The sequence below is a fragment of the Myodes glareolus genome, chromosome 4 (assembly GCF_982192425.1).
Source record: "Myodes glareolus chromosome 4, mMyoGla1.1, whole genome shotgun sequence".
NCBI lineage: Eukaryota > Metazoa > Chordata > Mammalia > Rodentia > Cricetidae > Myodes > Myodes glareolus.
This window is the reverse complement of record NC_142029.1, coordinates 430,636-552,531: the sequence shown is the minus strand read 5'-3', so window position 1 is coordinate 552,531 and position 121,896 is coordinate 430,636. Positions and strand designations below refer to the sequence as shown.

The following is a 121,896-nucleotide window of genomic DNA, read 5'->3' as shown; positions in this document are numbered from 1 at the left end:
CTCGAATGAGCTGTGATTTGTTTATTTTAAATATAAAAAAGGAGTTTTTAAAAATAATGACAACAGGAATCTTCACTATAACAGTGGCCCTTTAAGAAGATATTATCTGTGAGCCTTAATAATAATAATAAAAAGTAAGCCGGGCAGTAGTAGTGCATGCCTTTAATCCCAGCTCTCTGGAGGCAGAGACAGGTGGATCTCTGTGAGTTCAAGGCCAGCCTGGTCTACAAGAGCTAATTCCAGGACAGGCCCTCAAACTACAGAGAAACTCTGTCAAAAAAAAAAAAAAAACCTGGAAAAACTAACATTTCATGCTGAGACTTTTCAAAACTTCCTCAAGACACCTGTGATTCATAAAGACACAACTGTCAATGTTAGCGTACAGAAAGTGTAAAACCCTGCGTTTAATCTATCCCTGTGATGTCATACTCCATTCCCAGCTACCCATCCCATACATAGCTTTCTAAGGTCACACTGTCTGAAGAGCGTTCACCACGTCAGAAATGTTAGGTATCCGCACTGTCCCCTGCGGCAGCTACTTATGTATATGTGGAGTGCCACTGAGGAACTACTTTTCATTGTAGTTTCCATTTCAGTGGGAACATTTGGCCAATAGCTTTAGTATTGGGCAACACAGTTCCTCAAGGCCTCAAAGGACACATCTTGATGGACACCGTTGAGGCGGCACCTCACATAAGCCTGTTCAGGCAGCTTCGCCTAAAGAAATCTTATAAATGTGTGCCTCTGGCCAGGATTCCTCATGTCTCCTGCTCTTGTATCAGGAACCTAGAAAGACAATCTGCTTTTTGGCTCTGTATACACACTGTACACACTGAAGATAGCTTTCTTTGATCCCAGTGATTCTCAGCTTTGCATTTCTGGCTGCAAGTGATTGATGTGTGCTGCTGGAAGTTGCAGCAGATAGCTCCCCACCCTTCTGGGTTACTCCACCAGTGACAACACAGGCAGAGTTGGCCTGGCTTCCTTTTTGGTGTTTTGTAGCGGATAGCTGCCTGCTCAGAACCCACAGAAGCCTACTCCTCATCCCAGACAGCTGCAGCGGTCCTCTCTCCACAAACCCAGACCCAGGCTCTGCACTTCCCCTCTTGGTGAGTAGCACCCTTCCCCTCCTCTATGCCCTGGCTGTCATCTGTGTACTTGCTATATGCTGCCCCATGTGCATTTATGTGTTCAGATATCATGTGTACCATGCCCTTTTCTATATACTTCCCGCATGGTTCAGGCTTCTTGTAGGATGAGTGACGAGGCTCCTTTCTGACACACAGTGAAGGTCAAGTTCAAGGCCATTGATGGCGGTTTGTACCTCAACGTGAAGAGAAACAGTGTTGGGACAGGTAGCAAGAGGGTTTACAGGAGACAGAGAGGGTGACACCTTGGGTCTGAGAGACTGCCCATGGAAAGACGTATATTGCAGAGAAAACCTGGGAACAAAAAACTTGACACCAAGAAGTGAGCAGAGCAGTGGACTACGGCTCATCAGACGATGAAGTGCTCAGTTGTTTAACCCCATGTCATAACTCTATGTTCAGGGCATGAAGAGTGGTCCAGGAAAGACTGACTAAAAATATACGTGTAAAATTATGTGCAGGGTGTGTGTGGTGTTAAAGAGAAAGTGAGAAGATACGCCTCAGAAATTTAACATTGGCTAAACTACAATGTATACTTGATTTTTAAATTTTTAATCATTTATATATAAGGCATATGTGTGTGCTTGCGTGCACACATACGTCTGTGTGTTTGTGTGTGTGTGTGTGTGTGTGTGTGTGTGTGTATTTGTGGTTTTGGATCTTTTTGTGCATTGTGAAACTATTCCTCTATGATCAGAAAGGAAGCCAAGTTATTTTAAATGACTATAACTGTGTCCATTCTTTTTCAGTATGTCCACCTTCTTCAGTTCTAAAAAAACTTAAAGATTTATTTTACTTTTAATTATGCATGTGTACATGTGAGGAGAACAGGTGTTTGAAGCTTTGGCGGTTGGTTGTGAGCCATCTGACATGGCTAGAATCCATACTCAGATCTCTGCAAGAGCACTATCTGCTCTTAACTACTGAGCAATCTCTCCATGACTCCCTACTCCCCTCTTCTTCAGTTCTTAATTAACCTGCTGTATAGTCAGCCAACAGGTCAAGGAAGTTGTTACTGAGCTGCTTTGGACCTGGAGGCAACCACTGTAGAGGGAATCTGTCCGTTTATTCTCTTTGCCAAACAATCCAAAGTAATAGCCATTCCAGCACCTGGAGATTCAAAGTCCTCTTCTTCCAATTTCTGTCTACTCTAGCCTATATTCTAGACTTGATCTTACAGTTCTCAAAGAAGAGAGCTCCTGATGCGCGCATGCGCATGCACACACACGCAATGTAAGAGATGATTCAACTCATGAGTAGCAAATAGGACAAAGGTCAAAGTATAGACCTGGGGATGTAACTCATGTTCACAGTAATTACTGGACGTGGGATGTAATGAGGCACATCCATCTGATTTTTCTGTCAGTTCCTTAAGGGAAACAGAATAGGAAAGCAATGTCTGAGTAAGCGTGATTTCAGACTGGCCTACCTCATAGGCATTTTCCACATCTGTAGAATGATCAGCTTTCCTCTCAACATTATGCGTTCACGTTCCATGTCTTAGTTGATGTATTTTTTCTACCACAGAGCAATTCTCCCTCACCTTAACCCATGACTCTATGCCCTTCAAACCCCCAGGGTCAGCAAGAGTCACCTTCTCAGTGAAGACCTCCTGGATAATCCCTGGTGCTGAAACCAGAATTCTCTTTTCCTCATTCCTACAACCTCTCAGGATATTAATTACTATTGTGTCATTTTGAGTCTTAACTTACCCACTGATCTTGAGAGTGGGCTTCTTGAGGGTGTGAATTATCACACTGCCTATGCCCAGCTGGTGTCCATCACACCTGGCCTTTGACTGTGAGACGAAAGTGATCTCAGCTCTCACAAAAGTTATGTTCCGACCAGAGTGTTTGCATATCCTTCCACTTGATTGTCCACCAAGCCCTGGTATCAGAGAGGACTGTCATTGCCCTCATTTCCCAGATGAGGAATCCAGGCTCTCTGAGAGTGTGTCCCTTGTCGCCAAGCCCCAACGGCAGAAAGGATAAACCAAAGGCAGAGTAACTGTGATTTCTGGTCTAGTGTTCTCCATGTTGTTCAGTTCACCAGGTAGACTCAGCTGCTAGGGTGTCCACAAGAAGGAGACTGAAGGACAGGTCAATGGTGAGTTGAAGCCTTCTAACTCCCAGGAGACAGCTGAGTTCCTTCTCTCTCCGTGTGTTTTTGTCATATGTGGGGTTTCCTCCTCCTCCTTCCTCTTCTTTTGCATCATCTTTTTTTCCCTCCTCAGCACAAGAAGAAAAAAATGAAAGCAAGCTCTATGACTGGCTGTATAGTAATGCATTTGACAAGTATCTGGACAAAGATTAAAGAGAAATCAATTTAAAACTCTAAGACTGTCTGTGGTATTCACACACTACTTTAGGGAGGTCTGTGTTTGTTTTCTCCTTTGGCTCCCTCCAAATTTCTCATGTGCCAGAAGAAGATTTATAATGCAAGAAAGATCAACTTTCGTAAGAAGCTGGTGTAGAATTTCAGTCCCAAATAGTGCCACCTGGGTGTGAACTGGCAGGCATGGCTCCTGTAGAGCCACTGAAGCGGCTTGTAAGCAGGTGTGCTGAGCAGAAGATCACTGACTGCTACTTCTGTTCCTTTCTCTCTCTCCTTAAAAAAAAAACTGATAAATCCAGGTGGTGGTGGCTCATCCCTTTAATCCCAGCACTTGGGAGGTAGAGGCAGGGGGATCTCTGTGAGTTCAAGGCTAGCCTGGTTTACAGAGTAAGTTCCAGGACAGATTCTAAAGCTACACAGAGAAATCCTGTCTTAAAAAGAAAAAAAGCTGACAAGCTATTTTTACAATAGTCCTTATAGCTTCACATACTTGGTAAATATTCTAATACATCGCTGCATTGCAAAACTTAAAAGAAAAAAATCAAGTCTCGTTTTTCACCAGTGATCATGGGTTGGGCTTATGCAGGAGAGCTTCTGTCCCAACCAGCAGCAAAGGGTATGAGCTCTTGTATATATATTTTACATTTTAATCTAATAATTTCAGTGGCCTATTTTTTATTAGCTTGAAACACCTGTTTTTCTTTTTAATTGCCTATGTGTGGTTTTGGAGTAGGAGTATCACAATGTGACCAACTGCTGTACATATTTGTTTCCCAACTTTTGTTCTGCAAGAAAATACTCCAGCATTGAGAGAACAGGGCAGGCTCTTAGGAGAACATTGCTGAGCAGAGCTGTCCCTCCCTATAAATTTTGATACTGTGTACCCCCCTAAAGGCTAATACAAACCCAGATCCATAGCTATGCACCCTGTACTATGAAAATCTCTTCATACTTGCGCTGGGATCATCACCCTAAAACTTGCTGTAACCAAAACCACCTTCCTTTTCCAGCTTCTTTCTTTTGAAACTTTTCTCAGATGTCACGTGATCACCGTTTAAACTCTTCTTACTAAGAAAAGTCAGGTGACATATGCTACTAGTATTAGAAATATATATGGGATGACTTCTGACTCATGTCTCCAGGTCTGTCTCGGCTTCCCAGAGTCATTTGCTTGGTTAGGGGAGCTTTTCATTTAGTGGAAAAGCAATTTTCATCCCCCAGAGGTTGCTTTTTTTTCTTTGTAGCTAAAAATTTCCATCTTAACATGGGCTCAGTGATGTCCCAATGACACCCGGAATGCGACTGAACTGAAACCCATCAACCCTGAAGAGCCACTGATCCCAGAATAATTTGGAAATGCAATCCAGGGAGAATTTGTGATTCTCAAATTTAGGAAGAAAAGAGTATAATTTTTCTGAAGAAGAAAAAAAAAGCATGTCCCATTTCTTTTCATCCAGAAGTATTTCAAAGCAATCATCAACAAAAACGGGAAGCAAGTTATCAGACTCCCAGAGTGAGTGTTTAAGTAACTTACGGGTCATCCCCTGTTCGGAGACTGGAGAAGAATACTTAGTGATGGATAAAATGCCATAATTGGTGTGATGAAGAGAAAAAGAGAGAAAATAAGAGTGCATACATGCACAGAGACAAGGCTGGGAAGGAAAATAAGTTGATATCAGTTATTTGGAGATGTAAATGTTTGGGTATTTTGATTTTTCTCTCTCAACTTTTCTATATTTGTCAAATATCTAAAAAATTTAGAAGATTTATTTTTTTGGTGTGTTTGTGTCTGTGTGGGAATGTGTGCACGTGAAGGTTCCTATGGAAGGTCTTGGCTCCTGCTGGAGCTGCAGTTACTAACGGTGATGGAGTTACTAGTGTGAGCTCCCTGATGTGGGTGCTGGGAACTGAACTTGGGTGTTCTGTAAGAGCATTGTATACTCTTAACCACTGAACTATTTCTCTAACTCTGTAAAATGTTTTTTTTGAAGTGAAAAAAACCCCCAAAAAACAGTATGTTTAAAGAGAATATAAGGATTTCCCCTTATATTTATTATATATTTATAAATTTATTGAGGCGGTGGCCAAGGCCACACAGACTCAGATTTAGCCCCACTCCAGGTTCCCTTCTTTCTGTCTTGGGGGTCGATGTCTAAGTTATTCTTTTTTTTACATTTTTGTATAACTTTTCCAGAGCTAATTTCAAAGATGCAAAAGATATAGAGACTGTGTGCATTTATTTGTTTATCTTCAGTATATCTATTCATTTACCTATGTAATAGAATTTTACTTTATAGACAAGGTTTTGCTATATAGACAGAATTCTGTTCTTTTTCTCAAGTGCTGGGATTACAGTCTTGCATCACCACACCTACCCTCTACTCTACTACTTTAAAACTCTGAGTTTGTGTGGCTCCCTCATTTCCAAAGCACAGCACAAGACACTAAGGTGCTTGGAAGAGCTGTTGTGGGAAGGGCAGGAAAGAGAGCTCTGACAGCTTCCTGGGGGCTTGGGCTTGCTGATAACGGAGATGACTGATTACTGAAAGAAAAAAAAAAACAACTCACCTTATTTTCCTCTTTATCTTGAAACTTCGTTGAGTCTTAGTAACAATAGCCACAAACATGTAAAGTGAAGAACGGGTCCTTGTGCACCTGCCTGCCCCCCGTGAAACTGTCACAATCATAGGTCTTCCTCCTCTCACACTTCCTCACTCACCTTTGCATCCTGTCTGCCCCCTTGCTCTCCTCCACTGCCTCTTTCCAGGAAATCTCTGATCTGCATTTGCAACTGAAGGCTAGTACGTGTTATCTGGAGTTTCATGTAAGTGAAAACATACAGTATATACTTTTGAATTCACCTTAATCACTCAGCATAAAATTATTTTGAGACCAGTTTGAGCTCCTGTGTGAAGAGGCAGACCTTTCCTTCCCCTGCTGTGTGAACATTTCAGCAGCTTTCCCATTCATCGCTACATCAACAGTTTGGTGGCCCATTTCGCTGTCACTTGGGGATTCAAGTGCAAGCTTCTGTGGGGACACAGCTTGCGTTTTTCTTAGGAAATTATTTGGGCTTAGCATAGTTACATGTAAGGCAAGCACATGTTTGACATTTTAAGAAGCTGCCAAACTGTTCTCCAGTAGCTGGGAGATGGCTCCTGTTAAAGTCCTTGCTGTACAAGCAGGAGGACACATTTGGATCTTCAGCACTTATAGAAGCCACGTGTGGTGGTGATGCCTGTAACCCCAGCTCTGAGGAGGCCTTCGGGAAAGCTGAAGCAGTGAGCTCCAGGTTCGGTGAGGTCCTACCATAACAAAACAAAAACAAACCCCAAAACTAACCAACTGATAAACAAGCAAAAAGTAAAGGAAAAGATAAGCGCTGGAGAGATGGTTCAGCAGTTAAGGGTATTGGTGGCTGCTCTTCCAGAGGATCCGGGTTTGATCTCCAGAACTCACAGGGTGCCTTACAAACATTCTTAACTCCAGTTCCAGGGGATCTGATGCCCTCTTCTGGCCACATCTGGTATTAGGCCCGCATCAGGTGCACAGTCATACATGCAGGAGAAACACCCATATGCTTTTAAAAAATAAAAAAGAAAGGTAGAGAGTGAAGGTACTTGATGTTGACTTCTGGCCTTCTCAGGCACAGGTATTCACACACTTATGTGTACACACATATACAACACACACACACACACACACACACACACACACTAAACTGTTTTTCAGAATGGCTGTACCTCATTTTATGTAACGAAATCCACAGGCAAAGTGGAAAGGAAAGCCACAGGAAAGGAGGCAGCAGAACACGTTGGATCTAGAACCAAGATGTGTGGTACTGACAGAAGGTTGGGGTGCAGGTGCTGTCCAGGCACAGACCCCTCCACAAAGGAGTCCATCTCTGGCTGCATATCCCTGGGTTTCTCTCTCCAGCTGAGTTCCTGGACACCCTTCTTTACGGATCCATGACATGGTATTGCTAGCTCAAGCCTAGGCAATATAATAAGGGGGTGGGAAGGAGGAGCCTTTCCCAGACCTTACACAAGTTGAGACAGGAGGAAATGAACTACCAGGTAAAGATGGGCTGAAGACTACCTACGAGCCCCTGTGGTTCCTCATCCACAGATGCAAGTTTTGCTAGTTATCTAAGAAGTTAAGCATTAAATCCAGGGTCTATTAGAGTTAAGAAGTAAGATGTAACTCCAGAATTGTTACTTTCATTCTGTACTTTCAACAATATTCTGATATGCGACTCTAGTCTGAAAAGGGACACGGATTCTATTTTTTTTGTGGGTGTGACGTTTTCCACAAATACGAACAAGTTTAATGTCAAATCTCCACCTTTGGTGTTTGGTTCCTAGAGTGCGTCTATAAGTCTGTTTTCTTTCTGATGTTTGTCCTCTCTTTCTAGAAGCTGGCTGGCATCTGACTCACCATGATACCCACAGAACTCACGGTGAGTATAGTCATGCCTCAGAAACACCTACTCTTACTCTCTGGGCTTCCCTGCATAGGGTTATGGGAAGAAATCTACTACGGATCTCTGTCAGCAGTACCCATCACTATGTGGGGATGTGGGGTATTTCTGGTGATATCTATTCTCTTTGTGAACACAGAGTCAGCATTGGGAGGGGCATGTTGTGAAGACAATACATTTAAATTTTAGATTTTGTTAATAGCTGAGGGGTTTTGTACTCCTTGACTAGGACAGGCTTTGTCACATGCGTGTTTTGAAGCTCACACAGAAGAAAGCAAGGGAGAACCCATTTGATTTTTTAAAAGGACTTATTATGTTTACAGTACTCTGCCTCATGCATGCTTGCACACCAGAAGAGGACACCAGATCTCATTATAGATGGTTATGAGTCACCATGTGGTTGCTAGGAATTGAACTCAGGACCAATGGAAGAGCAGTCAGTGCTCTTCACAGTGATGGCTGCTCGCACATGCAGCAACTGAGTAGTAATGTCCCCAAAAGGTAAGATCAGGATGTCACAGCCAGTTTATACGCAGTGTGGAAACCACAATCTTACTGAGATCCACCTGACTCCTGTGGTCCATCCAGACTTCTCTGACTATGGAGAGTCAACACTGTGGAAAGGCATTTCTTTTATCTGGGCTGTCTTTTTAACTTTGCCTATTTTCCAAAATCCCAAATAAGAAAACCGAGTGATGGGTATACCAGAAGCAGCCTGCTCAGTAACAGTCTCTCAGCCTCTGAGACCAAGAGCCAAATTCTACTGCAGAGAAAATCAAGGTTGCCTCCTCACCTTACTGGGATCAAATTAACAGTATGTGCAACCATATCTGCAAATATTCCAAGACAATACTAAGAACATTTGGTGTGTTATAAAATGATTTTGTTGACGACCTAATTGAGCCTCCCCATTCTGTAAGTCTTGGAAACCTACAAGGTATTTTGAAGGAAAATTTGTTAGCCCCACTGAGGAGGCTTGGTTTCAACTATGTACATATAAACCTTTTATTTTCCCTTTTACAGAAGAAAAATGAAAGCCCTCGGATACTGTTGTAAGGTGTGAGCTTCAGAATTCTGCGTCAAACTCCTATTATCTACTGCTTCTTATCAGCTGATTTAGTGTGTCCTGGTAGCTAAGAAGAACCACACATACATGTATGCATATGCATGCATGAACAGATGCACAGGGATATTACTCCATATTCAAATAAGTCAATGTAGCACTGCTAAGGAAAAATTTAAAGGACATCTCAAAAGTCTGTTATTGTGCCAATATGCAATTAAAATGCAGTCCTGTAGAACTTTTTCACAGATTAATCCACTTGGGGTAATTGTGACTTTCAAAGACAAAAATGCAATATGGAGATTCTCCAATATTTAACAACTGCATAGCTTAGGAAAGACTGGTTGACCATTAGAAGCATATGTGAGTTATGCAGACAAAACAAGCATAGCCAACAGAAAGTAGAGGAATTTTATTATTCAATATTAATATTTAAGTACATAAACTAACTAATTGTGCTTATGCATTTAGTAATATTAGCTACCCAAAGCAAAACAAAACCCTCATAGAGACTATGTCTAGTTCAATACAGACAGATGACTTGAAAAATTATTATATTTTCTCAAGGAAAAGAAAGACTGTGAGATTGTCCTCTCATAAAGGAAATGCAGAGAATGTCCCTCAGGGCAAGACACTGGTGACTAAGAGTCTCTGGGAAATTACAAGGCCTAATGGGAGCTCCAAAGAGGAGCTAGAAGGAGGTGAGACCATGTGGGTGTGAGGTGGAGGCTTCAACAATGCAACAGTTACCAAGCTTTGGACCTGGTACTCTGCTACATCCTCTATCTGCCCACCCAGATTTTATTCATCCCTTCCCCCTCTATCAGTGATACCCACAGGAAGAACAGTGACACATGTGAGCATATGTGTCTAGATATGTTTATGCAAGTGTACTTGTGTGTATGAGTGTGTATATGTGCTTGTGAGCAGCAGTGTGGGCCTATTTATGCTTATTAATGTGAACAAGTGCATGTGTGCTCTGTGTGTGCCTGTCAGAACCAGAGCCTTGGGTGTATGACCCTTGCGGTCATACAGGGGTCACATGTTTAGGAATATTCATATTTGGGGCTGGAGAGATGGCTTAGAGGTTAAGAGAACTAACTGCTTGTTCTTCCAGAGGTTCTGAGTTCAATTCCCAGCAACCATATGGTGGCTCTTTATAATGAGATCTGGTACCCTCTTAAGGCATGCAGGCAGAACACTGTATACATTTATAAATAAATAAATATAAACAAGCAAACAAAATTATTTTCATACTTGTCTTAATGCTCACTATCTTGAAATTTTTAATAATTTTCTAGCAAGGGTTCTTGGAAATATTACAGCAGTCACATTTTTATGTGTAGTTGAGAATGTCATGATGTGCATGTGCAAATGTGTGTGTGCAAATGTGTGCGTGCAGATAAGTGTTGTGCTGCATGTTTACTTTGGGGGCTCTCAGGAAACTCAGAGGTGCCATGACTCCAGTAGGTTTAAGAGCTCCTGTGACTTTTTATATTTGCAGATGTTGAACAGTTGGGGGAAAGAACTGTCATGTGTCTCAGGTACTCACATAATTCAAGTAAAGTGCCCTATTGTAGTATTTTTTTGCTCTTTTAGGGGGCCTGCATCCCAGCTCCCAAATAAATCACACAGAAGCTTATTATAAACATTTGGCTTTAGCTTGGCTTGTTTCTTACCAGTTTTCCTTAACTTACATTATCCCATCTACTTTTTGCCTCTGAACTCTCCCTATTCTCTCTTCTGACTCCATGGATTGCTGTGTAGCTGGATGGCTGGCCCTTGATGTCCTGCTCCTTCTCTGGCCACCTCTCTCTCCCAGATTTCCCCTTCTAATTATCCTCTCTGCCTGCCAGCCCCACCCATTTCTCTCTCCTGCCTTGCTACTTGGTATTCAACTCTTTATTAGACCATCAGGTGTTTTAGACAGGCACAGAAACACAGATTTACAGAGTTAAATAAATGCAGCATAAACAAAAGTAATACACATTAACATACTATTCCCAACAGTGCCCATTTGTGGGGTCCCAAAGTTATCTTTCCCATCAAACCAGAATACTTGTCATCCACACTACAAGTGTTCATTTGCTTCTCTGTATGCTTCATGAATAAATTAAGTTCTATGAAAGTAGAAACCAGACTAGTTTACCTTTAACAATTAGCATAGTAACCACCTTACAGATGGGTAGGTGACATTTATTAAATAAACATTTCTTTCATGAGTCAATTTCTATTGATTTATCTATTGTTTTATTATTATTACTATTATCATTTTTTTTTGTTTTTTTTTCAAGACAGGGTTTCCCTGTAGCTTTGGAGCCTTTCCTGGAACTAGCTTTTATAGACCAGGCTGGACTTGAACTCACAGAGTTCCGCCTGCCTCTGCCTCCCAAGTGCTGGGATTAAAGGAGTGCACCACCAATGCCCGGCCATTTTGGTTTTTTGAGACAGGGTTTCTCTGTGTAACAACCCTAGCTGTCCTGGAACTAGATCTGCAGACCAGGCTGGCCTCAAACTCACAGAGATCTGTCTGTCTCTGCCTCCCGAGTGCTGGGATTAAAGGTGTGAGCCACCACCACCCTGCCTGTGCCATCACTGCCTGGCTAATTTCTGTTGTTTTAACAAAACACCTTACGTTGGGTTATGTATAAAGAAACTTTTCTTCAGTTTACAGTTTGGGAGGCTGAAAGTCTCCCCAGATTGCGTAGCCTCATCTGGTCAACCTCTGGTGCAGGTCTTCTGGTTATATCACAACATGGCAGAAAAGCAACATAAAAGAAGAAATACACAGTCCTATGTCAAGACAGGAAATCAGAGATATTGAAGGACAAGGATCCCCCTCTTTCATGACAACCTGCTATTGCAGGAACTTGGGTCCAAAGAGAACTCATTAACGTCTGATGTGGGATTCTCCTCTGTATGCTGTGAATATGCTTTATTACCATTGGTTAATAAAAAAGCTGCCTTGGCTTATGGCAGGGCAGAATATAGCAAGGCAGAAAATCTAAGCAGAAATAGAGGAGGAAAGGAGAAGGAATCAGGCAGATGCCATGTAGTTGCCCAAGAAGCAAGAGGTAACAAACCATGAGCCTCATGGTAAAACATAAAATAATAGAAATGGGTTAATTTAAGATGTTAGAGTTAGCTAATAAGAATCTTGAGCTAATAGGCCAAAGAGGTTGTAATTAATATTAAGCCTCAGAATGGTTATTTCATAAGTGGCTGCAGGAGCTAGTGAGTGGGACCTGGTGGGTGGAGAGAAACCGGTCCAGGGGAACCAGCGTAATGGGGAATATTTGTAGCTACAAATGTCTTCCATGGTAGTGCCCCGTTACATAACCAACAGGAGGCCCCACCTCAAACCAAGACAGTTAGTGACCAGCATTCCATAGCCCTTACACACTCAAACCAAATGAAATCATAACACAGTCTTTCTTTTAACACATATGCTCATTTTGCTTTACGACAGAGCTTTGGTAATTGGCATTGGATCTTGTTATTTTAACTACCATCAGACTAGACCACTCAAAAGTTATCCTTGATTGAATGCAATCTATATTTTTTACAGACCCCTATTCCTGCCATATTCGGTGACTACAGCTATGACTTCACCACTTCCATAGAAGACTCCCCTACTTCCATAGACGACTTCATGAATTTCACTGCCAGTGACCTCTTCTGTAAGAAAAACAATGTCAGGCAGTTTGCGAGCCATTTCCTTCCACCTCTGTACTGGCTTGTGTTCATTGTGGGCACCCTGGGCAATAGCCTGGTCATCCTTGTCTATTGGTATTGCACAAGAGTGAAGACCATGACTGACATGTTCCTTTTGAATTTGGCAATTGCTGATCTCCTCTTTCTTGCCACTCTTCCCTTTTGGGCGATTGCTGCTACTGGCCAGTGGACATTCCAGACCTTCCTGTGCAAGGTTGTAAACAGCATGTACAAGATGAACTTCTATAGCTGTGTGCTACTCATCATGTGTATCAGTGTGGACAGGTACATTGCCATTGTACAGGCCATGAAGGCTCAGATCTGGAGGCAGAAAAGGCTTCTGTACAGCAAGATAGTCTGCATTACCATCTGGGTAATGGCAGCTGTGCTCTGTATCCCAGAAATCCTGTACAGCCAAACCAGTAGGGAATCTGGCATTGACATATGTACCATGGTCTACCCTAAGGATAAGAATGCCAAGCTGAAATCAGTTGTTTTGATCCTGAAGGTCACTTTGGGATTTCTCCTCCCCTTCATGGTCATGGCCTTCTGCTACACTATCATCATTCACACCCTGGTACAGGCCAAAAAGTCATCCAAGCACAAAGCCCTAAAGGTGACCATCACTGTCCTCACTGTCTTCATTACGTCTCAGTTCCCCTACAACTGCGTTCTTGTAGTGCAGGCTGTTGATGCCTATGCCATGTTCATCTCCAACTGTGATATCTCCACCAACATTGACATCCTCTTCCAGGTCACTCAAACCATTGCTTTCCTCCACAGTTGCCTGAACCCAGTTCTGTATGTTTTTGTGGGTGAGAGATTCCGCAGGGATCTCATGAAGACCCTAAAGAACTTGGGATGCATTAGCCAGGCCCAGTGGGTTTCATTCACAAGGAGAGAGGGTAGCTTGAAGCTTTCTTCCATGCTATTGGAGACAACCTCAGGGGCTCTCTCCCTCTGAAAGAAGTTCTCAATGAGACAGATGGTCCTTTGGGGAATAATGAGATACATAGACACAAACAACATAGTCGCCTGACTGATGAGACTACAGAGAAAACAAATCATAAGGAGAAAAAAACAAAACCAAGTAAAACAAACTAGAATGAGCCTAAACAGCTTTATCATGCTCAGTCAGGATATGCCAAAGTCTTCAAAACTGACCACACCAGCAGGGCACTAGCTGTGTTTTGGTTGTAGTAACTGCAATTCTGAGGAGGATGCTTGATCGGCAGTGAAGACACCTCAGCCGTGCACACGCCGTCAGTGCAGCTCTGTTCTGGAGGTGTTGAGTTTCTTCAATGCTCCACATTTCTGTTACTCCAGATTCAACGCTACTACTCTCCAGAGGTGACAGAGCACTGGTTGCTGCCATGTCCACAAAAGCAAGGATTAGTGACATTTTCCATGTTGGGATCTTTTCTTGTTAATCCCATTAGTGGGGAGACTGTGTTTGTACATCTCATTATTTACAGATTTTTAGATCTAGAATACACCCAAACGATCTGAGGTTGAATGCCTTTCTGATCTCCTTAGTCTCTTGTGAGTCAAGGAGAACCATTTTTTTTTTTGGAGCCATTTGTAAGACAGGTTGGTCAGTCCAGGTACAGCTGACCACATCATAACATCAATTAGAGTCTGTTGCTCCCACTCTACTTCTGTGTCTGGCTGGAGGTGCCATGTCCAAACCTACCTGTAGGCTCTGTCTAGGAAGGGATCTAGCCTGTTCCCTGAGGTGGCAAAACAACTCTCACAGACTAAGCCTGAGAATATATTTGGGTGGTGGAGACCTAGCATTGGCTCTGCTGGAACTTTTTCAGGGTAGAAGCATTTGCTGCAGGTTCTCCCATATCCTTTCCTTCTGAGGCTTCCAGGAGGGTATCTGCCTCCCTACTGCCTCCCCTTCCCATACTCTGTAGTGCCAACAGTTTACGAAACATTTAACTTTAGAGAAATTAAGAAAAAAGCATGTACTATATTTCACTTTCCACCTATGTTTTTAACTACTTACCAAATTTCTCACATTGGAAAAAAAAATCATTGCATATCCTGGAAAAGTGCTTTATAATGTATATTTAAAAATGTTCATCACTTGCTATTTGTTTTATGCTTTCTCATTATTATAATTGTGAACAATTAAATATCAAATATAAATACAATAATTGTAAAGGTTGAGATGGTGGTAAATCTTTACTTGTTTTGGATTGCCCATGTAACCAACTTTTACAACATAATGCAGAGCTATAATCTCAAATTATATATTCTATGCCCCTCACCCAAGTAATGCATGTATGCTTGCATATTTGTAATAATAATCATTTGCTGAAAACAACAAAAATAGAGGTTGAAAGTAATCTTATAAAATAAATATCCACCATAAATTCTGAACACAATATATGAACTGTTAAACAACGATGTTTGCTGTATACTGTTTGTTATCTGGGTCAGTTGAAGTATATAATTTAATCCCTCATAAAACTCTGTTAAAAATTTCTGTAAAGTATTACTTTAAAGTATTATTTTTTTGTAAAGTATTACTTTAAAGTATTACTTCTCCAGATGATGCTTTCTGTTCAATAAATACAGAGCGAAATCCTTTATTGGCAACAGAGAGAGACACAGCACTCACCTACCCACACACGAGAGAGAGAAAGAGAGAGAGAGAGAGAGAGAGAGAGAGAGAGAGAGAGAGAGAGAGAGAGATATTTAAAAGATAGTCTGATAGTCTTCAGGCCGGCACAGATTCAGATTCATATAGCAGAGACAGGAGACAAAGAGAGAACAAAGTAGAGAATTGAAATCTGAGCCTATTCTTGGTCAAATGACACCAAGGGGAAGTGCTTTGATTTCTTTTCTTAATGCACCCAAACATTGGTGACTCAGAGTTAATTATTAATACAATCAAACCAACTACATTGATACATAATCAAAGAAGATTGTGGTTGGTTGAGGTGCATATAAACAAGACACAAGGGTGTGGAAAGAACATGCAGAAAATCTATGCCAGAAGTCTCAATTATTGTTGCGTTACATTTAGTGGCATAAACAACAGCCTTTCCACTTGCTACTGAGCTAAGGAATTTGGAAAGGACTCACTTGCATGGATCTAGCTTGGGGTCTCCCATGCAGCTATAGTCAAAGGCTGGAGGTATGGTCAACCTAGGCTTGAACGGGAGGGTCAGCCTAAAGTCAAAGGGAAGAACCTCTTAAGGAAATTGTGTCAAGCAACACAACATTATGACCATGTTTCTTAATTTTTTAAAATTAATTCTTTGGGAATTTCACATAACATTTTTAGAGCACATCATCTCCACTCCTCCAACTCCTCCCAGATCCACTGCCACCTCTAAACCCATCCCAGTTTCAGGTTTTTTGTTTTGTTTTGTTTTGTTTTAATAAATCACTGGGTCCAATTTGTGCTGCCCATTTATTCCTAGGCGTGCAGTCACCCACTTGACATTACCGACAAACTAGGAACCACATCCTTAAAGAAAAGAGATTTTTCCCTCCCCCAGAAGTCACCAATTGCCCAGCTTCTTAGATGGGGTGGGGTCCTAAGTCATGAATCCTTTCCCACTCTATGCTAGAGTGTTGTTCGGCTGATCTGTGCAGGACTTGTACAGGTAATCATGGTTACCCTGAGTTCTGTCACATCCTGAAGACACTGTTTTGCTTTGGTCCTCTGCAATTTCTGACTCTTACAGTCTTTCCTCTACCTCTTCGGAGATGATCCCTGAGCCTTGGGGGAAGGGGATGATATAGATACCCGTTCATGGCAGACTACTCCACTGATACTCTGTATTTTGGCCAGTCGTTTATGCATTAACCACCATCCACTGCACAAAGAAAATGTTTCTGATAGGTCTGAGAGCTGTACTAGTCCACGGGTAGAGATATGAATTTAGAGGCCAGTTTGAAACTGTCAGTTTAGCAGAATAGTAGTAATAGGCTCACCCCTGAGGCCAGTGAGCTCCCAAAATATGGGTCCTTGGCCAGACTTATAGGAACAGACATATGCTTCATCTTGTGGAGTGGGCCTTAAATCTAATCAGAAAGTAGTTGGTTACCCCCATAGTGTTTGTGCCACTACTGCATTTATAGAAACATTATTGTAGTTCACAGATGGATAGGACCTGACAACTCCCTGCCTCTGGTTCCCCCCCTTCTACTCCCCATAACCTCCAAAGAACCTTCCAATACTATGAGAACTAATAAACGTATTTTAAAATTACCACATGCTAACTTACTGACTTCCAATACTTGTGCCACTTCAACTGATTAATATATTAATTTTAATAGCCTAACAAGATATATATCTCAATACCACCCCTTCCCACACACACCGGAGAGGACCAGGGAGTATGGAATGCCAGAACAGGTTAGCTACTTACACTCCCTTCTGCAGGGCTCCTGTAAGATGTTCTGCTTCCTGCAGGGTAGTTCTGTCACTCATTTAATGATTTATTTTTGTCAGAGGAATGAAAGACAAAGCTACTCCAAATGCCATAGTGTTTGCTTTATTTGAAACCTGAGGTTAAAAAAAACATTTCCAAATGGCATAGCAGACACTGCTAAAGGAGAATATTCAGTGATACCAAAGTTTCATCCCCTTGGGCAGATGAAGTGCTGGTGTTTGATGTGCTTCTGAGTAACTCTTTGGCAGATAAGAATGAAATGGGTTCCCTGACCCATTATCTCATAAGGCCACACAAAATGAGGATTAATGAATTAAAGTGCATTCCAATCGTCAAGCTTCCCACAGAGACTCAGTGTCACTGCAGTCACCAAAAGCAGGTCATCTAGATTAAATACACGTCAAAAGGGTCTAAAAATACCCCTTCATCAGAGAGATCTCCTGAAATTTAAAAGGTGTTTGAGAGGGAAAAGAAGATTTTGAATTAACTTTCTTGTTCGTTGGAAGAAATTAAGTGAGATGAGGAAATTGTGCTAAGTTTCTACCAAGTAGTGTTTGTTTATGTCAATGTGAGCAGCACTCAATGGTCTTTATATTGCATTCCCTGGTTCTGTGCACCAAAGATGGCTCCTCTCTGCCTCCTTTTCCAAAACCTCTGAGCCAAGAGTATTTTCTGAGTATAAAGGATTCTCACAGGTAGAATCACGGAGTTTAAAAACAAAACTCCATGAATATCAAACTAGAGCTGCAAGATTTCTTTTTTGGGCCAGGAGTGGCTTGATACTTGGTGGACAACTGAACCTGTTCAGAAATAACATCTTTATTTACATATGGCTCTTTGTTTCCACTTCCCAAACCGTATGGAGATTTTCAGTTCCAGGTTTCTGCTTGAGAATCCCTTTGCCTTCTTGGCCCAGGGCTAGCTGGAATCTAGGGTATATGCTCTCCAAGTCTACTGAGACATGGAGGGCCCTATCTCTGCCTCAGACATACTTCCCTGTGTCTGAGTAGCTGGTTAATTTCTTGGGTGAAGTCATGTAGTGGCTTCAGTGTCACGGGTAAACAGGCAGCTGGCAACACTACTAACACGGCTGTTATGATTCCTCATAACATAGCTGAGTCATTACAGGAAGAGCTGTCCTTAGAAAAAGAATGACCCAGGATCTCAAGGATGTTTCCTTATGATCTGTAGTATAATTAAGTCCAGCTGGGCCACCATCTTTCTCAGTGATTCTTCAATTGTCATTTGCATTTTTAAAAGTTACTCCAATGAACTACTTAAAATAATAAAGCTATGTATGAAAGGCACACTTACACAGGGCCAAATGTTCTCTAGTAACCTAGTGCTAAGGAGCATGAACTGTGAGCTGGAACATGAACAGTGAACTAATATATAATACAGTACAAAGTCCATTCAGCACAAAAAATAAATATACTATCAAAGACAAAGAGTTGGTAAGCACTTACTAGAGTACTAGGCAGTCAGCACTGAAGCCTCTCACCTCAGTAATGAGCTAACTTCACAAGAGCTGCCCCTCCCAGATCCCCAACACAATAGTAACTCAGTGAATGGCCACTCTTGATGCAGACGGAGGCAGTGACACCGGCAGAAAGCCATGAGCTTGGCCAGTGTCTCCAACATACCCTGGAAAAGTAAAATAATAAAAACGAGATCCTAGCTGGTGCTGGATGCTGTTGGCCTAGTAAACAAGGTGGCTTCAGTCTTCCATTTGCAAGAGGAAGGTTCAAAGGTAGGATGATTTGGTCTTCAGCAATCTCAGGCCACATACAGACCTACAAGGAGCCCTGTCAGTCTTTGAAGACTCAGCTGCATATGATGACCTCACATGGCAAAAAGTTACGAACAAAGGTAAACTGGTGGTGGGAGTAAAAAGGGGTCACAGAGAACAGCTGTCTGTCTGCTGTACCAGATATGAGCTGATGAGCAAGAGGGAGTGGCGGGCAGATGGAGGCCAAAAGGAAGTTATTCTCTGTTCTTCTGCTACATGGCTTCTTCCTTACCAAAGACTTTTTAGAAAGGTTCCAGGTATTGAAAGTGGTTCTTAACTGACTCTACTCACGAGTAAACAACTGTCTGCAGATGAGACAGAAGGTCTGGTGTTTACAAACAAAGATGGGCTACGGGTTGACACATGAGATCTGAAGCCAACCTGAGTCCACTGTAGGGAACTTGGCCTGTATTTCTACTCCTGCTATCCATATGCAGAGCTGAAGCCTTCAGGTAGCGAGTGACTGCTCTTTCCTAGACCTCTGGTTGGTTCTTGTGTGTGTGTGTGTGTGTGTGTGATGTGTGTGATTTAGAGCTGCTGAGTAGCCAGGCTGAGCAAAGGCCCTGAGTAGACAAGGGCTCAGGACAGCACAGTTCAGCATCGCCACCCGCCCCCCCCTCCCCCAATTGCTGAGTAGGAGAAAGTAGCCCCTTCTTATGGATAAATTAAGGGATAGGTGCATCTCTCACGTGATGGCCCTATGGTCTCCTTCTCCTGGGACTACACAAGGATTCACTTTGAATCCTTGCCTGAAAAATACCACAGCAGACTGTTACCAACTATGATCCCAGGTGAGGCCAACGGTGTTTCTAGAGTACAAACATTTGGCAAGGTGTCCCTTTGGGTGAGAAGATAGCTGAGTCTCGTATCTGGTCCTTAGGAGCCCTAGGAACTGATAGTGACAGACGCATATAACAAGCATATTGTGAATCTTGGCAGAGTAGTTTCTAAGGTGCAGTACAAGGCTCTGCCAGAGCTGCAGAGCTGGTGAGCTGGGGTACAGCTGATTGTATTTCCTTTGTTTCTAATTTTTTAATTTTTAAAATTTTGTGAGTGAGTGTGGGTGTACATGTTTAATGAGATGGGTGAGGAGGAGTAGTGTTTCCTGTGGATGATGAGGAGCTCTAAAGTTCAGGTCCTGATGCTACGGGAAATCGCTTCCATCGTAGATGACAGGCCGGTCAACAGTCAGGTGGTAAAATACTTTTTTGGAGATAAATCTGAAGAAATAAAAAAATGAAAAATGCAGGTGTTACTTTTAGTGAAGACTGAGGCCTCAGTCAGTGACTGGGCTTTGCTAGGTGCAGAACTAAAGTCTCCAGAGAAACAGCTTTTGGGAATTGGGCGACTCAAGGACCATTTTAGTGTTCCTTGGTTCCCTGTCTAGTCTAGTAAAGTTCTCTCCCTTCAGAAGGTCCAAGTACTGTCCATCCTGGGCTTCCTAGGGCCTCAGTGAAGAACAGGGCTGTAAGTCTATGTCCTCACTAGTTGCTCTGAGGTGCCAGTGGTCAGGACTGCATGGGAAGATGGACTAGGTGCCATAGGAGGTCACAGCAGAAGCCAGAATGTATGTTACACCCACTGGACACTTGTGTCAGTTCTGATCTCCATGTATCATAGACAGAGATCATTTTCCAGAGCATTGTACTACCCCAGGTTTCCCAGGAGCCTGAGGCTGCATGCGGCCCTTGTCACACCTCTTTCTGGACCCACAGCCAGGCTCAGTGAGGCACTGATAGTTCTAGGACCATTACAGAAAAAGAAATGGTTAACTAGAGTAGCAGCAGGAAGAACAGGGCTTGGCTACATAGACACTGATCCTCTAACCCTGCTCCCTACTGCTATCGCTGCTCACCCAGATGGGAACCACAGTCAGCTCCCTGGAAAGGCTGAGCACTCTAAAGTCCTACAGATTGAGGTGGAGTTCTATTATCCAGGGCAACACAGGACAAGTGGGAAGGTCTCTTGCACAGTAGACAACCCTGTCCACAGGCTCGAGAGTTCAGGCCCTGAGGAGCTGGGGCAGGGTATGGGAACACCTTTGCCTAGAGTATCCTAACATGTTACTCTGCTAAAAGCCAAACACTTGTGATGACGGGAAACAGTCACAGCCAAGACAGGTCTATTTCAAGAAAGAACCCCAGTGAAGAAGCTACCTGGAAACCAGAAGTCTTCTCTAGGGACAGATGTCTCGGCTTGTGCATGTGACAGATGCTGTCTGTATGGCTGTTCTGTCTGTTCCCTTTTCTAGCCACCTGGTTACCATTCCTTTTATATTCTCATGCTGATCACTCCTGAGACCAGACCCCCTTGAGCTTTTAGCTGACCCTCACTACTGCCTGAAGGAAAGGGAGAACTCAAGATGGCAAAGGCTGCTCCTGTAACATACAACATGGCTGTTGTGGAATATTAGTTCAAGATGTGTTACATTCACTTATGCTGTGGAATATTTGCTTATGATGCAAGGATATTTTTGCATTCTTTTATGCTGCATCTGTTTAACTCTGTAAAGCTGTGTTACTTTGCCTGCCTACAATACCTGATTGGTCTAGTAAAGAGCTGAAGGGTCAATTGCTAGGCAGGAGAGAGAAATCGGCAGATCTGGCTGGCAGACAGAACAAATAGAAGGAGAATAGGCAAGAGGGAGGAGCAAGAAAAGGAGGAGAAAATGACACCAAGTGCCAGCCACCCAGTCACACAGTCAGCCACAGAGTTAAAAGGAAAGAAAGTTATATAGAATAAAGAAAGGTAAAAAGCCCAGAGGCAGAACGTAGTAAAAGAGAAATGGGATAATTTTAAGGTAGAAAAGCTGGCTACAAACAAGTCAAGCTAAGGTTGGCATTCATACATAGGAATAAGTCTCCATGTATTTATTTGGGTGCTGGATGGTGGGGCCCCAAGGGATAAAAACAAAAAACAAAACAAAACAAAAATCTCAACTACATATGGCCTAGAGATTTTGTCCTTCTTTGTGTCATTTCTTTCTTTTTCACTTATGAACTCTTGACCTTTCCTCCAGATTTCTCAAGGTCCTTTTATGGCCTGGCAGAGAGGTGAGCACAGCTGGGGTGAGTCTAGCTTAGAGTGGCGTGCCTGGTTCAGGTCCGGCTCCCCATTAGTCATATGACCTGGAGTGTCACTATTCTACTCACCAGTTCTTAGCCCTGTAGGAAAAAAAGGAAGTTGTATGGCAGACTTGAGTGGTTAGTATACGGTAAGATCCGGTAAGTGTTGGTCCACCACTGCAGCTTTGATAACTCATGTCCCCCCGCAGGCTCACCTATGTGATCACTTGGTCTCTGGTTGGTGATGCTGTGTAGGGAGGTTGTAGCACTCTCAGGAGGTAAAGCTTTGCTGACAGAAGTATGCCACTGGGGGTGAGCTGTGAGAATTTGTAGCCTCCCCTACTTCCAGTTTGCCCTCTTTGTTTCCTGCATGTGAATAAAGATGTGCCCTGTCAACTTCCTGTCCTGGCTGCCTGCTGCCATTATGGACTCTCTGAAACTAAAAGTCAATTAAACTCCTTCTTCCTTTAGTTGCCTCTAATCATGGTGTTCTATCCCAGCAACAGGAAAGCAACTGACAGATCTGCTTTATAAAACCTACCATGAGCGGTGAAAGCAGCAGAGGAGTCTAAATTATAGAATCACTAGCAAAAAACTTTTGACAACTAAGTCTTGATTCTGAGTGTCTGCCTCGGTGCTAGAGAACAGGAGCAATGATGCACAGAGACAGGTGGACCCAGGAGATGCCATGACTAACCTAGGTACCTACCTGGAAAAGGTGTTGTCAAAGATAAGCAAGTAGATGCCAGGGGTTCGGACCTTCAGCTGGCCCCGGATACTCTCCTTGTGGGAATTGCATCGGGTGGTGGGAATGAGGACCTGGCAGGGAGAGCAATAAAGTGTCACAGAAGCTGAAGGTCTGTGAGTCATCTAGGCAAGCTGAATGAAGTCATAGCTGTGAAGGCTAGGACTAAAACTCAGTCCCAGCAAGGGTGGGGTGTCAACTATCCCACTCACTGTGGGCAGATGGTGCGTATGCATTTCTTCCAGAATTATGAAAAAGTGCTCAGCATCACTGACCATACTAGAGCCAATCTGTTCCATCACTTGGGGAAGCTGTACTATGTTTTTAGGAACATTCTAAATGTCCATTTGGCCAGTTGCCTCATGTAGGTCCTAGTGCTGTCCTTAGGTCTTTATTTCTCAGAACTCTCTCTCATTCAGAATGCTTCAAGAACAGATTTGGGTGCCATCCTCTATCTCTCAGTCCCCAGTAGACTCTACAGAATGTGGGATACAGCAAGAGCTCAGCTTTTAATTGTTCAAGGATCCAGCAAGGTTCTCATGTGTTGTTATGAGATATGGCCATCTGTTTTCTGAAAGGCCTAGGCTGGTCAAGAGCTGGTCAAGAGCATATGAGAAGTCCCCTGGATAAGTACTAAAGATGTTGGACCTAAGTTCTTGACTTTTCAGGGGACCATAGACAGAGAAAAAAAGCATTCTTCATCGCTGACTGGTGACCTGGGCCTGGAAGGGTAGAGGAACAGCTAAATATTCTAGACATGGGTTTTTTCTGCCCCACTGTGTTCACTGTGGGAAAAGACAGTGGTGGTCATTAAACACAGGAAGGGCACCTTGTAAGTCTGAGACAAGGATGGCTGAACCAGGTCCCTAAGCTCCATCTGTCATGAGGATTGATGGGTAGACCAAAGAGCAAGGGCGAAGTCCACAGCTCAGAGATGTTTATGTAGCTAAGGGCCTAGCACCTGAGGCTTGCAGGAGAACTCTGGCAGCAGAGGATTTCAATTGCTGGTGCCAAATACTGAGAAATTTGCTGAAAATAAACACCAAAGAGCCATTTGCCTACCCATAATTGATTTCTAGTAAGGTAAAGCAAAAAGGCCTCTGCCAGCTAACTACCTAGGACAATTAACTGCCTAAAATTCACTTTTTGTTGCAACCTTCTGTGTCTGAGAGTTTTTTGTCCCATTCTTTTCTCTCATAATTCAAATACAATTTGCATCCCTACCCTTCATTACTCCTCTCTGCCTTACAAACATGGGAATTCAGCTGCTGGGCACGGGAATCCCTCTTTCTCACCCCACACTGAATTAGCACCCTGCGAGCTTCTACCCAGCCCTTTTGTGGCTCTGAACTACTCAATTTGGGCTGCTCACTGGAGTTGCTGAGGGTTGCCTGCACAGTATTCCTGATACCCTGATTTAGTGGACTGGGATTTGGCCTAAGGATTTGGGTTTAACGTCTCTCCCTGGGTTTCTAGTGTATAGCCACATGGTTGAGAACTGCAGTTCTTCATTGCCAACATTTTACACCTAGAATAGCCTGGATTTTATAAAGCTCAACTGCCCATGCCATACTGGGGCTGTCTTTGCTGTTGTCCTTGTAGGTAGCATTTGGGACATTCAAACTGAATAACTGGAGATGGAGCCCATAACTCCCAAGGTATCCCACTCTGCTCTGCAGAGTTCTGTGAGAACCCTATCTTCTTTTGCATGTCTCTGAGATTTACCTGCAGATTTATCCCAAGGTCAAATGGAACACATGAGACACAGAAATAACCTTTAGCCATATGAAGATAGTTCTCCTGAACTTGACTTCTAGGTCTTGTTTCCCCAAGGCAATCAAGTCTTAGATGCTTTGCCCACTCTGGGGAAGGTCTGCTCAGGCACCTGGAGAGTGTGTTAAGGATGCTGGTAGGGAACCTGGCCTACCTTGCACTGGTCGAGTGGCGTGTCTTCTGTCTCTTGGAAGACCACACTGAAGGAGATGCTCTTGGGGTCAGAAGAGAAGACCCAGCTGATAGTGAGGCCAGGCTCAGCTACGGTGATAGGAATCAGGCTGTAGGTACTGGACCTCACAAACAGCTCCCTGTTACCCTCCCCAAAGCTGATGATCTCCTCCACTGTGAGGGGTAATTTGATCCTAAAATGAAAATGCAAAGAGAAACCTGGTTCAGTGGATTGTTTGAGGCTTGAGGTAACTGGATATTTGAGACTCTTTGTAGGTTAAGCATGGGTACCCCTGATTGACATGTTTATAAGATGTTCAGCTCAGACAAAAGCTTTGGTTTGAGGGCTTACCACACAGCTGGCATAGTTCTTACCAGCGAGTCAGAGCTGTGAAAGATACAAGGAGTCCTTGCCAACATGGATCTGAAAGTCCATGGAAACTATGGGGACAACTGACCTGCTCTGAGTCTCTCATGAATAGGATTTGAGTGCACATCTGTGAGGCTGGTCCAGCCTTTATGTTCTGCCGCCTCCTCTCACCCCATTAGACACACCTCCCACAGTCTCTCTGCAGATTTGTGTGAGAAGGGGTGGAGGGGTTGAAAAGTCAAACCTGAGAGAACCTGTCTCAGATTTCATAACTGTCTTGTTTTGTTTTCCAAATCTGTAGAATTGAAATGACCATGTTTTCTCCACAAGACCATTGTGGTAATACTGAAGATTATGGAGCTGAGGGGAGGCCTCTGACCTCTTCCTATAGCCAAACATCCTTGGATGCACTTTGCAGGGGGACAGAGCTGTGACAGTCTGAGGTTGAGCCACAAATACTGCATGAGATGACATCAGAGGATGAGGCTGACTGGCAGGAAGCCTTGCTGCCACTAATCCCAGTCGCCGACCAGCTGAGTAGATTTCTTTCCTCAGTCACTCAAAGGCAGCAAGCTTAACCCAGGATTATGGCAACAGGGCCTTCAAATGGAGCTGAATACCTTGGCTTAGTTCCTTACCATGAAGCAAGGCCTTCCTCAGCTTCTTTTTTTCTGGTTTTCAAGACAGGGTTTCTCTTTGTAGCCATGGCTATCCTAGAACTAGCTCTGTAGACCAGGCTGGCCTCAAACTCACAGAGATTTGCCTGCCCCTGTCTCCCAAATACTAGAATTAAAGGTGCGTACCACCACTGCCCAGCTAAACAACGAGTTTTAAAGGATATAAATTATGCTTTAAAGATAGAAAGTACAAACTGAAGTTCCTAATGCAGTTAAAATAGACATCAGGGTTCAAAGAGAGAGGCCTGAAACACATGGGAGTGGGGAAGGCTTGTAGCTGGGTATGAGACAGCCAACCCGATCACATAAGGGGAAGGACAGGGCTCTGGGGAAAAGAGTCAGTGTCTGTATGCTTTGGCTGGTTCCCACTTCCACCAGGGCCTGCTGGAGGATATACTCAAGGCACTAATTGGTTCCTACTCTACACAGCCCTACTGGGGACATATGTAAGTCTCTAGCTGGTTCCCATGTCTATAAGGGCCCTACTGAGAGACGTAACACAAGACACTGTTGGCCTTTCACATGTAATTGCTTCTAATCCAGCTAACTGCAAAAAGACTAAATTGTAGGTAAGAATAATTCCTAACATAATTCTTCTACTTAGTTCAGAAAGGAGATCACCCCAGGCCACCCTGTAAATCAGGAGTTGGATATGAGGCAACAGAAAAACTACAGCCAGATGTTAATAGGTGTGACAGGAGTTAATGCTACCTCTCCACAAACAAGTACACCACAAGCAGGTGGGATTGGGATGTAGATCAGTGGTAAAGTACCTATTATGCATGAAACTCTGAGTTCAATTCTAAGCACTGCCTAAAAACAACAAAATGAAACAATCCCTACAAATTGAACAAAGAGAAGAGTTTAACAAACTACCAACAGACTCCACCAAGTTCTGAGGTCAGCAACACCTGTAAAATCAACAACTAACGAACTAGCAGCCAAAAAGACAGCCAAGACCAACAGCTAACAAAGCTACTCAGAGATGAACAGGAAAGGTTGTGATTACTCCCCTGTGTGAGCAGCACGTGACTGAAGAGCACATGATCATCTCCTCAGTTGGGTGAGGAGAATATACAGAGTTTGGGATTCTTCAATTGGCTTGGCCTGTGATATGCTCAGGGAACTAGCCCATGCCAATTGAAACAACCTCAGTCTTGTTTAGTTTCCTGATACAAGTCCTGTCCTCAGAAAACAGCTCGATGTTTTTTTCCTTTCTTAGAACTCTTCCCACTTTCTTTTACATTTTCTTACTTTTTGTTAACTTTTCTTAATAAAGCCTGCTTTTGCTTTACTTACTCCTACATGTGTCTTTGTCTTTAATCATTACCCATTTGGCTGGATGTCTGTCTTTTGGTTATGACCAAGTGGCATCTGAGTCTTTGAATCACATACATCTAGTCTGAGAAAGGCCCTGCTGCCCTCAAAGATTTGCATTGTTCCACTGGTGGTAAAACAGAGCACTGGGTGGGGCCAGCTCCTGTTGTGATAGGACCAGTGTCCCTCCATACTCCATTCTCCTGGGACTCTTCTCCACTGGCACAAGAGGCCCACTCATTAGCTTGACACTTACATCAGCTCTCCAGACTTCAGCAAGCAGATTTCAGCATCCTGCCCCACTGGCATATCTTCAGTATCTTCAGGGGTTAGTGAGTTTGATGTAGTGTCCCTGAAACATCATATAGGAGAACAGGTCGTTAGCTATCAGCACAAAGTTATATAGCCTGAGGTCTAATGAAGTCACGTAAGGACTTCAGTAGGGACAGTAAAGGGAAGACAACAGTGCTGCAGGAGTGCCTGGAAGGAGTGTGAGTGAGTATAAACACCAATGAGTCACTCTCTATGCTTAGGGGAGGCAGGCATGATACCAGCACCAATGCCTCTTTTCTCCTTAGTACTGGCCCTGTTGGTTCTGCAAAGTTGGTTCCAGAATCAGATACCCTGACGCAGCTCAGTCGGCACAAGAATAGGTCTAGGCAGAGATGGGACAGAGCCATATACAAAGGGGGCAGAGGGCATACCTACCTTTTCTTTCCTTCCTAATGTACAACCAGGAGCACAGAAGGAGCTGCTTTGGAACTGGGGCTGTCCCAGTCTCCAAAGTGTGCTCTGTGGATAACCGATACACAGGGAGCAAGGGTTACATACATTTCTCTCTTACAAAGTCAATTAGGCAGTTGTCTAGCTGTTTTTTCTTTATTAAAACATTCCCTTTCGGATGGAGGAGGGCGCTCTTAAGACTCAGTAAGCTAAAGACAGACATGCATAAAAGTTATAGAACTCAGTTTGCCTGGTATGGTGGTACATGCCTTCAGCACTTGGGGAGCCCAAGGCAAGTGGATCTCTAGAAGTTCCAGGCCAGTCTACTCTACAGAGTACTCCAGGACATCCTGGGCTAGCTACATGGATAAACCCCATCTCAAAGGAAGAAAAAAGGAAGGATAGAAAGAAGGAGGGAGAAAGGTACAAGGTTCACAAGTCCCATCTCCCTACTCCTCCACCCCCACTCCTAAAAACAGCAATTAATTGCTGGAGAGAGGAGGCTCTCTTCCTGCAGCTAACTGAAGGCTGTACATAAAACTTCAGAAATGAAGCTATTATGAGTTCTCACCTATTCTAGGGTGTGCTTTTTGGTGAGGCAGTTCCCCACTTTACCCATACACCTGTAAGTAACACTAATTAAATTCACTGATTCATCAAGCTAGATTTGGATGGAAGTTTCTTTGGTTGTTAGTGTCTTCTTTGGCGTGTTCTTGCATTTTCTGACCATGGAACATTATGAACACCTGCAAAATTATTGAACCTCAAAACACACAGGCAGATAAAAAGTTCCTTAAGTCCAGTTGTTTCTCCAAAGCAGGATTTGTGCCAGAATTAAGATAATTTGACTGCAGCTCAGTGTGTTCCTATCCAGGACTCTATGCCCAGCCTGGCTAGTAGCTCTTAGGGGTCTCACAATCCAACCAACTTCAGCTGACAGTTATGCCCAAGAAGACACATAGGCCCAAGAAAGAAAATAGTTGTCTCCCACATGAAGGGCTTAGAAAGGTCTCCTGCCCAGGATGACCTCTTCCCCAGATGTTGTAACTAGTCCCAAGAGTTCTGGAGGACTCTCTTGAAATATCCCATGGGTATGGTCAGTATGTCTCAAACTTTCCTCTCACTAAAGGCTCCTTTCTGCCTGAACACTAGACACATTTACTACAGTTTCACAAGATTTCAAAAGTCTTGCATCATTTTGGGGGAATTTGGTCTCTCCTAGGTAGTCATGTAAATGCATCAAGGGATAAAGCAAATTTGAGAAAGGCAGGAAGCATAAGCAGGACCACTAGAGGGCACCCTATCTCCTTCTATAGCCATGCCCTTTCTTTCCCATTGAGGCAGTTTTCTCAGAAGAGAAGTCCCAAAGTCAGTGTTCTCAAGAGACCTCGCTCCATCCAGCATTAGGGTCTTCCATTAGCTTCTCTGACTTCTTAAAGTGACATGCCCACCAGTCCATTGATAATGCTCTTCCCTCTAAGGCAGTGGTTCTCAATGTTCCTAATGATGCAACCATTTAATACAGTTCCTCATGTTGTGGTGACCCCAACTGTAGGATTATTTCATTGCTACTTTATAACTGTAATTTGCTACTGTTACAAACTTTAGTGTAAGTATCCGATATGCAGGATATCTGACATGTGATCCCCAAAGGGGTTGCAACCCATGGGTTGAGAAACATGGCTCTAAGGTGATGATCCCAGTGTTCCTAGGAATCTCATTGCAAAGTAGAAGCTTAACAAATGTCTGCATTATGAGCCTCAGTGTAAGGGACTTTCCCATCCCAAATGCTATCAAAGGTGCATGTAATCAATACTCCAATTTACTAAAGAATAAAAATGGCTCAATGATTAGGAGTGTTTCCTATTGTTCCAAAGGACCCATGTTCAGTTTTCAGCATTCATGTTGGGTTAGCTGTAACTAAAGCTCCAGGAAATCCAACACCCTGCCTTCTTTTGGCCTCTTTTGGCACGAGCACTCATATACACATACACACACAGATGTATCTAAATAACAAATAAATCTTTGAAGTTGGAGAGATAGTTTGGCTGTTAAGAGCACTTGCTGCTCTTCCAGAGGATTCAGGTTTGGATCCCATAGCCACATGGTGGTTTACAACTATATGTAACTTCAGTTCCATGGGATCTGACACTCTTTTCTGGCTTCCACAGGCACTGTATGCACATGGTACACATACATGCATGCAGGAAAAATACCTACACACATTAAAAAAAATCTGAAGAAAAAAAGGAATAAAGAGGTTCAGAAACAAGGCAGAGGTTAAGGGCCCTATCCCCAAAGTGATCAGAAGCTCATATCTCTTTGGGTAAGGAGTCACCTGGGTACTTCCGGTGGGGCCTCTAGCATTTATTTGCCACAAGTCTAAATATTGTAACTTGCTTTTCATTTTATTATAGCTCTCTAGGCTACCGAGAATGGAAGCTCCACTTGAGGAATGCCTAGCAGCCGGTGCTGTCCTGCTTATGGTCTTTCTTGGAGGTCTCTCTCCATTTTGTCACTTATTTCACTGAATCCCAGGCTCCAGCAGGGGACTGGGAGTCTTCAGTTCAGATTGCACTGTCCAAACTTACACTAATCAAAATCAAATAAACTAGGATTTCAGATCCAAATTTGCACTATCTACCCTTCAAGGGTTCAGTCACCACACAGGCTGCTGTCATAACCATGTGGCATAGGACACATCTACCAATGAAACTGACTTCCTTTTTGTAACAGAGAAACTAACAACAACACGTCTAAGATGTTGGTTCTGAAGACTTAGTTCCTATGGTCTAATCACAATACACAAACCTTTAGGACCACCCTCGTGACCAGCAGCAAGTGCCAATAAACCAGCCATTCCTGGCTTACTTGTTAATAGTGGCTATTCCCTCAGGGATATTCAACCATGAATTTGCCACCCACAGCTCTGCCCCTCACAAGTGCCCTGTGCTAACCTCTCCTCCCACAAACAGTAGGAAATGTGAAAAATCTTGGGTCCTAAAACTGATATCCCCGATAGCTCTGGCTTGAGAATGCCAGGTTTCTAGAAAAGGTTAGCACAAAGTGACTTCTAGAGTAAGACTGCAGCAAAAGTGCCTACAACTTCCTTTACATTCTTTTCTCAATTCTATTTTAGATATTCAAGTATTCCAGAGGAATGCACGGCAAACACAACTGGGTACTCATTCTTGAGAAGTTTAGATCTTTGATTCAAAGAAACTTAAGGACCTTGTGACAATTATACTACAGATATAAACAGTAAAAGGCTTTTCTTTTTCTTTTTTTGTAAAGTGGTCCCAAATGAACCAGTTCCTTGAATTTAGTTGAAAATCTTTTGTTTTACACAGAACTTTTCTTTGCAGTGCTATGACAAAAGTACCACTCATTCCCAAATACACACATTCAATCTCCCTACATCCACCCATGCATGTTCCTATAGATGTTCATGCACAATCACAAAGGGTTGAGATAGGACTCTGTTCTCACTGAGGAAAACAAATGACTTCTGAGAAGAATATAGCAAAGCTTGACAAATCTCAGGTCATTCTAACAATGCCCTGTAAAGGCAAATCTCGGTCTTTTGCAAGAACAAGAAGGGTTCTTTAACTGCTGAGGCCCCTGAAGTGTTCTTTCAGGAGAGGTGCTTCAACTATCTCCCTCTTGGTATTTGGAGCAGCCTATGCACCTATTCACTGTTCACTGCATTAATGAGGAAGTGAGGAAAACCCATTAGTTGAACACAGAAGCCTCTGACATAACTGTCTTAGAGCAAAATTGATGATTAGCTTCTAGATTCTGGTCCTACTCCAGGGTAATTTCCCAGAGAAGTTAGCATTACTAGCTCATGGGAACTAATAGCCAGACTACATTAAGACCTTGCCTACCACATGAAGGTCCAGGAGGGCAAGCCCAGGCAGGTTCTAGACTAGACAAGCTGGGCAGATGGGCACTGCCTGCAAAGGGCCCATGGGGCCACGCACAGGGCTGTATCTGGCCCTCCAGCACAGCCACACAGCTCTAAGCAGCCTGACCACTGGTCAGGGGATGACAGAAACCCGACCTTCTAGCTCTGAATTCACCAGTTCTATGTTCCTGTTTATAAACTGAGTCCCTAGGGCTGCTATGAGACATGTGTGGTACATGTTGGACATTTGCACAGAGCCTAATCCGTAGCATGGACTTTGGGTTGGCCTCGACCAAAAATGTTTCAAAGATATGTGTGACCAGTAAACAAAGTAATTTTAATGCATAAAGTTTACCGTCTTCAGTGGACAACAATCAAATCTACTTACTGCTCCTCTTTAGGAAATGGAAAACTATCAGGTTTGAACAGCAGAATATGTGACAAGCCAAGAAAAAAGGAGCATGAAGCATCAGAATCGTGCTTCATCTTTGACTCTCAAATTAAGTGGGCGGGCTTGTCAAAACTGTCATGAGGATTCTGCCTGTAGGATAGAGAGAGGGGCAGGTCACTAGCTGAAGGCTTCTAAGTATTTGACGGAAATACAGATCACACATCACAGAGAAGCAGAGGAAGACCTTGAGCGAGCACACTTCACTATGGAACAAAGCTACCGGGGCATCCCTATTGGTGAGTCATTTGCTTTTAAGTTGGTTCTCTCAGATTCCTGCCTTCAGCATGACTTGTATAGAGGGTGCAAGCTACTGAATTCAGCTACACATGAAGCCCTAGAATTACAGACTTTCACTTATTTCTCAGTGAAGGTCTCCAGCTTTAATGAGATTCTCAAAGAGGTTTGTGATCACAAAAGGTTTGGAAGCCAGGTATGGAAGCAGGAAGTCAGGCTGCCATCGATCATCTATTTGTTGTAAACATAATTGCTCATGCTTTTTTTTTGCATGTTTTTCTCATATTTGTCCTGTTTTCAGTGATATACTGAAATTCCAAAAATAATTAAAGGTACTTCTTAAATATTTGAGTTAATTTTATGCTTCTGATATAATTATGGTTTATTATCAGGCTTTAACATTATGTCCAAAGTTTTATTGCTTTTTCATTTTCATAAATCAACATTTTGATTATAGATGAAATATTCTTAATTTCTTACATAAGGGGCAGTGATTTTGTGTGTGTGCATGCATACTTGTGTATTTATGGGTACATGTGCATATGTAAGCAAATGTCTTTCCTTAGGCACAGATCGCCTTTCTGTTGGGACAAGGTCTCTCACTGGCCTGGAACTCACCTCACAGGCTAGTAAGATTGCTGTGACCAGTGAGCCCCAGGAATACGTCTCTACCTCCTAGTGCTGGGTTTACAAGTATAGACCAGCATGCCCACTTTTTTTTTTTAAATGTGAGTTTTAGGGAATTAATTCAGGTTCTCATGGTTGTAAAGCAAGCACTTTACTGACCACCATCTCCCCAGTCCAATGATTTTCATTCAATACTCTATTTGTATGGTCAAGCCCCTATCTGCCAACATAACACTGAATATGAATCTGTGCATTTTCTGAAGAGTCATGCTAGGGTTGGATCCAGAAAAAATAGAACAAAGTGGCAAATATAAGTCAGAGAACAACAGAGAACTAGATGGTACTCTTAGGAAAGCAAAGCTGTTAATTTCATATTTTAAATAATGAAAAATAAATTGTCCCTATGTGAACCAATAACATATACACCAATATCTGACCTTATTTTAGCACCTCAGAAAGTTATGGAACAGGAGGCCCAACTTCAGCCTATCAAGACTGGATATCTAGCCTTGGGGTCTAGGCATGGGACTATGAGTAACTTTACTGAGGTGAGAAAAGTATTATGCCTCTAGGGAAGGTAGGGGCTGCAGAACCATCAGAGTGGACACTGTTTCCTCCTAGGATTCAACTTCAGGGCAAGAAATGTTCACGTGGATTAAAAAGGGATGATGTCATCAACTTTTATATGCCCTCTTCTGGACTAGGGAATATTATGTCTTGGTAAATCTTACAGAGGTTCTACCCAAACACTTGCTCATCCTAAGGCATCTTCTAGAACCTACACTAGTGGGATATGCATCCAGGACCCTGGCAAGGTTAGCCTGGCTCCTACAGTCAGGCTACAGGTTACATTACCCTATATCCTACTTGTCCTTGGTAAAGTGAGAGAACAGGGCAGAACAGGGTCAGAGACATGGCAGTCATGGAGGATGAAGTCTTGGGTAAGAAAGGCAGGCATGTGGTCATTGCTACAAACCTATTCAGCAGCCACCCTACTTCACGCACCACTGCAATTCTCCAGGATCTGAGGCTCCAGCACAGATGCTATAGACTGACAGAGATGATAAATGTGAAAGTTTGGAGAGTCAGGACCACACCTTAAGTCCCCAGTCAGTCAAAGTTCTGGGCACCTAGGGGTTTTCTTTCCCTTGTTTCCTCATTGATTGCCCTTCACACTATACAGCTCAAGAAGAGTAAACAGGAAGAACGCCCCGATCAGACATAGTTCTTGTCATTCTCCAAACACCTGAGGATATCAGTATGGAAGCCTCCTAGAAGGGGCATTTGATTTGGCTTTCATGATTTTTAACACCAAGTGGGGCTATCTTAGGGTTTCTGTTGCTGTGATAAAACATCATGACCAAAAGCAACTTGGGGAGAACATGTCCTGATAACAGGACATCAGGGCAGGAACTGAAAGCAGGAACCTAGAGGCAGAAACTGAAGCACAGACTACGGAGGAGTGCTGCTTACTGGCTTGTTCCTTCCTTGCTTGCCTGTCCTGTTTTCTTATAGCACACAGGACCACCAGCCTAGGGGTGTCCCCACTCACAATGGGCTGGACCCTCACACCTCAAATACTCATTAAGAAAATGCATTACAGCCAGGCAGTAGTGGTGCATTCCTTTAATCCCAGCACTTGGGAGGTAGAGGCAGGTGGATCTCAGTGAGTTCAAGACCAGCCTGGTCTACAAAGCAAGTTTCAGAACAGACAGGACTGTTAGACAGAGAAACCCTGTCTTAAACAAACAAACAAACAAACAAAACAATCAAAAAAACCCAAAAGAAAACAAAAGTTTAAAAAAATGAAAGTGCACTACAGACCTTCCTACAGGCCAATCTTACAGAGACATTTTCTCAAGTGAGAGTCCTTCTCAGATCTAGCTTGTGTCAAACTGACATAAAACTGATCAGCACAGGGCAGAGAGTGGTAGGCACTTGCTATGAGACTGAAGCAGATGGAGGCAGGCCTCCCTGATAGACAGCAGTCTGTGCTTCCAAAGAGTTGTGGGCCTGGAGAGAAAGCTCAGCACGTAAGAGTACCAGACAGTCTCCAGAGGATCTGGGCTTGATCCTCTGCTCACAACCATCTGTGACTCCAGGCCCAGGCACTCTAATGTCTTCTGGCGTTGGCGAGCGCTACACACACACAGAGCTTACAGGCAGACTTGTAGGCAAAACATTGATACACATGAAATACATAAACACAGAAAACACAAAACAAAACAAAAAATCAAAGGGCTACTATGCCCACTTGATTGTATGGTATCTTTTTTTTTTCTTAAAAAATTGAGCATAGTGTTTTATGGGATATGCATGGGAGGAGTCTGAGATTTTTAGGGTTAATGAAGATTCCCTCATACTGGGCAAGCAGTTTCCCCTGGGAAATGGCCAGCACGATAACAAGTGGGGTTAGAGATGACAAATTGTTTCCTAAATGCAGTTAGTAATTAATAAGGACAGTGGGAAGAAAGAGTGTCAGTCACTCGGACAGAGCCAAATATAACTCTTGGGTTTTGACTCACAACAGACACCATGATGGATGAAAACGACGATATGGATCCCTGGCTCTTCAACATTTCCAGTGACAACAGCGAGGAGCATGAACGTTTCCTAAAGTTCAAGGAGGTCTTTCTGCCCTGCATGTACCTGATGGTGTTTGTCTTTGGACTGATAGGGAACTCCCTGGTTCTGGTTATATACATTTTCTATCAGAAGCTGAGGAGTCTGACAGATGTATTCCTGGTGAACTTACCCGTGGCTGATCTGGTATTTGTCTGTACTCTGCCCTTTTGGGCCTATGCAGGCACCTATGAGTGGGTCTTTGGCACGGTCATGTGCAAAACTCTTCATGGCATGTATACAGTGAACTTCTACGTGTCCATGCTCACTCTCACCTGCATCACGGTGGATCGTTTCATTGTAGTCGTCCAGGCTACCAAAGTCTTTAACCAGCAGGCGAAGTGGAAGATCTGGGGCCAGATCACTTGCTTGCTCACTTGGGTGGTCTCCCTGGTGGTCTCTCTGCCACAGATCATCTATGCTAGAGTTGAACATTTGGACACACGCGTCTGTCAGTATCACAACGAGGCCATTTCCACCGTGGTTCTCACCACACAGATGACCCTGGGGTTCTTCTTGCCATTGCTCACTATGATTGTGTGCTACTCAAGCATTATCAAGACCTTGCTTCACGCTCGAGGTTTCCAGAAGCACAAATCTCTAAAGATCATCTTTGTTGTAGTGGCTGTGTTCCTGCTGACTCAGACCCCCTTCAACCTTGTCATTTTAATCAGGAGCATAAGCAGGGAGTACTATAACATGAGCAGCTTTCAGTATGCCATCATAGTGACAGAGGCTATAGCATACTTTCGGGCCTGCCTTAACCCTGTGCTCTATGCCTTCGTTGGCTTAAAGTTCCGGAAGAACCTCTGGAAACTTGCGAAGGACATTGGCTGCCTCCCTTACTTGGGAGTCTCAAGTCAGTGGAAGTCTTCTGAGGACAGTTCCAAGACTTATTCTGCCTCCCACAATGCAGAGACCACCAGCATGTTTCAGTTGTAGTGGGCATGGCCAGACTTGGAGAAGCTAGCATCAGAATTCTTAGGAGCATGGCTATGTCCATTGGATGCAACAAGAAAGGCTTTGCTTACAGCATGTGGACTCTTGTGGAGAAGTCATTGAAAACTGTGGTGGTATACAAAGCTTCTCAGATATAAACATACCCTGTTCTTAATATCTAAACCTCAATGCTCATAGGAGAATGTCTTGAGATTTGTAAGCACTTTCACTTTTCCATCCCCAAGAATGCTAACTCCAGAGACCTCAGGTTCCCTTTTACCCAGTTTGGAGCTAAAAGTTGAAGAGGAGCTGCATCAACAAAGCTGTTGATGGCAGGTAACATGCAGGGCTCCATAGATTCTTCTATGGGCAAGTGGTGGAGAGCTGAGAACCCTCCCACACAATGTGCTGGTCCATGTGGCTCAGACCTGCCACCAGGCACCTAATAAGGATGAGACCAAGCTCTGATTCATCCAGGGATCTGACTTTTGTATTGGTGGATGCTTATATTTTCTCAGATTCAGATTAGTCTTTGAAAGTGCATCCTAAGAGACTGAAAATGGGCCAGAATAAACAGCTGAATTTCAGTGGTCCACAAAACGCTAGAAAAATGTGTTAAAAGGAGCTTACGGCTATAACAATTCTAAGTAAACTAGAGGGACTCTGGTGGCTTTGCTCAAACGGAACTTTCCAACGCCTGCCACACAAATATATCAAATATTATGAGTTTCATAACTAAGAAATAAAACCTTTTAAAAGTTTTCAAATTGCTTTCATCTTGTACATTATACTTTAACTCGGTATACGTGGGACACAAAACAAAATAAACTCTCACAAATTGCACAAAAACAACCCAGTTAACTTCTAGGCTTAGAATAAAGGAAATAAGTTAAAATTATTTGGGGGCAGTGGTCTATGAAGGAAATAGACTATACCAATGGTAACAATCTTGCTTTCACAGTGGTTTCCTGCTCCTGCCCAAGATGTGGGGTGCATTTATTTAACTCTGTAATACTGCTCCAGGATGAGGTAATTTTACATGCCAGACTGGATTGATGCTGACTAGATCCTAACAATCAGGTGAATAGCCCTATAGGTGTTTGCTGGGTGTTTGCACCACCAAATCATTTATCTAAATATGAACATCTACCTAAAAAGGCTGACCGGAATGCATGGGAGGTTAGCTAACCCTGGGCTCAGGAGCTGGAGAGAGAAGGCTGCCTTTCTGCTCTTTACCAGGTGAGACCTGGAACAAATCAATCTCAACCTCTACTAACATGCTTGCACTCATGACGTAGGTTCCCTCCCTTTCCTCCTTCCCTCCTTCCTTACTATATTGCTGTGTACACCGGCCTGGCCCTGAACTCACAGAAATATGCCTGCCTCTCTCAAGTGCTGAAGTGCTGGGTTAAAGACACAGGCCAGCATACCTGACCTGAACAAATCTCTTAACCTCTGGCCATTTCTTTTTAGCGAGAGCACAAGTTTCTCCGTTGATATGAGGAGGACTTGAGACAACACATATGAAACAGCTGGCACAATGGACTGGGGAGGAATCTCAGCTGGTAGATGCTTGCCCAGTGTGCATGGAGTCCTGGACTTGGACCTAGCACCACATTCAAATTGGGCATGGTGAAACACACCATGAAACATCCCAGTGTTTGGGAGGTGAAGGAAGGAATATCTAAAGTTTAAGGTTATTCTCATCTAAAGAAAGCTTGAGGTCAACTAAGGCTACATGAGACCCAGTCTCAAAACCAAATCAAATCAAATCACCCCCACAGCACAATCTATTTGTAGGTGAAAGGTCCCCAAATTAGCAACAGTCATTTCTTCGAAGATCTAGTAGAGGCTCCTTATGCCATCCATAAGGGTGGGTGTAGTGACATAGGCTGTTGTGTACTTTCTTCTGGACATGTAGGGCATGCCACATAAATTCTGGCTCATCAAAATGTGACCCCATCTTGGAGTACCCATATGGTCTTATGAACCATTTTATCAAACACACACACATAAGGACTATAGTACACTTCCTTGCTATGTACAAGTAACATGCAAGATCAAGTACTTACTCAAACAACTAGCCTGCTCTATGCAGGGTGATAAGGTTAACCTTAAGTGCATTCTCCTTTATTTGCAACACTGCTGATGGATGGGGCCCGAGTCCCTGATTTCCCTAATATTCCAGCTCAGGAGATACAGGCTCTAAATGGGAAACAAGTTGACTCAGGTGAAAGGGCCCTGTAGCTATCTACACAGGTATTCCAGAGAGAGGCGGGATTGGGCACTCAGCACTCAGAGACAGTGCCACCCTAGGCTAATCCCAGAAAGCATCTTCAAGGCCTGGCTCATCATCTCACAGTGCCAGGTGGCAAAGCTCCCTGGGCCTTCCCTGACCAACTGTCTTCCCAAAGAACAAATCAGATGAGATGGAAGAACCTGCTGGATCATGCCCTCTTCTAGGTTCCCCACAGAAATGTTTATACTTGGACCTTTCTTCTCATGCCTCCTAAGTCACTATTTGCCCCATTCTCTGGGCATCTACCTATTCCACCTGAAGAATGTTTCTATCTCTTTCTGTATCTATACCACCATAAGCAACACACACACACACACACACACAACCCCAGCATGTGTTAGTTACAGAGAGCTTGTGTCTGACCTGCACCATGACCAAGGAGGGCTGTTGCTGCAGGCTCCCTTAGAGGTGTTAGAAGTCTCAAGCACTCAGTGATCTTTTCCTCACCTCTGGCTCCCATTCTTGTTCACAGCAGCAGATCATGTCAAAGGCCAGGGCGCTACAGTGGAGTTGGGGGAAAATCTGGATGAACCATGGACCCTGCTTGGATTCAGACTGTCCTAGATATGCTTCAGAGCCTCAGAGCTAAGGCTGTGTGCTCCCCCACCCCACTGTGCTCCTCATTTCTGAGGATCATGGACAAGCTTATGGGCTCTGGCTTCATTTAGACATATGAAGGCCATGATAGCTATGTCTTTAGAGAGGTGAATGCTTGTGACTCTCTTCTAGAGGTCATCTGGTCACCCGGGAATTCTTGGTGTCTTGGCTGAGGAGATGGTGCCACAAGAAAGCAGAAGTGGGAACACAGAATCCAGTTCTTGGTTACTCCGGCTCCACAGAGCCTTCAAAATAGCACCTAGGCCAGGTGCTCAGTTAGTGCTGCCTTACAGGCAGCTTGGTACTGCCATCTCCCTTTCTCAGAGGAGACCTGAGTGAGGACTGGTCCTTGTTAGCAGCTTCTCTTCCCCCAAACACTGGCCACAGAGCTTTCCGGCAGGCGTGATACCACACAGAGAGCCTGCCTGCCCTGGAGTCCTTTGCAGTCAGACGTCCTTGGTTAATACAGGCATAAGGTGGCTTTTGAACTTTAACCATGATCACCATATCCTGTCCTTGTTTCGTTTCTGTGACAGCAGGCATCAGATCTCTTGGTTGGTGACCACACTTCCCCCACTAAACACTCTGGCCACAAAGCCCTGGTTCTGAAGCGATTGCTGGCAAACAGACTCTGAGGGTAGGTTTCAGATCATTTCGTGTAATCTGGGTACCTGTAGGAGGCTTTTTTTTTTTTTTTTAAGAAGCGGCTACAAGTTGAAGATACTGAGAAACATGTGAACACAGAAGATACGTACATCCCAGGCTGACATCAACATCAGCAACATCACCTATCTCCACAGGAGGTTTCTGGCTCAGGCCTTGTCTCCAATTGCCTTTCTTAAGGAGGGGTAGAGTCTAGGCTCTCCCAAACAGCTAAAGGAGCTCATTTAGAGGCTGCACTGTACGGCCACAGGGCCTGGAGCTTAAGTTCTTCACCCTGAACAGCCCGTATATCTCGTACCGAGAGAGGAGGCCAGACTGTGGAGACTTTGGCTGTATGTGAGCTGGGCAGAGGCCAAAGGAGCCAACTACCTATCACCTCAGTTCCAAGAACAACTGGAAATCTGGGTAGTGGTGTATAGGACACAGAGGGAGAAAGGTTGTGAAGGACATCTATCTGCTACAGGTGAGGGCTGTGTTCCTGCTAATTATCACCGATCAAGATAAGACAGGAATGGGGGAAAGGCAGCTGCCAACAGGAGATCCTGTTAGGTTTCCCTGGAGACTTTTCCTTGTTCTACCATTTCCAGGAAGGGTCAAAGCTTAATTCCTCTTTCATGACTTTGTTCCTCAGATTGCGTACCTTTCCCTCTAAGTTTCTTGTGAGGGTACTGGTGCAAGTGTAGGGCTTTCTTTCCCATACTTTATCAGACTCTTGGTGTCTTGGAATGCTAAGGGAAAGCTACCATACATGCTAACACACTAGAGTGTAGAAAGGTGTTTCTTCATTCACACAGGTGAGATACAGGGACCACAGGTTCCCACCAGTCAATCCCAGATCTGTGTTGGTGGCTGCAGGCCAGCATACTGGCAGTTTTCTTTCTCTGTAACAGTTCCTGATTTCCCAAGACCAAAAACTACGCATACTGGTCAGCAGTCTAGAAGCTTTTTGTTTCTGTTCCTACCAGGAAAGAGGAAGGTGAAAGATGAGGGAGGAAGCATTATGCTGGTTACAGATGTTTGTGCCAAAACGCTTTCAAATCAATGGCATCCTTCTGAGTTCTCACCATGCAGCTTTCCAAGTACCAAGGACAGAATATAGTTTATTGCTAATGGAAGAAAAGACATCTTGGGGACCACTGGGTCATGGTGGTCAGGGTGAACACTGATGATTACTGACCAGTACGTGTCAGAGAAGTGTTTAAGGAAGGAGAGGATTGGTCCAGAGTCACAGGAGCAACAGTGAATAGGAGCCATCTTAGGTCTGACAAAGAGGGTTTGTCCATGAGCTGAATTCAGTGACTTTAGTAAGAGTACACACAAGTGTAGCGATATACTTAAGCCTAAAATCTAGGCTAACAGTCTCATGAAGATTTAAGTTCAGCCCTGCCATGTGGCAGAAATTGACATGATAAAGGTAACAGTTAATTCCTGGTTCTGTTTTAGATTCTGAGCAGGAGACAGAGATCTCACTGTGAGTAAGCAATTTTGAGACTGTATTTGCTACTTTTCTCATTGATATTATAAAATATCTGACAGGAACAACTTAAGAAAAGATTTATTTTGGCTCAGAGAGTATTAGTCCATCATAGCAGGGAAGGCATGGCAGAACAGCTCCATTTAGACTTATTTATATGACATTGGGCTTGGAAGCAGAGAACTCATGCTGGAACTTTCAAAGGCTCGTCCTTAGTAATTTCTCTGACCTATACTTCCACCAGTCAGGCTACACCTTCTAAATGATCCATAGCCTTCAAAATAGTGCCACAAGTCTAGGATGAAAAATTGTGAACAAACTTGCCAGGGACATTAGATTCAAAACATAACATTTAGTCCTTGACCCCCTTGGGTCAAGATGGCTCACTGCCATCTCACAATATAAAATCTACTTAGTTCAGCTTCAAAGTTCAAAGTCCCTTTTGAGAATTAAAGGTATGCTCAATAGTGAGACCCTGTAAAGTCAAAATTTAAATTATATACTTTTAATATATAAACATTTCCATTCTAAAAAGGCAGTATGAGGGTAGAACAAAGAAAGACATGACAAATTAACAGTGAAAACGTTAAGTCTGAGTTTCATGTCTGGCACGAGGAACACATTTGATGTTAGCCCTACCTTTATGGGCCTTCTTGCCAGTTACACTTACAGGGTCTCTTTTGGACTGGTTCTACTAGGTGCCTGTAGCTTTCCTTGGTAAATGTTCTACATTCCTGGTATCTCTAATACATTGGAGTCTCCACTGTAATTTAGGCTTTACCCTCAAATTTTTATGCATAGCCCACTAATGGACTACCAGAGAATCCGACTCTACTACATATTGCTTGGCCTCCCAGACTGTTCTCTAGGTATAAACCTATCTTGGTGCAAACCTCCATGACCTGCAACTCTTAGGTTCTGCAATGCCTACAAAGACAGCACCATGTGGATAATGTCAAATTCTGCTGCCAGCTTGATGAGTACCAAGTATTATCTTATCCAAGGTCAGTATTCTTGGATCACAGCTGAAGTAATGGAGTGTCTGTGTAGCTAAACCTGGAAAAATACTTTCTAGGTGATTATTTCAGAGAAGACCACTCCTGTGGCTTCATCTTTTCAGACATTCTCTTTTTAAAGGAAAGTAAAATGCATTTAGATTTTCATATTCTGAAGCCTTTAATGAGAGGGCTCTTTCCCCTAAAGTCCCCTTTCCCCCTACTGTAACAATGTAAAGCAGCTATAAATGGTATTAATTTTAACAGTTTTAACTACTTTGTCCACAGTTACTGTGGTCTCTTGCTGTGGCAGCCTGAGCTGACTAATATAGTGGCCTTAGTGAAGATGCTGAATCAGTGCACCACACACACTTCCCAGAACTTTCTGGTACAGTGCCTTCCTGAATGTTTCCTAAGCACTGTCACTTTTTAAGAGCCACCTGACTCTGAACACCGTTCTGAGGCATCCTCCCTTGGTAGAGATAGTTGATCCTGCTTCTAGCACCTTATTTTCCTTTGATGAGAAAGTACAAAGGACAGGTACTTAATGAGTACTTAGGAAATGGAGGTAACATCTACTCACTGTTCAGCCATATTTGGGTCCAATGAATCAGTTTCGGTGGGTGTTTCAGGCAAGGAGGAGCCAGATTCTTGAATCTGGCACAATTCCTCATCAGTGATGATGTCAAACACAGCATCGTCTGGTGGTCTGCAGACTGAGTTTGCTCCTGGGTGGTGGAGGCAAAGCAGGAGAGAAAAAGACAAACATGCCATTAGGCATAGGACTAGGGATAACACAAGGAAGTAAGGGGTGCTGCTATGGAGAACAAGACGGAATACACTTTAAATGGCCTCTAACTGGCGCTATTCTATCTAGGTATGAGAGAAGGACTACTGGAACATTCCAGGAAAACAGAGGGAGTACAGAAGATTTTGAATAGATAGTCTCAAGACCTCTTTCAACGGCAGAGTAGAAGTTTCAAGGACTACCACATTCTCTAGAATCTTTATTTAGAAAGAAAAAAAAATCTGTCAAAACTATATCAGATAAGAAACTAACAAAGAAAATCTACTGATCCAGTGCAGTGAGGCCTTGCTCCATTAAACACAATAAGAAATAATCTGAAACAGGAGATTACTTGATTCATACCCCCTCTTTTGGTCCACTGTTGGGCAGAACAGAACCTCTCTTTGTTCAGAAAACTGCAGGAGGCATTGAGTGTTGTGTTTGACCTTGACCACTCAATTGGCAGGAACTGGGCCAGTCACCTACCCATAAACATGTTTCATATTTAATATAAGGGTAGGTCTGAGGCAGAAAAAAATAAGAGCAGACAGAAAATGAGAGAAATCAAAACAAGCAACCTCAGCACACTAACACTGTTATCACTTGGTGTGTTGAACACCTACCACTGAGATAGGGCAAGGGAATCTGGCTACTTAGAAGACCAGTTTAGCTGTCCTCGGCTTTAGAGGTAATGTTTTTCCTCTCAAGTTTCTGTAACAAAAAACGAGAAGAACAAACTGACAAAAAGGACCCAGTTACACTCCTAAATCTGTTTTCTGAGGCTGATAAAGAGATGGGAAATGGGCAAGAGATACACAAGACAATGTTTACCAGAGTAAATGGAAGTCATATCATGTTCATAGATTAAATGGACAACACTTTATTAAGCTGTCAAATCTCAGACAGGTAGTGGTGGTGCACACCTTTAATCTAAGCACTTGGGAAGCAGAGGTAGGTGGATCTATGTGAGTTTGAGGCCAGCCTGGTCTACAGAGCGAGTGCCAGGACAGGCTCCAAAGCTAAACAGAGAAACCCTGTCTCGAAAACAAACAAACAAACAAAAAGATATTAAATCTCTCCAAATTGCTCTCCAGATCCAATGAAATCTCAATGAAAACCTCATCATGGTTTATTTTTAGAAACTGAGAAACTCATTCTATAATTTATATGTTCGATGAAGAACAAAATTGGAGAGCTTTCTTTGCCTGTCAGTCAGATGCATTAAGAATCTATTGTAAATAGCTAGACATGGTAGCATACATCTTTCATCCCAGTACTCGGGAGGCAGAGGCAAACTCACCTCTGTGAGGTCAAAGCCAGCTTGGTGTACAGAGTGAGTTCCAAGATAGCCAGGACTGTTTCATAGAGAATCCTGTCTCAAAAAGCCAAAACCAAACAAACAACCTACCCCCGCCCCCACAACCCAACAACAACAAAAGATTCTATGGTAACCAACTGGACATGGTGGCACATGTCTTTAATTCCAGTACTTCGGAGGCAGAGGCAGGTGGATTTCTGTGAGTTTGAAGCCACTTGGTCTACATAATGGGTTCCAGGACAACCAGGGTTATATAGAGAAATCAATTCTGTCTCAAACAACCAAAAATACTAAAAACCAAACAACACCACCAAAAAAACATAGTATCTATGGTAATCATACAGTAAGAATTGGTGGAAAGAAAAGGCACATAGATGAACAGAAAGGAGCAAAGTCTAGATACAGACTCAAATATATGAGGTCAGTTTTTTGGTTTTTAGTTTGCTTGCTATTTTCAATTGGCTTTTTCAAATATACAAAAGCATTGTGTGTGTGTGTGTGTGTGTGTGTGTGTGTGTGTGTGTGTGCACCCAAATGTGTCACTGGGAATTCAATCTAGTGTCTTTCACATGCAAAGCAATCACTCCACCATTGAGCCACACCTCCACCCCACACAGAAAGGCAATTCTGAGGAAAACAAAATAGACTTCAACTAATGATGTTGCAACTCTAAACAAAAAGTAAAAACTAAGCCACCCAATACTCTATATTATCACTTTACCCCCCCCCCCCAAAACTAACTCAAAACAGGCTACACAGACACACACACACACATACATACACAATCCTAAAAAAATAAAAACTAGAAGAAGCCAGATGTGGTGGCACACACCTTTAACCTTAATACACTCAGGTATTGGAGACAGGCAGATTTCTGAGTTTGAGTCCCAGTCTACGTAGAGTAACAGGACAGCTGGGCTACAAAGTGAGTCCCCTGTCACAAACAAACCACTCACACAACCAACCCCCAAAAAACCCAACCCAAAACTTTTAGAAGAAAAAAAAACCTTTTGAGTACAGGTGTAAGCAAAGTTAGATACATAAAAAAAAACCTGACATATAGAACGTGATATAAATATTACTTTATCAAAACTACAACTTCTGCTCTTCAAAAAGAAAAGCTGTAAATCAGAAGGAAACATTTATAAGACATATTTGATAAAGAATATATATCCAGACTATGTAGGACTTGCAAACTTCAGTATTTAAGAGATCGAGAAAGATTTGAAGACCCCAATGCTATGTGTAAAAAAGCACAAATCCCATTCCTGAGTGGTAGGGTCCATTGATCTATTTAAAGAAGAAAGGAACAGGATTCTGAAGGTTTCTCAGCCTGCATCCAGGCTGAGATCAAAGGAGAGCTCACAAGGTCTAACTGTAGCCAGCAGTGATGCCTGAACAGAGAAAAGCCCCATCTCTGCCATCTCTGCTCTAATCCTTGGCTCTACACCTACAGTGTAGTAGTGTCCAGCAGAGAGCCTGGGTCACCTATTAGGGTGGATGCAGAAGTAGCAGGAATCAAACCCTTTGTCTGTTTCCTGGCTGAGATGGAGGAAGAGAAAGTGAGAAAGATATTGACTACTGAAGGTACAATTGCTGGTCTTATGTTACCACTGGGCAGATAATGGATATCAGAAAGGTGGTCCTGGGGAACTGACTCTTCAAGGTACGGGGTATATTTCACTGGTAGTATGTGCGTATACACACTCATATTAAATCACAATCACGACAGGAGAAAGTTACTTGCTTATCAACCCCAAAAATATAAGAAAGTTTTAGGCTGGCAGTAGTATATATTTAGGAACTCTTAGACACCTAAGTTTGGGAAGCACTGAATGAATGAATCTTGCTCAAGCTAACTGGCCATAGTGAGAAAGCAGTGACGTCAATGAACCCAAAAGGCAAGAGCCTGACCTTGGTTTCCTATGGCCTGGGGGCCTGCTTTAGCTGGTGAAACCACGGGGCTGGGCTCTCCCTGGCTAGTGCTAGAGCCACTGCTATCAGGAGATCCAGGGCTTTCACCAAACTTCTGGAAGCAGGCTCGGCAGCAGCGTTCCTTCTTGCTACTGGGCTTAGTCATAACATAGTTGTTACAGCAGTAGTAACAGAAGACGTGGCCACATATCCTGGGAATGAAACAAGAACAGGCTTTCAGAAAGGTGTACAATCGATTGTGCATCACTGAGATCTGCTAAGCACCAGAACAAGTCTCTGTGTTGGGTTCCGGATGGCCCATGACTCTCCAGACCTAGCTCTGTCCTTAATGCAGAGTGTGCTGTAAACCCATTTCATAAGAGTCCAACAAAACCATCATGGTGAGCTTAGCAGAGAATGATTTATTTCCGTAGGTCCTCGAGGCAGGAAGAACCTCAGGACCCACCTTTCCTAGGAGCCTGAAGGACCTGTGTTCTCTGGCACCATCTACATCCCCCATAGGCTCAAGAAAAGCTAAAGGGTTGGTGTTCTCTGAGTGTCCCACATGCCTGTGAGTCCCCTTAACCCCACCCACATTTCCTTTCAGGGGGCCTTGAGTGTCCTGCTAGGACCCCAATAATACATACTCTTCTCCCACTTCCCACACTCGTCTCAGACCCCTCACCCAGCCTCCACCCTGGCGAGCCGCGGGCTGCTGACCTGCAGTGGTGCCGCCGCACTATCCAGCTGAACTCCCGCTTGCAGTCATGGCAGTGGCTGGCTTCCACGTCCCCAAGACATTTCTCTTCAGCACTGAGCTTTTGCTGGAATTCCAGTGCATCAGACTTTTGCCAGAGAGCATCTTTGTCCCTGCAATAATACCACAATTTAAGAATCCAAAAGGAGCAGAGGATGACCCTGTTTCATTTCAGAAAGCTGATATCAAATGTTCCAAACCATAGAAGCTAAATAAGTTTTCTTCTAAATGCTCTCTTCTCAACTCGAGGTTTGTGCTGACCTCTCCAAAAGAATCCCAGACATTGATTCTTTGACTCCATGTATGTGAGAGCATGTAAGAGGCACATGATATATACCAAAGGCTGTGTCATCCACAAGGAATTGCCAGCACTGATACATCACTCAGGGATCTTACACTAAAAACAAATTACTAATGAAAGTAGTATGCCACCAACTTGACAATGGACATGCTGTGAGTGGGCATGCAATATGCAGGTTGCTGAATGTACGACTGTGTAGCATTTATGTGCAGTGACTGTGAAGTGTGAAAAGGGCATCTGATCCTCTAAGATTGTAATTGAAGATGAGTGCTGAAAATTGAACCCAGGTCCTCTGGAAGTGGGTAAGGGTTAGGAATATAAAGATGACTGACTTTTTTCAAGGATACCTAAATTGTAAGGAGACAGGCTGACTCATCTTCTGGTCCAGCTTGTTCTTCCAGTTAGTCCACAGCATCTGACCAATATGTCCCTAGGAAACCAGATACTCACACCCTGGACTGTGAGAATGCTACTTGGTTTCTCTACCACATTCCTCAAGAAGATACCTGGAATTCTAACAAGTGAGTAGATACAGGCATATTATTACACTCATGACTCTACCACCACAAATGGAAGTGAATGAGATCTTATCTGCCTTGTGTTTTATCGACTGTCTCTTGACACATTCGTTTTTCAAGGCGTAGTTGTGTAAGAGCCATTGTCTTGGAAGCTGGTGTGACAGTATACATTTTTTAATCCCAAAACTCAGGAGGCAGATAGGCAGGTAGATTTCTGTGAGTTTGAGGTCTGACTTATCTACAATAGGGAGTCTCAGGTCAGCCAGGGAGACATAGTAAGACCCTGTCTCAAAATAAAATACAGCCAAATAAAGCAAAAAGATTTATTGTCTTGGAAAGTTTGATATGGAGTATTCATAGATAAAGCAATACTTTGTCTGGGCTTTGCTTCAAAGCCATCTAGAGGTGGGAAGATGTAAGTGGCCATGGATTGATTCCTGTTGAGGTTGAATGATGCATAATTATTATGACTTGAGTTTGAAACAGCCCCTCAAGTGTTTTGTCACAGAAAGGAAGTAAGGAAGGAAAGGAGGGAGGGAGGGAGAGAAGAAGGAAGAAAGGAAGGAAGGAAAACAGTTATAATACTTTATCTTCCATATTTGATTCCTTTAAGAAAAAGTTAAAGTTGTGAGTGACTTGCACTCATTTACCAACCAGGACATTTCACATAAAACCCCAGCTTCCCATGTCTGTCTTGGAAAGTAAGGCTGGTTTTGAGTGGCAAGAGTGGAACATACTGGGACCCTCAGAGTCCCCTCTAGTTTGGTTCCCACATGGACACTGCTGCTGGGTCCCGACAGGGAGCCCCACTCTTGGGAAAGTGGGACAGGACAAGAGAAGGTTCACTGGAGATGGGCATGGGATGGGGAAATGACCAAAGTTACTAAATATCATTTTACTGTCATTCTTTGCCAGGCACTCAGAGTTTGAACATAAACCCGCATCCACACAAAAACACAAATCACCGGTGTGATCAGGGAAATCCAGCCTTCAAGAATGCCAAAGCCTAGTGGGATCCTGCAGGCATATGGCTCCCTGACAGCAAACCATTGGATAGACCTTGAGGAAAATGAACTGTCATTTTCAGAAATGGTTTTTTTTTTTTTTCCCCTAAGAAAAGCCAATCATGGACAGGGTTTTCCACTGCTTCACACTCACCTGAGCAGCTCTATCAGCCGTTCCTCAAGGTATTTCTTGGTTCTGTTCAGGTCGTCTAGGTCTGCATGCATCTTCTGGTCATTCCTTTCCCTGTTTGTCACCTCCTGGCAGAGTTTGTTATAATATTCTTGGATTTTTGATGTGGCCTTTTCAAGTTCCTTCTGAGTTCTGGGAGAGGAGAAATACATTTTCCTGGTTAGCTCTGACATTCAGCTTCCCAGAATCTGTGTGCTCTTCAGGCCTTCAATAACAGGTCCTGTCGACCTCTTGGCCTTTCCCTCTCATGGTGAGACATGACCTGTTCACAGGTTATGCATTATCCCAAAATCTGAGACTCTCCCTACCTTCTTGTCAAAATGAAAGGGGTATTCTGAGATGGCAGAGACATTCCAGGATGTTAACATGCTCAGTGAGTGAGACATGGCACTCCTGTAAGGATTTCTAGACAGGACTTGAGGCTGGGAGGAGCCAGATGGGAAAAGACTTGTGGAGTGGTGATGGAGGATGAGCACAGGTGATGAGTCAGGACATAAAGTAAAGGCATGGTCTCTCCTTGCTCTCAGGTGTCTTTGGGACTCTGCTTTGAGGAGGGTGCTGGGTCTTTAGCAGGCCTTTTACCTGATAAGTCCTCCAATCCCCTGAATTTCTGTTCTAGGTCCTGTGGAATCTTAGCATACAACAGAGGGGGCTGGTGGAGCTGGCTGTCTGCCCAATCCCATGCATTCCACATGCAGTTTTAACTATCACCTTAGATGGTAGTTTCTAAGAATGTTACAAACCCCAAGATCCAACAAGGTGTTTGTAAGAACTCCATTAAACAGAAATTCTATGGAAAGAGTACATTGTTTGTATGCTTTCGAGGCAAGTCTTACACATAGCTACCAGAGGTTATTAAATAATCAATGTCCACAAAATGATTTCAGGGTACACAACACAAAACATCATGGGAAGTCTAATCCTAGGCAGATGAATTATGCAATTCTGAGCAGCTAAAACAAATCCTCTGAGATCTTCCATATAACCATTCTTATAGTATTTGGCTTTGTTTTTTGAAATAGGGTCTCACTATGTAGCTCTGGCTGGCCTGGAACTTGCTATTTAGACTAGGATGACCTCAAACTCAAAGAAATTCACCTGCCTTCTGCCCTCCCTCCTGAATGCTGGGATTAAAAACATTTGCCACAGTAGAGTTGATGTTGACAGGCCTGCAGGTGATTCTCCTCGCCACCCCGAAAGTGTGTGGGTGCTCTGGCCCCACCCCTCCTCTGCCATATGGTGGAGTGGATGAGGAAGAGAAGAACTTCCCCTGCCCTTGCCACCTGTGGTGGTGAAGAATTGGCCTTGGGGTCATGAGAGTGGGAGAATTGGCAATGCACCTCACCTGCACACAACTGGTAGACCCTCTTGGCTGGGGGCACAGGTGAGTCAGTCCAGAGGGTATGAAAGCAGGAGAGCTGACCCCCTCATCAGTCATGTGGTGGCATGGGTGAGGGAAAGATACTTGTCCCCTTGCCACCTAGCCTGGGGTCATGAGAGCAGGAGAGCTGGTCCTGCCCTTCACTGGCTGTAGCACATAAGGAAGCAGGCCCTACAATTTGCCTGGGGAGCACACTAGAGCTGACCCTGTTGGCAAGGGTGCAGGTGAGCTGGTCCTGTGAATGTGAGAACAAGAGAGTGACACCTGCCCCCTTTCTCATATGCCATGTGGTGACATGGCAGGGGGAAATATGCCCTCCACCACCCACGCACTGCCAACTGCCTTGGGGGCAAGAGAATGAAAGAGTTGGCCCTGTCCCTCACCAACTGCAGCAATTGGGAAAGTGGGCCATATAACTTGTCTAGGCAAAACGTAGAGCTGGTCCTGGTGATGTGAGTGCAGGTGAGCATGAGAGTAGGAGGACCGGCCCTGCTCCTTGTTCCCTGCTGCACTGGGTGACTAGCTGGGGCAGTGCTGAAAAGCTAGCCCTAGTGGTGACAATGAGGGAGACCTGGCAGGCTGACCAACCCAGCTAAGCTAGCACTTAGGCTCAGAAACAGGGCTATGACTTGGTCCACCCAAACATCCACGTCACTTATGAACTGCTGGAGGGGCTGGATCTACATATCCGCAAAACAACAGAATATCCGGGAGGAGTTCCATTGTATCTACAGAGTAGTAGAAGCCAGAGGCCTTGAGCCAGACCAATGATCCATTGCAAAGAACACTTATAAGTAAAGATGTTTAGATTAAGGGGTATACTGTATGACTCACTGGTTTATACTATAGCTTCTATGTCAAAATTTTTTCTTTCTTTCTTTCTTTTTTTTTTGAGGCTATACTTTTACTTTTTTTTTGGTGGGGGGTGGAGAGTCACAAGGACAGAGAATGGAGAAGAGGAGATGGAGAGATGAGTAGGTCTGGGATGTATGATTTAAAGTCCACAAAGAATCAATAAAAAGTTAAAAAACATGTGGTAGCATACCCGGTTTTCATTCTTACGGCATTTAAAAATACCAGTCCAAGTGTGTCCTCTGTTTAAACCACATGACCAAGATCTGACTAGGAGCTGGAAGAGATGGGCCAATTACTAGGCTCCACTGAATCCAGAGTCAAGCAGGAAGGCAGGTGGCAGGAGAAAAGGGATGGGTACAGGCTAAGGACAATCTAATGTACTTGCTTTTCTGGTGGCACCCAAGGGGTCCTCTCCTTGATGAACTTTTCTCAGCACGTCCTAGCTACACTGTTTTGGCCCCATCTGCAGAAGTGGGCTCAGTTTCACAACTACACATGGCCTCAAGCTGAGAGGGATAAAATGGGGGAGAAACTAACCCCTCTCACAGGACTGCTAGGAAGACTCAATAGGCAATTACAGGCTAAACATTCCTAATTTTGAAAATCTGAAATCTAAAACTGCTCTGAAATATGAAGATAACGCCCTCTGCTCTCAAGCTTCCAACATAAGATGTTCAGCCTGCACAAGCTGCACTTAGAACATGCCACACTGCAAGCAGGACTCAATGCTTGCTCTTATTCCCATTATTCTCATGCTCTAACTGTGCCTGCTTTCAGTTTTTTTGGAAGCATGCAGTTAGTATGTACCTTGCTGGAGATATAAAGCTGCACCAGATGGAAGGCACCTTGCCTCTTGTGAACTATGGCAGGAAGATAGCTAATGTTCTGTGCAAGCTTCTGGCCCTGTGCTTTCTGATGGCATGACTTTTGCCCGACTTTCTCATCTAGAGCAAGTGCTGGCTTTCTAAAATGAGTGCACCTACTAGCTCCCTAAAGATCACCAGCAGTTGTGTGGGTGATCCAGTGACGAACTTTCTAAAATGAGTGCACCTACCCACCCACTCCCTGAAGATCACCAGCGGCTGTGTGGGTGATCCAGTGACTGACCTTTCTAGGCTTTTTCGAAGAGTCGTGCTTTCTTCATCTTTGTGCTGCAAAGTGGCCTGGCACTCTGCAAGACGGCTGTTGGTACAGTTCAGTTTCTCCTCCATGGCTGCCTTGGTGACCTGGTATAAGATATCCAGGAGAAGACACAAAGCGTACAAAGCTTACCCTCCATGGAAGAAGAGACTGGTATGCTACTCACACTTCCTAACAGGGCCACTTCTAAGGGGAAGGTTTTGTGCTGAAGCTGGAGTGCAATGGCATGGAGTGAGGTTACTAGTGGGACCATTGGCACTAGAGAAGGCCAACAGAGGTGACAAGAACAATTTCCTTTTAGTTCAAAGTCTAAGAAGGGGAAGGGAGTCATCACATAGACTTGGGATACTGTCTGAACCAATGACTGTCTCAGCTTGAGAACTGGCAGCATTTTGAAGAGCATCAATCCAGTAAAAGCAGATCAGATCCCCTTTCCTTGATAGCACACCTGCCAGGCCCACCTTCAGTTCGTGCACAGCCTCCTTAGTCACTTGCAGCTCCCGGCTCTGCTCTTCTAGCTGGGCCCTGAGGCTCTCACACTCTTCATTGGCCGTCTGAAAAGGATGAGGAAGCATCATCAGAGAGAGGTTCTTGCTCTGAGACTCCTTCACCTTTATCACCCAAAATGGTTTCTAAAAACATAACTGCACTATTTCCTGAACTGGATCCTCAACAAGCTTCTTCTCTACTGGTAACAAAATACTTGCAAGTTTACAAGGGAAAGTCTCAGCTCATTCCTCAAACAGAATTAATTTTTGCAAGTGAAAAAAAGTGGCCCATGAGGCTCACAGGGCTTCATGGGCAGAAGAGGGTGCAGAGTAGGCTGAGAGCACAGAGGCAGATACAGACCCACTAGGACACACACTGGAAAGCAAAGTACTGTGTCTACTTGTCCATGTTCTTATCTACTACTCTTTAGTCTCTTTTCTTCATGATTATCAAAGACTCATGGTCTATTGGGGCGGGGAGGTCTCAGTTAAGGGCCTTGCTTTTCTAAACTGAGCAAGTTCCCAGAGAAGCTATTTAGTAAGGACTAGTTAGGACTCAGGATGTCACAGACTGGTGACCATACGGAGGATGGGGCTCCAAAAGAAAAGGCAAAGGTAGAGGTTATGTGTGGAAGGGACTGTACACAAACACACAAAAGGGGAAGCAGCAGAAGGGTGTAACACTCTTTGAGCTGCTGCTGCATACAGCCTTGTGGGGACATGGAACTGTGCTATTAGATCTGCTGAGAATTCAAACAAAGTCATAAACCTGAATTTGTGTACATTCTGCTCTGTCAAGATTGACTATTAATTGCTAAAAAGTACTGTGTGGGCCAACATCTGCCACGGTCAAAGTGGAGGTTTCTAGGTAAAGGCATTATGCCCCATTTTCTATCTGCTGTGCTTGTGTTTCTGCAAAGAAATGTGAGCTACCGAAGTTGAATGGGATCAGGACATTTCCTGTTGCAGGGCCATCTAATTGTGGAGCCACCCAGGTACACCTTGAGAAATGGCTAAAGCTGGGCTTACCTTCAATCTGTTCTGGTGGCCCATGATCTCAGCACTTAGCTGGAACTTGAGGGCATCTCGTTCCTGGTGTGCAGCCTCTTGGAGGCTCTGGGTCAGCTGCTCAGCCTGGGCCAGCTGTGCCTGTAGACCAGAGCACGAAACAGCTGCCTCCTCAGCTGCCTTTAGTTTTTCCTGTAACTCCTTCTTCTCTTGCTGTAGTCCCACCACCTGGAGCTCCAAGTCCTTTCGTTCCCGCAGTGCTGCCTCCCTGGAGTCCTGGAGCTCCTGGGTCAACCTGGCCAGGGCCCCCTCCATCCGATCCTTCTCGGCAGTCAGGGCACAGACCTGTATGCCAAGCTCAGCTGTGTCTGTGTTGGCTCGGTGTAGCTGGTCCTGTAGCTCTGCATGCTCCAGGTGGGCTCCCTCGGAGCTGCACCTCATCCGTGATAGCTCCGCCTGCAGGGCTTGCAGCTCTTGTTCCTGCTTCTGGGCCTTATAGATGCTCTCCTCCTGCAGTACCCCTTCTCGCTCTGAGCACAGCAGCAGCTCCTGAACATGGGCCCTGTTAAGGGCTTCATTCTGCTCTTTCAGTTGTTGCACCAGGGTCTTGTGCTCCCTCAGGACTGTCTCAGCCACACCCAGCTGGCTCTGTAACTTGTCCCGGTCACCTAGGGCCACCTGGAGCTTGGCTTGGAGGTCCACCACCTCATTCTGTAACCGCTGGGCTTCCCCCTGGTGAATTTCTAGCTGTGCTTGAGACAGAGCCAGTTGGGTTGTGTTGACTTGGGGTAGGCTGAGTCCCTGGTGGCCTTTTTCTGCAGAGAGGGCCTCAATCAGCTGAATCTGCTGCTGACACTGGTTCTCAAGAGCCCTGAGTTCCTGATCTTGGGCCTCCGTCCGAAGCCGGCACTGATCTGCCTCTTCCTGCAGCCGCCGGCACTCACCCTCCTTACTCTGCAGGGCAGCTTCCTTCTCTGCCACCTGGGCCTTCATGGTCTCTTTGGCTTTCCTCACAGCCAAAAGACTTGCTTCCATCTGGTCTCCTAGGTGCCGGATGCTGGCCTGCTCAGCCTCCAGAGAGGCTAAGGAGCCCTGAATGGCTGCCTCTCGCTGCTGCAGCGCTGTGTAATCAGTTTGCAAGGCTAGAAGTTTACCCTCCAAAAGCTGGTTGCGCACGGCCATGTTCTGCAGCTCCTTCTGTAGCTCCTGGTTGACCTTTCGCAATTCCTTCTGGTCTTCCTCTGGCACTGTGGCATCATTTACCTCTTCTTTCTGGAGGTGTTGCTGCCCCTCTTCTGGCATCTCCCCAGTCTGTGGTGAGACAGAGCTCATGGAGGCCAGGGCCTCCCTATTCTTGCTGACCCCATGCCCTTCACCTAGCTGCTCTAGTGTGCTCACTTTCTGGCTGAGATGATCTCTGTCCTGTATAAGTTGTTTCTTCTGTTCCTCCAGGTCGCTCACAAGCTGACTCACCTGTGCTAACTGGGTCTCTAGGAGCTGCAGCTGCCATGTCAGAGACTTGGCCTCCTGCTCCAGCAGCTGCTTTTCTTCTCGATGCTGCTTTTCCTGCTGCCTGGCTTCTGCTAGCTCTTCCTTCACAGAGCTCAAGTGGGCCAGGGATTCCTGCAGCTGCCGCTGGAGCTCAGCTGACTCTTGCTTCTTCCCAGATAGCTCTTCCTGAAGTGGGGCCACATCCTTCACTAAGTGCTTTAGGTCAGCCCGGGCCTCCTCCTTTAGCTGAAGTTCCTTGACCAGCTGCTCTAGTTTGATACTCTGCTGCTTGTTCAGTTCCTGGGCCTTGGCGTTCTCTCCTTCTAGGGCTTCCAGTTTCCCCTTCAGTTCCTGGAACTTCAGGGCCATGTCAGCAGGAACTGGCTCTTGATGAAATGTTGTGTCCAGAGCTGAATTTGCCTTCTTCTCTGCCCTGGCCAGGCAATGTGAGAGGCTGGCTAGAAGCTGATTTTTCCTACCCAGGGAGTCTCTCACAGCCTCAAGTTCCTGTGCCATGGTCTCAAGCTGCAGGGTTGAGTGGCTATTTTCTTTCTTGTCTACATTCAACTCCAAGGCCTGCAGACATGTCTGAAGCTTCTTCACTGTGGCTTGGGTGATCTCCCCCTGCTTCTGGAGTTCTGACACTAGGCCCACGAGGCCAGTGTTATCCTCCACTGTAGAGTACCCCCTCTCCTTCTCTGCCTGAGGCTGCTCCCCTTGTCTGCTGATCATCGCTCGAAGTGCTTGGTTCTCCCTGTCTAGCTGCTGTACATGTTCTTGTAGCTGTTTCTCTCGAACCTCCAACTGGTCTAGCTCCAGTCGCATCTCATCAAAACCTTCTAGTGCTTCATTGTTTAGAGGACTGTTTAGGTCAAAACTGGAGGCCATTTCCTGAGTCTAAGGGAAAGATAAAGACAGGAGGCTTTAGCATTAGGCTGCCAGCTACTTGGATAAGTTTCTGCATTCTATGAAAGTAGAAGTAAAAACAAAGGGATGGTGAACCTTCATCTGGCGATGGATGGAGATAGAGACAGAGACACACATTAGAACACTGGACTTAACTCCCTAGGTCCAAATGAGAAGCAGATAGAGGGAGAACGTGAGCAAGGAAGGCAGGATCAGAGGGAACCTTCATCCGACGATGGATGGAGATAGAGACGGAGACCCACATTGGAGCACTGGACTGAGCCCCCAAGGTCCAAATGAGGAGCAAAAGGAGGGAGAACATGAAAAAGGAAGTCAGGACCACGATGGGTGTGTTCACCCACTGATACAAGGGGACTGATTGAATGAGAGCTCACCAAGGCCAGCTGAACTGGGAATGAACAAGCATGTGATCAAACCGGATTCTCTGAATGTGGCTGACATGGGGGCTGACTGAGAAGCCATTGACAATGGCACTGGGTCTTGTTTCGTCTGAATGTACTGGCTTTTTGGGATCCTAGTCTGTTTGGAAGCTCACCTTCCTAGACCTGGAGGGAGGGGGGAGGAACTTGAACTTCCCACAGGGCAAGAAACCCTGACTGCTCTTAGGACTGGAGAGGGAGGAGGAGAGGGAGTGGGGGAAATGGGAGGGTATTGGGAGGAGGGGAGGAAGTGGAAATTTTTATAAATAAATAAATAAAAATAAAAAACAAAGGGATTACCTGACCTAAGTAAGGTAAGCTTTTAGAGCTATTCCAAGATTAGAACCCTTATGTTCAAAGCACATACCATAAGGTCCAAACACATTCAGGGCCCCACAAGCCCCACTAATAAGCAGACTCATATCTCTAGCCAGCCTCCATCAGCTTTATGAGTTTAAAGGATACGCTTCTTAGAAAATCTAAACTCAGTTAACACTGAAATTATGGTAAACCCACTGTATTATATACACCAATAGTACCATGAGATGACAAAAATCACAAAATGAGGTCAAAGATCGATCGATCTATCGGTTTTTTGAGACAGCCTTGGTTGGAACTTGCTATGTAGGCTGGCCCCACAGAGATCTGCCTGCCTCTGCCTCCTGGGTGCTGTGACTAAAGGCATGTGCCACCATGCCCAGCTCATTTTTTTTTTCTATTTTGAATGCTCTTTATACATGAACATTTTTGTACTGCGAAGAAATTTCTATTATATAGTTATAATAGGCTCACATTTTTAGTACTTCCTGACCCACTGTTCTTAAGCAGCCTTTCACTAGGTCCTCCACTGAGGACCAGGATGATTTCATTAACCCCTCTCCGGAAAAAAAAGAATTGAAGTTTCTAAATCAATTTCCCTTTTGTTGGATGCTGGTAGGTGGCAGAGTCAATTCTATCTAATATCAGTGCTAACCTACATCTTGTAAGATACTTTAAAACTACTTTAAGATTCCAGTTTTAAAAGGGTCTAAATTTTATCTGACTGTAAAAATCTAAATTCCAGGACATAGAGGCTATAGTTTGAGGGGTTATATTATTCTGCTTAGAACAACAAGTATTTGAAAGGACTACCCTTGAATTGCTTGGGGGAAAAAGACATACTTTGATCACCCTAGCAGTCTGCTAACCCCAGCCGTCCCAACATTACCTGCAAATAGTTGCTCACTAAACTGCTCATGCTGGAACTTCGGCTGGGAGGTTTCCACATGTGAGCAGAAGAGCTGGTGGCCAGTGTCCTCCTGTGGGGCCACAGAACAGACACACTTGTATTCAGATAAGAAAACACACACACACACAGGCAATGGTGCTGACAGTTACTAGGCAACCAGGTAACGGTAGGATATGGTCTGGATATCACTTGAGTATGTCTAATAAAGGGTTCTAAGTTGGTCCTTAGAATGGTGGTACTGAGAGATAGTGGAACCTTTAAAAAGTGTGGCTAGCATAAACCCTTAGATCAATGCTATTTGAAGGCACTATGGGACTCTAACCTCTTACTATTTGGGACATATGATCTCTTACTTCTGCATAAAATACACCCCATCTCCTCTTCACAGGCTACCTACTCTGAAATGTTAGTCAAGGGGATCCCTTGCCAGAGCCTGGACCATGTTGCTCAGGCCTTCAGCCTCTAAAACTGTGACCTAAACAAGTCAGCCTCCCCCCACCCAAAAGGAAGACTTTCAGACTCTTTTTTTTTTAATTTAAAGATTTATTTTTATATGTGACAGGGAGGCCAGAAGAGGATACAATATTCTCTGAAGAATGGTTGTGAGCCACCTGACATGGGTTCTAGGATTTGAATGTGGGTCCTCTGGAAAAGTAGGAAGCATTCCTAACTGCTGAGTCATGCCCCCAGACTAAAAATGTCTTTTCTTTATAAAGTTAGACTGCCTCAGGTTTTCACTACAGTAATCAATGGATGAGTCCCAGATGGAGCATAAAGAGGAAAGCACAACACTTCTCTCCAAAGAGCAATCTCCATGGGCTGGTGCAGGCCTCCATTGGCATGGGGATGAGAGACGGTCTAGCAGTTAGGAATGCTTGTTATGCAATCGTGGAGACTGGAGTTTGAACCCCAGCACCTATGTGACAAACTATGGACCCCAGACATGCTTGAAATCCCATCACTAAGAGAGGTGAAGACAGGGAGATCACTGGGGTTTTCTGGTTGCTGGCTTAGAGGAGAAAACTTGAGCCTTCGTTTCGGGGAGACACCTTGCCTCAAAAGAATAGGTGTAAGGTAATAGAGCATAACTGGTGCCCTCCTCTGACATCCACTTACATGCACTCACATACACACAAACAAATGAATCCAAATACTATAGTTTTCTTTCACTGTCAAAAAAAAAAAAAGCCCAGTAAATACAATTTCCAATTTTTAGTTGTTTCTTTGAGTTTCAGGTGCCTGTCACAGTCTATTTGCCAAGGAAGAAAAAAGCAGCATTTAACCTAGTTTTTAAAAAGTGCTACTGTGCTGAAAGGCTCATCTACAGTGTGACTGCACTTCACACGGACATACTGCACAGGGCAACTCTACAAAATCTCCTTTACTGAAAAGAGTTCTCCTGGATGGTGTGGGTCTGAAACATAAAGGCTTGTGTGAACTCTCAGTTCATAGAAACATTGCAATCTAATCTCACTTTTACCCTCCAGAATTAACCTATAGTTATTGAACTGTCAAACCTATCAGTCCCCTCAACCTAGCAAGGACCTCAGTGCCGCACAACCACACGTGTGTGTGAGGTATGAGGGAAGGAAACTCTTGGTAGAGTATCACTGTGGAAAGGTGGAACAGGTCTACTCCATCAGAGGGTGTCACACCTGGTTATGGTTATTCATGCAGTAGAATATGCTACACCGTGGGTCTGCTGGCTGTAAATATTTTCGGCTTGTGAAATCAATAGTCTATATCACAACTACTCTGCATGAAATCTGCCACAGAATATGTAAAGAGATGAGCAAAGTTGCTTCACATAGTGCTCTGATTTGCTTCTACCCCACAACCACAGAATCACAAGCGTACACACAAGTGAAACTAAGCAATGTGAAATGAAAAGGGGAAGTATGACATAATAGCTTTCTCATGATTTACTGTGTATAACATTTTGAAAATATATATAACATACTATCATAAAATACTTGTGAATATATACACATATAGTGAAAATAAAGCCTTGCTACCGACCGGCCTCAACCATGGTGCTGTGCTTACTTTGGGAAAGGAAGAAGGAAAAAGACAACATCAGAAAGATGGGGTCTTAGTTAGATCTACAGCATTTTGTTTAGATCTACAGTATTTTGCTTCTTTAAAAAAAATAGAATATCATCAGAAGAAAGAAACCCTACACGATTCAGCCTGAAAGTGTTCCCTTTGGACAGATAAGGTTAAGTTAAATTCAAAAAAATAATGATAGAATGTAATCCACTGAATAACAACAAAACAAAACCAAAAACCTACCACCAACAAAAAACCTCATGAGTCAATTCTGAGATAAATGAATAAATAAATAGGGATGGCAGAAAAAAATAGTTATGAAGCTATATGTAATTTACTGAGCAAGAAAAATTTCTAGGCAGATGGGTGACTGTCTTCAAAACATTGAACATCTCTTTCCTTTTCTTTTTAAAGAAAGCAAGTTCCCAAAGTACCTAGCAAATGTCGGCCAGGCGGCATCCAGGTCGTATCCCCTTGATGATAGATCAAACTGAACCTCAGTCAGCTCATATAGTTGGCCCACAATGTCAGAACTCATCTTTGGCTTCAGAAAGGGGCTTCTTGCATAATACCAGTCACTGCAGAAAACATACACTGTGTGAATTGAGGAGAAACAAGGATAAGCAAAGAATAAATCTACTCAAGACCATCCTGTGTGGTTCTGACTTATCAAATCCAGTAACTTATGGTACTAAATCAAAAAACAAGCAAACCATTTTTTCTTTCACTGATGGACCACTGGTTCTTAAATAAGCTTTCTTTGCTTAAAAGAAACTGTTGCGATGATCTAGATGATTATTATTTATATAATATCTCTTTCCTCCAAAGAATTTGAGATACTAAATCTTTGTGACTTGCCAAGAAAGGGCTACTGTAGGAGACAGGAAAATTCCTCTGGGAAAGATAACCTCAGCTTTTCTTCCTTTCACAGAATCCAACAAGACACATCGGGCTCACTTCTAACTTCTGTTCAGACATTAAAAGCAAAGGAATACATGTCTATCCAGAAATATTATATGTACATTGTTATTGTGGTTTATCCATCTCACATGAAGCATTAAGAAATTAAAAAGATAGTACTGATTGCTTGTTTCATATTTGTGGTCTATGACGCTGAATTGTTTAAGGTAGTCTTAACAAAATACCTACAACAACATACTCTTCAAATCAAATGTACAAATGTTTTTAGCTCACAAGTCTGACACATGGGTAAGAATGTAAATCAGTCTTAAAGGTGACAAAATAAAGCTAAACATTTGCCTGTTATTTTTTAATTCAAAAGTCCTTTCTTTCAGTAACTCAAATCTCTAAGGAGAGGCAGAACAGAAATAGAAAAGAAATGCTGGCAAACTCAACGAAGTTCAGTTGGTGAGGCGCAGATCTGCAGCAACGACCCTGATACTCCCTCACATTCACTCACTCAGGACCACCTCTCCTCTTTTCTGATTGTTTCCTGGTGAAGCTGTAGCACTTATGAGATACAAACGCAGACAGAGGGGCAACCTGGATTCACAGCAGTCGCCCTTCAGTCACCAGGGAGCCTGGCTCTGTGGTAGGTGGGAGCCCAGACTTAGTAAAGGAGAACCACACTGGCAATTCTGGGAAACACAGAAACACTGGCTCCAAGCTCTAGTACACCAGTTGAGCATATGAGAGAGCTAGGGAAATATTCCCCCTCTTCACTCCTTTTACCCCACATGCTCAAAGACTGGTAGGAAATACAAAGAATAATGACTATAGAAGAAACCGGAGGCACCTGCCACTGACTGACATAATTTCAGTTCACTGGTGCTATGGGGTTAAGTGCAGCACAGTCTTGCAATTACCTGGTCACTTTAGAGTTCATGAAGCACTGCTGCAAAGTGTCTGCCAACCTCTGGTGCACCAAAGAGTAACGAATGAAAGCTCTGCCTTTCCCCAGAGATGTTCGGAGCTGAAAACATAGATCACATCAAGATGAACACTTGCCTCACGGAGGATTAGCAAAAGCCACATACAGGACAAAGCATGCCATCCAACCCTACTCAGACACTGGTAGCCCTCATACCCATCAAAGGACACAAAACATGTGGCACTGTCACTCTAGAGTAAATCCTGAAGTGGGCAGGCTTCTCCCAGAGCTCTATCTGAGAATATTCTGCAGCAAACATGTGAAGAAAGATATATGAATGAGACATTGAATAGAGTCACTCTTGTTCTTCCTATCAGAATCTGAGTCAGACAGGAAACTCCTTGATTTAATATGGAGTAAGGTGTGGAATCTGGAGGTAACTGAAGGGATGGTAAACTTGGTTGGTACTGGGGTTAAGGTACTAGGGGGTGAGGCTCATGGAGAGAGAGGCCTCAGGGGCTTGGTTTGAACATGTGTAGAAAGGGGAAGAATAGAAAGAGTGGAGCTGTGTAAGTGGAGCTTTGTAAAGGTTATGGCAGATGTATAACAGTTCCCTTTGTCGTAAAACAAAACAAAACAAAACAAAACAATAACAACAACAAACCAGTTTCCATGTATCTGTTTATGCTTTACTAATTGGCTGGTTTCTTTTCAGAAAACCCAACTCACTGCATTTAGTCAATGTGCTACGGATGGGAATAGGGCTTTCCAGGAAGTCTTGTCGCCAGAAGTAGAAGTCATAGAAAAGCCCAGGTATCCACAACTCTGCAACGACTTCGATGACAAAACCATGGAAAAGCATAAAGGGATCCATCTGAGGTTTGGTATGCTGGGCAGACTCTGCAATGACGCTGCAATGCAGGGCCCTACTAGCTGTTGGCACATGGCAGCCAAAGCAAGTGGATTAAAAAGAGCGGCCATAGAGGACACTTGAAACAGGTTTGAAAATTAAGATTCATAATCCTAACATATCTCTCCCAGAAGTAGTCAGGTATTCAAAACACACTGGATCTACCATAGGTATCTTGGCTCTGAGTAGAGAAAGCGGGGCCAACACTCAGAATGTGGTAGGAGAAGGATGACAGCAGTCTGGTCAAAAAGGTTCTTACTATTCTCATGCCCTGGATTGAGACAGGAAGTATGTGGCACACCAATAAGGCACCAATAGCGCTGTAAACTCAGTGGCAGTTAACATCTTTAACTCAGGTATTTCTTACTTTGAATCATTCTTACTGATGACTCAAAGAAATAATATGAGGTGATTTTAAAAGACATGAAACCTCATGAACGATGGACGTCATAAGACATTTCTCCATGTATCGTCACAATGGCTTAAGCGGAGGTGGGCAGAAGACTGACTGGATATAAAGCACTAAGGTGTGCTTCCAAATAGTCATCTCAATAGGTGTTTGGAGGACAACCTCGATGCCAACACCCATGTTCACTTTCTCCTCTAATGAGTTAGATGAGAACAAAGTGCTTAGTGGAGACAACTGGGCAGCCAAAAACAGCTAGGCAAGGTGGCCACCCACATACCCCAAAACTGGAGTAATGATGGAATCTAGTCAGACCTCTGCTCATAAAACTACTCTTGTCTGTAAGCTCTCAGAGCAGGAGTGAGTCCTTATTCCTCCTACATGACAGTAAAACTTCTTAAATCGTAATTAGCTGAACAGATGATTATATAAGAGAGCTAGCTACTTACTTTAAAGGAACTTTATAAATGTCCTTCAGGAAAATGAATATTTCCTTTGTGCTGAAAATGAAAGCAACTACATACCCCCTTTAAAAAATGTTTTAGATCACAGGTCAGCTTTTATTACTCAATTCCTGACATTTTTGGCATCCCATATATACCACACTGAAAAAGGCACACAACAGCAGCACAGGATGGGAGACCTGCAAGGAACATGGCTGCCTCTGCTTTAAACCAGACCACTGTGCCATGAGCCTGGAGCAGAGCTGGCCTACAACACCTCTAAAACCTGCATGAGCAAGCCAGAAGTCAGCACACAGCTTTCTTAGCTTCTTTAAATTCTATCTGCATAGCCTCAAAAGGTCTGAATGCGTTATGAAGAGAAGAAAAAAAAAACAGCTAAAAAGTAGATTGTTTTAGAAAACAGTTCATGACCCTAGGAATGAAGACTAACTTGCTGTTAGACTTCACGTGTCTAAAGTCATACAATTGAAGGCTTCAGTGATGATAAATGGGTGAGGAATGGGAGAAGAGGGTGGGGTGGGAACCTTTCTAAATTTCTGATACATTACACACTGCTCTACATCACGAACTTGGGTTTCTCACCAACCTCACAAGACCAAACCACACCACAGTGACATTAAAGATACAAGCAAGACAAACACTTCAGAACTACCATCTTTCCTTACTTGCCTAGAGTTAGAAAGTGCAGCTGGAAGAAATCACTGAGTCTATGATGTTGCTGTGCTTAATACTGTTTACATCTATAAGAACAAACACCATAGCCGGGCGGTGGTGGAGCACACCTTTAATCCCAGCACTTGGGAGGCAGAGGTAGGCGGATCTCTGTGAGTTTGAGGCCAGTCTGGTTTACAAGAGGTAGTCCCAGGACTGGGTCCAAAGCTACAGAGAAACCCTGTCTCAAAAAAAGAAGAAACACCATGGCTTCAGCTAGTATTCCTGGGAGTGCTATTGCTAGAACACTCAACAAGTCAACACCGTGGCCTCTGAGGTCAGCCAAAGGGCCTATGGGCTGACTTTAAAGTGATTTCATACTTGTCAGAGATGCTGACAAGACAAAATGCACAAACTTTTCTAGCATTTCTCTAAATTTCGGGTTCACTTCTGGGTTGACTGGGCTGATGAGAGAGGGAGTCACTGGGATGGGGAAAGGAAAGAGGTATGAAGGAAACATCTGAGGTTTAGGCACTCACAATACTCACCACATGGTGTGCTAAGCAAATTCTCCATGGGCCTTAACACAGGACCTTCTAGCTTCTGGGGCAAAGCACCCAAGATAGATAGATTAAAGAGACTGCCACAGAGGTCTCCAGACAGGATTGCAAATTAGGATCCACAAAGGTTCAAGAAGGGTGTGTAGTGTGGTGCGGTGTGTTTGTATTTCTTTAGAAGTTTGTAGTAAGACAAACCCAGGGGATAAGAAATATCCTTGAGACCCTACCTTACTCTCTTCACTTCAAATCTAAGTTTCCTGACCAAACTGCTGGAAAAGTAGTAGACCAGAAACTTTAAAGTTTGTTGGGCTTACATCCATCCATCTATCTATCTATCTATCTATCTATCTATCTATCTATCTATCTATCTATCTATCTGTTCATTCATTTGTTTTGTGTGTGTGTGTATGGTATGTGTATGTGTGCAGGTCATGTATGTGTCATGGCACATGTGGGGAGGCCAATCTGCAGAAGTCTGTTCTCTCTTTCAACCATGTGAGTTCTAGGGATGACACTTTGGTGGCAAATGCCTTTACCTAAATAATTGTCATGTAAGTCCCCTGACCTAGCAACTCTAGAGAAAATGATTTTTTTAAAAAAAGGGAAGTAGTGTTGCACACTTCCACAGGGTGTCATGAACAGACTTTCCAGTGTGGATAGCCCAGTTGGAAAGTAACATTTAGGACCCAGCCCATTTCTGCTTATTCCAATCTCAAGTAGTTTCTAAGTCTGAATCATATAACAGGCACCCAGTGTGCCCTGACTAGATTTCTTATCTTCTTAGCCACCCATAGACTTCATGCTACATCTAGCTATTTATAGAAGAGGTGTCCACAAAGAAGGTTTAGGCAGGCCAGTGTTAGACAGGTGTTCTTCTCTTCATGGCTTAGTTTACCTCAGAGATGGACTTGACAAATCGGATCCCATCATTTGCTCCCTTCACCTTGGCTAGGCACGCACAGAAGTAATCCCAGTAGTCCTTCTTGCTACCCAGGAGGCTAGCCTTCTCCTTCTGATCAAACTGGGCAAAAAAGGAACAGAGAGGAAGTCTGAGCCCACAGATGTTCATGCTCTATTAACACAATAAATGAAGCTAGTTTCCTGGGAACAGGCACTGAGGGAGGTCTCTTAATGGTCTTACTTTAATTTATTGGCAAATCAGAGCATGCTAATATCAAGAGTGTTTTAATTCGCCAACTTTAGATGTGTAAACTGAGGTTAGTAAACACCAGCTCAAGGTCATATAACTAGCAAGATTCAGGAATAATAGTTATCCCAAAAGACTCATCTCTTGGTACTTGCCTAGCATATACAAAGCCTGAGTTGTGGTTCCAGTACAGCAAGCTAGATTGTGTAATGATTGTTCTGTCTCTTTAAGAGACAAGCCATGCCCACTCCCTCCCCCATCCGCTGAGGCAGGCTGATCTTCAGCTTCCAGTCTGAGCTCTCTCTCTTTTCCGTCTTCCTTTCAGAGAGGCAGCTTCTGACTCTCTCCCCACTTCACCCCTTCCCTGGTTTCTGTCTCTCTTTTCTCTGTCCCTCCCTCCTTCTGTCTCCCTCTCCCTTTCTCCCTCCCCCTTCTCTGCTCTTCTCCTCTTCTTCCTTCCCCCTCTATAACCCGCTGAATAAATATCCAAGTCTCTGTCTCTTGCTATGTGTCTCCCTGCCTGGGACCAGCCACCACTAGGGGACCAGCAGCTGTCTCTGCCTGGGACTGGCTGCTCTCAGGGGCTGCTGCCTGCTGCCACAGGGCCCGCTACCACCGCTTGGTAGCGGGCCATTTCTGCTGCCACCGCTGGGGATCCTGCAGCATTTTTCATTTTTCCATTTCAGATTGATTAATAGAAAAAGGAAGGGAGGTAGGAAAGGAGAGAGAAAGAAAAGCAAGAAGGAGAAAAGGAAAGTAATGAAAGGAAAAAAGAAATTATCATAGTTTGGTAGAAAACCTCCAATATGATAAGGAAATTCAAGTGAAAAGTCTTACGTTAACATTCAGAGTATTAACTGTGTTGTAACTTAGGGAACTGGGGCAATGACATTTTACCCATTACTCAACTCTCAAGAGTCAATACAATCTTAAAATGCATGAAAAATTCAAATGACTGTCAGTGTTGAGTACTTTCAAATTCAAAATCAAATGGGCTTACCTGGAAAAGGAAAAAAAACAAATAAAGCGAGATCTCATAACCAGCTGGTGTCAAAGAACCAGGTGGAGGCATAAGGCGAGTCCTTCCATGCCTGTCTTTATTCCTAGCGGTTCTTTCACTCTAAGTTCTTTGTGGGATGTGATACTACAAAGTATGGTAGGTATCTTTCTATACCATTTATAGAATTTCTCCCTGGTTATGGAGTAAGATTCACATACACTATTCTCAAATCTAGGTAACACAAAACAAAACCCAGAAAAAATAGTAATGCCTCATACAACTGTGGTAAAATGACTGCAGGTCAACTTCTTTCCTGCCTATTTCAAAAGTATGTGCTTCCTAAATCAGCAGAGTTGTCTGGGTCAAATTAAGCAGACACAAAAGTCACACCATGAAAATGTTGAAAGGATGTGGCCGGTTAGGTGGTGGTACACACCTTTAATCCCAGCACCTGGAGGCAGGTGGATCTATTGAGTTCAAGGCCAGTCTGGTCTACAGAGCAAGTTCCAGGAAAGGCTCCAAAGCTATACAGAGAAAACCTGTCTCGAAAAACCAAGAGAAAAAAAAGAAAAAGAATGTTTGCCTGACTAACCCTGATTCAGCCAGCTCCACAGTAGCCGTGCTTGAGGAGCAAGGCTCTGAAATGGGCCTTAAATGGTCTTCCAGAGTCTGCACTCTTGGAAATCACCCTTATGCCTGGCTTATGTACATACATTGTATCTTCAGTTAAGAGTTCTGTTGGATAGGCCTGTTACTTGTTTTAAGATGGTTTAAATCTTAGGGGAATGTTTTCAGTTCCCAGAACATGCTGACTCGCACAGGAGAACTGAGCTCTTAGGACTGCTCTGACTCTTGGTCTTACCACAAGGGCTTAATTGCTCCACTGTGCTTTCTGAACCACATTCTGGAAACCAATATAAGTCACTCAAATAGGGAACAAAAGACTACTGTGACAAAACCAACACATGACAGATGCCACTTACTTGTAGAAGATACTCAAGTTTATAAGAAAACTTATGCAAGCTGGTGCTGTCATCTGTGATCGGTTCTCCTCCTTCTTTAAATTCATTGCTTAGTTCTGTCACTGCATCTTTAAGACAACAGACAGGAACAAGTGACTAGAGAGACATATATGTTTACATTTCAACAGTCCTAAAACTAGCCTGCATCTTAGATGTACTGAAAAGTAAGTCTGAGAAAGCAGAAATAACACCAGGAAGCACTAGGATAAGTGGTCAATGGTGGTCACCTTAGAAACACACAGGGCTTGTAAATATTCATCCCTGTGAATCCACCACCAAGCTAGCACTATACGCACATACAGCCAGTTAACAAATGGTTGCCATGTGGATTAATCAACTGCAGTGTCACAAAACAAGAGACTTGGGAGAGTGAAGGGTAAGAAAATGGCCAGGATAAAGTCTGTTTTATTTTGTGATAAGAAAACACCCAATACTGGGTATTCACAAAGTAAAAGTATTTATTTAACATTTTAGAAGCCCTGGATAGGGATTCGTATTATGTGTTGAAAAACAAGGCAATACTTTCTATGCAATGATACATTAAATGAGAAACACACCTAAAAACAAGGCATCAGTTTTGGAGGCTCCAAATGGTGGCGTCTGGCATTTAATAGTGTGACATTCCCTTTCATAACTTACCCCCCACAGGAATTAAACCAGACCTAAAAGACCGCTCTGTGAAGACAGCATTGAGTTCTTTTCAGGGTGGCCATGACTCAATCACCTGTCACTAGACCCTAGTAAGGTTCCATTTCTCTTCAACAGTGGGAGCCAAGTTTCTAGCACAAACCATAGCATTCACTACAACCTATCAGCACAAGTTAAATACAGGTTTCAGAGCATCAGCAAGTACAAGTAACAGTAACAATGATAACAATATGTGCTTCTGTTAACTGGGTACCCAAGAGGGGACAGACCTTTATGTGTATTCTTCATTAATAGAGATGTTATGCAATATGCATTCTAATTTTAGCACTAAGAAAAGATGAAAAAATTAAATACAATATAGAATCCAGGAAATCTCTTATTATCACCCCCGTTTTACAGATGAAGGACCCTGCTGGCAAACAGCAGGGCTCTAAGCAGACACTGGTCCCTTTACCTCTCCAGTGTGCGGACTGCTTCCCTTGTTTGCTGGTTGGGTTTGATGACAGGGTGTAAGTTTCAAGACTATTGAAACAACTGTGAAATTTTAGTGAAGTTAATACAGATTCATAAAGTTTTCTTTGAAAACTAGCCATTGTGACATAGAAAAGACCATTTTGTGGTGAAACTTCTAAGGACCAATCTCAAACACAGATTTATACAAACTGTCATTTATTTTCTCTATATGTCTGTATAAATTAAACAAAAGAAAACAAAAATCAAAGTCTAATGTGGTCACGTGCTAAGACTGATGGTGTATAACCCCAAGCTTTGTTCCACACTGGTTCTGTGATAGTAAGAAAGTCAGATAGTAAGATACTCCACTGTGCAAAATGGTAGCAGCAATAGCGCCTACCTCATAGGACCAAAGAAGAAAATTCCATAAATTTCTACCAGTAACATGTATATGTATACACAACAGTGTCTTATGTACATAAAACACCATTCAAAATATAACTCAAAAATTTTTGGATTTTAGTGTATTTCATTTATCAGTTTTAAATTAGGGATGCTCAATCAGCATAGTGTTCCAAAACTGCAAAATATCCAAGAAAATTATAAAATATAAAAATGAAACAAAATCAAAATCTGGAATACCTTTCAGATAATGGACACCAACATGTATCAGCTGTGAGAGGTCTCAAAGCACTGTGGAGAGCAAATCTGAGAAAGTGGGTTGGACCTTGTTGGCTTTGGATCTCAGATGCAGACTATGGACTGCACCAAGGCTCTCCCAGACCAATAACCTTTACTACAAGACTTCTACTTGTTTGCCAAGTTCAAGCAATCAGGAACCCGGACTTCTAGGCTGTCACGGAAGTGTCACTGTGACCTCTGCAGGCACAGCTTACGGCAAATGTGCTGGAGCTCCAGAGGCTTACAAAAATCAACCCTGGCAGAGTGAGGGATGAGAAACCTACTAAAATCTGGTCCTTGGGAGATCATCTAAAAGGGTAAAACTTGGGTTTCTGCAATCCACAAAAAAGCTGTTATTCTGTCAAGGTCTATCTCGCTTCAGGTTTGTCCGCTTCCCTCTCTTGCTTTTCTCCAATGGGGAGGGCTACAAACCCAAGTGGCCCCCTTAGAAAGCCTGGAGGTAGGAGACTTGGTACTAAAACATATAGGACAATGGCCACCAGTGGCCAGGGCTGGTGCAGGGAGATGCAACATGAAGTCTTCAAGAACCTCATCTGCCTTCCTGCTTGAAGAGAGGAGTATGTTCCTTTCCCTAAAAGCCAAGCTCACCAAAGCCCAACAAAGGCAACTAGGCAACTTAAAGCACCAGTAACTGAAACCAGCCCCAGTCTTCCTAGTGTTATTTGACTTTGTTCACAAGTCAGCGATGCTGCTTTGAGAGGAATGTGGGGTGAGCCCTCCCAGCTGCACAGAGGCTGAATATCTGAGAACCAAATATTTCAATACGATGTATACTGTGTGTGGAAAAGAGCAAAGGGCTGAATTCTGATTATCAACAGCCAGGGCACGGGTCCAAGTTCCTTAAAACCAAGCCCAGTTCACTAGCCACTCAACCAGACCTTGAAGATCACGGATGATCCTCTGGAGCTGGGTCTCAGCACTGCTAGAAGCCATGGTGTCTCCCTTTCTTGGATGTGTAGGTCCAACACACACTTCAGAGCTGTGTGACTGCCAGTCAGCAGTGGTCACACTCCATGGTGGCACCTGTACAGGGAAGAGGCCACAGTTTAAAGAATGTAGAGAACCTCCACTCTGGGCACAAGGACCCATTAGGTATCTTTCCTTGAAGTGATGAATTGACCTTTTTGTGTGAATCTTGTTAGAAGGTACTCTCAGGTTTGCTTCTGACATACTTATATTCGGACAACATGACATGCTTTAGATTGTTCTGATTGGTTTTTTTTTTGTCAACTTGGTACAAGGTAAATTTCGTTTAGTTTTGTTTGTCAACTTGACACAGCTAGAGTTATCGAAAAGGGAACCACAAGTATGAAAATACCTCTTATGACTGGCCTGTGGAGAAGCCTCTGGGGTATTTTCTTATTTAGTGATTGATGTGGGAAGGCCTAGCCTATCGTGGTCCTGGATGGTGTTAGACAGCAGAGGGAACAAGTCAATCAGCACCCCTCTTCCATGGTTTCTGTTCCAATTCCTGCTTTGGCTTAATGACTGGAGAGTTTTAAGATAAAATAAACTCTTTTTTCCCCAAGTTGCTTTTGGTCACAGTCTTTATCACAGTAAAAGAAATCCTAACCAAAACACAGACTTAACAAGATGCAAGATCAACTTAATAGCACAGCTGGTTCTCTCTGAACTGCCCACCATGTCTCTTGGGACAGAACTGCCTCAAATTTGACCCTCAGAAGTCTCCAGTGGCTCCCTTACCTCTTCCCACAGAGTCAGATCTGCTTGTTTCTGACATCACTAAACCCCGAGGAGCCAGCTATGTTCAAAGCCATTTTTTTTTCATATTTCTTTCTAAGGAACAGTCAGAAACTTCTAGTCAGGCAATGTTGAGGGGTGGGAGGGGACAAGAGGTAGGGGATACATACCCTAGGGCTTCTGACAGGGACAGCCTGGCCTGCCTAGTAGAATGTGGCTCCTCCACTGTCAGCACTTTGAGCCTCTTCTGTTCTGTGTTCCACTAAACCCGAGAGTGATACTCCCTGACCTGTCTGTCACCCAGGAGCTTACATAGCCCCCCCTCCAGCCCAGGGACAAGGTACTATTTTAAGCCCAGTTATAGTTTTCTCCAGCTGGAGAGTCCCCTACTTAGGCAGCTGTTAACGTCATTTAAGGACATGGTAGTGTTTTAAGACCAACAAAAAGGAATGTGAACACTTGAAAGGGAATTATGACCATGCATTTGGACATCAAGGCCTTTCAGAAGCTTTAATCTACCCTTTCGGTATCCTGTGTGAAGGCGCAATGTCTGCTGTAAGGATAGCAGCAGCCACATTACTGACAGCCTGTCCAGGGCTCTGGTTCATATTGTACACAGAGCTCTTACTTTTCACATCATTATGGTAAGGTAAACACCTTTCCTATTTACAAAGGAAAATCAGATGTTTTGTAACATAAGGCCCAGGGCCACTGAGTAGAATCGACTTGATTAATGTGCTATGTGATTTCAAACCTGCTGAACCCTTAGGACAGCACAATCATCATTACAGAAAATGACTTAACACTTCTACCGGCTCCTAAGAACCATCTTGAACTTTAGTGATTCCCAATAACATGCCACCCTGAGTGTCTAACATGTGCCAGCTCTCACTCATGCAGTGCTGTCTTCCTTCTGGCTTCAGAAGGCGGGGCAAGGAAGCCCTGGAAAGGAAATGGCCCTAGCCATAAACAACTCCAAATATTTATAAGCATTCTAGGGACTGGTCAGGTCAGCATAGGCTTGTCACTGAACAGATGCCTAGGGTCTATTTTTAACTCACAAGCCAACATAGTTGTGACTCAGTGGAAACACACAGGGCTTCTCAGGCCCAAGAAGAAAGAGCCAGGCACTCAGCTAGACCACAGTCTCACTAATGCATGACACAGACCTTCATAGGGTCAGGGTTCAGGAGTTCTAGAAACATTGTCTATAAAGGCCCCCCAAAAGTACTGGTACCATTTATCAAGGATAATAGACTGGGGACAGGAGTGGTTTATAAGAAGCCTGCTTTCCAATCCAATGTTTCTCCCAGGTCCCATGCTGAACACAGGGACCAGGTAGGGGCCTGCCGTAGCACTAGAGAAGGTCAGAGCCTATGCTCAGTCAGCCTCTTCACACAAGTCCCAGGCAGACAGTCTCTGTCTTAGTTTGCTTTCTATTACTGTGATAAAACAGCAAGACCAACCTGGTTTGTAGTGGCTCATACCTTTAATCCCAGTATTCAGAAGGTAGAGGCAGGTGGATCTCTGAGTTTGAGGCCAGCCTGATCTGTAGAACGTGTTCCAGGACAGCTTGAGCTACATAGAGAAACCCTATCTTGAAAAATCAAAAACCAAACCAAACTAAACCAAAAACCCCTAGCAAGACCAAAAACAACTTATGAAGGCAATGATTTTTTCAGCTTACAGTTGCAGTCTATCATGAAAGGAAATCAGGACAGGAACTTGTGATGGAAATCCAGAGGTAGGAACTGAAGGAGAGGTCATAGAAGCAATACTGCTTACTAGCTTGCTCCTCATGGCTTGCTTAGCAACTGCTTTCTTATTCAACCCAAGACCATTTGCCCAAGGGTGGCAACTGCCTGCAGTAGGCTGGGTCCTTTTCGCACCATTCATTAAGAAAATGCCCCTATAACTTGCCTCTGGGACAATCTGATGGTGACATTTTCTCTACTGAAGTTCCCTCTCCCCATGTAACCCTGGCTTGTGTCAAGCTGACAAAACAAAGAAACAAAAAATGAAATTTAACCAGGACAGTTCCTATTGGTGAGGTAGGGATGACTCTGTATTCTCCCCATTTACTTGTGGCCCTATCATCACCCTTTATTAGATGCTTTGTGAAGGCAGAGAGCCTCACAAGGTACAGCCTAGTTTTGTTGAAGCTGAGCTATTGTGCTGGCTAGTTTTACGTCAATTTGACACAAGTTAAGAGTCATCTGAGAGGAGGGAATCTCAAATGAGAAAATGCTTCCATAAGATCAGGCTGTAGGCAAGCCCGTAGGACATATTCTTAATTAATGACTGATGTGAGATGGCCCAGCTCATTATGTGTGAGGCTATCTGTGAATAACTGGTACTGGGTTCTGTAAGAAAACAGATGAGCAAGTCAAGAGAAGGCAGGAAGCAAAACTTCTCCATTGCTTCTGCATAATTTCCTGCTTCCAGCTTCTTGCTTTGCCCAAGTTCCAGTCCTGATTTCCTTCAATGATGAACAGTGAAATGGAAAAATAAGTCCCCAAGTTTCTTCTGGTCATGGTATTTCATTACAGCAATATTAATCATAAGACAGAAACTGATACCAGGAGTGAGGTTATTGTTTTGCCCATGATGTTTTGGGGAGGTCTGTGGAAGGACTTTGGAACTTTGGGCTAGAAAAGTCATTGAGTGTTGAGACTTGAGTGGGCTTGTCTGTAGGCACTTGGAAGACAATGCTGATGATGGAGGGCTGATGAGAGTCTGTTAAAGACTCTATTAATGCCATTTGCTATTTTGAACTAAGAACCTGTGGTTCTAGTCAGCTGGGGCTGAAGAATTGGCTGTGGTTCACAAGGGATCATCTGAGAGACTCAATTTAGAATCTCAATTTAGAAAATGCCTCTATAAGATCAGGCTGATGACAGATTTGTAGGGTATATTTTAAATTAGTGATTGATGTGGGAGGGCCGCAGGCATTGTGGATGGGGCCACTTATGGGCTGGGGTTCTGGGTTCTGTAAGAACACAGGATAAACAAGCCAGGAGGAACAAGCCAATAATCAGTACCTCTCTGTGGCTTCTGCATCAGCTCCCACTTCTAGTTTCCTACCTGCTTGAGGTCCTGCCATGACTTCCTTCAGTAAAGGATTATAATGTAGAAGTGTAAGCCAAATAAACCCTTTCCTCTTCAAGTGGCTTTTGATCATGGCGAAATATCACAGCAATAGTTGATGGGATTTGTAACCCTATCTAAGAAGCTATCTACCAAGGAGAACAAGAGAAAAATATCTGGTATCCCGACAGAATACAAGTGCCCCACACAGGGCTATGGATAACAACTCCTGGGTACTTGGCAATAAAGAGAAATGAATCACAGAAATTACAACCAGGCATTGAGCCTTCAAGGTGTTCTGAGTTTAAAGAAACCCCTAGGAAGGCTATTTACTTTATGCTTATGTTAATACAATGTTTTTGCAAAGAGAAATCAGAATACTTGTTGCAGAAAATGGGAAACATATGGGTATAACTGCAAAAGGGCAGGTGGTGGTAGAGGAAATAAAACAACTGTGCTCCATGTCTTGTTTAAAGTGGCAAGTGCCAAAATTCACATAATGAGCTGGACTTGGTAGTATAGACCCACAACCCCAACAGTGAGTTCAAATCTAACCTGTTCTATAGAAACAGCTTGGGCTATACAGCAAGACTCTATCGCAAAACAAAAACCAGAGGGCTGGAGATATAGTACTACTGGTAGTGCTTGCCTAGAATGCTCAATGCCACGGGTTCAAAGCCCAGAATTGAAAAACAACCAACCAACCAACAAACCCAAAACCAAAAAAACAAAAACAAAACTCCCCAAACATCAACAACAAAAAACCAGGAAAAAACCCACAAACCCCAATAGTAATAAATAAAAACTTACCTAACTGTGAACCCAACAGTAATACATAAAAACTCACCTAACTGTGAATTGTATCTCCCCTTAAAGCAGTAGTGTGATAATTTTTTAAAATATGAAGGGAACTCACATGGGGACAATTTACTTCTTTATGCTGAAAGGAGTGAGTGACAGACTCTCTGTGATGACCGCCGAGTTGCTAGGATGTCGCTGAAAAGAAGCAGGTAGAAGTGAGGCCAGATGGAGGTATAGTGACAATAAAGGTTACAGCTTTCCTACACCACTTACTTCATTGTTGCCAACCCAGGGGATGTGGCTTCCACATGCACCCTTATTTCATGAGGCCCATGGCTGTGTGCACAGGCAAAATAAGGACTAAATGAGGCTGAGGTGCATGTTTCTGGGGGAGGGGTGCTGGGGAAGGAGGTAAGAACAACCGACTGTAGCTAACATCCAGGCTGGGGGTGGGACCGTGTGTGTATCACACAACCCACTGAATTTCCTGGATTCTAGCTATTTGGAATCTGGCCTTAAGGAAAAGATGTATGTCAACTAAGCCAAGATCTTGGCACAAGGAGGCTGTATAAACACAAAAATGGACTCCTGTATGGTTTTGCAGCTGAGCTGGGTGTGGTGGTGCACACCTTTACTCCTAGCATGAGGCAGAAAGAAGTATATTTCTGTGAGTTAGAATCTAACCTAATATATATAGTAAATTCCAGGCCAGCCAGGACTACATAGTGAGACCCTGTTCCAAACAAACAGACATTCAGACAGACAAACAACAACTAAACTTTGTGGTGCTTGAGAGCTGCTGCCCATTGTTCATGGAACAACAACTTGTCCATGGCATTCTCTATGGGACCGAATTTTGGTTGTACTTGGTTGGTATCAAGTTCCCAGGTCACAGGATGAGCTGGTCCCCACCACTGATTTCACATGCTGGTGTTCCAGAGTTTATGACAACCTTCCTAATGCTATGACCCTTTAATACAGTTCTTCATATTGGTGACCTTCAAATGCTTTAAGCTATTCAACTTTCTGGCAAAGAAGAGACTAAATACATATGAAATTATTATTTTTTCCTAGGACCAAGTACTGAGTTTTTGGACATGACCAAGGAATTCTTTAGAGATAAAGATGATCTCTGATTTCCAAATGAACGCTACACCTGCCCAGACGCCCTACATGCTATAGACATCACATACAATATATTAATTCCAAACTAAAAAACAAAGATACTCGCTCAGCCTAAGGCTTACTTACACCATGGTTTAAATGACTAGTAGTCACAGTGTTGCCTGCCAACCGACTCAGGTGTGATACACAGTGTCTGAGGAACCACACCAAGAAGAATCATAAGGGGAGGTACTAGAATGTGGGAGTTAACCTTGCCATGCTTTCCTAAGACAACAACTAAGAAATGACCCAGAGAGAAGAGGGTATAGCTAGATTCCTCCCAAGCCCAAACGAAACAAAACAATTGTAAATTCCACTTCGATCAAAAGAAAAAAATGATGTCAAAAGGCAGATGGCCTTTATGGAAAAGAAAATAGCCTTGACCTGGTTCAACACACCCAGCAGTTATATCTGGTCACAAACAACAGAGATAGGTGCCTTTTTTTGATTGGTACCTGTACCTTTCAAGGCCAGGAGGTCCCAGTGGCTTGAATTGGAAACTGTTGGTGAGCAGGCAGGCCGCCCTCACCAGAACTTCACTAAGAGACTATGGTACTCTGTGGGGTTTCCAGGGCCCAGTACAGCGGCAGGCATTACAGCACATGTGAGCAAAGGTTCATTAGGTGACCCAACTCCTTGGACCGATAATTAAAGCATTTCCCAGTTGCATACCTGAAACACCTCTTCTGAACCCTCCCTCTTGTAATCACTTTTTAGAGGGAATGAGAATTTACGACACTGTCATTGTTTCTTGAATTTTCTCTTGGACCCTTCCGCTCAACAATTATAAGAAGTTCCTTAGTCATTTCCCTAAAGCACAAACAAACCAGCCACAATTTGGCCCATGGATTCAGAACAGGGTCAGAAAGATCTGAGCCCAGGACAGTTGCCTTGGACTTAAGAGAATATGGGTGTCTTATTTATTTTTATTGCATTGGTGTTTCGCCTGTATGTATATCTTTAGGAGGGTGTCAGATCCCCTAGAATTGGAGTTACAGACAGCTGTGAACTGACATGTGGATGCTGGGAACTGAAACTGGGTACTTTGGAAGAGCAGCCAGTATCCTTAACTGCCGAGCCATCTTCTAGCCCCTCCAGATGTCTTTTAAAGAAAACAGACAATGGCTCCAAAGAAAAGGCTACATGTCTGTCCTTGGGGCCAGAGCCATAGTTCCACTGTTGGAAAGCCCAGGGAAAACAACTAGGAAGTAAGGATGAGACATGTTCCCAGAACTACTTCAACAATGAACAATGGACTGGCCCCTAACAAAGATACATGTCACCAACGTGAGGGAATGGCAGATGACAAAGACACAACCTCCAGGGTCTTTGCTTGACCAGAATGTCAAAGGGTCAGTGTAGACGACTGCAATTTAAGAACTGAGTCTTTGACAGTATATGGCACTGTTCCTCACAGTTACCTTCCTCATTGCTACTAGAAGACACTTGACAAAATGGGGAGGATTGATTCTGGATTACAATTCAAGCAGATACATTCTATCACAGCAAGAAAGGCATGGCAGGATGACCTGAAGGCTGGCTGGTCAGCATTTAGAGAGCAGAGTGAGCAGGAAATGAGCACCTCAGGTTTTGCCTCAGGTGATCTACTTAATCCAGTGAGATTCCACCTCCCAAAGGATTCACAGCCTTCTCAAACAGCTCTGTCAGGTAAGGGATGTGGGTCCAAACACCTGGTTATGGGGTACACATCACATTCAAACGACAACAGCCACTAAGCATGGCCTTGAGGAAGCTCAGGTAACCTCTGGTGCTAACAAGTAGTATTTTGGGGCCGGGCGGTGGTGGCGCACGCCTTTAATCCCAGCACTCGGGAGGCAGAGGCAGGCGGATCTCTGTGAGTTCGAGGCCAGCCTGGTCTACAAGAGCTAGTTCCAGGACAGGCACCAAAAACTACAGAGAAACCCTGTCTCAAAAATAAAAAAAAAAAAACAAGTAGTATTTTGGGGCACAATTATTAAGGAAGAAGGTCTCATTCAGGAGTAGGGGGGTTACAACTGTGAACAACAGCGGTGGTAGGGAATCTTGGCTTTTAGGAATTTAGCACAATGGAAAAAAAAGACATGTCTCCATATCTTAGAAATGAGAAAAATCATTTGAGGCCTGATAAATACTTTGACGAAGACAAACTGTCCAGTGCTCACTATTCTAAGCCTTTGTTGCAGAGTCTCACTCTTCTTCTATGGCTCTTTGTACTATTTTTATTACAGTACTTTACCTGTTAATCATTATTCTTTCGACCTGTCCTATAACTCCATTGTTCACAGTTCCCCAGTTCCTAGTATAGTTCAGGTATATGAAGAATTCTCAGTAAGTTACTTGCCAAATGAATGAGACAATATAGATCTTCAGTACATAAACCAAATAAAACCTTGGGTAATTAAAATATGTCAGAAAGTAAATAATAATATTTCAAATAGTGGAAACAATCTAGACATTTGTCCTTATACAATGGATAAGTGTAGTCTTGATCCCTCATAAGGAAATTTTTACAACAGATGGAGATCACTAGAGAGAACTACAACCAATTTAAATGCGAAGTTGTGGAGCCCAGTCCCAATGGCTACGTCTACGAAACAACTCGTGAACAAAAGGCCCAGGGTACATTGTAAGAGGCAGGGGATTTGGGACTGTGTCTCCTAGTGATGTAGAAGCTATACCAAGTTTCACCAATATGTCTGCTTAAATGTGAGCTGAAAAAGGACAACAACAGAGAACGTGTCAAAGTGGACATGGGAAAGCCCATGAGGCCTCAATTGTACATATTACAGACAATTAGAGAATGCTGAGAATGGGAAAATAGTCTTTCCCAGGGAAGAGTATACCAGTTGGTTATTCAATACCAAGTTGTCAGTCCTGAAAACATTCATATGAGTAATGTCATTCAGACTGAGCAGGTTATATTTAGGAACATATGTCACGTAACAACAATCAATGAAAGAAGAGGTCATGAATTTGAAAGACAGCAAAGAGGGGTATAGGAGAGGGTTTGGAGGGAGGAAAGGGAAAGGGAAAATATTGTAATTATACTGTAATCTCAAAATAAAATAAGAATCAGGAAAAAGTTATACTTCTTCAATTTTAAAATGTTTTCTTGTTGAGCACAATTTTATGTGCATAAAAAACCCACCATGTAACTGTGGAGATTATATTGTCCTTACTGTGAGACTCTTATAGAACTACTATTCCAAGAATGAGAGGAATAACATAATTCAGGGATGGACTAGGAGCATGTCCTCTGCCCTAGCCTGTATAAACAGACCCACAATGTTCTGAGTGCTTACGGGATTTCTCTAAGACCTGTGGTTCACGTCTCAGTCTGGGACATATGGTCCCGTATTCTGGGGTGACAGTACTGTCCACTAATCCTTTTTTAGCTGTGATGGCCTGAACTACCCAGAGTCAAGGCTCAAGCACCAGGTTTCGATGCTCTGCGCCCTTTATCAAGACTGAGCTCTGCCTCATGCTCCCTAAACCTTCCCCCAAACAAATCCTCTAGTCTTTCTGGTCTTTCTTTGGATAGAAAGAAGTGTGTATCACAGTTTGTTCTCTAAAAAGTCTTCCTCAGAAATCAGTACTTGATCCAGAACAATAATTAGTACACCCACTACTGGTCCCCAGTAACCTAACCTTCTTGTTAGGGGCAGTGTTGTGTCTTTTGTATTTGAAGACAGGATCTTTAGTAGAAAAATATCTGCGATTTAATGAAGTTTTGATGATAGGTCCCGATCCAGTTTGATCTGTGTTTTTTATAAGGGGAACTACGAATACATAAAATACTACAGCTATGTGAATATAGTGAGAAAGTGGCCAGATGCAAATGAAAAGAGGCCTCAGGACCAGTCAAATCTTTACCTAGGACCCCAGAGTTGCAGCAAAATAAGTTTCTGTTGTTTAAGCCTAATTGTGGCATTTTGTTGTGGTGGCCTAACAGGCAACACATTTCCCCAGAATCATTTTCCAATCCCAGATGTGTGGATCTAACAATATCAACTAGGCAGATGGGGGTGGGCTGGTATCTGGAGTCTAGGTTCTGGTGTGTCTCTGAGACATGACAGAAAACGAATAAAACCAAGACCCAGGGTGGCTGAAGCTTGAACAAGGGGCAATTGACATAACACTTTCCCTTATCAGGCATAGGTGAGTTCTGTTCATTTGTACCCTGTTCAGACTTTTAGACTGTTTATGTGAACTTTATTATTCAACAAATAATGTGATGAGGATCATGGCATGGTTAGATGAGACTCAATGTACATTTATCTCACTTGAAGTCATCTGACCACTTTGTATCATGTTTTTCAGATGTAGTTTGGGGAGGGGGGCTAGGGGAGTAACCTTTATCTTCTTTCACATGAAGATTAAGAATTGCTATGCTTGGAGAAAGTAGGAAAGGGAAAGAATAGATGTTCACAATGGCTAACTTTGGCTAAGATTTAAAGCATCTTCTCTATGTTCCTGACCAAGTCTTCTGTTGTCCTGGAAAAAAAAATATCCAGGGCTAGTTGGTGTGGTAGCATATGCCTTTGATTCCAGCACTTGGGAGGCTGAAGCAGTAGGATCTCTGTGAGTTCAAGGTCAACCTGGTCTACAAAGCAAGTTCCAGTACAGCTAATGCTGTTACATAGAAAAACCCTGTCTCAAAAAATCAAAACTAAAACCCATCCAGGACTATAGCTTCAGCTTCAGCAAATTTTTTACAGTTTCATTTCAACTGACAATCACTAGTTTCAACTGTACAGAATTACACTGAATCTCTTCAGGAATTCTGCTCTTGGCCTAGCTTCAAGCATATGAAAAGTTTGCTTGGACGGCTCTTTTGGTTCAAGATTTTTAGATGCTAAGAAATCCCTGAACGTGATGTCCTTCTCAGGCCAAAGGTGCAGTACCTCAGGCTACTGGTTGGGTAGACCAGCCCATAGGTACTGAAACCAACCACTAGGCCACAGTATTAGTAATGAAACCACAGATTCTCTTATGCTTTCCTCTGAACCACAGTGCGCATATATCCTCATCCTTACCACTATGACCCGAACCAAATGAAAATGGTCCCTTGGTGCTGTCCGATTGCCCGAGAGCCTCATGAACAAAAAGGACCATTGGTGACCACTATAAGCACCAGGTTAAGTGGCTCCCATGTTGGGGAATGGGAGTTGGATGAGCCATGTTCTTAGGCTGATATAGACACTTCAGTTAATTCTAGTAACTAGAAAGTAGACAGTATTTTTCCATGTGTAGACCCACAGAAACATCCTAATTTTTACCCTACAGGACTGCTCAAATTGAGGTTCAAATGCTACTTGAAAGAAGCAGGAACATAATAGCCACATAGGTGATCAGATGTCAACATGAACACAGGCAACTGTCCTCTGCTTATAGGTACCTCTGGTAGGTACCTATAAAAGTACAAACACTAGATATGACCCTTTCTGCTGCCAGGGGATACTTGTAGTGAATGTGACTCTGAATTCTTGAAATCTACCAGTGGTTTCCACCATGAGATCATAGTTAGTCAACACACTTCCTCTAGCTCATATTGATACATTCCGGTTTTTGAGTTATCAATATCTTGCTTTTGGAATCTCCAGAAATCAGAGATGACGTATCATTCAACCCTCCCCTGTAAAGCAAGGGAAGCCAGGACTGGGGGCTGACATTTCTTGAGTACTCTGTGTTCTGACAGCAGCAGGCCTCCAGTCTCAAGGACCAAGATAGGTCAAGGCCACCAGATGTTACTGATGATCTTGCTATTACAAGTGCTGTCTTTTATCTTACCCTAAAGAACTGGGCTAAACACTAGGCTCTTAAGCCATTCTGGTATCCTAGCCCCTGCCATAAGGGGCAAAGGAGCCCGAGACCATTTCCAAATTCTAAAGCAACTACAAAAATAAAGTAAAATATTAAGAACATATAGACACACACACATACACATATGGATGACATACATATGGACTGTACATGTTACCTATTTTCTTATAAAATAAATAATCTTCTAAATAAATGAAGTGGTATATACAGAGATGAACACTAAACAATAGCAGATAAACCCTGCTTCCTAAAGCAATAGTCTTTTCAGATCCCTTTAGAAAAGGGAGGCCAAAAGTCAGCACTGTGCTGATTTCCCGGATGCGAACAATCCCGACCCATAGCTACTATTCTGCATTTCAACACAGAACTGGTTGTCAAAGAGCCAGAGGGTCAGGGGGCATCAATCTGATCCAGAAGGTTACAACACTAAAGACACAAACCTGTGGCTCAACATCCTTTCCCTGCATCCAGCAGCAGCAGGCAGATGGCAGAGGAATTAACCTTGCCTCAGACCACAAGGCCCATTGCTGAGAGAGGCTTGTAAGTAGATTAAACCCTGATCCTCTGCCTCTAAAAGCCCCTGACCCATTTCTCTGTCTGGAAAGAAAACTGCCACGGTAAATCAGACAAGCAGAGAGTCAGAAAGACTCTGATCAACATAGGCAATATCAACAAGTGCTGGTTTTCTGAGGAGAGACAGCAGTGGAAACACTGAACAGAGACACAAGGAATCGTTAAGTGCATTAATAGGAAGCTATGTGGCTTCAGTGTTACCACATGTTCTACTCTTTTATAAACATAGGATATCGCCCCGCCCCCACCCTCACCCCTAGCCTGGGTGCTAACAGGACAAGCTCTCACAGCCTGGTGCTACCGCACTAGATACACTAAAGTTGTCCTACAGGTGTTTCCAGAAACTTCACCGCAGAGCTATTTTGAAACCCTGTACCTGAGCACAAGGGCAGTGGGTAAGTTCAGCGAGGACACTGAAAGGAACAAACTGTCCTTCCTGCATTGAAGGGACATCAGCGTCTTGCAAAGAGGAGGAGTTGGCTTCCTGAAGGCTAAGCCCCAATGCCCGCGAGAACTCTAGGCTTTAACTCCTGTGCCAGAGGTTTCTGGGGGGGGGTACTGCCGAAGCTCCGCCTCACAGGGTGGCCCCTCTGCTGGTTCAGGTCTTGAAACAGTGTTGAAGGTCTTTTTAGCCGACCCCACGAACAGCCCGGGTACTAAAACTAGATCCTCTGACCAGAAGGTTCTCCCGACGCGACGGACGTCCTGGGTGGGAGGGGATAGCCTCGGCAACAGGTGACTACCCACGCCCCCGAGAAACCTCCGAGCCGGGGTCCAGCGCGGCCCTAGTGTACCCGAAGTCTCTCCGGTAGCCCGCGGCACTTACACGCTCGTGGGTCCACCGCCGGGCAGAAACGAAACTTTCTAGGGCCGAGCGAAAGAGTAGGAGAGTGTAGTGCCAGCGGCCATGAAGCGCACAGAACACCCAGAGCGCGCGCGGACTACGACTCCCGGCATGCTCCACGGATGGCCTACAGCTTCCATCGGGTGTCACCGGCCGGTGAACTCCTACTACGACTCCCGGCATGCTCCACGAGATGGCGTTCCTTTGGCGTAGCCTGAGCAAGCTTTGCATACAGTTGGCTACTTGCAATATGAATGATTGACTTTGAACTGTGTATGAGCCATACATATAAAATAATGTACCTGATTCAAAAATTCCCCAAACAATGTAAAAATAGCGCATTAACATTTTTGTGCTATTAATTTTTACTTTTTGAACTAAGAAAATGAACCTACTACGTATTGCTGAACCTAAATTCTCAGTTTTTGATTCTTCTGATTAACAGAGACATAAAATTAGTGTTTGAAAGTATGTGCTATTGAACTACCTACCATGCTTAGCTTCCTCAATTGTATTGAAACGCATCCTGAAGCCTGATGCGATGGAATGCTGCATTCCAAGACCAGTATCAATGAACATGCTAAAGAAAAGGGAGAGTACAGAAGATGTCAGCCTGAGGTTAGGTTCTGCTCCTTAACTCTGGCCAGCCAGCCCTCCCTCTGCCTACATCTTGCCGTTTTAGTTAGAAATTCCTGTCTGCCTCACAGAACTAGACTCACTAGTGGCATCTGCCAGACCTCAGTGGTTCAGGTTTTCAGGATAGATTCACACAGGTTTTTCAAGACAGGGTTTTTCTGTGTAACATTCCTGCCTGTCCTGGAACTTGATTTGTAGATCAGGCTGGCCTCAGACTCACTGAGATCGCCTGCCTCTGCTATCTCAGGTGCTGTATAAAGGCGTGTGCCACCAATGCCCAGTGGACAAAGATTTCTTAGTTATTTTCATGTTTTACATGAGATGTATATGAGATAACATACTAACTTGATGGAGTAGGCAGGTTGTGAATGGGAATAAAAAGGAACCTCCTGACAGAAATGATTCCCTTTTCTGTTAACAAAGAAGAACAAAAAAAAAAAAAAAAGGAGAAGTGGGCGGAGATGACAACAGAAACAAAGAATTATCAGAAAGAAAAACTTGATCCAACCGCAGTCTGAAAACTTTGGCATATTAAGGATGAGAGAGATTTCAAGCACCCTTGCTTAAAACTTAGACCCTAAATAAGTTTACAGAGAAGAGGAAGACAAGCCTTGAACAGTGATATGTTTTATAAGGGTAATGTTGCATTTTGAGAATTTCATAGTTAGGCAATTCATCTGGAGTATATTAAGATGACTATGACAGTACTAGACAATTTAGTCTTAAGGGATCACAATCATATATGCTCCAACATTGACCAAAATATTGTGCAGCAGATGACTGTATATATTAAGAACCTAATATGTCATACCCTAACCAAAAACCTATACAGCATTGTGTTTAAAACTCACCATAGCTCTGTGGGATAAGTAGGATTCATTTCTGTACTTCAAAGCGGAGGAGACTGAGGCTCAGAGAGGTAAAAGAGTAGCAAATCTGCTTGGCTAATGAACAGAGCTGTGAACTAGGATGGAGTGAAAGGTTCCTGAGGCATTTCTGCCCAAGACATTGTCAGATACACAAAATGCTCAACTTTATCTACAAAGGAAAGAGGCCAGACGAAGGCAATGGATTCCCCTAAAGTATAACTGGTCTTTCTTTGAACCATCAGCTCCCAAATAATGACACGGACATTTTTTATTAATTATGAAAGCTTGCCCTTGTTAATAATCTATTTTTTTCCTAGCAACTAGCTGTTCTCTGGCCTGGTCTCTGGCCTCCATCTTTGGAGGCCCCGCCCCTGTGCCCACCAAACTTTGACCCCTCCCCTGAGAAGGGGCAAGGAAACCTGCCAAACCCTGACCACTCCCCCAGTCTATTTAAACTGTCCCAAGTCCCTGGGTGGTCTCCCCCCTACCACCCCCGTGGTCGCATTTGTGGGCAGAGCGCAGGAATCTCATTAATTCTGGATACCTTTTAATTCTGCTTGTGATTTGGCCTGATTGGGATTTTTGTGTCTGCAGAGAGCTCGCGTATTTAAACTGCCCCCCCACCCGAAAACAGGCACATGGGTTTTGGTCTCTCTTTTCCATCTCCTCTCTGGGGGAGCTGGAAATTCATCCAGACTCATTTTACTCATTAAACCTGAACTTTTTCTAATTTAGTTTGATTTGGTCTGATTTGGATTGCTGAGTCAGTGGAGAGGCTTATCAGGGTGAAGAAACTTTTCAGGCCTTAGCTTAGGCTTGCTCCCAACTAGCTCTTAAAATGTAAATTAACTCGTTTATATTAATCTAGGTTCTGTTATGTGGCTCCTTAAGCTCTCCTCAGTACCACATGCCCTACTTCCTCTGGGTCTGCTGGAGAATCCCCCTCATCAGACTCTTTCCCAGAGTTTCTTTCTCTCCCTGGAAGTCCCACCTATCCTCTCCTGCCTAGCTATTGGCCATTTACTTCTTTGTTAAACCAATCAGAAGGTGCAGCAGGAAGGACAGAGCCCCATCTTCATGCAGCATACAAAAAAATATCCAACACTGGAACTGGGGATTAAAAATGGTTGTGAGCCACCATGTGTGTTCTGGGTACTGAACCTGGGTCCCCTGGAAGAGTAGCCAGTACTTTTAACTGCTGAGCCATCTCTCTATCCCCTTGAAAGTTGCTTCTTCCTGATAAAGCATAGCTCTTTATGGCTTTACTTTTATTTTTCATTAATTCTTTAAAATCTACTGTTATATGATTTTATTTATTTTTGGTTGAAAGAACAGGATCTGAGTTCTACCTCTGGCCATGGATGCAGACATAATAGTCCAAACTGCCCGGAGGGGCATTGTGGTGGAGTCACCTTCTATTACCAGGGAGATCTGGGTTATTTCTTGGGGTTCTTAGCTTCACTAATAAAAGAATTTAATAAATAACTCAGAAGGAGTCTTATGGACAATTTTATTAAAGTTTCAAAGTAAAAACCTGTAAATCAAAGGAAAATCCCAGGCAAGCAGTTTTCTGGAGAGGGGGGGAAAAAGCAAGCAACAGGAAGACACTGTGGAGTAGAGGTCCTTGGAGAGATGAAGTCATGGGTATGTGATCATGAGAATAAGCTGGAGAAATGCTGGAAAGGCAGAACCTAGAGGACGTGGCTCTGGCAGCTTAGGGAGAAGGGATGCAGCGCTTGAGGGAAATTCAGCTTTGGAGAATGATCAAAAGGGGAATGCTGGCACTATCATCCAGATGGTAGGAAGTCAGCTTTCTCCCAGTCTGGAAGAGATGAAACGACAGTGGAATCTTCAACTTGCATGCCTTTGTTAAGTGATCTTTGCTTTATCCGAACTTTCATGGATGTATTGGTATCACCTGGAAGTTAGCAACAATATCTTATTCATCTTTGTATTGTCTAAATAATTACTTAGTGCAGATGGTAGCACATATTGCATTCAATTATGGGGTAAATATTTAAAAACTAGTTTGTGTGTTAGCAGCTGTTGCCAGAATACAGAACTTTTTTCAATTTAATGGGATTTTATGGTCTAGACTTCATTGTGACTGTACTTATTTGAGGATGTAATTATTCTTGTCCTGAAGACATTTTCTCCAGAAGTTGTAAGAAGTACAGAACCAGACACCACCAAAAAACAAAACAAAAAAACTAGTTGGGACAATCTTATGTGCCAGCAACCTCATTGTACAGTTAACACATACTGAGAGTTTGAACCTTCCCACTTTCTGGAAATTCGTCTATTTAGCATCTTCTGATCAATCACTAATAAGCAATCTATGTCTAAGTGAGAGAATGAATGATGAACCAAGTCCAGGAAGTATTGCTTTGGATTGCCCAGCTGGAAGCCACTTTCCCACAGCTGTCATGTCTTTCCTCCACACCCTGGCATCTCCACTGTTGTGTCTTCTGCAGGGTTCCTTTCTGATCCATTTCTCCTTGCCTTCCTCCAACTTCCCTAGTCACCTCTGTGCTGTGTGCCCATCTTCTCCTCTCAGTAGAAGGAGGGGCCCTCATACGTAAATGCACCAGGGGAATAGGAGGGTAGGACAGGGCTGGATGTCTTCTGCCAGCACAGCCGGACCTGCTGGAGAAGACTTTTTAGGTGTCTGCGAAACTTGACCCCAACAAAGACATAAAGCACTGGGTTGAAGCAGCAGTGGGAGAAGGCCAAATTGCGGCTGATGAGCTTAGCCATGTCTAGCTGCTGCTTGCTCTTACAGGTCTGCAGCATGATTTGAGTTTTCTCCAGTGTCTCTAGGAAGAGGATGAGGTTGTAAGGAGCCCAGCTGAGGAAGTATGCCACCACGACGGTGAAGATGAGCCTGACTGTCCGGTGCCTCTGTCTGGACTTTGAACGAAACAAGGTTCTGAGGATCTGTATGTAACAGAACAGGATGATCCCCATGGACAGGAGGAAGAAGATGTTGTGCTGGTAGACTGAGGCCAAGAGCCCACGAAGTTCAGAATAAGAACATTGTGAGTCAATCACCTTGTGGAAGATAGCCTCGGGGATGGAGGACAGGACGCTGACGACCCACACAGATGTGATCACCAGCACACGGCAGCGGAGGGAATGGATGCCCAGAGTTGATATGGGGCTCACTACAGACAGGTAGCGGTGGATGGTCATAATGGTGAGAAAGAAGATGCTGCTGTAGAGGCTGATGGAGAAGATTAGGTTGAGGAGCTTGCAGAAAAAGTCACCTAGCAACCATTTCTGAAGTTGTGCTAAGATCCACACAGGCAGCAGGCAGGAGAAAATAAGATCCGAGAGACACAGGTTGAGGATGAAGATATTGGTGAGTGACTCTAGATTCTCATACTTCACCAAGACCCAGAAAACCAGGCTGTTACCCATCAGGCTGAGGAATAACACCAGAGAGTACAAGAGAGCAGTGAATAATCTTGCAAAGTGGATCTTCCTCTCACATAGCTCACTCTGAGGATCATACTCATACTCAGAGACTGTAGAGGTCTCCATTTGGATCCAGGAGGCAGGGATGCTGGCAACATCTGAAATGATAGACGTGTGGGATTTAAATCCATATGGTTGGAATAGAGATAATTAGGACCCATGTTACAAAAAAAAGTAAGGTCCATGGACCAGATTCCATTGGTGAACTATTTATAACAAGATTGAGAATTGGGCCATTACATCGTCATTAAGGAATATTTCTCTTTCCCATAGAAAAATTTTCTTGACCAAGGACATACAATGCTAATTTATATTCCGCCATAAGCCCCCTTATCCTGGTAGATTGGCAACTGTGAAGTCCCAAGATAGCTCAAGCTCACAGTAGATGGAGGTGAAAAGAGAACTTGAACTGGACTGAGAGACTTGAAACTAAAGTGGATTCCACTATTGTGCCTTTGTGCCAATTTTTAAAACCCTTCCAAGCCTTTAGTTTCTTATATAAAAAAGGGCTCATGTTCCCAGATTCATTCATTCAATTGCTCAATATAGCAATTCATTCAAACGCTAGAGAGCATTTACTCAATGTCATTATTCAATAAATGACGAGAGGGCGTTGTGTCTGTCTGTCTTCCCTCTCTTTCTCACTTCCCGCTCTGTTTCCTTTCACTTTTTTCATTCTCTCTCATTTTTCTGTTCATAAGGTGCATAGATCTTGATAAAAGACTTGCATTGAAAATTTTTTGCTTTCTTGGGACAGCCTGAAAAGGCGAGAGTACAAGCAAATAAAGCAAAACAATACCGAGGTTACATTTTGGAAGGCCAAAAATTCTGGAAGGTCAAATCTTTGCTAACACAGAGGATTAACTCTCAGGGAAGAAAGCTTCTTCAGTTGAAAGTTTAGTTTACAGGTCTTATTGAGGTGAGCACGTGTCTGGAGCAGGCAAAGAGGAAAGCGGCTCAGAAAACTATACTGAGCCAAACGTATTCAGCTTTCTGTGGTAACTGGTTACTAGAAACAGTGAGATGAGAAGGCTGGAGAAATGACTGGAAGGGCTGGAATTTTCATTTTGATATGTTGTGGAAGCTGCTGGGCCATATAAGAAGAAGAGTGGAAAGCTTGAAGCAGCAGCTATCTGAGTCAGGTAAGCATGTTCTCACCACCTGCTGTGTGGGGAGTACTGTGCCTATATACCATAGCAATTCCCCGTGATCCTGCAACTTGCTGTAAGATATATCTACCTCCATTTCATAGGATAGGAAAGTGGGTCAGACTGGTGAAAACACCTTCTCAGCATTATTAAAACCAGGTAGCTGGAGCAGCTAAGACTGCAACTCAAACTCCTATGTTCTTGTATTTTGAGGAAAACAATTGGAGAAATAGACTGAACTTCTCAAATATTAAAGTTGAAATAGGCTGGGCATGGTAGTACATGCCTATAGATTGACTATTCGGGGACTAAGGTGTGTTGTGTCAGAATAAAACAGCATGGTTGGGACAAAAAAAGAGACATGTAGATCAATGGAATAAATAGAGAATCCACACAACTATAACAACATACCAGATTTTTGACAAAAATATATGAAAATCATATATTGGAAAAAGTTAGTCTTTTCAACAAATTGTCCTGGGAAAACTTGTTATCTACATTTAGAAAAATAAGCTAGGTGGTAGAGGTGCACACCTTTAATCCCAGCACTCAGGAGGCAGAGGCAGGCAGAGCTCTCTGAGTTTGAGGCCAGCTGATCTACAAGAGCTAGTTCCAGGAGAGGCTCCAAAGCTACAGAGAAACCCTGTCTCAAAAAACAAAAACAAAAACAACAATAAACAAAGCAAAACAAAACAAAACAACCCCCCAGAGCCCCCAAAAAACAACAACAAAAAATAAACTAGATCCCAATAAAAAATGCTTCAAAGTGGATTAAATACTTTAATGTAAGACCTGAACTTCTGAAACCATTAGAAGAAAACAGAGAAAGCACTTCGAGATTTGTTATAGGAGACCTTTTAGAAAAAGACTCCAGTAGCTCAGAAAATAATATAATAGACAGATGTGGTTGCATGAAATTACAAAGCTTCTCCATAGCAAAGAAAATAATCAGAGGAAGAGATGGCCTATAGAGTGGTATATATTTGACAGAAGATTAATATATATACACATATGTATATGTATATATATAAAAGGAATTTTTAAGAACTAAATACTAAAAACCCAAACAACTCAATCAATAAATTTGCTAATGAAATGAGCAGACAGTTATCAAAATATGAAGTATGAATGGCCCAAAACATATAAAGAATATTTAACATTGTTAGGGATCAGAGAAATGTAAATTAGAACCATATTGATATTTCATCCCCCAGTCTGAATACCTATCATTGTGAAAACAACAGATGGTGGTGAGGGTGTGGGGAGAGAGGTGCCCTATTCAGTGCTGATGGGGATGTCAAGGGTTACAGCACTATGTGAATCATTATAGAGGTTCCTCAAAAACTAAAAGCAAAACTACCACATGATCCATTCCTGAGTACATGCTCAAGGAACTGTAAGTCCATGCAACATAGAGATACCTGTGCATCTATGTTTCTTGTAACACTATTTAGAATCAGCTAATTGTTATCTATTAATTGATGAACTAGTAAAGAAATATATGGCTTGTATAGTATTGTGGTTTGAAAGAGAATGGCCCTACAGTCTCATATATTTGAATGCTTAGACACCAGTTAGTGGAAGAGTTTGGGAAGAATTAGGAGGTGTGGCCTTATTGGAGTTGATGTGTCAGTGGGAGTAGGACTTGAGTTTTCAGAAGCATAATCCAGACCCAGTCTCTCTCCATCTGCTACCTGCAAATCAGAGTGTAAAACTCTTAGCTATTACTATAACACCATGCCTTTCTGCTTCCCACACTAATGACCATGGCCTTGCTCTCTAAAACTAGTAAGCAAGTCCAAATCAAATGTTTTCTTTTACAAAAGTTGTCTCCATCATGGTTTCTTTTCACAGCAATGGAACAGTAACTAAGGTATATAACACAGTGGAGTTTTATTCACCCATAAAGAAAAATGATATTAAATCATTTGCTGGAAAATGGTTGCCATTGGACATCATTGTACAAGCAATATTGTACAAATACTGCCTTGAAGAACCAGATAGCCAGGGTTGGGGCAAAAAAAAAAACTACTGGAAAGTGAGGAGTATAAATCACAAAAGAAAAAAAAAGATAGAAAGCCCCATATTTTGTCTATATATTCTGCTCAAATGGTATTTTTTAACCATAAATGTACTGATGGTATCTGAAAGAACTGAATTGATATCTGAAGTGCTGCCCCCTCCAGGGGAGGCAAAACTTAGTGTTAGAAATTTTTTCAAATATTTGAGGAAGAAATAACACTAATCTTCCACGAATATCGGAAATTTATGAGGCAAGTATAAACATGATACCAAAATCAGACAAAAAATTTACAATAAAAACTACAGATTAATAGTCTTCTTGAATATAGACACAAAAATTCTTTTACTTTTTGAAAGAAACTGGTCTTAAACTCATTATATAGCTAAAGCTCTTTAACTTCTGATACTCCTGGCTCTTCTTCGAGATTGGTAGGATTCAAGGCCTGTTACCCTATGCCAGGCTATGCAATGCTGAAGACTAAGTCCAGAACTTTGTCTAGGCTAGATACATGTTCTATTAGCTGAGCTACATCTCTATCTCAACACAAAAATTATTTCCAAAATGTAAGTTAACTTCAATAATACATTTAAATTATTTATTTATTTGTGTTTATGAGTGTATGCATCACATGGTTGCCATGCTATGCATTTGGAGGTCAGGGGACAACATGTGGAAGTTGGTTTTCTCCTACCAGGTGAATCCCTGGAATAGAACTCAGGCCATGAGGCGTGATGCAAGCTCCTTTGTCTACTGGGCCATCTCCGTGGCTCCAGGAATATGTTTTAAAAGGTAATATAACATAACAAAGTGTGTTTGTCCTAGAAATGTGAGATTGCATAAAAATTTGAATGTTAAACAGTTTAGGTCATCATATTTAACAAAACAGATATAAAACCTGCAACATCTTTGTGGTTAAATGCACAAAAATATTTGACAAAGTTTAACATCCATTCTCAATTCAAATTCTCAACAAATTGGAAACAAACAAACAAACAAACAAATAAGACCACTCAATTTTCTTGGAAAATTTGGAAGATGTACTGTTCTGTACTAGAAACTTGGAATTCCAAGGAGAAAGGTTGCAAATTCTAAGCTTCCCTGAGTGGCCTCTGTGAACTGAAGTTCTCTAAAGAAGTTGCTGTGTATTGGAGACTGCAGACTCTTTGTCGTTAGTTTACTAGCCTTTTGTAATTGTGGAGAAATGGAAAGCTGCAAATCAAGAGCCAAAGTTATCTGTACTCTTGGAATAGACATTTTCTATCAGCTTCTCTATTTGGTGTAATATCCCAACTCCTACCAGCACTAAAGTTAAGAAGGACATACTATCTCAGACAGAGCTGTGTAGGAAATCCCCATGTCAGGCTGTAGTTGCCTACCTGAGGACATAGCCATATAATAGTCAAGGCCATAATTTATGACTTTCTTTTGTTCTGTGACTATAAAAGCTCATGTTAAAGTTTGATGTGTTGGTATTATGCCCGTAATCCCAGAAACCGTAAGGTAGAGGCAGGAGAATTAAGATCTTAAGGCCATCCTCAGCAACACAACAGGTCAGTCTGGGTTATCTGAGACTCTGTCTCAAAACCCAAAATATCATGTAACCTTGTCCCCAGTACACCTGGTGTCTCAAGATAACTTGACTCCATGTTCTGGGTCATGGATACTCATATTTTCAATAAACTGCTATGTTCTTTAAAATGAGCTGTTATTTTATATTAACAGATTCTATGAATTAAATTCAATGTTTCTGTTGTGCCTCCTCCTCACCATCCCCATGACTTATCTCAACTCTAAGGAAATGAATTTAGTTTTTGTTCCATGGGATGATTTAGATTGAGAAACAGTTCTAAGTTATCCAGTCATAAAAGGTAATAAGAATTTACATAGCAACTTGGAGTCACTTCTTCCAGCAAGGAAAATATTATATCTTTGTTCTATTTAAGGAAAGAATCACAGATTGCTGATTCTTGGGGAAGCCCAGATGAAAGGAATCTGCACCCCAGACACAAGCCTCAGAATTCTCAAGCCTCATTAGACGGACAAGTGGTTCTGATGATCACCAGATTTCAGAACCTCTGGTGCTGGCTATTAAAAGAAGAAAATGTAAGTTTAAAATGTGTGAAAAGGAACTCACCTGAGTAGGCACCACTTTCCATGTTCCTCTTCCAAGCCTGTGTGCTTTGTGCTCCCCTTGTTTGCCTCTTCCGATGCTGGAGTCTCACGTATGCTCGGCAACAACCCTGTGATGGAGACACGTTCCAAAAAATTGTCTAACCCGACTCCAAACTTCCTCTTTACTAGGTAGGATCAAGTTTTGGAATTAAATTTTTATTTTGCTTGGTTTCAGTATGAACAAGATACAGTTTCTCTAGTCTTAAATATAAAGCTCTAAAACAATATTTAGACATGGACTTGGGATCTTTTTGTCTTACTGTCCAGTCAGGCAACACCAACAAGATCCATGACTCTGTGCTGCAATTCCATGCAAAATGAGATCAGATGTAGACATAGTGTCACAAAGCAGTGCGGTTTTCTAGGTGTGCTGGTACATTCCCAGTAATCCCAGAACTTCAGAAATAGAGGTAGGAAGACCAAAATTAAGGTAAACCTAGTTATATATTAAGTTGAAGGCCAACACGGGCTATAATAAGATCCTGTCTGAACAGTCAAACAAATAACCCCCAAAGAAAAGGTACTGATGCTGCACTGAGAGCTCTGAAAATGGCATCTTGGCCTGACTCTTTTGTTGCATTCACAGGGGTCTCTGGTTTCCAGATGAGTCCACATTATGCCGAAATTTACCTAAATGTGTTAGGTCAATGCTACAACTTCTTTTTGGACAGTGGTGAAGAGAATTGGTTCTAGTGTGAAGAACCTGAAACATTGTACCTGGTTTTTCATTCTTTGTGAATGAATGAACGAATGAATGAATAATAAATAAATAAATAAATGCGTAAAAAAATAAATAAATAGAAAGAATACCCAGACTCTCAGTTGGGTTGTTTATGAGTTCAAACCTCCAGATTTCAATCAATTGAATTTGCTGTCTGATTGAAGAAAGTCTTAGCTCTCAATTTCAGTATCAGGGATTGCTAGTGATTTACAATCACTTCTGTATAGCACAGTATGCAGTGCAAACACACCATTTCCCACTTTTATGACAAGAAGAGGAAAGGGTCCCTGACGTCTTTTCACTTCTCCCTGAGCATTCTCGCTCTTGCTCTCTAAAGAGTTCCCCTACCTATCCTGCATCTGCTTTCCAATTTCTGTTACTGTGGTTGCCTGTTTTCCTGATCTCTAACACAAATACCAGGACCTCTTATCTTCCTTTTAGGCATCTTCTCGGAAGCTACCAAAATCTGCAGGTTACCTGCCATGTTGTTTTTCCTTTCAAATACAAAATTGTTTTCAACTTTCCTTAAGTTCTTTTATCTACAAGACTAAGAACCAGCAAAAGAGTATTTGTATTCTCTGCTAACACTGCCTCTATCTCCTACATGCTGGTATTATAGATAATGACACTGTCTTAGGGTTATCTTGCTGTGATGAAACACCATGACCAAAAGCAAATTGGGAGGGAAAGGCTTACACTTTGGCATTGCTATTCATCTCCAAAGAAAGTCAAGACAAGAATTAAAACACACAACCTCTCTCTCACACACACAATCTCTCATACATATACATACACAGTCACACAACACTCACACACACTCACAATCACACACACAATCTCTCTCTCTCACACACAATCTCACACACATACAATTTCTCATACATATTCATATACAGTCGCACATTCACTCACAAACACACGATCACACACAACACTCACTCACATACACTCACAATCACACCCACTTACACACACAATCATACACACAGTCATACATAATCACAGACACAATCTCTCTCACACATACAATCTCTCATACACCCCCACACACACCCACACAACACCCACCCACACACACACACATACACACACACACACACACACACACACACACACACACATACACACTGACCATAGCTTATAAAGAAAAGGTGAAGGGGCGAGGTCGATTGGTAATTAATGATCCACCAGACTAGCTTAATACAAAAGATACAGCTTTAATAAACAGAAGGAAAACTTACACCAGGATCCCAACGGTCCGTCCAGAACGCAGGAGCCAAGCGAGAGCGGGAGGGGAAGTGCACCTGCCAGGTTTATAGGTAAATTTTTGCCTTAGGGTAACACGCCCCACGGACAGAATGTGATTGGCTAAACTCCCCTATCAAAAAGGGACATACACGTCAAACTAAAGAATATGAGAAACTAGAAGGGAGATGGAATAAAAGGGACTTTTCTTACTCTGTATATTCTTGTATTGGGGGATTCTTTTTACAATAGTATGTATTCATTTAATCCCTATGTAAGAAAATTAAAAGCAGAAAGAAATCCATCCACACCTAGTAGAAATATAAAAATGATCGTTATCTAAAAACAGCAGTTTTTCAAAAAGTTAAACAAGGTCATTGTAGGTCCCAGTTTCTCCATTGTTTTTTTAGCCAAGAAAGAAACACGTGTCCACACAAAGACCTGAACAGAATGCCAGATATATAGTGAGATCTGTCTCAAAAACAAAACATAAATGGTAAAAAAATAAAAAGAAGTCGGACAACAAAAGAATAAACATTATATATTTCAATTAATAGAAACTGAACTATAATAGAAAGAAATCAATGGTTGAACAGACACAGAAGTCAGGAGAGGTTGGAGCACAGTGAGAGTGATACATATTTAATATAGAAAAGTTTGAACTAATATGAGGACAAATGAAAATAAAAGACTACTTACTTTCTTGAAAAGGCAGTTGCTCACAGTGCCTGTAAATGTCCCTATTCAGGATTCCCTCCCCCGCCCCGAACCTGTTGTGTTAGTTTGTCTATCTGCTACCTGAAAGAATCACCCCAAGGGACGGAAATCAAATGAGAAGATTTGAAGGTTAGTGTTGTTCAGATTGCTTTAGAAGATATTCTAAAACAGGGTAGGGACCTGGAGGCAGAAGTTGATGCAGAGACCTTGAGGGGTGCTGCTTACTGGCTTGATTCCTATGATTTGCTCAGCCTACTTTCTAATAGAACCCAGGATTCCAGCCCAGGGATGGCACCAGCCACAAAGGGCTAAGTCTTTTCCCATCAATCAGTAATTAAGACAATGTCCTACGGGCCTGCCTATCTCCAGATTTTATGGAGGCATTTTCTCAACTGAGGTTCCTTCTTCTTAGATAACTTAGCTTGTGTAAAGATGAAATAAAACTAGACAGCAAAGCTACCTGTTGGACTTATGGCAAAGTTTGTATAAAAATTATAGCCAACATTTTATTTTTTTCAGTTCTCATTATATGCCAGGCACACTATAGCTATTCTTCTTTAAAATTTATTTATTTTTATTTTATGTGCACTGATGTTTTGCCTACATGTATATCTGTGTGAGGGTGTCAGATCTTGGAGTTACAAACAATTGTTAGCTGCCATGTGGGCCTGGGAATTGAATCCAGGTCCTCTGTTAGAACAGCCAGTGCTCTTAAGTGTTGAGCAATCTCTCCACCCCTTAGAGTAAACTATTCTTTTTTTAAAAATATATTTATTTATTTATTTAGTATACAATATTCTGTCTGTGTGTATGTCTGCAGACCAGAAGAGAGCACCAGACCTGATTACAGATGGTTGTGAGCCACCATGTGGTTGCTGGGAATTGAACTCAGGACCTTTGGAAGAGCAGGCAATGCTCTTAACCACTGAGCCATCTCTCCAGCCCCAGAGTAAACTATTCTTTTAGCCTATTCTAGTCTATACTTTCCATGACCTTTCCAAACAGCTACACTATTCTTGAAGTTGTCTTACTCCCCCCTCTCTTCTTCCCTCCCTACCTCCTTCCTTCCCCACTCTCTGTGTGCATCTTTATTGCATAGGACTGTGGGTGACCCATATCTTCAAGAACTCAACACAAATGTGGAGAGTAAAAAAATCCCACAGCAAAATTGACATAACCTTCCTAGCTCTACTGCCCATATTCCCAAATATTGTTTATAATTTTTTTACATTTAAAGGGAAATATAATATAGATATAAATAATTTACATTGGTATGGATTTTGCTTTAGTGATATAAATTTAAGGTCAATTTTGATATATGTATATATATATATATTTCTGCTCTTGATTATGGTATTATGATTGTGTAGTTCATTTAAAATGTAAAATGTAATTAAAAATATAGCTTGTTAATAAATAATCATCAATAATAGTCAAGCTTGTAGTCTATCGGCGAATCAATCCCACACCAGTTATGAGTTATGTTTTAAGGGGTTATTTATTTTGGGGGGTAAAACTTACATACACCATAAACCGTCAGGAAGGGAGCCTAGTCGCAGGAGCCGGGAGCAGGAGCCAGGAGCAAGCACCGGAACCAAGAGCCGGAACCAAGAGGGCCTGATCCGGATCTGCTTCTCTTTTTAAAAGAGAAATACACCACGCCCCAGAGGGCTGGTATTTCAGCAGCTATTGGCTGATGGAGCGGAAGTCGCTCCCCGCTGCACTGTGGGCTCGTATTTCAGCGACTATTGGTTGAGGCAGCGGAAGTTACTCCCACAACACCTCCCACTTTTGTTTAAGTAAGAGAGTTCTAAGCCTACTACGAAATTATATACAGTAAGTACAAACCTACACAATTATATACAATAAATACAAATATCCTATTCTAACTAGCTTAAGTCTTGTATAAGAAATAACTTGGCCACGTCATGAAAGGAAAGTAACTACGTTTATATAATCTTCAATCCCATCAAAGATCTGAGAAGGGAAATAATGTTACCTGAGTAATTAGGAAGTGCAATCAAACTTCCAGAACATGTAACAAATTACATAGACAACTGGCTACCTGGGCAAACACCCAAAATCACGTTTGCAGCGTTGAAGCAACCAACTTTGGCTAAGGCCTAACGTAACCGACATACCATTTTCAAAGGCAAGGAACTTTTCAAAACTATCTTATCCTGTCTTGGCAGGATATGACAGTCCTGTTTTATCCATTTACGGATACTCTGTAACTCTGTCAGTAGTTGAGGTATGGGCATTTCTTTACCCAAAGGCCAGTTCTGCCAAGAAGAAAGGCTCCAGGTGGAGTGTCTTTGGTGCTCAACATTCTCTCGGGAATAGATCAGTGTTGCCAGGAGCGATTGTGTCTCCCTACCACAGAACTCTGAGTTAGATTAAAGGCCATTTTTTACAGCTCTTTGAAGAGGTTGAAGATTATCTATCTATACTGAATATAATGTCTATGTATCTAAAGAACCTGATTAGTCTAATTATAAATGACAAACTTAGATGACTATTGATCTATATTATTCTCAATATCTATCTAACTTAAAGACTGAAATAGTAAACAACTGTGCAATAAATAGGGACAATATGACCTCCAAATATAAACAATGTGCAAGTATACATTGCAATATGGTAAATATATATATCAATACATAAACAATATATAAGTATCTTAATCAGAGGTAGAAGTGTACAATGCAATATGGTAAAATATACATATATCAATACAATATATATATGTAAATACATAAAAATGCTTTAAACAGAGGTAGAAGCATGCATGCATAAAATAGTCAACATAATTTAAGTTTGTATCAATATATAAGAATCAATACCAATATATTTGTCTAAAAACAATAACTCACAAGTACAAAGCTATTATCCCATAATCCAATTATCCCTCTTTTTTTTTAAGGATTCCTGCGCTTATAAAATTCCTCCCCCAACCCTCAACCCTATACTAATTATAACCAACCCCTAAATGATGTCCCTAAACCCAAGGACAAACTTTACTGGGAGAGGGGACGTCGTTCTCTAGAATTACTTCCAGCTGTCATGGGGGCGACGTTCTTTCTGGGGGATCCTGTGAAAGCAAAATGATGGTTAAATTTCAAGATCAATGTCTTTTAAAATTGCAAATAGTCTCTGAGTATTTTGTGGAGGACTGGCCAGAATGTTGTACAAGATGTGCATCATTTCAGCTAACCACGTTGGAATCGTCTTGTGCAGCTGGTACTCAAAACAGGTCTTGTAGTAGTGCTATCAGTATCATGATGTCATATCAACCAGGTGGAGTTGTTGTTATGGGGCCCCATCTTCTTCCTGGAAACTTCAAATGTCACTGCAGGAAAAACTTATTGTTCATTGTGGAAAACTTAAGCATTAATCATATATATTAATCATATATTAATATCATATATTATATGATTATAATAATATATAATCATATATTAATCATATAGACATATACAGACATACATATATTCAATAAAAGACATGATAGATATATTTAATGAAAGGTATGATAGATATGAATAAAAGTAAAGATGTTTTCTAAACTCATATTCCTTTCTGTCCCATATCATGGCTCTTGACATGAGACAGAAACTCCAGAAACTCTGGGTTTTTCTTTTAACAACAGGCTTGGAATTAGAGAGGGACTGAGCCAGAGTCCAACTCTAAAACCAGTTCTATAAATTTAGAAATATGATTTAGTATATTTTACTTACAGAACCTATTCAGTTTTCTTGATAGTCCTTATTGGGCCATTATTTTCCATCTGTCAGTATTCAGATATCCAGGGTCCCTTGAACTTTTCAAAAATCAGTGTTTTCCTGTGGAGATAAGAACAGAACCCTGCCCCCATTCTATATGTTTTTCTTATCAACTGTATGAATATCATCATTGTGGATGAGCTGTCATTTCTCCTTTCCAAGAGGTTTCTCCTCTTCAAATCGAACCTTTATTAATTTTGATGGTATCCACAATTTTTCTTCTCCTGTGGAAACAAGAGCAAAACCCCTTCCCCAACGAAGCACATCTCCTGGCCTCCATTGAGAGGTCAGCACTTCTTTGAAATAAACAGGTTGGTTTAGTTCAGAAGTTTTTTCCATTATCCAATGCCTCTCTGCTGCTGTTGTTCCTTTCTCATTAGCATTAAGAAAATTCAAGGTTAATAAAGCATTATGCAATCTATTTCTGGGGGTATCTTTCGTCCCTTTCTGTTTGTTTAGCATATCCTTTATAGTACGATTTGATCTTTCTATAACTGCTTGACCTGTAGGATTGTATGGTATACCTGTAACATGCTTAATATTATAATAAGCAAAAAATCGTTTCATTTTCCTAGATACATAAGCTGGACCATTATCTGTTTTTATTTGTGCAGGTATACCCATAATGGCCATAACTTCTAATAAATGTGTGATTACTGAGTCAGCTTTTTCTGAGCTTAAAGCGGTTGCCCACTGAAAGCCTGAATAAGTGTCAATGGTGTGATGTACATATTTTGACTTGCCAAATTCTGGAAAGTGAAACACATCCATCTGCCAAATTTCATTCCTTTTAATACCCTTTGGATTAGTCCCTGCAGGCAATGGTGTTTGGTTATAAAAAGAGCAAGTAGGGCATTTCTTTACAATCTCCTTAGCTTGTTGCCATGTAATAGAAAACTCTTTTTTCAAGCCTTTGCTATTGACATGATGTTTTTTATGAAATTCAGATGCCTCCAGCACACTACCAATCAATAATTGATCAATATCTGCATTACCTTGTGCTAGAGGACCTGGCAGACCCGTATGGGATCGGATATGCATTATATACATAGGGCAGAGCCTGTTTCTGATCATGTCTTGTACCTGGATAAACAATGAGGTCAGTTCTGTATCATCAGGTATAAATTCAGCAGTTTCAATATGCAAAATAACTCTTTCTGCATATTGTGAGTCAGTAATTATATTAAGAGGTTCTTTAAAATCCCTAAGCACCATAAGGATGGCATATAATTCTGCCTTCTGGACAGAATCATAAGGACTTTGTTCCACTTTACTCAGTTCTTCTGATTTGTAACCTGCTTTCCCTGATTTATTAGCATCGGTATAAAATGTATGGGCTCCGGTTATTGGAGCATCAAGGACAATTCGAGGGAGGATCCAAGAAGTTCTCTTTATAAAGTTAAGTCTCTTGCTTTTTGGGTAATTGTTATTGATTTCTCCCAAAAAATTAGCACAAGCTTTTTGCCATGGTTCATTGTCTTCCCACAACTTTTTTATCTCATCAGCAGTGAAAGGCACTATAATTTCTGCTGGGTCTATACCTGCTAATTGACGAAGTCTCAATTTTCCTTTTATAATCAATTCAGAGACTTTTTCCACATAAGTTTTTAATTTTTTACTTGGTTTGTGTGGTAAAAAAAATCCATTCTAAAATAGTATCTTCCCTCTGCATTAAAATTCCTGTAGGAGAAATTCTGGAAGGCAATATAACTAGAACGCAACTAAGATTTGGATCCACCCTATCTACATGTGCCTCCTGTAATTTTTCCTCAACCATCATCAGTTCCTTTTCTGCTTCAGCTGTTAACTCTCTGGGACTATTCAAATCTTTGTCACCATCTAAGGTTTTGTTTAAATGAATTATTAGATCAGGTGTTATCCCAACAGCTGGTCGTAGACTGGAAATGTCTCCTAATAATCTTTGAAAGTCGTTAAGCATTCGTAACCGGTCTCTCCTGATTTGTGCCTTTTGAGTCTTAATTCTTTGTAAGCCTATTTTATAACCTAAATAATTAACAGAATCTCCTCTCTGAATTTTTTCAGGAGCAATTTGCAATCCCCATTTAGGTAATACTAGTTTTACTTCTTCAAACAGCCTTTCTAAGGTATCTTTGTTTTGATCAGATATCAGGATATCATCCATATAGTGGTATATTATGGACTTAGGAAATTGTTTGCGTATAATTTTCAATGGTTGGCTTACAAAATATTGGCACAGGGTGGGAGAGTTCAACATTCCCTGTGGGAGGACGGTCCACTGGTACCTCCTTGCAGGCTGAGAGTTATTATAGGTAGGCACTGTGAAGGCAAACTTGTCTCTATCTTTTTCTTGTAATGCTATAGTGAAGAAACAATCTTTCAGATCAATAACTATAAGAGGCCATCCCTTTGGTAACAGGGAGGGCAGAGGAATTCCAGATTGCAGAGGGCCCATAGGTTGAATAACCTTGTTGATAGCTCTAAGATCTGTCACCATTCTCCATTTACCAGATTTTTTCTTAACAACAAACACAGGAGAGTTCCAAGGGCTGGTAGATTCTTCTATATGTCCAGCATCTAATTGCTCTTGTACCAGCTGTTCTAAAGCCTGTAACTTTTCCTCAGCTAAAGGCCACTGTTTAGTCCATATTGGTTTCTCAGTCAACCATTGTAGAGGCATGGCTGTTGGTACCTCTGAAGGGCCATCAATTGTGTTGTGTTCTTGTATAGCTCTAATGGCTGGTTTCCGCCATCTGTAATATCTTGTAATATTGTCCTCAGAAATATGGGCTCTGGAAGCAGCAGGAATGTTAATTTGGGTATTCCATTGCTGCAATAGGTCATGGCCCCATAAATTCACTGCAATATTTGCTACATATGGCCTTAGTTTTCCTATTTGTCCGTCTGGACCTATACAATTGACCCATCTCGTGCTTTGTCTTACTCGAGATAGGGTTCCAATTCCTAAGAACTGAATATCTACCTCCTGAAGAGGCCAATGCGGATGCCAAGACTCTGGTGTAATGATACTTACATCCGCACCTGTGTCCAGTAAGCCAGTAATAAGTTTGCCATTTACACACACTCTTAGCTGCGGTCTTTGTTCATTTATAGAAGTCTGCCAGAATATTCGTTTACTTTGTCCTCTTAGATTTCTTGATTCATTCACCACATTTAACTCATCCTTCAGGCCGTTATTGCTTTTAACAGCAGGCATGGGGCATTCTAATTTCCCTGAAGAGGCATGTTCTCTGCAGTGATCGGAAATGACTGGACCACATTTGCCATGGGGGCCTTCGAGAGGCCCCCTATTGAGTTTCCCGATGGCAACGGGTTGCCCTGTTTATCTCTTGTTGACCTACACTCATTCGTCCAATGCCTGCCCTTTCCACATCTCCTACATAAACCTGAAGGCTGAGTCCTCCTATTCCTGTTATTCCTAGAAGAGGCATTATTCCTGGACTTCCATTGTCTGCAGTCCCTTTTCATGTGTCCCATTTTGCCACAATGAAAGCATTTTGTAATCTGATGTCTCCTTTTACCTTTGGAAATTGCTTCTTGTATACATGTTTCATTGCCATAATCAAATGTATCAACATTCATTGTATGTAAAACCCATTCGTCCAAAGGCGCTGATCTGAGCTTTAAAGGCCCCAGGATCCTTTTGCATTCTACATTGGCATTCTCATAAGCCAAAGACTCAATTACTATATTTCTTGCTTCTGGATCAGGTATCCCTATTTGTACAGCCTTAGTTAGTCGTTGCAAAAAGTCACTAAAGGGTTCTCTCTGACCCTGTTTGACCCTGACATACGATTCTACTCTCTGACCTGAGTCTTGAACCCTGTCCCAGGCCCTTAGAGCTGCTGTAGTACATATGGATAAAATGTTTTCATCATAAAGAGCTTGTTCCTGAGGATCAGAGTAAGGTCCTTCCCCTAGAATTTGATCTAGAGAAACCTCAATTCCTTTCGCTGATTCTTGTTGTTGTAAAAGTCTGGCCTCTTGTTTGAATAGGCATTTGAAATGCCATAAAGGTCCATTCTCAAGGACAGCTGATGTGAGCTGGTTCCAATCTTGAGGGGTGGCCCTGTTGCTCAGAGCCCAGGATTTTAACATCTCCCTAACAAAGGATGAATGTAGTCCATAATTCACAATTGCTTGTTTAAATTCTTTCAGATCATTCATACGTATAGGCTCCCATGTATGTTCTTTAATGACCTTAGGGGTTTTGTGATGGAGGAGGGTTATCTGTCTATTGTCTTACTTTCATTGGTTAATAAAGAGACTGCCTTGACCCTTTGATAGGACAGAAAATTAGGTAGGCAGAGTAAACAGAACAGAATGCTGGGAAGAAGGCAATGAGGCAGAAGCCATGAAGCCAGCCACCAGGTCAGACATGCTGAATCTTTCCCGGTAAGCCACACCTCGTGGTGTGATACAGATTAATAGAAATGGGTTAAGATCAAGATATGAGAGTTAGTCAGTAACTAACTCTCTAGAGATAATGGGCCAGGCAGTGCTTAAATGAATACAATTTGTGTGTTATTATTTCTGGGGCTAAGCTAGCCATGCAGGAGCCAGGCAGGATGAAAAGCAGGCCTGCCCGTAGCTCCTTTCTACAGTTTTGGAGCCAGTTATCTTTTCTGATGTTATTACTGGAAAGGCAGGTATAACTCTATGTAGACTGAGAGTTTTTTGAGGTGAAGGTTGCCTTTCTACCTTTTGCTCCTGTTCATCAGAGTCTATGATTTCCTCAATCTTATTAAATCTGCTCACCATTGCCTTCTGTAAGTCCTGAATCTCCTGTCCAGTAATATGCTCCAAAGCCTTCATTAACGATTCTAAGGCATAGAGCTTGTCCGTCAGAGACACTATTTCCTCCTTGGACACAATCGCCTTCATTGATAATTCCAAGGCGTGGAGCTTGTCCGTTAGAGATACAATATCCTCCTAGGACATAATCCTCATGGCATGTACTGTGCCTTCTTGTATGGAAATCCTGTCAATTAATCTATCATACCCTTTTGATAAAGTCCGATTTTCACATTCAATGGTTATAATCCTCTCAGCTAATGTTTCAGCACTTACAGTCATGGACTGGAGGTTATGAGTCATTTTGGTTGTCCCCTCCTCCAGAGCTGTGAAGCTCCCTTCTAAAGAAGCAATATCAGACTGTACCTTCTTGATATTTTGGTCAGTCGACCGAGTCATATCAAGCAAAGATCTAGTCTCCTCCTTGAGAACTCCAAACTCTGATCTAGTCTCCTGCTTGAAAACTCCAAACTCTGATCTAGTCTCCTGCTTGAAAACTCCAAACTCTGACCTAGTTTCCTCCTTGAAAACTCCAAACTCTGATCTAGTTTCCTCCTTGAAATCTCCAAACTCTGATCTAGTTTCTTCCTTGAAATCTCCAAACTCTTTTTTGAGGAGGTTGGTATCAGTCTGAATTGTTCTTAAGGTTTTAATCTCTGCCCTCAGCATTGTAGATTCAGTCTGTAAGGACTGTATCTTTCTTATAAAATAGCCAAACACCAGAAAAGCAACAGATCCCAGGAATAACAAAGTAAGAGGAATATCTGAGACATCCTTCAGAATATCCTCCATAGCGCAATTGAAAAAACCATTAAACTTTTGGATAGTAATATTTTCTGACATTTTCAATCAAAGGAAATTGTACTTGTATGTATGTATGTATTTTCAACCGAAAAGAAAAATCTTACCTGTAATGACCGTTGCCTGCCAGTAGGAGGTGGGGCGCACCTGAATCCACGTGGCAGTGGTGTTGATTGAGGAAGTAAACTCTAGAATATATACACTCAAATCCAGAGGTTAAATCCACAGATCACAAAAGGTCAGAGAGCTTCTAGTGGCCAATAAACAAGGCAATAAACAAGGCCCTGCTGCTCTGTTCAACCGAATGCAGAGGGTCATGACACAGCCACTGCACTGTTGCTAAAGAGGCCTAGTGCTTTGGGCCCTGTGTCCCTGTGCTGGGATTAAGGGTCAAGTTGCTTGCAGCACTCCTAATCAGTTATGGCGGATGGCAGGGGTTTCAAACAGCTTGCTGGGACTTCAAAGGGAGCTTGCGCTGTGAGCTCTTTGACTCATGTTGCAAGGAAAAATTTAAAAATCCATGCCGAACAGGGCAAAGTAAGCCGGCAGAGACTGTCGGGACCTGTGTATCCTGGGAGGCCGAGCTGGGGTGGGGGGGTGGGGCGGTTCTTAAACCAAACGTTGGGCGTCAATTATCGGCGAATCAATCCCACACCAGTTATGAGTTATGTTTTAAGGGGTTATTTATTTTGGGGGGTAAAACTTACATACACCATAAACCGTCAGGAAGGGAGCCTAGTCGCAGGAGCCGGGAGCAGGAGCCAGGAGCAAGCACCGGAACCAAGAGCCGGAACCAAGAGGGCCTGATCCGGATCTGCTTCTCTTTTTAAAAGAGAAATATACCACGCCCCAGTGGGCTGGTATTTCAGCAGCTATTGGCTGATGGAGCGGAAGTCGCTCCCCGCTGCACTGTGGGCTCGTATTTCAGCAACTATTGGTTGAGGCAGCGAAAGTTACTCCCACAACAGTAGTCATGTTAGTTAGATTTTCTAAATATATAAAGATATATTTCAGTTAGATAGGCATTCTTCATATCTTTCAAAGACTACAAAATATGACATTTGCAATGCTTTAATATCTTAGGGCTTTTCATGACAATGAGACACGTCTGCTCCTGGCAGCACCAGCTACTTCATGAGGAAGATGGGCATTAAAGAGACTTCTTATGGAGTTTGATAGCCATTTGGGCAAGAAACTGCTCTTGCCTGGACCGATACTTAAACTGGACATGCAGGACCCACAAAAAGATGACTGCTAAACTTGCCTAAAGGTGAAATGATCTTTCGGCATTCCTGCTTTATAAGAGTCTATGAGACATTCTACAGGACACACTAAAAAGTGACTAAACTGTCTTTAAAATTTTCTGCTTCATAAAAATATCTGCTAAATATTACTGGCCTGTAGGCTAAAGATGGATGCCCCAATGGTACAAAAAACTTTGGGCAGTGAGATATCTCTGTCAATTCTAGAGTTTTGGAAGTTGCTTATTTCTTGTTTTCTTAGGTAATACTATATCCTTCTAGAGTCTTTGATGGAGTTAAAAAATTAATAGATAGTTATAGTTTTCCTTTGTTATACTAAAAGATAAAATAAATCTAAATATTGTAACTGTAATTCATGCTTGATACCTGTTATATAAAATTTTACTATGTTAAAGCCTTCCTTTTTGTTTAAACAGAAAAGGGGAAATGGTGTAGGAGGTCCTTCTGTATTTGTGTTGCTTTCATTGGTTATTAAAGAAACCACCTTGGCCTAGTTGATAGGGTGGAACTCAGGTAGGCAGGAAAGACAAAGCAAAATTCTGGGAGAAAGAAAGCAGAGACAGACAAGACACCATGGTTCTCCTGCCCAAGACAGACACTGGTTAGACTCATGCCAGTAAGCCACAGTCAAGTGGCGATACAGATTATTAAAAATGGGTTAAATCAAGATGTGAGAGTTAGACAATAAGAGGCTAAAGATAATGAGTCAGGCAGTGTTTAAATGAATATTTTCTTGATGTAGGTGGGTAGCTAACTCCACATAAAACCTAAGAGGGTTTAAAAAGAAATTCTAGACACAAATATAGAGTTAAACACAGCTTTTTGCTGTTTGTTAAGGTGTACTGTAGAGAGATTTCCTGATTCAGCAACAGCATCAGAAAAAAAGCTGTGCCGTTTTAAAACATAACTTTCTGGGCCCTGCCGCCAGTGCAAACTCTGGCTAGGGAGCATTTCTGGGCCCAGACATTTGTGTGCCCACTCTGGGTTAGGAACAAAGTAGCTGAGACCATGCCCATGACTTGGCTTTTCCTGCCTGAGTAGGTAGTAGGTAGTGGGATCAGGTCTACTAGAACGTGGCGGTTTTAAAATACCAGTTTCTGGGATGTGCTGCCATCGTGATCTCTGTCTGGCTCTTGCGGGAGACAGAGCTTTTAAATGGAACATTTGGAGTAAAGTGCTACGATTTGTTTGATGGCAACTAGACTCACTGTGTGCCTAAAAGGGGGTCATTATGTGCTGCGGTTCAGAGGCACAAGTGCCTCCACCATGCTAGCAGTGCAATGTGCAAGGCTCAGGCACGAGTGACTCCGCCATGTTGGGCTGGGTGGGGCAAGCCTGCAGTACCTGTTTTTGTCCTAGGAATGTCACAGCTTAGATTCTTAAGTGCTTAGTGATTTAAAACTGCAAAACCAAAAATGCTCCTGGATAGTAAAAAATTACAGATTCACAATAGGACAGATTCAAACATAAAAGACCTCTAAATGGGTTATCATGTTAGTTATATATATATGTAGGCTTGGGAGAGAGAAGAAAAAGAATATAGAGAATAAAGTTAATGCCTTAAAAAGGGGGGGAGGTAAAGTCTTTAAAGAGACAGAGTACAGATAGTTATAGATTAAAAGAAATAAATAAAAATAAGCCACGTAAAAATGGAAAATTCACAGAGAGTCTGGATTATGTACATTTTGTTTTTTTTTAAAATTTTTACTGTGAAGGAGCTGAGTACAAAGAGACATTTCATTGTATGGGCTGCTAGGCTAAACCACCATGTATATTATTATAAGGGTATTATGACTTCAGAATTTGGATTTAAGAATATGATGCTTTGGAAAGGAGGTTCTTCTTTTGTTTTCACAGAGGATGAGACCCTGTGGATTGCTTCTATCCCAATATGGTATGATAGACCATGCCCTCCTGAAAGGTTGCTGTGAACACCCTCAAAAAATTACTTCACTAAACTGCCAACTGAGGTGAACCTGGCACACAGGTTACACCCTAAAAGACCTGATTAACAGTGCTCCTATACAGCAGGAAGAAGTTTGGAGAGAAATAACTACATCCATAATCCCAAATATTGTTTATAAATGTTCTTTTACATTTAAAAGGGTATATGATAGATATATGAATAATTTGCTTTGGTGTGGATTTTAAGGTTAATTTTGTTATATGTATTTCTGATCTTGATTAAGGTATTGTGATTGTGTAGTTGATTTAAAAATGTAATGTATAATTAAAAAATATAGGTTGTTAATGGATAATCATCAATAATACTCAAGCTTGTAGTAATGTTAGTTAGATTTTCTAGATATATAGAGATATATTTCAGTTAGATAGGCATTCTTCATATCTTTCAAAGACTACAGAATATGGCATTTAATGTTTTAATAACTTAAGGCTTTTCATGACAATGAGACAGGTCTACTCCTGGCAGCACCAATCTACTTATGAAGTTTGATAGCCATTTGGGCAAGAAACTGCTCTTGCCTGGACTGTTGCACAAACTGGACATAAGGAACCCACAGAGAGAGGACTGCTGAACTTGCCTGAAGGTGAGATGGTCTTTTGGGGTTCCTGATTCATGAAAGAGTCTGCGAGACATTCTGCAGGACACAGCAGATAGTGACTGAACTGCCTTTGAAATTTCCTGCTTCATGGAAATGTCTGCTGGATACTATGGTCCTGAAGGCCGAAGATGGATGCCCCAAAAGTACAGAGGAACTTTGGGTGACTGTCCAGGCAGTGAGATGTTTCTGTCATTTCTAGAGTTTGGAAGTTGCTTATTTCTTTGCCACAGACCGGCTCTGGGGAGCCACTCAGACTGTGGGAGAAGCAGGGTCTTGGTACACAGGAAGGCACAAGTTCAGCGAATGACAGACAGACATAACACACAAGAGAGTGCTTGGAATCTGCTGCAATTTTACTAAAATTCAAGCATCACTTTTATGAGATTACAGAAGGAAGTTGGCAGACACAAAAGCTTACATAAAAAAATAATTACAGACAGTTGAATATTCTCAGCAAGTCTTGTGGTCAGGGCCAGGTGGGCAGAGCTTTGAAATTCGTCTCACACCACTAACCAACTGCACTTTCTCATGGCCCTAAATCATATCTGCCCTCAAGGTAACCCAAATACCATTCTTCGGGATTCCGCCCCCAGGGTTTGCTCCAATATTGAATGGCTGGCTTCATGTTGTCAAGAATAGCCTGCTTTTCTTTCCTATCTAAAATGCACCAGGGATTTCTCATTCTGGCTAGCCTCTCCATAAATGTTAACTCATGCCACTCCATACGTTTTCCTTCATAATTTACCCATTTTCTACCATCATGAGCTCTTTCTGTTCTAGGGTATCCATAAATTAATTCCCCCAGAGAGCGAGCTGGAGTCTTAATCATAACATTAATGGCCTGAATGCCTGAATCAAGGGAGGGGACTGATGCATCAGTTCCTCCATATTCAAGGAGCCATTGGGAATGTTTCCTGCTTCCTTGAACAGATAAGTTTTTGTCAAGAGAAAAGTAGAACAGAAGAAGAAGATAGCAGAGCCAATGCAAGAAATCATCGCCAGAACAAAGTGAACAAGGTCGTTGAGGCTGATCAGGCACCACAACTTGAGCAGATTGTCAGGGAGTCGCCGGGGGCCAAGCTCCAAGAAGCACGAGCCCCTCATTTCAAGATGGCCACCACCTGAGAGGCATTTTGTCACACAGGTGAGACAGCCGTGGATGTGGCATTTCTTGTTTACTTAGGTAGTATTATATCCTTCTGGAGTCTTTGATAGAGTTGAAGAATGGATAGATATAGTTTTCCTTAGTTATGATAAAAGATAAGATAGATATAAATATTGTAACTATAATTCTTGCTTGATAACTGTTTTGTTGTATGTAGTTTTACTATGTTAAAGTGAAAGCCTTTCTTTTTTGTTTAAACAGGAAAAGGGGAAATGATATAGGTGGGTCTTCTTTCTATTTGTTGCTTTCATTGGTTAATTAATAAAGAAACTGCTTGGCCTGATAGGTCAGAACATAGGTAGGTGGAGTAGACAGAACAGAATGCTGGGAAGAGGGCAATGAGGCAGATGCCATGGCTCTCCTCTCCAAGATGAACGTGGGTTAGAATCTTCCCGGTAAGCCACAACCTCGTGGTGATATACAGATTTTTAGAAATGGGTTAATTAATATGTGAGAGTTAGCTAATAAAGAACTGGAGACAATGGGCCAGGCAGTGTTTAAAAGAATACAGTTTCCATGTAATTATTTTGGGTAAAGCTAGCTGGCCAGGTCGGCCTGCTGTTCATTTTACAGTTTCTGTGTTATTATTTTGGATGTAAGCTAGCAGAGCGGGACAAAACAAAGGGCCCTGTGCTTCCTACAACAAATGTCATATATCTAGAGTTAATTCTCAAGGTTTAAACTCAGACTCCAGGACTCTGTGCTTATATAATTTTGACAATTCAGTTTCTCTGAACTGCAGATAATGACAGCACCAACCTCACTGAATTGTGAGGATTAAATGAATTAATATGTCAAAGGAAGTTGATGACATTGGGATATAGACATGCCAATCCTTTGGACAGAAATTGCCATTGGGGCCCTGACTTTTTCCCCAGCTCTTTCTTCCTTGGAAGTTCTCTCTTTCTTAGTGAACGGTCTTTCTTTCTACCACTATCCATGTGCCCTTGGTTAACTCCTTGTTCTAACACAAAAAGGCTAGAAATCCTAGTAAGTGCCACTGGACCCTGATATCTACCCATACCTAATTTGTGTATATTTGTTGAATGAAGCCTAAGAGTCTTGCCATTGAATGGTATACCATAAAACTCATCTTCACAACTGAGCCTGGCATTACTCTATGTCATTGTGGTTCACAAAGGATAAAGCGTGAACCCTTATAGTGGTCACAGACTGAAAGGTGTGGAAGTGGAAGGTTCAGAGTCAGTGCACTAAGTGCTCTAAGAGGCCCTGAAAAAGCAGAGTAGGCTTCTTGCGGGGAAGTTATATCAAAGGGCAATCAGAAGATGAGTAAGAGTTATCCAGGAAGAGTAGGCTGAATGTTAGGGATGGGGGTAACTTTTGCATGCAGGTTTACTCTGGACCACAAAGTGCGTGGGTGAAGTGTGGGGTATAAAAGGCACGGGGACAAGGGTTGTGGCTGAAAAGAAAAGCAGCCTCTGCTGAATTAGGAAAGTTGGGCTGGTTCAGTCTTGGCCAGCTCGACTTAACATTGCAATGGTTCAGAACAACATTCCTCCCTAGACTAGTTAATCATGGACTACTTTGGTTCCAGAACTATGAAATGTCACCCAGGCCCACATTCTTAATCGAAGAGTATATGACCACTCTTAATGTTTTCCATCTTGGGTATTGCCACATGGACACTCAGAGAAAACTTACTAGACTATATTGAAAGGCAGGTAGTAGGAACAGGAGGGAGGAGGAGGAAGAATGTGACATAGAGGGAATCAACAAATAAAAGAAAATCAAGGATATTCCAAAGGACTCTAAGGTTCAAGAGGCTTTCTGAATGGTGGTAGGTAATAAAGCATGGTGTACTGATCTGGAAAACTGATAAAAGAAGATTGCCAAAGTGTCCTCATCCTTGAGGTTGAGGCATCCAGGCCTAAACTGATCTAGTGTTTTTAGCTTAAACGGGAGAATTGAAGTTGAAGCCCAAATGTATCACATTTCAGCTGCTGCTGATGGACATAAGACACAACCAGATATGTAAATGTTTTGCAAAGCTATGGCTCTGTGATATTTCAGATTATGATGGTAAACATTGATTGCCAACTTGACTGGTTTTGGAGTCACTTTGGAAACACACCTCTATGTGTGTCTGTGAAGCTGTTTCAGAGAGGTGAACTGAGGAGAGAAGATCAAATCTGAATGTGGATGGTGATATTTCCCTGGTTGGGGTTTTGGGCTGAATAAAAACAAGAAAGCAAGATGAGTTCAAGAACTCATCCCTGTACCTCCTTGACTGTGAATGTAATGTTTCCAGCTCTGTAATGCTCCTGCTGGCACGCCTTCCCTGCCATGGTGGACTACATCTCTTCTTAAGCCATGAGTCAAAACAAACCCTATATTCCTTAAATAACCAATACACAGCTAGACAAAACCAGAAAACATTAGTAATTAACAGATTGAAAAAGAAAGATTGTAAGAGTTTAAATGTTTTTATATGCTGCATGTACCATCTTAGAAGAGCAATGCTATTACCAGCTACTTAATTACTATGCAAGGTCCATTTTTTTTTCTTTTCATTTTCTCTCTCTCCTCTGCTGCTTTGTTTTCTTCTTAATACAGCATTTGTTCCTGGACTTTTCACCTTGTTGTTGTACTAAATGTGGGGTCTTTTTTTCCTTTTCAGACTTTAAAAGTAGAATCCGTTTAATTAACTGTTAAGATGAGGTGTGATGATAGGAAGTGGTTACTGGATTGGCTTAGAAGGTAAATGCTGTCAACTTAAATGCAGTATTTCTGCTAACCCAGACTCTGACACACTGTCTCTGACATTTCCGCTGTGAGCTTTGGTTTGGCCTAGTTCTTTTAAAGATGTGAAGCTGACTTGGTGCTTCCCGCCCCCCCCCCGCCCCCAAACAGCTTCCTTTTCCTGTTTCTCATTTATCGTACTGTTTGCTATCAGCTTTGTGCTTGAAATTTGAGCTCTGCTGATTAGGTGTGAGTATAAGCATACTATGGGCATATGTGTGTGCATGTGGGCATGTATGGGCATATTACATGCTTGTGTGTGTAAATTAGTGCACAGTTCATAATATTTTCATGAAAACACAAGTTAACTAGTCAAGTTCTAGCCTCCTTAAGTAGTAAAGGTGTGTGCTGTGGAATATTCCTTTATACTGTGTGGAGATATATCACTGTGGTTGGCTTAATAAAAACTGATTGGCCAATAGCTAGGCAGGATTTTCAGGCACAGAGGACACTGTGATGAAGAAGGGCAAAGAAATCAGACAGATATGGAATAAGTTGGGTGCACAAAATGGAATAAGCATAAAAGTTACTTGCTAGAAAACAGATGAATAGAAATGGGTTAATTTAAGTTATAAGAGCTAGCTAAAAACAGCCTAAGCTATTGGTCAAGCTTTCATAATTAGAAAGTAGTCTCCATGTCATGATTTGGGAGCTGGCTGGTGGGACAGAAAAATCTGAATACAAATGGCACCCAACATCCAGTCCTGTATATCCACCTAAGACATGATAATGCTTTAAGAAAGGTTCTAAACACACAAAAATGGAGCAAAGCTTATTAGTCTCCATATGTTGATATGTCTTCCATATCAACTGTGGTACAGGGAACATTTTCTGGCAGCTTTCTGTATGCTTGAACTGCCAGTAAGACATGAGCTAAGACATGTGTCAACTTTAAAGTTTTGCTCATGCAGACAGAACAGGTTATAAATATGCATTAAAGTAGGTTCAGATGGGAAAAAACCCTCTAAACAGGTTACAGTGTATTTATCTGTAACATGAGGGCCGACTTGTTGAGGTTTCTGTCCCACCCGGTACCCCACAGCTGGCAAGTCCCAGAGAAAAATCAATCACACACAGGACTCCATAAGATTATAAACTGATTGGCCCATTGGGTCAGGCTTCTTATTAGTCCTTGTAACTTATATTAATCATTATCGTTATCTATGTTAGCCACACAGCTCAGTACCTTTCTCAGCTGTCAGCTCACATGTTGCCTCTTCAGTGATCTGGGCGGGAATGGCAGAGGAACCTTTCTGCTTCCCAGAATTCTCCTGTTCTCATTGCATCACCTCTACTTCCTGTCTGGTTTTCCCGCCTATACTTCCTGCCTGGCCAATCAGCATTTTATTAAAGTATGATTGACAGAATACAGATAATTCTCCCACACCATTTCCCTCCCTTTTTTTAAAAACAAAGGAAAGTACCCATAGTCCATTTGTTGGGAATGTGGGCATAGTATTTCAGGCTACTTCCTGCTGGTTGGGGGCGCTGATAATCTTATGGGGACCTAAAGAAAATTTAGAGTTATAATCAAGTCCTGACTGAAGTATCCTGGGAGTCTTGATCATCTCAGGCAGCAGTCTTCAATCTGTTCTGGATGTAGAACTCAGGCATCCAGGCCATCTGTTCCTACCGGAGATTTCTCGGGTGATCTTCCTTGTTCAAACTGGATTTTTCTTAACTCAGAATGAATCCACAGCCTCTCATTTTCTGTGGAAACAAAAGTAAAATCTCTTCTCCAAAGTATCATACCTTTTGACTTCAATTTTGAAGTCAAGGTATTTTCAAAATGCCTATCTTGGGTTAGTTCAGCAGTATTTATAAACAAAAGTCTTTTAGCAGCTGTTGCTCCTTCCTCAGCATTCAAACAATTCAAAGAGAGCATAATAGCATATAGTATCAAGATTCTCTGTGTATTTTCCATCTTTATTTTAACCTCTATTTCTTCTATTTTTTCTTTTAACTTTTGGGTTTTTGAGACAGGTTCTCTGTATATATTTTTGTCCTGGAATAACTCTGTAGACCAGACTGTCCTTGAACTCACAGTGATCCCTCTGTCTTTGCCTCTCCAGTGCTGGGCTCAAAGGTGTATGCTATCACACCTTGAACTCACAGAGATCTGTCTGTCTCTGCCTCCTAGGCAGTGGGATTAAAGGTGTGTGCTACCACACCTTAAAGTCTCAGAGGTCAACCTACCTCTGCTTCCCAGGCATTGGGATTAAAGGTGTGTACCACCACACTCAACTACTCTTCTTTCTTTTTTTTTACTTTTAAGAACTTTAACTTTTAGCCTGCATATATTTTTAACACACTGTAAACCATTTAGAGGTTTTCCTCCTCTTTGAATCTCTCTTTACTGTATATCTCTCTTTTTCTGACCACACGAGTCTTTAAGGAGAGGAGTAAAAGTGTGGCTTTTATGGCTGGAATTAGCCCATTCCTTAGCTTTCCAGCCTCATGGCTGAGGTACTGACTGCAGTCATTTTTATTGCCACAACTCTGTGGGGTTTCAAGGTCCCTGCCAGCAAGCAAGCTGCAGCATTCTGCTCACAGGCCACACTCAGTCAGACTGCCTGCCTGAAAGAGTCAGAGATTGCCCTGGCAGGACAGTCCAGAAAGCCACCATTTTAAAACAGGGCAGCTTTTTTCCTGCTACGGCTGAAAACCCGAAAAGCATGCGTTCAGTCTTTCATCAACACCATTTAAGTGTTTTGTGGCAGGACCTCTTAAAAGAGCTGCAAAGTTTTGCAACTAAAGCTGAGTCAGGAAGCCTCTTTTAAATGAGAGCGCTTGCCTCTAGTGAGCAGAGCCCACCCAAGAGAGTGCTGCTACCAAGAAACCATGCACAATGCTGTCATTTTGTTCTAGCATTACTTCCCAAGCTGTCTCAGGCTTTATGTGGATGTAGTTACCCACGTGGGTGCCATCTGTAACATGAGTGCCAGCTGGCTTGTTGGGGTTTCTGTCCTACCCAGTACCCCACAGCTGGCAAACCCCAAAGAAAATCACTCACAAGAGTCCATAAGATTATAAACTGATTGGCCCTTTGCTCTTATTATACTTATTAGCTCTTATAACATATATTACCCCATTATCCTTATCTATGTTAGCCATATGGCTTGGTACCTTTTTCAGCTGTCAGCTCACATGTTGCTTCTCTGATGATTTGTGCAGGAGTGACGGAGGGATTTTCCTCCTCCCTAGCCTTATCCTATTCTCATTGCCCTGCCTCTACTTCCTGTCTGGTTGACCCATCTATACTTCCTGCCTGGCCAATCAGCGTTTTATTAAAATACATGATTGACAGAATACAGACAATTCTCCCACACCATTTATTTCCCTCTTTTTTTTTAACAAAGGAAAATACCCAATGGAAGTAGAGGCGGGGCAATGAGAATAGGATAAGGCTAAGGAGGAGGAAACTCCCTCCGCCACTCCTGTGCAAACCACCAGAGAAGCAACATGTAAGCTGACAGCTGAAAAAGGTAGCAAGCCATATGGCTAACATAGATAAGGATAATGGGGTAATATATGTTATAAGAGCTAATAAGTAGCCAGAGCTAAGGGCCAATCAGTTTATAATCTTATGGACTCTTGTGAGTGATTTTCTTTGGGATTTGCCAGCTGTGGGGTACCGGGCAGGACAGAAACCCCAACAAGCCAGCCGGCCCTCATGTTACATTTATCAATGTGTGTAGGTTTAAGAAAAAATGAGTATAGACAGTCATAGAAAAAATAGTTTAAAACTAAAAAGACTTTAAAGAAAGGGGTAAAGTGATAAAAAATAATAAGTCACAGAAAGATGGAAAATGCACAAAAAGTTTGGATCCTATATGCTATTGTGATGTCTTTGAATTTTTTGATTGCTGATGAAGAAACAATAGCTGCTGAGAGACATTGGATTATGGAAAATACTAAATTAAACCAATCTAAATATTTTAAATATGTCTTAGCTTCAAAATGGAAGTAAAAAATATGCTGCATTGGAGAAGAGGTTATGCTTTTTTTTCCCATAGAAAATGAAAGGCTGTGAATTTGTTAAAAGTTAAAGAAGATCAAATTTGGTTGGGGAAGAGCCCCTGAAAATTCTGGCTGGAGAAGTAAAGAAATAAACCTAGAAAAGCTACAAGGCTGGTGACATATATATTACCTGCTCAAACATCAAACAAAAAATCATCTTTGGCTAGCTTATGTACAATACATAGTCGATAGTTGTGTTAATGTAGACATCTATGTTACCCTTGAAATTTTACGTGTTTTCACAGCAAAGGAACCAGATACTAATGAAAATGGGTAGCTCAGGTGATCTAGCCTCTTAGAATGCCTCTGTTGCATTCTAAGTTTCCTCAGAGTTCTGCAAACAGAATAGCTTCAAGGTTGCTGGCTGAGATGTTCCAGCCTCACAGACTATTCTTGCCAGAATTTGACCATTATCATATTTTTCTCATATTTTCCCAAAATGCCAGTGGCCCAGACAACAGGAAGCAGTCTAGAGAACACAACTCTCACATTTCCAAGAGATGGGGTGGGTGACTTTTGGTCATTCAATGGGTTATGGATATTTGTTATTGTTTAGAGGGTTTGGTTATAAATTGTTATTGGTCATGGTTAAAAAAAAGACTAAACAAAGAAAAGATTACATTCAAGTATCTCTTTCTGAAGAGAAAAAGGGGGAATATAATAAAGAAATGATGAGATAAAAGGGTGCATTGTTGAGTCTATTTTTGAACCACCATTAGTCTCAAATATTTTACATTGGTATGGATTTTGATATATTCATACAAGTTTAAAGTTATTTTTGTCATATTGAATGTATGTTTCTATTCTTGTTTGAGGTATTGTGCTTATGTAGCTCTTTTAAAAATGTAATGTGCAATTAAGAAATACAAGTTAATAGTCATTTATCATAATCAAACTTGTCACATTAGGTATGTTTTCAAGGTTAAACAGATATATTTTAAATAATTAGGTGATCTTCAAATACTTCAAAGGCCTACAGAATATGACATTTAAACTGTTTAATAACCTGAGGCTTTTCATGACAGTGAGACACATCTACTCCTGGCAGCACCAATCTACTCATAAAAGGATCATGAACATCAAAGAGCCTCCATATATAGTTTGCTTTCAATGTGGCAAACTATCCATTTGGGTAAGAAACTGCTCTTGTCTCGACTGCTGACAGTATACTGTCCAGACTGGATAAGTAGAACACAAAAGAAATATAAATGGACTAGATGTTGTAAATGTAATTCTTACCTGATAATTGTTCTTATTGTATATGGTTTTAATATGTTAGAGTTAAAAACCTTTCCTTTTTATTTAGACAAAAGAGAAAAGTGCTGTGGAAGATTCCTTTACACTGTGTGAAAATATGTCACTGTGATTGGTTTAGTAAAAAGCTGAATAGTCAATAGCTAGGCAGGATTTTCAGGCACAGAGGACACTGGGAAGAAGGGTGGAGAAGCCAGACAGACCCAGAACAAGTCAGACACACAAAATGGGATAGAGGTAAAAGTCATGTGGTAGAATGTAGATGAATAGAAATGGGTCAATTTAAGTTATAAGAGCTAGCTAAAAACAAGCTTAAACTATTGGCTGAGTATCCATAATTGATAAGAGATCTCCATGTCATGATTTGGGAGCTGGCTGGTGGAACAGAAAATCTACCCACAGGTGTGGTTCTCCTTCTAATACTATGGAATTATCAGAAGAAAAGAATGATGTGTGTGTGTGTGTGTGTGTGTGTGTGTGTGTGTGTGTGTTGTTAAGATTATGAGGGCTTGATCCCATAATTAATTAACTAAAAAAGCTTCAGCAGGAGCTGGAGAGATGGCTCAGTTAAAAACACTGACTTGGGATCAGCACCCACATGGTGGCTCACAACTGTCTTTAACTCTAGTTCCAGGGGATCCAACACCCTCTTCTGAATTCTGTAGACACAGGCACTAGAACAAACCAATATGTAAACACTGGTGACAGGATCAACAACTGTAGGATAACTGTATGATGAAATACTCAGTGATTGAAATGGACAAGCCACTAATACAAGTCATAATGCAGGTGACTTTCACAAATGGAGAACATGTGGAAGAATGCATATTTTGAATAAAACTTGGGAAAACCTGGGAAAGATGAATCTAATATATAGCAAGAGAAATTCTGAAAAAGGCCACTATCATATATACTAACAATAGACATCGGTGATTGCTTGAGTAGGTCCTTGTCTGGGAAAGTGAATAATTATAAGGGAACGTTGGGGATGATGGATATATTTTGAATCTAGATTGTGATATTTACACTGATCTATACTCATGTGAATCTGCTTAAAGCAAATATATATTACTGTCAATTATACTCTAATAAAGAGTATACACACAAAATATGTAGAACAGTAATATTTATATACATATATTATAATACACATGTAGAACAATACATAAAAATATGTAGAACAATGGGAAATTTGAAAGACACTTGGGTCTCATCATCCTCATTGTGGGACAGAGATGGTGTTCATCTCTCATTGGGGAGAGACTGGGGTGATGCCAGGTCCTGATTGTAGCTTGTAAGAGTGCCAAAAATGGCAACCATTGCCTTATGAAAAAAAATAGTAGATCATGGAATGATGGGCAACAAAGTTACAAGATAGAACTGAGTCCTGAACAAATGAATGACCCATTTCCACAGCAGAAAGGAAAATAAGGAACAGGACCTCCTAAGTCCCAAACTGTCTCCAAGGCCAAGCAGATAGTTCTGATTAGAAAATTCTAGAGACATGTGGTTTTGACTACTAACCTCTATTAACATCATGTTGCCACTCTCTCTGTGAAACAGTTCTGGCTGTCCTGGAACTTGCTCTGTACACCAGGCTGGTATTGAACTCACAGATATTCACCTGCCTCTGCCTCCTGAGTGCTGGAATCAAGGTATGTGCTACCACCACCTGGCTTTCATGTTGCCACTTTTGTGGAGAGAATAACAACTCAGATTGCTCTTGAACATGAACTCTGAGTGAAAGCTGACCTCTGGTGAGCACTCACAGAAAGTGCTGCTTTCTTCAGGGATTCCTGTGGTGGTAGATAAGAGATAAGAACTGGACTTCTCACTGTCTGCTCTCAGCATTTGACATTTTATGTTTAAGGCACTTTCACCACAAATAATTCATCACACTGCCAATGTAAGAAATGGTCGCTGTTAAGATCTTTGCTCTATCGGTAAGGAGACTGACGTGCAGGAAGGCTATCTTCTTGTCGAAATCACACAATCAGGAAGTGACAAAGTTAGTTGCAGGATCAGTGCTCCTAACCAGCCCAGGACACATCTCAGTATTCTTCCTTGTGATCATGAGAAACATTCTACAGCCTGAATTATTGTCCAAGCATTTTATTTTCTCCATTGGAATAATCTCAACAATACCAAGGAGACTGAGGCAAGAGGATTTTGGAGTTCACAGTCTACCTGGGTTACACAGCAAGAGACTATTTTCAAAATGAACAAAGCACACACACACACACACACACACACACACACACACTCCCCAGACTCTGACCTGTGGGCCTGTCCTTCACAGTGAAGGAGATCCTCGAGGGTAGTACCCACTCAC

General features: G+C 42.5%; 4 protein-coding genes across 11 annotated transcripts; 2 read left to right on the top strand and 2 right to left on the bottom strand.

Moving 5' to 3' along the window:
• The first annotated feature begins 624 nt into the window (after positions 1 to 624).
• On the top strand, positions 625 to 15,154 carry Ccr9 (C-C motif chemokine receptor 9). Of its 4 annotated transcripts, XM_085689109.2 has the most exons (4): positions 625 to 1,109; positions 7,897 to 7,941; positions 10,530 to 10,569; positions 12,594 to 15,154. In XM_085689109.2, exon 4 carries the CDS (start codon positions 12,678 to 12,680, stop codon positions 13,701 to 13,703), a length of 1,026 nt encoding a protein of 341 aa, XP_085545235.1. In that variant the 5' UTR covers positions 625 to 1,109; positions 7,897 to 7,941; positions 10,530 to 10,569; positions 12,594 to 12,677; the 3' UTR covers positions 13,704 to 15,154. The 4 variants fall into 4 exon arrangements, with proteins under 4 accessions (XP_085545235.1, XP_048280149.1, XP_048280151.1 ...); XM_048424192.3 differs by lacking the exon at positions 10,530 to 10,569 and having other exon boundaries at positions 627 to 1,109; XM_048424194.3 differs by lacking the exons at positions 625 to 1,109; positions 10,530 to 10,569 and adding an exon at positions 3,075 to 3,254.
• Positions 15,155 to 17,234: 2,080 nt separating this feature from the next.
• Fyco1 (FYVE and coiled-coil domain autophagy adaptor 1) lies at positions 17,235 to 84,294 on the bottom strand. Of its 4 annotated transcripts, none has more exons than XM_048424186.3 (19): positions 84,137 to 84,294; positions 75,866 to 75,945; positions 71,040 to 71,184; positions 68,320 to 68,426; positions 66,085 to 66,210; positions 62,194 to 62,300; positions 60,802 to 60,945; positions 58,298 to 58,388; positions 54,275 to 56,641; positions 53,219 to 53,311; positions 52,725 to 52,843; positions 49,346 to 49,513; positions 47,332 to 47,481; positions 46,612 to 46,823; positions 43,176 to 43,320; positions 27,318 to 27,413; positions 24,681 to 24,891; positions 22,718 to 22,827; positions 17,235 to 20,163 (listed from the first exon to the last, which is right to left on the bottom strand). In XM_048424186.3, the coding sequence occupies exons 3-19, from the start codon at positions 71,092 to 71,094 to the stop codon at positions 20,088 to 20,090; spliced, it is 4,377 nt and encodes a 1,458-aa protein (XP_048280143.3). In that variant the 5' UTR covers positions 71,095 to 71,184; positions 75,866 to 75,945; positions 84,137 to 84,294; the 3' UTR covers positions 17,235 to 20,087. The 4 variants fall into 4 exon arrangements, with proteins under 4 accessions (XP_048280143.3, XP_048280144.3, XP_048280145.3 ...); XM_048424187.3 differs by lacking the exon at positions 84,137 to 84,294 and adding an exon at positions 83,687 to 84,053; XM_048424188.3 differs by lacking the exon at positions 75,866 to 75,945 and having other exon boundaries at positions 84,137 to 84,281.
• Cxcr6 (C-X-C motif chemokine receptor 6) lies at positions 32,188 to 37,325 on the top strand. Its single transcript, XM_085689110.2, has 2 exons — positions 32,188 to 32,378; positions 35,534 to 37,325. Exons 1-2 carry the CDS (start codon positions 32,348 to 32,350, stop codon positions 36,565 to 36,567), a joined length of 1,065 nt encoding a protein of 354 aa, XP_085545236.1. The 5' UTR covers positions 32,188 to 32,347; the 3' UTR covers positions 36,568 to 37,325.
• A 2,858-nt stretch (positions 84,295 to 87,152) lies between the features above and the next one.
• On the bottom strand, positions 87,153 to 96,497 carry Xcr1 (X-C motif chemokine receptor 1). 2 transcript variants are annotated; one of them, XM_085689111.2, is made up of 3 exons: positions 96,442 to 96,497; positions 94,442 to 94,547; positions 87,153 to 89,234 (listed from the first exon to the last, which is right to left on the bottom strand). In XM_085689111.2, exons 2-3 carry the CDS (start codon positions 94,461 to 94,463, stop codon positions 88,213 to 88,215), a joined length of 1,044 nt encoding a protein of 347 aa, XP_085545237.2. In that variant the 5' UTR covers positions 94,464 to 94,547; positions 96,442 to 96,497; the 3' UTR covers positions 87,153 to 88,212. The 2 variants fall into 2 exon arrangements, with proteins under 2 accessions (XP_085545237.2, XP_048280004.3); XM_048424047.3 differs by lacking the exon at positions 96,442 to 96,497 and adding an exon at positions 95,290 to 95,428.
• Positions 96,498 to 121,896: the final 25,399 nt, after the last annotated feature.

Excerpts from the sequence above, each read along its gene's own strand:
- Ccr9 (XM_048424192.3), top strand. The coding sequence starts at position 7,921 with ATGATACCCACAGAACTCACG. Across the intron at positions 7,942-12,593 it reads TGATACCCACAGAACTCACG|ACCCCTATTCCTGCCATATT; the intron begins GTGAGTATAGTC and ends TATTTTTTACAG.
- Cxcr6 (XM_085689110.2), top strand. The coding sequence starts at position 32,348 with ATGGAACAAAGCTACCGGGGCATCCCTATTG. Across the intron at positions 32,379-35,533 it reads CTACCGGGGCATCCCTATTG|ACACCATGATGGATGAAAAC; the intron begins GTGAGTCATTTG and ends GACTCACAACAG.
- Fyco1 (XM_048424186.3), bottom strand. The coding sequence starts at position 71,094 with ATGGCTTCTAGCAGTGCTGAGACCCAGCTCCAGAGGATCATCCGTGAT. Across the intron at positions 66,211-68,319 it reads AACTTGAGTATCTTCTACAA|TTTGATCAGAAGGAGAAGGC; the intron begins GTAAGTGGCATC and ends TTTTTTGCCCAG. Across the intron at positions 62,301-66,084 it reads TTGTCAAGTCCATCTCTGAG|CTCCGAACATCTCTGGGGAA; the intron begins GTAAACTAAGCC and ends CTATGTTTTCAG.
- Xcr1 (XM_085689111.2), bottom strand. The coding sequence starts at position 94,463 with ATGGAAAGTGGTGCCTACTCAG. Across the intron at positions 89,235-94,441 it reads GGAAAGTGGTGCCTACTCAG|ATGTTGCCAGCATCCCTGCC; the intron begins GTGAGTTCCTTT and ends CTATCATTTCAG.